This window comes from Eleginops maclovinus, chromosome 23 (assembly GCF_036324505.1).
Source record: "Eleginops maclovinus isolate JMC-PN-2008 ecotype Puerto Natales chromosome 23, JC_Emac_rtc_rv5, whole genome shotgun sequence".
Lineage (NCBI taxonomy): Eukaryota > Metazoa > Chordata > Actinopteri > Perciformes > Eleginopidae > Eleginops > Eleginops maclovinus.
Window position 1 is genome coordinate 16,400,747 of NC_086371.1, and position 144,179 is coordinate 16,544,925.

The 144,179-nt window shown below is 41.1% G+C and overlaps 1 protein-coding gene across 3 annotated transcripts; it reads right to left on the minus strand.

Annotated features, from left to right (window-relative positions):
• Positions 1 to 860: 860 nt before the first annotated feature.
• On the minus strand, positions 861 to 114,978 carry nlgn3a (neuroligin 3a). 3 transcript variants are annotated; one of them, XM_063875690.1, is made up of 6 exons: positions 114,705 to 114,978; positions 90,396 to 91,088; positions 72,692 to 72,841; positions 40,657 to 40,842; positions 13,042 to 13,831; positions 861 to 3,433 (listed from the first exon to the last, which is right to left on the minus strand). In XM_063875690.1, exons 2-6 carry the CDS (start codon positions 90,859 to 90,861, stop codon positions 2,587 to 2,589), a joined length of 2,439 nt encoding a protein of 812 aa, XP_063731760.1. In that variant the 5' UTR covers positions 90,862 to 91,088; positions 114,705 to 114,978; the 3' UTR covers positions 861 to 2,586. The 3 variants fall into 3 exon arrangements, with proteins under 3 accessions (XP_063731760.1, XP_063731763.1, XP_063731761.1); XM_063875693.1 differs by lacking the exon at positions 90,396 to 91,088; XM_063875691.1 differs by lacking the exon at positions 72,692 to 72,841.
• Positions 114,979 to 144,179: the final 29,201 nt, after the last annotated feature.

The following is a 144,179-nucleotide window of genomic DNA, read 5'->3' on the forward strand; positions in this document are numbered from 1 at the left end:
CCTTACATAAGCACAGAGACATTAACACATGTTTCTGTATGAATGAGACAGCTCCAGGTAGAAACCAACTGCCTGTTTCTCTCTAAGTGGCTGCTGCTCCGTTGAAGATGGTGGCTGATTAGGAGGTCAGACCCATATAAGTCAGGATGAGCAAAAACAGGATGACTCATATGGATCAGTCTCCAAGCAATTTCCCTCAAATAACCCCTTCTCTCTTTCTGCTCGTGGCAGGATCAGTGATGAGCTGACCAGACTGTGCTTCTCGCTCTGCTGCGTCTCCAATCATTAAATACAAGGGGAAGTTGTAATGGAATACTTCATAAAAATGTTGAGGTCTATATGCATGAAGTATCTACGAATTGTAACACTGATTTTTGGTCAGGTCACTGCAGGTTTTACGGCACCTCACTCTAGCCTCAGAGACAATCTGCGCTACGACAAGATACTTAATGAAAATGGTCAGTTTTACTTGCAGAACCAATAACTCCAGTTTTTCCCGAAAATAACATATAATAGGATGCAATGTGAGCACATCAAGGCAATCTTTTCACAATCTCCCATTGCAGCAGCACTGCTTTGCATGAATTACAGTAAAATCTGGAGTTATGCACGCGGATATGCCCCAAGCTGTTAGCCTGTTTTTCTCAAAGGTTTCTGCGAGAGAAAAAGAGAGGGGAGGGTGGGGGGGGGAGAAAAAAGCAGGGAGGTAGAGAGGAAGTCCTGGGGGGAGACTTGCACTTGTTACAAGAATGTTTCTTTTCCAACTTATTAAAAATGGAAATAAAAGTCATAAAAGGGAGGAAAATAATTCTGATCAAGAGAGCCAAAAGTTTTGTGAAACTTTTATATTCTTCATTTTTTACAGTTTTAATTTGGCACATGGCACAATCAGCATGTATGCATCTGGTATACATAAATAAATATTAAATATTTTATACATAAATATACATATAGAGCTCTTAAAAAGACACCTAGGGACGTCTTGGCAGCAACAACAGTGCCTAGAATTTATTTGTTGGTGCAATCTGAACAGTGTTTGAATTGTTTTGTAAGTGGGATTGATATCTTCATAAAAGCCCTATACATATATGTATGTATGCCCATATTTATATATATTCAAAGAAATACAAGTGTGCACTGATGTAGGTTTATTCAGTGCAAACAGGCCACTGTCTGCTTTTTAAGAGGAACTCTTACAAAGTCAATGGAATCATGTCAGTTAGTTCAGTTGAATCTTTAGCTATTTTTTTTCTCTTACACGTAAAATAATAGATTTATTTTGTAATCTTTAAGCAAAATTAGACATATATAACTTTGAAAATAACAAAAGTGCTATTTCGCAAAGACAGACACCCAGAGACGCAGCAGAAACACTACTGGTGCTGAACCAAAATCAACAACATAAGAAAATACTCAGCCCCCACCCCCCAAAAACCACATTATACAACCTACAAACAAAAAAACAGGTGCACGGACACACACACACACACACACACACACACACACACACACACACACACACACACACACACACACACACTCTCAGACTCGCAGACTCAATCCCTCGCCTCTCTTGCGTTTGCAGGTTCCCACAATGTGTCTCTTCTTTTATCTCAGCCTCTTTCTACCACGCAAGGAACGAGAATTCATTTTCTCATGCACACAAACACACCGGTGCTCTAAGCAGCATGTGTACGTGCACACTTTGTGGAGATAATATCAGATAGCTTAACAGATAAATTGGCTGTAAAAGATGCACTTTTTTCTTAACAAAACAATCACAGTAACATAGTATTTATCTCTGCCTTCTCATTTCCCGGCAAGAGCTGTCCCAGACAAATCATTTCTATACGAGATAAAAAAGATAACACCATTTGTGTGGCTGTTGCATTGGTACACAACAGAAAGAAAATATGAGTTGCCCAAAATGGGTTTAAAATCTCTACATCTGCATATCCTCTAGGTTCCCGTCCCGGTATTCAGTCTCTCATCTTTGAGTCTCATCGGCTTGTAACACACTCCACTTGGAATAGTCTCAGGGAATAGAAATAATGACAAAAAGAACAAGCTTTGTAAGGCATTGAAACGTAAATTAAAACAAAGAAGCAATTAAAAACATTTTGCGAATATTGACATAGAGGCCATTGTTCGAGATGTGTTTCCCGCAGGAGAAAGGTATGGGAAATAAAAAGCACTTCTCTTAGTTTTTGTTATGTATTGAAGATCAGTGTTGATATCTCCTCAGTCTGCTTAAAAAGGCTTTTAAAATGATTATTTTAGAAAAAAACACTGCAGAAAGACCCCCCTCCCCCAATCAGGAGAAGGGAAGCAGTTTGATTTTGGCAGCTCTGCACAACTTGACATCCATAGAGAGCTCTCAGCAACTCTCCTCGTAGTAAAAGTCTAGTTAAATCTCTTCACGTTTTAATCCGACTCATGCCCTTCCCCTCCCCCTTCTCTGTGATATTTATAAAACACAATCCTCTCCTCCAATCGTTCATCCTCCTGCTCCTCCTCCACCACCACCACCCCCGCCGCTGCCTCCTCCTCCCCTGCCTGCGCCGGTTGCCCCAGGCCTCCTTAAAGCTATACGCGGGTGGTTGAGTGGGAGTGTGGCAGGCCGGTGGAGTTGAAGCCGGTTGTGAAGGTGTTGTAGGGGTGCAGGTTGGGCATCCCCACAAGGGAATTGGGGATCATGGTGATGGTGTTAGGGGTCATAAGGGGAATGTCGTCCGGAGAACGGCGCAGAGTGAGCGTGTAGTCGGGCAGCGAGGCCAAGCGCAGTGCCCCCTCGTTGCTGTTCCCCGCCTCACACTCATGATGCGTCTGATTCATCTGCAGCGACATGATCTCCTCCTCGGGTGCGTGGTGGCCAATGTCGTTGGAGGTGGTCTGGCGTTGTGGGCTGGGCTGCCCGAGGCCGGAGTCCTGCCGGCGCTTGTCCTTGCGGTAGTAGAGGGCCGCGAAAGCTAGCACATTCAGAAACAGCAGCGATGCTCCCACAGCGATAGTGACACTGAGCTCTGTGGAGTAATCCCGCGGGTTCTCCACCACCAGCGGACCCGTCTCCTCGTCTTCGTTCCAAGAGTCTTTGTCCTCACTGTTGTAGGCCGGGGACATGGGGGGTCGCTTGGTGTTGTATGGCCAGGAGGTTTTCTTGGTGGACAAGGTGTTCTGCGTGGTCTCTGGCGGCGGCACTTTGGTGGTGGTGGAGGTGTAGTGAAACATGTCGTGGAGGTTGTACAGGTGGGGCACTAGGTGTTTCCAGAAGGCCACTTTAGTGGCGCGGTAGTGGTCCCGCACACGTGGCTTCAGGCCGATATGCAGATACAGCTGGTCCTGGGGGTTGTACTTGGACCAGGCCACCTCTTCAAAGCGATTGGCTTTGGTGTGGATGAACTTGGTGTCTTGAGGAACCGGCTTGTTAGGATCCCTATGGAAAGACAAGAGACAGACATGATAAGTAATGAGTGTTAAATGGAATTCTGACATGGACATTTAATTATTCATGCTTATACATTCATGTGGGAGTAGGAGGCACATAAAAATACTGAAAAGACAAAACAACAGTACCAGTCATAGGTTATATTTTGGCATGAAAGGGGTTCAGCCACCACTGGAGAATTAATTGATCTTGTTCGGCGTAACCCACAACAGAGAAAAAACAAAGCCACAACAGCAACTATCAGGCTGCAGTTAATAATTGAACAAGGTGTGTATGTTGTGGTAAAGTTCCTGTAGCTGCATCGACAGACACTGATTCCTCTTTTATCAAATTTGTTTTCCCAATACACCTTTACATTTGTATATGTACCACAAGTTCTCTCGGTCCCTGTTCTCTTCACCTGTACTTTGGTATAATGTGACCAACCCCCCCACGACATGTTCTCACCCCATATGCTGTTCTAAATTCATTCCTGATGCAGCCCACCCACAAAACCAAGGCAGAGGCTTTTAAAGTAAACACATATGAATAAGTCAGCAGGCTTTAGGGCTCGCGTCAGGAGGCATCTTGTTGTTGATAATCCAGCGCTGGTGGAGCCCTTCTGCTAATTGCTAAGGGAAGGCAGCACAGTGTGCATTGGCATCCAGTGTACGGATATAGAGTGGACCATATTAATCAAGACACTAAAAGGAAACTGCAGAGGTGCGCGTGTGCTTGGAAACAAGGATGTGAGTGCATGTGTGAGAGTTATAGTGAGAGACAAAAAGGATGTGTGAGAATGTGAGATTGTTCTGGTTGCAGTACCTTTTTTCATCTACAGGGTTCAGTGTTCCACTTTTCAGTTTTGTGACAGGTTGCCTCAACACTGGACAGCCAACCATTTCAATTACAGTGAAGATATTGATTTATTGAATGAATTAACATATAGCAATCTCCCACAATCACAAAACTCCATGTTGCTTTGTCGCCATACAATGTCAGGAGTGGGAGTGCTTGAGCACATTGCTTTTGGTGCTGAGGAAATGACTTGGTGTGAAAGAACCTGAAGAATGGCACTGCGGCCTTGAAAACACAGTAATTAATGTTGGTTGAGTCAAGAAATTTCAAAACTGTGTTGTTGCAAGGCTGTTGGCAACATTTCTGTAAATGTCATGAAGTATCCCTTTGTGGGCGTGATTGCCATGTCAATGGCAAGCAAAGTTCAAATTTCGTTTGGGATTTTAGGATGCCTTCGCCTATAGTGTTTTTTTGGCACAGGCTGAAAAACCTCCAAACACGGCCAAGAGAATTAAAAGCCATGCCAGAAGAATTCACCCTCCATCCTCTCTCCTGTTCGTTTCCCTGCTGTCAATTTTTCTTTTTCAGGTCAGTGCTTCTGGGAGAGGTGAGAAAGAGGGAGAGAGAGCAAGCGAGAGAGGGAGGGAGAGAGGTAAAGCAAATTGAGATGGCTGCAGCTGAATCCCTGGACCTGGGCCGGTGTCAGCAGAGCAGCCCGTAAATAACCTCTTTTATTAGGCCTGTAATGATCCCCAATGAATATTGACAGCCAGACTATGATGACTTTGTAGCTGAATATCAGTAATTAAGTTTCAAAGGAGTGGGTGGTGGAGGTAAGGTCATATTGATCTGCCTGTGTGCAACATGCCAGAGAACAGGACGTCAATGGAGCAGCCTGAGACAGGGGCTGTCTGCAGCCGGCGTGCTTCATGAATTTTCACAGCAGTGTTTTGCATGCTGTCACACAAACACACACACACAAGTGCATGTAAGCAGCATTTTCTCCCCCTCTCTTTCTCACGCACATGCATGACAACAATGATAGAGGTCGGAGGCAATCTCAGTTAATGGGAATTCTGGGCATTTCCATAACACTGCAATGCTCTCTTTTCAGGAGGGTCAATTTGCTGAATTGTTACGGAAAAAATATTGAGAAGGTACTTCGATAGATCTCACAAAACAATCAGTGAACGCAGGGAGCAAAGGAGCGGTGGTGTGGAGGAGTTAGAAAAGCTCTTTGGTGGCTGGCTGTCTGGTTCAGTGCAAGTGAAGATGAATAATTTAAGGAACACAAAGAAATCAATGTGGCATCTTTAGTTAATTTGATTTGCCGCATTAGAGAACAACTGGCTGCCTTATCTAATTACACACACATATGCTTGGGTAATTGTTGCAAAGTTAATAGTAAACAGCCTGCATTCCTTTGAACAATTTCTAGCACTGCTGCTCAACTTTGGGCTGCATACTAGCTTTGAAGTCCTGCCCTGAGCTGCAGAGTCGAAGGGAGTCATCTCTTCTGCTCGATGTGGTGAGGGCACTAAGTTACCCTGTTCTATATGTAACAAGGCTTAATGGTCCCTGTGTGTGACGCAACATAGTCCGTTAAACTTTTAAATTGGTCGTGAGTGCTGTGCTGCTTTCAATCTGCACATGGTAAAATAGTTCTGAAATCATTGCTGACATTTTCTGCAGGTCGGGGAAATTATAACACTTGTACAATATAATCTGATCCAATAGTTCTGTAATGCATACTGCCAGAATGAAGCTAATAATAGAATTTTTCAGTGGAAATCTTACAGACATCTTACAAGCAGTTGGGAAAGCTACGTAGAGAGCATGGCTTTGAAAGCTACCATTTACTTCACCTTAAGAAATGTTGAACCACAGCAAAGCCACCACAGGGAGAAATCGTGTTTTATTTTTAAAGATACTAAGAGAAAGTTCAAACTAATTTAAAACAATGTTTTTTTGCAATTTTGAACAGTTTGTACCTTTTTAAACAGTATTCACAGCTTTAACACTGGTCTGAATAATCTTTTACTTGTCAGAGCAGAATCTCTTGTTTACGACAGCAGTCCATTACAGTTCTTAACCAGCAGCATAGGATCCCCTGAGAAAAAATGGGGACTCGTTGAAGGGGTGCAATTACATTAGAAAAAATAGGATAAATACAAACAGTAATCATTTTGTTTATGGCTTAAATTTGTAGCTTCAGTAGTAACAAAGCATAACATTTACATTTCCCTGTCTTCACATTGTAGGCATCTGAGGACATGGTTATAGGGAATATATAATTCACAAAACAACTACAAAGCACACAGTATTTCTCTGCAACATTCACAATGTGACACAAAAAAATATTATAAGCTTCCCAAGATATTATTGTGTTTGTAGATAATAAATAAAGGCGGTTTGATGTTCTACCTAAACTGTGCAGTGTCTTAATCTCTACAGTGAGCTGCATGAGCGTGCGAACAGAGACATTCTGTTTTGACTGTGCTTTTAAAACTAATGACTATGACGTCAGCTGAGACTATTTACAGCCTAATACTCAGAAAAACAGACAAAGCAATGTCAAATTAAAAACGTCTGGAAAAGGAACTGTTGACGATAAGATATCAAAGGTCTACCAATCTTGATGGTCCGACACCGTGCAGCAAAGAATTTGAATTGAGATAAAAGAAAGATAAAAGAAATTGAAACACTTATTGAACATTATCAAAAACGTCTAAAGGCTGAAATGAGGTGTGCTGGTGGTTCAAGTAAAAAAAGGATTGCTTTGGCTGTTCATTTAATGCGCCTGGATAGGATAAAATTACATCAGGCACCTGAACCTTATGGTCATCGTATAATTCAAAATATTTTAACAGTCTTGTGATAAAATTCTTGACACTTCCCAAGCTCGCCATATGTGTTCAGCTCTATAGACGGCGCCTTGTTGTGACTTGTAGGAAGAGTCCTGGCATAATGTGATGTTTGTGGTCCTGTTGGGCTCTCCCCTGCATTAGCTGATAGCCTGCCTCCTGTCAGACCTCCCACTTAATCCGGATGGTCATTGGAGCTATGGCTGGACTCCCAGGCAGAGGAGAAGGATTATTACACCCATAAAAGCAGGCGTTTTAATGGCCTTTCAGATTTCCTCTGATGTGTTCATATGGCTGCAGTACTATAAACCATCATCTTCATGTTCTCCTCAGCTCCCCCACTCACCTCCCCCTCATAATGACCTGCTGACCCCCGCTAACCTTGGCATGCCATGCGTGTTTAAGTACTCCCGTGTGTTTGTATCTGTGATTGACTGGGAGTTTGTGATTCATTTCCTGTCTGTCAACTTGTGTATCGGTGTGTATGCGAGTGTGTGTATTTGTGATGCATCATGGAGGGATGACCTGTGAAGCCATACAAGTGCAGCACTTGAACTCAAGACATGTCAGGACATTTCACAGCGCAGTATATATGCTGCGTGATGATGATGACGAGCCTCTCCAGGCAGATATAAGAAAAAAAGGCATCTGTGAGAGTTAAGCTGCTCTTCTGTAGGATGCTGCAGCACCTGAATTACACACCACTCCCAGATCTACCTACACAAGTGGTAGAAATGGGACCTAAGCTCATTACCTATTCCAAGCCCTATCTGCACGCACTGATGTAAAAGGTAGATAAGGGGGAAGAATGAATATCATTTCTTTCTTTTTTCTTCCCCATGTACCTCCTTCCCCTTTTCATCCTGATGTAATTTGAAGCGCTTGAATGATCATAGACCTAGCCATCACCAAATCTGAAAAGACACGTTTAGGTGCCCTAAGGCAGAAGACAAGAATTTATTTTCCCTACACTCAGGATCCCTGAATCCAGAGCAGAGTATAGCTTCTCAATATAAAACAAGGAGCCCGCATTAATTCAGCGGCACAGATGTTCATTTTGCTAAGCTGCTAAAATATGCAAAGTTGAACCCTGTTTTTTTCCCCTTTTAGTTATTGTTGTGTATCAAATTCATCCCCTGAAGTTGTTTATCTACTTACCAGGTAACAAAGTAAGCAGCTAATTTTAATTTACAAAAGAAGGTTCCGACACCTTTCCCTGCCTTCTGTATACATTTTTCATAAAAACACTCAATCTAATGCTCTTTTGTAGCATTTGGCTCAGCTCGAGGTAGGGGGTAGCTTCAGAACTGAGTGGGCAAATTATCAGGCTGTGCTCTTTTACCCTTCATGTGGTTGCATGCTGGGGCAGGGGGCTGAGTGATGCGCGGTTCATATTTAATGGCAGCCTCCAGTTCAGCAGGCTAAGTGATGCAGGGCGAGGCGCTCTGACTTTGGGGCGTGCAGAAGTGTTGGAGGACAAAGCTCCCGCACCACTCCTTATTATGGACGCTATTGATTTATTTGATTAAATGAGTGGCAGCAAACAAAACACCTCCCTCTCCTGCAACACCTTCCTAACATTACCTCTCTCGCTCCCTTTTAATCAATTAGCAACTTTCGACCACTTCTATTGTATATTTAGTCTGTAACAAAATAGTATTTATCCCTATTTAATCGGATACCCACTTACTTACGGATGTATACATGCAGATCTACTTCCCTTCATCCTCCTCCCCCGCTGCCCTTCCCCTCATTACATTCAGCACACAGCATGGACACCGATCAATGGCATCCAGGCCCCTTAACAAGCTACACCACTTCCTTACCTTCTCTAATGCAAATCAGGATATTGGCTACAAATCTCCTATCAAGTGAGTGCCTTTTTAATGGAGTAGCTAGGTGGCTGTTCAGGGTTCTGCGGTTTCACATTGTCAAGCATTCACCGCTTCCTGGTACAGGTTGAGTCGGTCCTAACCAAGGAGGCTGAAGAGAAGGGGGGATTATCTGGACGAAGGACAAGGAGGGGGATCAGGGATGAGTGATGTAACTACTAGACAGCTGGGGTAAAAAAAAAAAAAAGGCTGAAGGAGTGCGTGAATGAGGTCAGACGGGAGAAACTGTTGATGTATTTGCATTGTTAACCCTACGGGGAGGGTTGTTCGATTGACAAGTGGGAGAAGAACAAAGAAAAAATCAACTAGCAGGGTTGTAAATCAAAGAGCTGGCTGCTTAACGGTACTACAGACACACTGTAGTTACTTCTATCTACATTTGTTTGGTCGACAGCCGTTGTCACTAAAGACAAAGCAATCAATACTGCATATTTTAGCTCATGTTGTGAACGTAAAACACAAGTAGACTTTCTTTTTTTATAGATTAATGAGGGAAAGGGGTATGGAGGAGAATGAGGAAAAAACTCAACACATGACAGCGCTTTGCTCTTTAACTACCTAGTAAGGCCCTGCGCAGCATGTGGCACAAAAAACAGGGGAAATAAGCACCAGCCAGATAGGAAAAAAAAGAAGCTGTGGGAAGATGGCCCAACATATTTATGGCACTAATGATATATGATGATTGGTCTTTTCTAAGTCTTTTCATCATTCTGTCTTTTCAGAAGTGTTCTGCCATTTTTTGGTGTGTAGCCAGGCAGCTGTGGTTGCATTTGTGTTCGTGAAGGAGAAGTATGTGGATTTGTTTCAAAAGTTTTGGAGAAACTGTTTAGAAGAAGTTGTTGTGGCTGTAAAGCGCAGGCAATTTTTGCCTCTGTCAATACTAAAACAAATGTTGCAGCCAGAAAAATGACTCTGAGCTGAGTAAATCCCTGGCTTGTGAAACATCCCCAACTCTCAGGAAGGAACGGCCCCATAGTGTAAACACACACTCTCACAATCCCGCACACACACACTAAGAAGATTTGACAGCGTGCACTCTCTGTATGCTTTTATGCTTCACTGACACTGATGGAGGTAAAAAAAAAAAAAAAAAGCGCATGGGCAGGGATTTGCCCTGTAAAGATGACACATGAGAGCCAGGGAAAGGAACAGCTTTGAGGCAAATGCTGCTATGATACACACTGTTGACATGCAGCCCAAGTGTCTCAACATCGTGTCACACATGTTGCTACAGCCGATTTAGAGAGGGGGCAGGAAATGCAATCTGGGTCAGTTCATTACAAACATCTGGAAGGGAAGCTTTACAGATACAGGGAAGATGGTTGTTGGACGGAAAAGGGAATTCAGCTGTGTCTTAATTAAAAGGATGTCCTCTGGAGCCAGATTGGGTTGGGTGGTGTTGGACGAGAGATCTATATCCCCTAGTGAGGTCTAAATGAGGAGGATGATCTTAAGAATCTTTGAGAAAAATCTCAGATCCTCAACCCCTCTCCCCCAGATTTGTTAATGGTAGAATCCTTTTCTTGGCCAGGGATAAAATTACCCTTTGGAGCAGCACACTGAGTTTTGTATTATCCTGGCATCTAATCCTGGGCTCTTTACCATCTGAGTGCCTAATTGTGGTCTGCATGTAATCCCCCAGTCTGGAGTTACGCCAAGGCGACACACCACAGGGTGGATAGACCAATAACATGAAGAACAGTATAGTCGGTTTACATTCCCATTATTTTGTTCGTAGTCTCAATAAATCAGTGAGACTGGAATCTACAAAACTGACATGGGGTCAGGAGTAAAAGTGCGATTAGTTTTTTCGGCTTCTGCTGCTGCCCAGGTTGAAGGCCAGGTCAGGGTTACGACAGGCTTCCTGCTGTTGTGTTAAGTGGTTGTGGGTAAGATGGGCAGGCTGTCATCATCCATTAAAATTAATTTCTCTGAGGTAGCAAGATCCAAGCTCAGAGTGATTCAGCACGGTGCATTCTAACATGGCGGCCTCGAATGTTTCTCATTAAAATTAATCACGCGCTCTCTTCCTTTAACCGCAGATAATATTCTTGAAAGGGCGCATGAGAAATTCCATCTGTATCTTCACATTGCAGCTTTGTATGTGTTGACACAAGATGGCTGCCAGGCAGAGGAGACAGCTGTTTAGTCCGAGCATCGCTGATGGACCTCAGTGCTTCCCTTGAGGAGTCGACATCAGTCCATCTGCACTAGTCTGCCATTAGGAGTTCAAGGATCTGGCAGAGCCGGCGGCACGGCCTATCAGCTAGATGTAAATGCCACCTGATTGGACAGCAGATGATATAGAGAGAGATAAAAAAAGATTTCAGACCGCGTCTCGTTCAGGATGGGATCAATACCTCTCTGGCAACGAGGATTGTCAAATTAAATTTCAGTTGTTAGAAATGATTACAAGTAGTTATACAAAAAAAGCCAGGTTTTGTGACGGGTGGGGGTGAAATTGAGCATTGTGGTGAGCAGGTTCACCCGGGGCATGGGTGATCGACTGGGTCCATGCTGAGGGAATCGATACCACTGAGGGCAAGTGTTTGATATGTCTCCCTGATAAGTCTCTGTGTCTTTGGGGCCTCTGTGTAATAGAGCATAGATAGTATTTCCAGGCAAACACACACACACGCACCCGCACCCGCACACACACACACACACACACACACACACACACACACACTGAGCACACAGGATATACAGAAAGGCAGGCAGCCATGCACTCAAACTCAACCCAAACACGCAGCCAAGCACAAATAGCACAGCACACATTCTGGAGGAGCATTTAATCTTCCTCAGATTCAATATGTCTCAGGTTTTCAGAGTAGGACCCAGGAAGTCCAGGCAAATAGCACCTCTGAAAAAAATGTCTGTGTTGAAAAATGCCTTTTCTGTCCTATACAATCCATTGTAAGCTTATTTTATCCTCCTGCTTCTTTGCTGTAGCACAGAAGGCCTTAAATAGGACTGAGATGTGATTTCTCTGTGTGACTTTCTATTTATAACAAATTTCTGGTTTTACTAATTTGCAAGTACTAATGTTAAAAGTCATGTTAAATACCTACTAATAATATGTGTGAATTGTTTTTTGTTCCTACTATTATTAGACTCAAGATTTAAAACAACACCTGTCTCATCTAAATTGGGATAAGAGATGTATGGTCTTAAATTGGTAGTGATACTCCTTAATTCTCAGATTCATAATACTCTAATGATCACGCAGCCGTCAGTGCTGCTGTCAGTATTTAAAATCGCATTCAATCATCCAACATTTTCATTTAGCCTACCGTTTAAATACTTTTTTCCAAACATATAGCCGTCTGCTTATGATGATATTCTTTTGCGACTACATCATGGTTGTTTATATTCTAAGGACTGCAGAGAAATTAACATGCTCTGAAGATCGGGCTATATCTGGCAAAGAGAAAGTAAACATAGCTAACCCCAACAATACAAACTGATGTGTGTAACAGGCGTAACATTGGCGACCTAATGGTATCTATAGGCCATACATATACGCTGTTTGACTTTCTGATCGATGCAGCCAGTCCACCACCCTCTAATTAGCAGCAGGCTGACCTAAAGTCAAGGTAACACTCGATATCAGAGGAAACAACTACACAGTGATTACTTTATTAGTCTTTAAACAAAACATGAACTAAGTATCTTCTAGAGTAATCAAAATAAAATAAAAAACCTTTCTCCTAATGTGTTTTTATTTATTTCTTAAATCTGTGCGCATATATTGAATCAGTGCTTTTCTGGAGTAGATGGTTTGTCATTTTTCCTCTACCAACCACCTATGCAGTAGACACGCAGCCAACAATATACATATCACACTCATTTAATCTTTCTCCCAATGGACATTTACCTCTATACCATGATCACATAAAACATAAAGGTAACACTTTACACCTGAGCGCTAAATATTACATACGAATCCCATTAAAATTAAGAAGGATTATCCAAAATAATACCAATAATACCAATAATACCAATATATCTGTAAGAATGAACTTTTAACAATTGGGACAACTTGTTTAAAAAATGTACTCACCCAGTCTTGGCAAAGTTGGTCCAGTAGGTCATGACCACAGCACTGAGCATGACATCGTTCTTTGAGAAGTTACAGGGGAAAAGGTCAGTGGGACCGATCATAGGAATTCCAAAAACATAGGGCACCTCGTCCCCATGGGCTGCGTCTGACCAGGCTGGCTTCATTAGGCTCTGGCAGTGGTGGTAAAAGGCGTAGAAGTAAGTGGGTGATCCGTAGCGAGCGTGGAGATCAGCCGTCACCACCGAAGGCTCCACCCACTGGTGGTCGGTGAACAGAGCCACAAGCGTCTTGCGCCTTGTCTCTGGATTGTCTCTGTCTGCCCAATCCGTGTACATAAACTTAATGGTCTCCCTCAACGTGTCCTTGCCCTCTGGGTAGCCATACAGACTATCCACAAAGTCTGACACAGAGAAGTCAAAGTCATTTCCAGACACGCCATCCTCTGAATCCACCACGTTCTCCACAAAGCGCAGCCCTTCGCCCTGGTTGACCCCCAGCATGATGTCGTAGTTAAGAAACTCGCCCTGCTCCATCAGGATCTCGGGGTCGTCGGGAATAACATCCCCATCGATTACAGGTCCAAAGGCCACGTGGTACCTTGCTGGTTGTATGTCCTGCTCCACCAGCTCCCTGGAGCTCTTCTTCCTCAGACAGTCTACCATATCCAAGGTGTCCAGGACATTACAGCCCACTTTTTCTGCCAGGAGACGTGTGTACTTGACCGGCTGGTAGTTCACCGCCCAGCTGGAGAGGGCTGAGCCGCTCTGAATGATGGCTCTGTGGAACAGACCTGCACAAGGACACAGGGAGAAGAGACAGCTCATGTTTATTGTGTCACTATCCCGGACGATAATTCAGTTATGTGCTGTACGACATGATAGTTGTTAATTTTGTTGCTGCCATTATCAAAAGGGGGCTGTCAGCTACGCAGTTGATAAGAATAACAAAGGCCAGACAGAACAAGTCCTTGTTGCCACACAGAGCAATAATGGAATCATGAGTGTGATAATGAATGTGCAGCTGGCCTGGTCTCCTAGACAGCTCGCAGACAGAGGAGGGAATCAGTCCTCTGCCTGTCATCTTCTCCTCTTCCATCCATCTCTATATAGACTCTCTGTAATAATATCCCTGTATGTTTGTCAGGAGCAGATGCTGCCACTAAGGCTCAATAGGTTTTGTCACAAATAGAGGATGGACTTCACCAAACATATTTGTTTTCCTTGTATGAAATGCAGTAAGAGTCAGATCGTAGCTTTCTTGACTCTACATAAACCCTGTACACTGCTAATGCATTTCCAGGTGATTTGAACGGGATGAACTTAAAACACTTAGTTACACATATGCCACACACACACACACACACACACACACACACACACACACACACACACACACACACACACACACACACACACACACACACACACACACACACACACACACACACACACACTCTCTGTACCCCTGCATTCGTTATGCCTTGTGCATGTTAAAAGTCATTTAAAAAAAAAAAATCTACAGTTTGTGGGTGGGTTGCTATAAATACAACTAGACTCCAACTCCCTACATTTGCAAAGGGTACAGAGATGCGAACATTCACCTGGCAATACAATGCAACATGGTGGCACACAATGAGCGAAGCTGAAAAGAACAGTTTCCTGCTTACAATGCACAGGACATGAAAAATGTTGCTCAAAGAGTCAATACAACATCTATTATGTGGAGCTACATAGACGTTTGTTGCTTGTGCGTGGGTGGGCTTTAAAAGGGGTGGAGGGGGTTCGGAGATGAAGATGAACAAATCTTAAATCTCATGGGGTGCTCTGACAAATTTAACTACATTTGAGTCCCAGTGCAATGTGAAAGAAATGTACAATGACTTTTCACCACAAGGAACACATCCCAAATATCGAACGTAATTAGCCAAAAAAATAATGGACTGCAATTCCTTTTTGAAAAATGTCTTCTCACAGACTGTAGAGTAAAGGTGGAATTATATCCTCTCTTTCAAAAGGAGGCCTTATAGTCTTGACAGCCCACCCCTCTGTCCCGTTGATGGGGTTTCCGAAATCACTAGTACTGAATTACCAATCTGAAAAAGGATGTCAGAGATCCAGCTCATACCACTTCACCATGCTGCTTTATTGCTCATGGTCATTTTACTGCTAGAGTCATGGAACACCGCTGAATTTGTGATATTGAAAGCCACAGCATATGAAATGATCCAGAAATATCACATATAAAAAAAAGGATCATTAGAATGTTTAAGCCACAAAGACAAGCAGAGAAATATACAGGCACGCAGACTCAGTTTGAGCTATTTCAGCGTCAGTGTGGGTGGCTGCGTTGAAGTCTTTGTGTTTATGAGGTAAACAGCAGACTTAAGTGCCAGATATATCACTTTGGTAGTCTTAATCAGAGGCGGCGGGGGGCTTATTTCTTCTTGGCGAAGATGAAGCATTTATTTACAGAGCTATTTACATTTATTTGTTCGCAAGTAGTAAGTAGAATTAATGTGTCTGGGTGAGTGAACTGTGAAATGTTTCTGTGGTGAGTGTGTTTACTAGTATAAGCCACAGTTTGTGTATTTGATCAATGAGTTTGGGTCTGCTTGCGGGAGCTGTTGGCAGCAGAGATTTCACCGCACGTCTCAAAATAAGTTTTTTGATTTAAATGTTAGTTTTTTCGGTTCCTGCCTAACTCTGCGTGGATGAGCCCCTCAGCTTTATGTGGTCTTGCCAGGACGCTGCCCCGCTGTCCTGTGGTTGTGTGCCTCTGCAGGACACTGGCCTGTGCCGTGTCCCAGGGAGCAGAAGCAGATGTTGAGGGTTTCACCCACTTGAAAGCATTAGAGGGGCAGCCGCAAGATGAAAGATGGCCGCTCTGAGGCAGAGAGGGGGGGCTGGGGCTTAATCCTGCCATCCCTCCCCTATCCTCCTCCTCTCCCCTCCCTTCCCCTCCCCTCACTCTTTAGTGGTATTGCCTCTCTTCACATCTCAACTTAGATTGCGCTGTGCAAACAGAGCCAGTCATGGTGCAGGGAGTCTGTCCTGAATCCCAATGCCGACAGCATTGCCGACACTTTCTAAATGCCTTTGATCAGAAAGTTGCTGTAGGAAAACGTTTTCCAGCAGAGCAGCTCCTGTGATTGCCAAAGCGATTTTGACAGACATACGTATATCAAATCCGTTTGCCGTAATTGAGGAGAGCGGCTTGAAAGCAACTAGCCTGGGTCCCTTGTGCATCTGAACCCACAGATGGCCTGCTGCTGAGGAGGATGCTGCCAGGTTGACATGACCCGATTTATCTCCTGCTTTGGTTGATGAAAGGAGGGAAGAGTGACTGAGGCCTTACTATTGTTTGTTGAGAAACACATAAATCCAGCGCACATGAGCTGCCAACGGGCCGATAAATATGCATTAGAGCTGTGTGTTATGAGCCCCACTGTGTTAAGAAGCTCACTGGGGAAGGTCAGAGAAAGAGGAGAGCACACTACACACACAACACACTCGATCTCCCACTGTGGGAATCCACTAATTATCCACACTGGGAGGTGTACGTGTGTGTCTGCGAGTATACGTGTATTTATGCTGACTTTGATTGATAAGACACAGAGATGATGAATATGTCGACAGAGGACAGGCCTCATCATGAAGGGGGTTAACCATTTGTGACATTGTTTTGTCTTCAGTATCTACTCTGACATCTACATAGGGAGCGATTCCCCGCTCAACACACCGGAAAAAATTAAACAGAAAGGGCAGGACGCAACACCTGCAACATGTGTAGTGTTACATTCATATCATGCATGTTTTTACTCTGTAAGAGCAACAGATAGCCCTATCATTATCTGCCTGTGTTTGACATGCGAGGACCCGACACCCAAACTGTGAGCAGATCCATCAAACCATAGCGCTGCTGGCAGATTGAGGTCACGCTGAATTATGACTGGAGCTCCGAGGTAATCACTCATTGGGTCCCTGCTAAAATGCTGTCGGGTTGCTCTGCAGCCGCCTCTGCTCTGCGGTTTGCTGACCTCGACCGCACTGCCCCCTTACGAGACACCCGTTAAATGGGCAAGAAGTTCAGTCCCTGGATTGGCTGAGATGCTTGCAGGGATAATTCACCCATGATAGGAAAAAAAAAAAAGAATCTTGACCTTGGGGGTATGATGACCACCACATAGGTTAGAGAGCCACAACAGACACTGTAAGACTCAAACACACACAAGTGTAGGTCATGTTTTGACAAGAGAAATGTGGCTGTGGTGATATTAACAAGCCAATGCTGCATCACTGGAGAGAGAGCAACATGACTCTGCTGTGCTCTGGATCCCTGCTAATGTATTACGTGTCAACTATGGGCATGTGTGAGTGTTCAGTTTGTGTTAATGGACAAGGATGTTCTGTTGGTGTTGATGCCAGTAAGCGCCATAAATGACTGTACTTTGTAATCTGGAACAGCTGGCAAAAATCTCTGAAGCATCAGCGCTGAGTTTTATCTCTCCCCGAGATAAATGGGACTGTGAAATGCATCCTGCAAAAAACACTATAACCTCAACAATGTCATGTTAATATGAAAAAACAAAAACTTAAAGACTTTATCTGATGACCTTGAAAGTTTCTATTGGCCAAGTTTCCTTTAATAGGTCAGAGATTAATTTCTTAACACCACTTCACAGGACTGAAAAAATATGTAAAGCAGATAAATCATTACAAAATGTTTATCAGGCACATAAAAGGAAACATGTGAGAGAAACATCTTGGTCACGGCGACACATCCTTGTCTCTTTTTTCCCCCAGACCTCATACAATGTCTTGTACATGCTTCTTCCTTTCCTTTCAATCTTTCCTCTGCTCTGTTTTTCTGTCTTCCTCCATCTCACTCTCCCTGTCTCTTTTTCTGCGGGACCACGCTGAGTCCCTCCCTGCTGATTATTAGACATAAGCCTGCGTTCAGCAGAGCCTGAATCCTCTGAGCCATCTTACCTCCACCATTGCCTTACTGTAAGTAAATCTCCACAGACCCGTGGACTATGCAGAGCTTCCTCTGTTGCAAAAATCTCTCTCCGTACACAGTCAAACTAGGATAGCACTCAGTTGGACTCACTCAGTAAATGTCTGTCTGCATTTCACTCTTCTTCTTCACTCTTCTTTTCTTTCGCTGTAGTTTCCCCCCCCCCCATATTTCTTAGCTCTCATCTCCTTTCATGGATCCAGAGTGCTGGTGTTTTTTCAAGTGATGAATATCTATGCGTCCCTCAAATCCTACCTAAAATATTTAAGCCATTTTGGAAATAGACACTTGCTACATTTTGCCTAATTGTATATCCTTGGCCACTTGCAGTCTAATAACACAGGGTTAAAGCTGCTGTCTCCATGGCTACAGCCTACAGTACCACAGGCTGCATCCACTTAAACACAAGTGCCTCTGGTCTGATCATGCATTAGTCCATGGATAATTTCACATTGGTCTGGCAGCCCTGAAACAACATCTACATTGTTTTCCTATTCCATTGAAATGTCAACCAAACATCGAACTTCACACAGCACTGATAGAATGAGGAAAAGGACAACAGGCTGTGTTCTGAGACAGTGGTGTCATAATAATAAGCTCAGCAAGGCTGGTATTTGCTGTACATGTATGCTTCAATATTAAAAATGTAAAAAAACATGACATAAAACAGCCCACAACCGACTTACTTCTCATGATTTGTTGTCTTGCTGTTTTTAGCTACAACTATCATTGATACCTGGCTTCATAAGTTTTCTGTAAACCTGATTTTCTCTGGCCTGATTTCACAACAGATGATCCAGCTGGATAGCTGCCAAAGAAAATGCATCTTTCTCCCAGAAACGGTTTTGTTTTGCATGGAGCAGAACACAGAAACAAACTGTTGCCTAATTCCTACAAACCTTAAGTCGGTCTTACATCCCAGGATGTTGTAGCAACATTCAAGTGAAGAGGGCTTTGAAACAGAAGGACCGCCATGCTCATGTTTCATCATGTACATATAGAGACAGTATCTGAGGGGCCAGTGTTTTCATCCATCAGTGTGGGACATGCTTCATGCCAGCCCTATATAATGCTGTTTGAAGCTGTTGGTCTTCTGCTCCAGCCTCTGTAGAGACTGCCTGCCTGCCTGCAGGCTGTGGCTTAAGCCAGATAAAGAGTTTGATCCACAGGGGTGGATGGAGGGAAAGAGGGAGGGAATGGGAAATCAGAACAGAGAAGAAATAGAATAGAGGGAAAAAAGACAGATAGGATGCAAGAGGAAGACTGAGGAAATACGAAGGTATGAGTGACGGAGAGGGGAGGAAGAGGGAAATAGCATGAGGCCAAAAGGAAGATAGGAAAGGAGAGGAAATAAAAGAAGGAAAGGAGAGGAGGATTCAAATGACCCCATTGACAGGCTGTACCCAGGTTTCAGGATCGATGTGCATCTGAGCCCAGCGAGTGTGATATCTCCTACTAATCACGATGTGACATCCACTGGTCAATACCACACACTCCAGGCCTCATCATCCAGGCCCCCCTCTGCCCCATAGCACACCAGGGCCACTGCTCCTTCTTGAACTCATCAATCTGCCTGCTAATCACAGGCATGCACACCGCACCTGAGTCGAACTCTATATGTGGAATTATTCTCTGAATTAATTTCAGCACATCAATTGGCATGGGTGAGGAAATATCAATAGACCTGAGTATGTCAATTTTAGGTTTTATGATACTGTATTGATTGTGAAAAACAATGTATTGATTTTTAATGAATACATTATATGCAAAGATTCGGGTCTGACAGTGGTTCAGATGGCACAAAAAGTAATGCTAGGATGTTGGATGTTACAAGGACTGTGATGAATACACATTTATGACTCTACTGTTATAATGGCATCAAAAGGAAAAATATCTTTCCAGTTTTATGTACATAAATCGCATTACAGTATTGCAATAAATCATGTTGTACCTGATTTTGTCAAAATAGAGCCCTACATGTAACAACTACATCTAAAAATAAAATGAATACACTTAATTTGTGCTTTTGTATTGTCCCAAATGACAAATTAGATCTGATTAGCTGATTAGATCTGATTCTATATGATCCAGTTGAATGTGCCCTTTGAGGAACAATCAAAAATTAGCATAAACACACTCACTTATTAGCAGCTAGAAAAAAACAAAGTGTCTTATGACACTTTGATAAATGTTAGGGCAGCTTTTAAGTACTTTGCTGTAGTCGCCTGTAAAGTGTTTGATGGACAATTACAGTGTGGGCTCGCTTTTCTTTAGCTGACATTTGGTGTAAGGCAGTATGTTCAGTATATGACAAATCTATGAATAGTGACATTATTCTCAACGTTTTTATTTTTTATTATAACGGAGTACATCACAGGGCAGAAATATTCTTTTTGCCGCATACATTTTTCCTTTGGCAGTTCCCTGTATTTTTGGGGATGTCATCTGTTCCGTCTCATGACCACACATGCATCCACAAATACAAACTGAATTGATTTCTGTCCTCTTCTCCTCTCACAGCTTCCCCACCAAACAGAGAGCCTGCACAGTGATTTTTTCCATTTGCACTCATGCATGTGTCACTAATGCTGCAGCCTCGGAAAAGCAGAGAATGCTATCTCCGTGTCCTTCTACTGCTAGCTCTCTTTGTGCTGTGGCATTCGAGTCGGTATTCGACGAGCTCACACCACACTGCAGCAGTGCATAGATTGGCCCGATAGCTGTATACGCAACAACAACACACACTGTCAGCAAGCCTTGACTAGGCGTCGATGTGGAAATGGGAAGAATAATGAGTTATTACAGGGTTATCTGTGTGTATCTCCATGTCATGACTGTGTAAGCGGCTCTGCTAATCTCATTAGATGGGACAAGTTGTTAAAGATGTTTTCTGATTTCCCCTCTCTTCTCCTACTGTGTCCACAAATAGATTTCAGATCAGTGTGCTGAGAGGAAATGATTAGTGCCTTTAGCTCCCAGAGATACAGGATTTCACAGGAGAATTGTGCATGTGGCTGCTGTCTAGTAACAGTGCAAACATCTGACTCCTGTTGTTTCTAAAAATATGTTTTACACCCCAATCTGAATTGTATAGTAGCCCCCAAAGCTTTGTTCATTTTTATATATGCAGCCAGCAGTGACAGCCAGAATGCGCTCACTTCAACAAAGCAAGGCTCCATAAGTACAAATCAGATGTAAAGTATGTCTTGCATGGGAGGGTCAGAGATATAAGTCACACACAAATATGACAATCCAGCCATGAAATGTGGAAGGATGGGAAGCTTCTATTCTTGGCGACATCTTGCATTTGACAGCCAGATGAGATGGCTGGAAATCATTTTTGGGCAAAGAAAAGCCACGGAGAGGGCACAGTTGCATTTGTGACAGACAAATTATGGCAAGGGGTGTACACCCTCCTGGGGGGAATCAGAGGGATTCAGAGCAAAAGGGAAAGAAAGAGTGACAGAGAGGGGAGAGAAATGGAGAGGGACCTCGGACTAAGTGCCTAATTCTTGCAGAACCAAATGTGCTGTGAGCTTTAAGGGTACGGGAGGTGAAACTGGGATGGACACGCACATCCCGACCAAAAGCAGAAGGTGGGTGGAAGCTTACTGCTTAGCCTGGCCCTGCTTTCACAGTCTTCCAATGTAGAAGATCACTAGCTTACAAACATTTGAGTCTGGTTCATAATAGGATATGTCCCCGATAACATCCGATTGTAGCTCACATACAAAGACAAAACAATGTGCATGGCGTTCAAGCAAACACACAGCCTATATATGTTGGCTAAGCTGCTTCCGTTGAATAACAACGGTTTCTCCAGGGAAGTCCAAGCTTACTATAGAAACACAGAACATACCTACAGGCTACAGTTAATAAATGTCTACTATACAACACACCCACGTAAATGTTACCAGCGTGCATGCACAAACACACACTCATAATTCAGGATGCTCATTAGGCATCACACACAGAGCACCTAGCAGGGGGCAACCCTTTTTTTCCCTATGACCAAGAACATAAGCAACTCTTTGAATATAAACCGCCATTAATGAAGCAGAACCGGAGGAGACATTCGAAAGAAAACACTCCCCTGGATGCGGAGTAATTCCCGCTCCCACTTGGAATTACAGTGCTGTTCCTATTAGAGAGAGTCCTCCTGTTCCTGATGCCTTTAGGGTCAGTGGTCACACCAGCAGCAGCGTCCGAGCTGATTAACTATTGTGCAAAGCATGAGCGTGCCAGGCTGGGCACAGGCTCCCACAGTGTAAACATATTCTTCTAGCTGTGCCTATGTCACTCTGTGTGTTCCCCTCTCACAGTCTCTGACACCACTGTTCCCGGCTTTGCCCATTGTGCCAGTAGCCCTGCAGCCAGCGGCCGCACAGGCTCGGTCTAATTCAAGTCGGCACACCATGCAAACAGCAGACAAAAACAGGATGGATATGCGTCGCATTGTCTTGCCCTCATTCTTGGGAACACATTAAGGATTGAGAGTGAAACTCAGGCCCGGGACAGGAAGGCGCTCAGACTGTGATCTCAGCACCTGACTGTGGAATTACCTGCCCAGAGGAAGGCTGCTGTGTTGTGCATTTATTGAGTGTGTGCTTCTGTGGCCCGTGTACCTTGCGCTGAGAGAAACACAGGAGGGGATAGCAGCACTGTCACAACAGCCCATCCCTGGAGAGCCCTATGTCTCCCTTCCCTGCCTCATGCTGTAAACTGTAAACTCCCATTGAGTCAATTACAGTGGCAGACTCTTTAGCCACCATGGCCACTTACTGTAAGTGGACGTTTACACAATTGGGTTATGACATGTCCTACTGTATGTCCACTGGCAGCACAGGCTCCCAGAAAATCTACTACAACAAATCAAGTCAACTGGAAGTCCCAACAATTAGGAGCCATTTGTGCAGCCAATCTGAACTCAGCACAGCCACTGAGCATCGATCTGCTGAAAATTAATCTAAATCAATCCATTCTAATGTTTTTATTTCGATTAAGAAATACACCGAGTTGCTGAGATGTTGACGTCAGTGATAGAGATTAAAAATGTGTTGACCAAAGTATTCATCGGTCTGAGATCAGTCATTTCTGCCTCCTCCGAGCAAAAGCGTGCTGACTACACACTTATCTGTGCCGCAAACTAGAAAATACATCTTACCAGGACAAACAGACAGACATATGGATGAAGTAAGCTGTCTACATCTATTCTCATTGTGTAACAGACGGAGAGAGGGGAGGGAGGGGAAAAAATGGGGAGGTCATGAGAGGATAGGAGAGGAGGGGAAAGAAATAAAAAAAAAGAGGAAAAAAGCGAGGAGACTCAAAAATTGTCAGTGGGTCTATTGTCCCTTGAGAGTATTCATGGCAGGGAAAGGCTCTCTGCATAAGAAAATGGCACTCCGCATGCTAACTGTGACTTTGCATTCATGGTGAGGAAACACAGGCATCTCAATGCATTTGGTGACTCATGCAACCATTTTATCTCAAATGAGCGCTGTTTCTCCCGCTCAATACAAAGGCTCTGAAATGATTTCTGAGTGTGATTTTAGTTGAATTAAATTTCTGAACACCAAGATAATTCTATAAAGAAATATTTACCACTTATTCAACTGAAGACAACTTCTTCCAAATGAGATTTGAAAGACCGAATCAACGACAATTTTATTTCTATTAACTTTAAGACAATGAGAAATCTATAAATGTTATTTGGTTTGTGAAAGTGCTCTCTGTAGTTCTATCCTTTATGACCATCTAAGCCCATGCAGTTGAGAAACAACTGTTTTCTGAGCTAGTCTATGGCTACAAGGCTTCGATGGCTTTCGGAACCGTTTGCTCAAAGCATTTTCATTTAACTGTATTTTGCGCAGCTCTGCCACCCCTCTATAGGGTCATATTGGCTTATGATGCTCTGCAACTGTGAGTAAATATAAGCCAGTGTATTAGATCTGGGGCCTGAGATGAAATCTAATTTCTGGGAGTTCAGAGAGAGAGATTGCTTGCCGATACACATCCACATTTCCAAGGCCACATCTGGCAGGCCCTATCAAATATACATGGACCTGAGGAAATCATGATATGGCTGCACTCCCATTATTGCCTCAGCTCTACAACACATTCTTGTTCTTTGTGGGGTGTTTCATACCAACATTGACATTTACTTTGATAATTACCAACTATGTGCAGATAAACATGCCGTGACACCTGTGTTTTTTTGTATTACTATTTGCCAATGTCTTGGTTACTGTCTGATCACATGAGGATACCATTTACGAAAAGAATATTGTAATGAAGGCAACAAAGCATGTAGATGACTCGGCTGATCTTGAGAAGTGACAGTTAATTTCAGTCATTGGGGTAGCCAGCTGATTACAGATTGATAGTGTCACAAACCGTAATGGACAAGTAATTAATATATATTGCACAGACTCCATTTGGGACACTAATATATCATATTGAATTTCAGATTACATTAAAAAAACAGAGTGACAGTAAACATCTCAATGTCTGGCACTGGGTCAACATAATTTCAGACCAGCAGGCCTAATAACAAGGACTACATACAATCCCCTTTCACAGCAGCAGTCTAGCTGTTTTCAATTCTGGCAGTACATAATGTAATATATATTTTCTTTTACCCTCAGTCCTTTCCGTCAAACTCTGAAAAGGCCAAATTGGTAGTGGTGGACAGTTCTATTGAGATCACCTCAATAGCCCAAAAATTGTGTCGGCTGCTTACACAGAGGAGTGCTGGTGCAGAGAGTAAAACGGAGAGTGACAGGCTGAGGTCCCGGCGCAAGGGCAGAGAGCTGTGAGCTGAGCTCTGGTGAGGATCAGTGCCTCCCCGCCCGGGCAGCCTCATTCACTATTTATTTGTGTGCCTCCGTGAGTGTGTAAGCATGCTGCCCATGCTAGCTAGGGTCATTCTGTTTGCTTAAGTTGTGTGTGTCCCTGTGCGTTCAAACTCGCCTGCTTTCTGGTGAACTTTCCGTCCTGCTTGTGTAGCTGTGCAAATGCATTGCTGAGGTAAGAAAGGCATTCAAAAGTTGCCTTTCCGCCTCAGCGGTCACACTTCAGATTATCAGTCTTTTACATTCAAACCAGGCAGTAGGTAGTGGAGGAGAACAAATAAAAAAATATATATATATATTGCAGTTGTGTGAGAGAGAGCACAAGATCCTTTCTTATGTTTTTGTCCTTTTTTTCCATGGTAACAAGCCTTTCATTGCAATCAGTTGGTTTCCAATATCCTCCCCTATATTCACTCTGTTGTGTCTCTTGCTGCCAGTGCCAGTAGGCACACAGCTGTAGCCACATGAAATCCCCTGGGGTGTGAGAGTATGTGGACTAACATGTACACAACGACTCTGTGTGTGTGTGTGTGTGTGTGTGTGTGTGTGTGTGTGTGTGTGTGTGTGTGTGTGTGTGTGTGTGTGTGTGTGTGTGTGTGTGTGTGTGTGTGTGTGTGTGTGTTTGTGGGGATGAGTCGAGCATGGGGGGGAATATTTACACAGGCCAACCTTTAACGACAGTCAATCCCGCAGGCCTGGACCTGCCAAAGCGGTGTGTGTGTGTTCAGAATGTGTATAGCGGTGTTTGTGCAAGTTCGTTTGTGTTTGTGCAGTATCGATGTGGGTCTGTGGAGATGAGTTATGAATGTGTACGGGCGTGTGTGTGTGTGTGTGAGACTGAGTGTGCTTGTCTATCAGTTAGGCTGCATGCTGGCACGCTCCACTTTCTCAATGTCAACCGAACACATATTCAACCGCAACTAACGTCAGAACACTTGACACATATCTCACCCACAGACATTCATTCCCAGCACACATTCAGAGTGGCATCGGTAAGCCTATTGCCATTACTATAGAATGTGTCATTGTCAGCTCCCATCACCTCATAAAGAACTGACACACAGGTCTTGGGCTTCATTTTTTAAGACAGTGCGTAGGATCCATACTAAAAATGGACGTGCGCAAAAGCTGAAAACGGTGTGTGTCAAAATAAAATCAGATTTGTTACAGTTAATGTTTTCTTTATAAATCACAGTCCACATGGTAATGTGCGCACATGGAAAGGCCTAGTATCCCACTGTCTACACGCCCACATTCAACCATAAAAAGGTTAATGCAAAGCACCTCCTGAATGTTGATGCATAGAAATGAGCCTGCTGATCAATGGTTCTTTACAGTGAATCATGGCAAACAACCGAGAGGAAGATGGAGAAAAGGACATTTTCTGACACAGAAGCACGACTCTAGGGATTTAGAAATCGGCTTATTAGCCAGTCATCATCACAAGCCAGGAAATCTTTGTGGTCCCCGAACACTCATTCCCTCATAATTCTTCCATTCCTGTTGTCTAGCTGTGGCAGTGCATCCATCATGCAGCATTTCGTCCCAGTATTTATATGTTTACAGCAATCACACTGATTACTTCACTACTTGCCAAAATGATTGCAACAATCAGTAATATCTCCCACGCTGGAATATCATTTAAAAAATGGAAGCTTGATAGGTGAACGCAGTTTGTTTTAGATCTATTTATTTAATGTTTGCTATAGAATTAGGATTCGTAATAACAATACGTAGTATAAAATGAGAGCTGTCACTGGTTTTATTGCCAGACTTTGCTAATTTAGACAATCCATGTGTGCAGATGGTGAAGATGTGCCTGGTAAGGTGATTGGAGACGGCCGAGCTGTGCCTCATGTAATTATACAGCTGTGGAAAAAATTAAGAGACCACTTCAGCATTATCATTTTCTCTTGTTTTATTATTTATAGATATGTCTTTTAGTTAAAAGATTTTTGTTTTGTTTTATTGTATTCTATAAACTACTGACAATTTTTCTCTGTGTTGGAATTCAACAAACACTGAAATGTCTGCCAAACATGTAGAAATACAGATTTAAGAACAATTTGAAGTGGTCTTTTAATTTTTCCTGGAGCTGGATATTCACAAATACTATTTACATTCCTTTATGGAGTTCTTTACTCTACATTTTTTTTTACTCAATGTTATCCTGGATTTTTACAACCAGTGATGATCATTTGATCTGTTCACCTACTGTAGTTAACGTGGCTCAGGTGAAAAGGACTCAGTTATCCTCAATATCATAGAAAACAATCCAGTCTTTTCCTGAATCCTGCCACATCCTGGCATCATCCGAGCATTATATCATCTGTGGTGCAAACTGTCCGGCCCGCTGCTGAGACAGAGCTGATGAAATATTGAACACGTTTTAGATTTGAATAACCTTATATCTTTTATAATTGCTTAAGGAATAGATGTGGCTCTCACAAACAGCACCGCTATGGTAATGTGAGAGTGACGTGTGATAAAATGTTAAATTAAATGTGTGAGAGGCGTCATTATACTTAAACTCTCAAAATAAATGTACACAATCAGACTTTAATTAACCAAAACAATCTGCGTAACCAATTTATCATCTACTTAATGGGGCAGGGTTTACATACAGGTGCACAAATTCTGTCATTTATGTTTTCAAATATTTGGTTATAGATCACAACCTTTTTTAGGGGGTGACAAAGCCTCTTTAAGGCCCTGTTTTGCGCTCACTGTTATAAATAAGGCCCCTGGTCTGACAATGCTGTCTTTTCAGCATGTTCCGAAACATTAATCTGTGTACCAACAATGCACAACTGGGTTTCTCAAGGTCTAAAAGGTTCTAAGTAGATGTTTCATTAATTGCATTTATTTATATAACTTTCACTTTTTAACTTGTACTGACGAGGTTCTTTATTTGTAATGACATTTTAGCGATTCACCTAACTACTAGGCTTTTCACAAGTAACGTTTATCTATATTGTCATATTTATACTCATTGTGATGTAGTACATTGACAAATTCAACTGAACAAAGGTTGGGAATAAAATAGGACAGGAAATTCAGATTTTGGCGAAACAAGCAAATTAAATATCTGTATAAGTCGAGACACTTCATCAAATTAATCCAAAACATTTATAAAAATCAATTTTGACAGAAACCATTCCTGCTTACTGATTTGCAACGCTGCCCACAATGGCCAAATAACGGTATAGCAACTCCTAACCTTAATTTAAAAGATTGATACAAATATGTATCTTACCTAAAATAACATATTTATCAATAATTGTTTTATTATCCTGGTTGTTTTAATTTTGTTTAATGTAGTATTATTATTGAGAATAATTCCCCTGGGTATATTTCCACATGACAGCAGAATCTACAGTTGCTGTCATTTACTGTAAATAGCTTGGAGCATATCAGTTCTGCCACACATTGTCACCCCCCCCATGCCACTTTGCACACTGTTTGCCTGTCTTTCTGCATGGGGAATGTTAGGAACTGGCCAGTGTTTATTCAATGAAGTACCTCCATGGTAACATGTTTTCCTGTTTGGATTTTAATCAAACATGGGCCACCCTTTTTTCAGCCAGGGATGTGTTTTGGCTATGACAGGGGAGCACAGTTTTTGGCTCTGATCTTCAGCTGTTCACATCAACACCATCAGATATTCACAGCGCCATCTCTGATGTCGCAGCTTTCTCTCCTCCCCGCCAGCTTCATCAGTTTTGACACCGAGAAATAGACTGGTGCTTTTGGGTTACTGACAAATTACAGCAGCACAATCTACAGTGTATGAATAATTTAAGACTGTGCCACTTCGGGTAGAAAAAAAAAGAAAAACCTACGCACCAAATGAACCACTTCTTTCTTTAGGGTTTGAATCAGGAGGCATCATACTTCTGACCTCTGGGATTTTGTAATCTTGTATCTTTCAGTATCACTGCGATTGAGAACCATATTTTGGTATCACAGAAGATGGTGGCTGTCTCAGAGGAGATCTCAGGTATCCATACACCCCCCGTCTTTCCCAAGAGGTCAGGGTGAGATTTCAAGGTGGGCTGGGTATGTAGTCTTTCCACACAGGGAGGGCTTATTCAGCGTACAGCGCTTTAAATGAGACCAGAGGGAGAGGAGGAGTCGCGAAAGCTGGTAGGGCTGTAGCACAGTGGCGCTGTTTCCCATCGAGTCTCCCTCCCCTCTCCTAATGAGCATTCTATTAGCAGCAAGGGGACGGATTTAGGCAGTTAGGCATACGGAGAAGGCTGGCTAACAATACAAGTTGTTAGCTAAACAGCTGTTCTCTCTCTGCTGCCACCTCCCATCCCCGGCTAATGAAGCCCTCACCGATGAGCAGGAGTCCCGGGACATACCTGTGAACAGCCACAGACATCCAGACAGGGAATCTCAGTCACTCACAGGCCTAATAAAACGTCTGAGTGGAGGACAGCTTCACCAATAGGACAGCCAAACCTCCAATTAGGTAGTGGCTCTGAGGGGAACCCTAAGAATAGCACATTGGGCGAGTGCAGACATTTTGATGAGCACTCTGTGCTGCGCTGGGCTGTATTTGGAAAGCAAACACTCCATTGCATTGTGTGGAAACACAGCAGAAGCCCCGATGCCGATGGGTAATAAGTTTCATTGCTACATTTTTAATTATCCTCTACAGTGTGAGTAGTTTTCGCAGTGGTGGGCATTGATCAAGATTAGTGGCTTGCCATATGGGTATGTCAACATCTGAAATATTGCGGAGGATGCGCGCTCTCCAAACAGCCTTCACTTAGACAAGGGTTTCAGGAGCTATGCCTATTTTTCATTAAATGAAAACTTGATATGGCATTATGTTTGTGAGCAAAAAGCAGCATTTATTTTGGTTAAATGTAGAGTCTGTCAAAGACGTGAGTGTCTGACAATGGCCTAGGTCACCTTCAAATGATACATGCGTTAATGGTTAGGTATTTTTCTTCTTTTTGTTGAGCACTTTAGCTGTCAAAACTGATGCATACTTTAACACTGTGACTGTCTGACACACCGTCTGGGGTTTTGTAATGCAAATAGCTCTGTTAAAATAAAAGCTACAATCCTTTCAGCCCACAACGTTTCTACAAAGTGTGTTTTCTGAAGCCAAAAGTTCCTCAAATAAGACCAATAATAGCATTTATACAATTAAACAGCTTTTTAACAGGGGACATTTGATAAATGATTTCATAGAAACACTTAATAACTTAATGTCGGATCTATTGTGATGGATTTTTTTCTCTGAAGTCTCCAAAAAGCCACTGCAGTTCAAAGCTGGATTACAAAGCTTCTAAAAGGGATAAGATTGCACCTGAGCTGGCACAACAGATAGCTTCTGGGCAAGAAGTAAGCCTCTGGCATGCAGTGTTCCAGAGTACATTGTATATGATATACTTCAGGCTGAACCCCATAATATTGTAGGCTAAAAGTTATACATTGGCGTAGATGTGTTTTAGTGTAAAGCACGTTGGGAGACGGAATTAATAAACGCAAATTGAAAAAATAGATTAAAAAAATACACAAGGTTCAGTTTGTGAATTCCCCATAACCTCTAGTAACTTCATCACACGCAATGCATTATAAATGTGCTTGTCAACACAAACAATGAAACGACATTCTGGCAGACAGTTGTAGGGGATGGTAGGACCCTGGCAGTCCAAGCATTAAATGATGAGCCTTTCTGAACATGAGACCGCACCAGAGCTTCTCATTCTGAAAGCCTGCATTTATATTATGCAGTAATTAGCCAGGTGTGAAAATATACTGAGTTTGGAGTACTCTGCAATTTCCTTTTTCGTTCATTCTTCACACGGCTATGTCTGCCACTGTGTTGAATGCTAAAGTGCTCATCTTGAACGGCTTTGAGGAAAATCTTTCCTTTTAGTGTTTGCTTTAATCTGCATTTGTTAGCTCATGGATATCGTAAGAGTCGCAATGGGACTTTTTTGTTCTACTCCTTCATTTCTGTTCTTACCTTTTATCAAACAGAAAGGAGCTTCACTAGTTTCTGATCCACTTCACTGCTGTGCTTTGTCAGCAAACTCTTCCTCAGCACTTCCTGCAGCTGCTTCAAAATAAAAGCCTTACGGCAGTAAAGTGGATTTTGTCAGAACCTCTTTCTTGTTGCTTTGAATGATTTCAATGCCTGTATGTATACTTTTCTATTTCTGAAATCATATGCAACCAAAACACCTTAATGATAGCTGACCCAAGACTTTAAGACAAGAAACATTAAGACTTGTAGTGTAGATGATTACGTGATAACAGCACCATACAAATATGTTTAATGGTTTAATGGTAAAAGAAAACTATTATTACCATGGAAACGTTCTTATGAGGGAATTACTCTGGGAATCAACCACTGCTTATTAACTGACCTAACTTAACTCGCACTGAACCAACATTTTGTTTTTGCCTCCCCCATAGTTAGTACCACATTACATTAATCTTTTCCAGTAAAAGCCTTGCTTTTTCAAAAGAGATAATGGATTATTTCTTTCTTTAATCTTAAGAAATAGCCACCATGTTAATACTTTTTACTGAGAATGAACCCACACCAGGTCACAAAAAAAAGACTAAATATTCCCAAAAAATATACAAAGACAAGACATTATTCTCAAATGGTTACTACTGCCTTGTTTCTCTCAGATCAGATTCAACGTTTACATCCTACATATGAAGGCTTTAGGGTGCCCTTGAAGGCTTTTTCAGTTTAGCAGCTGTAGCTAACTAGCCGCAGTGGGCTAACATAATAATATGAATATGTAATGCTGTAACAGTTTTTTAAAATATTTATTTTTTGGCAGAATATAGTGAGATTTATATTTAACTTTGAAAACAGTACACACATCTCCAGAAGTAGCCCCTGAGCTACACAGGTTCATTATTTTTTCATGTTAAAATCCAACGCCTCTCTGTCAGACAGATTCTCACCCCACCTTCCATTTGGAAAAGGTGTGAATGATTCACTGTCACACGCGGTTGGATGATGTGTTTTGCAAGCTAGTTTTTTTTTAAAGCATAACCCGAGCAGAAACTCTTATCAGAGTTAATACTTTTTTATCTTTAACAGTGTGATGTTGTATTTGTGTATGTGAAGTCTGCAGCAACAGGTAACCTCTCTGTCCAGGTATTAACCAAATACAAGCTTTGTAACTTGACGTAGAATTTCCTATGCAGTAAAAAGAAATTGCATTAAATTTGGGAAATAGACATTTTTCAATATTGTTTTGTGACAGTTGCATTCGCATTGGCGAGTAACTCTCTTTTACCACTGAAAGGGATCTATAGAGTATGTTACCTCTCTAAGTTAAAAATCTATTACAGCCTTGCGGGCCTGAAAGCTAAAGATTTAGTCTTTTTGTCAGGTTGCACAATGTTGGCTCTTTATAGTAGAGGTTTCTGCTCGTCAGCATGTTTGCCGAAGTTCCTCTCATTGGGGATTTCATTGTGCTCAGACTATGCAAATTTCACAGTTAAGGCTAATGCATTTGCACTGCCCAGAATTGAACGTCTTGGTAGGCAGACTGCAGCTTGTGACTGCGCGGGCACATGTTCACACACATACACACCGGTGGACAGTAAAAGTGTGCACTTAAAGCACATTAAGTCAGTGATCAGGATCCAGATGGCATATATGAATTCCATTCTTTATATCACATTGTTAAAGGCTCGTAGTAAGAAAATCACACAAGCTTAGTCTTACAGCAAGGTAATTGGACTGATGTTTTTCCTATGCGACACTCCTTATCACACATTGAAAAACAATTTTCTTTTCAAATCAATCTGTCTGTAAGCACATACTGTGGCAAGCAGGCTCTGTGTAAACTGAATGATATATTCCTGGATGCCCATAATCATGCAGTAAATATTTTCCTCTCTGTGCAGATTAAGCAGTTGTACCAGAATTAGTGTGCACAAAGCCATACTTTTCCTATTTCAAAAATAATTCAGAAGTTTCCGATACCTCATCCGAAACAGTTTGCAGAAGATGTGTGTAAATCATATGTTATGAAAACCTGCATGGTTTTATAACAACTCCACAATTTATTTTGTTATTCACGCAGAGACAATAAGTGCTTTTCTCTTAGCGGGGATAATCAGATGTATGGAAACTGAACGACTGACCCAGCTAGCCGCAGAGGTGAGCTGTCAGTAGCAACAAGAAAAACACAGAGCTATTGTGGTCATTGCTAAAAGGCAAAGTTCAGTTAATTACACCATGGTTGTCTGGCAGACAAACAGGGAAACAGTCTATTTAAACAACACATCTAGGCCTATTGCAGAATGCCCTAATAAATAAACACATATACAATTGTGTGCAAAAAAGAAAAAAGAAACAAATACAAATGTGCAGTGAAGAAAACAAAAAAGAGAGAACAGACTGTGCAAAGGAAAAGATGGATTGACATAATGAAATGTGAAAATAGCGAAAGGGAAACTAGTGAGTGGTGGCAGAAAGTGGGCCAATATGTGTGGAACAACAGGGAATAAAGGGAGGGTGAGAGATAGAGAAGGTGTGAGAGGAGGAGGGAGGTCAGTGGAGATGTGGAGATGGGCGGAGGAGGAGGGGGAGTGATGAGCCCCCAGTGCTCAGCTGTCAGTGCTTCCTCTGCAGGTGGGGCAGGAGGAGTGCCAAGTCCCTCTCTCCCACTCACACAGACACCCATGCATCACTCTATAATGGATGCTTTACACTGGTGCCAGAGAGAGAAAGACTGAGGCAGAGAGAGGAAGACATGGTGAGAAGAGGAAAGAGAGACATGGAGGAGGGTGGGTACTGGAAAGAGAAAGAAACTGCTATGAGGAACAGCAAAAAGGAGCTAAGGAAAATGCCTCAGAGATTAAGGCAGTGGTCGAGGTAGCAGGGACAGACAGACAGACAGACAGACAGACAGACAGACAGACAGACAGACAGACAGACAGACAGACAGACAGACAGACAGACAGACAGACAGACAGACAGACAGACAGACAGACAGACAGACAGACAGACAGACAGACAGACAGACAGACAGACAGACAGACAGACAGACAGACAGACAGACAGACAGACAGACAGACAGACAGACAGACAGACAGACAGAAACCTCCATCAAGTCATTAGACCAATCAAGAGGGGAAACAGACGAGACAGTCTGGGAGCAATATGATGCAGCTATTGGTTTAATTGATCCAAAGCCTAACAGGATCAAAGAACGGCGGGGCACAGCCCGGAGCAGAAGCCAGCGTTCCCCCTCCGACATTCTGCTGTCACTGTCCATTAGGAGGTGTATGAATGCGCCCTTGACAATGATTTATCAAGAATGATTCATAGATGGCATCTACCTGAACTAATGACTTTCTTGCGTCTTCGCTGGGGATTCCGGGTCATCAACAGATGACATATTCTGTAGTCACCTCGTTCATCAGCTGCGATTAGATTCCAAAAGCAATCTCAGCGATACATCACCAGATGGGCCTTATTGTATTGTCTTGGAGAATATTGCTGAGACAGCCCATGTGTGCCACATGTCGCTCAAGCTGCCGAAGCCCATTTGTACGGTTGTGGATCTGAGGCTATAGGTATATGCAATGCTCTGTGCTATTACCTTGGTTGATGGAGGCATGGATTTACTAAAGTACTCAATTATCCCCTGCTTCTTTTTCTGACCTGCTGCTCGGCTCTTTAACACCTATAACTCCACACTTTATAGGCTCAACTACCTGCTGCAAGCAGAGACAGACTGATGGCTGGACTACCTGAATGAACTGCCTTCACCGTTTTCGGGCCATTTGTCAATTCTTCATTCCTCGGCTCTCTTCTGGCTAGGGATAGGTAAAGCTACCTCACTGTGATGGACAACCCTACTGGATATTATTTTCTAGAGTGTTATTTAAGAGTGGTTATCTGACCTCAGCAAAGCCATCTTTAACCCAATAACACTCCTCACATTACTTTTCAGACTCTCTTTTTTTTCAAAACTTTGGCTTCATGTTCTCTTTGCTATGGTGAGTAATGAAGAGAATAAAACCTATTATCTGCCTGAATTAGGCCCTTTCCAATTTCTTTCGAATCCAAAAGGGTATAATACCTTTTAGTTGGTGAGTAAACCTCCATCTTTGTTTAAAAAAGTCGAGCAATTTATTTGTTTTTCTCTGCTATACAAAGTCCTACACTGCCTTTCAAAGAGTGACTGAAAAATGCCACATAGGCCACTTGTTAAAACGGGTTTGCTTCTTCCACACAATGACGTCCACACTATATGGCAGACAACAAAGCCGAGTAGTCAGCGTAAATAAATACAAGCATTCTTGCTCCGCAGAGATGGCATCCCCCTGGTTTAATTATCGCTCTTGTCAATCGAGGTGGAAGAATACGGCACCTGACAAGGAGCGTCCCCATTCTCTCATCTCGCATAGCCCTTTTTCACACCCTGAGATGCACAGACACCCTTCAGCAAACAGCCCAATCAAAGCTGGAGATGGAGGCATTCTGGTGCCCCAAACACCCAGGTAACTTTACAGTGTTGAGTTGCTGAATGCCTTGGACATCTCAGAAATAGGGTCTATTCAACTTCTGACAATTGTCCCTGGTTTTCTCAAGCACAAGGCATTTGCACAACAATGGCAGCTGAATCGTGTATGAATAACATCCCAGGGACGTGGTTATGCAGCTATCTTTTCCCCTGACTCCAATTCAAATTCCAGCTCTTGCAAGGTGCCTTTATTTGATGCTTAAACTCTACTACAGGACAGGGATGGATGCCACAGGATGCCTGAGCCCACAGAAATTAAGTATGGATGGATCACACCTCTAGATCTGTATGATGACAGCTCTGCACAGGGGCATCAAAGAGTGCTCAGGGCTGTAGGCCAGTCCACATGGAGATCCTCCCCTGAGTCTCATTTCAGAAAGGAAACCCACACATGTTATTTCCAAAGGTCATAGCCAGATGTAACATTACAGTTAAAGCAGTGATGTAGTGTAACACTCACCCACTCTTCATCTATATGGACTGCTGGCTTCCTTCCCCACTGTGGGATAGGGTAATTTGGAGCAACATTTATATTAGTCTGAGATTACCTGTCGATATCTCAACATACTTGTGTAGCCAAGGAATGGCTACACAACTTTACAAAGCTCAACACATCGTCATAATTCCCAGGAGCCTTAGTACAACAGTGTTTGTGTTGTTCCCTCAAAGGAAAACGACGGGCCTGCATGTACAAGGTAAATTATTGTCAGAGCAGAGGTTAGGTGATCATGGCAAACACAGGCTCTGAATCCCATAACGGCAGCACTGTGTCAGTAAGATTGACAGAGGTAGATTGATCCGAGCTCTAATAAACATTGTTGTCAGTCTTATTTCCTTCCTCTATAGGCCCTTGTGGTAAATACATGCCAGAGACAGCACTGTAGTCATTTGCACTGATTTGTGTGGTGAATTTCTAAGAGGGTCCACACAACACCTTACAAAGAGGTCTGTTTCGAACCCTCCTTGTAATGTTGAGCAGGTGAAGTCAATCAAAATGCACTGAAACAACTAAAATATTAAGTGATTTGTGAAGTGAAGGATAATTCTCCTCTCAAGGTTTTGCCAGTCTTGTAAAACCACAGACAAACAGAGATATTTTATTTACCTTCATAGTAAAACCTTTATTCTATAGCCATTTTGCCTTCAGATGTTTCACTGACTGCAAAGACTTTATCAAATTTGTTCATAAAGGAAACCAGCATTTAAGTCCCTCTGACAGAAGTTCCAGTTCTTATCCAATCAGCTGGAGGTAACTGTACTGAAACACATGAATTCCAATCCCTTTCAAGACTACATGAATCATTCATTTTAGTCCATATTCCACAGCAAGTATTTCACTACAAGAAGCTACCATTAATACAGTTAATATTTAAGATTAGATTTGAGAAGAATTACCTGACACGCCATTTGATTTTTTCAATCTCTCTGATCCTCGATCTCTACACATCCCACAATGCACTCCTTCACTTAATCACCTCCTGTGCTATCCTTCACCCTTAATGGATTCAAAACTTGTTACCCTTAGCTGAAAACCGAGTACCTGCCACGCTGCCCTCTCAATACTCAGGGTTTCAAGGGGTGTCAGTGTTTGCTCTCTGGTTGCGTTAAAAAGCCTTGGTACTCATTGCACTGCTGTAATAAAACCTAAGCATTTAACATGCACATTTATGGTCCTCAATAACCCAGAAGTCTTAATAAAAATGAAAGCTGACATTGGCATGAAGGATCCTCCACACTAGCTGTCTTTAATGTCCAAGACGTTCCATTAAAAGGGGAGCACTTCCTCAGAAGCTGAGCTTTTATCCTGATTGCTTACAGGAAGAGAAGAGAAAAAAAGAAACCAAACGACCTTCAGCAGCTCGACAACTAGCCCTTCCCTTGTGTGTGCTCCGTGAAGAGAGGGGTCGGCATGCACACTGATGCAGACACTGCTCCATAGATACACAGTATGTTTTCTGTAAGTAGGTTGTGAATAGAGAAACAGATGTAACAACTGCGCTAAAATACAAACGTAAAAACCCAGAGGTCTGCGTCATGAGCTACTTGGTATTCGGTTCATGTGCAGAGAAGCTATCTCACTTTTTATATCGTAATGATTATAAGAAGATAGGAAAAAAGCCAAATCTGCATGTTCAATTAGTGCCTGCGCGATGCCATATAGATAATACATGGGACTGGCTAATGTCCTTGCTTCTGAACTTCTTCAGCCGCTTTCTGTTTGAAGCTGGAGAAAAAGAAGATGGGGACATAGATTTCCCTCTTTGGGAACACAACTGTTGAGCTTCATTTAATAAGCTGGTCAAAAACACTCTCCTGCCGAGAGGGACTGCGCTTTTAATGACCACTCTGCTTCCAAAGTCTCAGATGTGCGCCTAGATTGCTTGGCATATAGAAGACAAGGCAGCCATCTTATTAATAGCAACGCACCACACATGCTGCAGACTAAGGAGCAGAAACCCAGAGAGAGAGGGAGAGCGACACACTGGCACATGGAGAGAAAGCGTGTGTCCCTTGCATGCTTTTACTGTCTGTGAAGGCAGGGAGACAGATGGGTGCAGTGAGGAGGAGATTAGATGGAGGAGGCAGGGCAGGGACCGGGGTCTACGAGATCTAGCCCTCACGAGAGGACGTCCAGGCCAGCATCCACACAGGCCAGAAGGGGGGGGTTGATGGATGTACCCGGTGACTGGACCCCTCGGCACGCCCACATAGAGACGCCATCAAGGCCAGGCCAAAGGAGCAGGCAATCAAAGAGAGAGGCCGTAGGGCTAGGATGATATAGGAGGATCGAGCTTATTAAATAGGCTTCAGGAGGAGCATGGAGCATCTGAAGCAAGTTGTCACTATGCCACCAACAGGCATAAAAGGAAGTCTCTGTTAGATGGAGAGTCAATGCATTGTAGGCAGTAATGACAGACTGTGTACAGTAAGAGCAGGAATACTGTCATTAAATACACTGACATACCAGGGAGCTCCAGAACAGTGTGTCATCACTGATTTACTTTTTTTCTTTTCTACCTGGGCCTCGTTATCTTGAATCTGAGCATCAGGTGAAAGAAAATGTTTGTGAGTCCTATTGTATGTTCATCATACCCGACCGCATGCTACTTCTGAATTTAAACATGCCGCATTCAATGACACACCGCAGTCTCTATATCTAGATGCAGCGTATGAATTTAAAAAAATAAAAAATTGTATACATACACAATCTCTTTTTCCGGACATAATTTTCGTTCAGAAGGCAAAGTAGAAAACTCGATATAAGTCTGCTAACATGGATAGGAGATGATTACACAAATCCATTATTAGAGGCCATCTGAAACCAGGTGTGCTCATGCCACAGTATGTACTTCACTTGATGATAGATTTTAACATCAATTTTCACACCGCCATGCAGATCCAGACACTTTGATTCCTTTTTTGTTTATTTGGTTCTCTTGGCAACAGGAACATCCTACGTGCTTTCACCTCAGCAGTTAAGACTATAGGAGAGGAGGCGGAAGAGGACGGGAGGGGTGGTACAGCGGTGGTTGTGAAAGCAGGTGCGAAAATGCATTTTTTCACTCGGATTTCCTGTCACATCCTGCAGCCCACTCCAGGCCTAAACTTTATATAATTACAACAATCTGTGCTCTGAGAGAGACTGTGTGAAATCTGATTGCCATTGGTAACATTCGCAGCAAGAGTCCTAGCATGATAGAAGGCTTCCTGTTTCAATTTCCTAGGATCCCTCAAGTTTTACTGGCTCTCTTTTTTTTATCCCATCAGTGGGGCATACATTTCTATTCAGGGGAAAAAACAGACCCGGTAATATCCAATTTACTGGGAGGCAGAGGAGATGGTTTCACTGGCAGTATAATAACATGCTACATGAAGCGTAACATTATGGAGTATGAATAAAAAAGGCATTTATGGTAAAAATTCAATCCAAAAGCAGTCATCATTCATCGGAGGAAATCAAGGCAATTAGTAACACTTTAATGCAAATTGGAGAATGCAAAACACATCACAAATCCCTGGCACTGTAATAGAGACCAGAGAAGAGGAGCTCAAATGACCTCTTTCAAATGCATGTCAGTCTAATATCAGAAATTTGAAAACACAGATTCTACTCTCAAATGTGTGTGTATGTTAGTGTGTGTGGTGGTTAGCCACCTAATAGCTTCTTGACCACAATATTGCCTAAGAACAACCATTATCTCATGTAAGAGAGAGTGTTTTAATGTAATTCTCTTGCATTTAAACAATAAAAGCCCTGTGTTACATTTGCAACCGTGCGTGTCAAAAGCAGCATGTTTGTGGCTTGTTAACATGTTCACAAGCAGGCTATGCGAGTGTGGCAGAATGTAAAGATTTCTCATTTGGAATATTACATCCACATAAACACTGCAGGAAAAAAAAACAACAACATTGCTATACAACAGCACCTCAATATCATAATAACCTGTCATGTACCCACTGCTAGTATCAATTACATGCAAAACAATTAGCCAGCTTTTTTTAACGGCTGGTTGAATAAGTGAGTGATTGTATTTACTCCAGGTTTAAAGATGATGCTGTGTCCTTTTGGCTCTGCAGGGTGCACCTCATGGACGGAGCTCAAAGAACCACTTCATGAAAGAACTCACCTATAAGCAGTAAGGCTGCATGCTAATTAAATAAAGCATTAGAGGAACATGAAGGATGTTTATCACATGTCCAGGTTTAGTATTAAAGACATGGTCGACATGGGCAGTTAATCATCATGAAGTAGCACTAAGGTAGCCAGCAGATAAACAACATTGCTTACAAAAGAGAACACCGTGTGTGTCATTTACCATGTCACTGAAAAGCTCTTACTGATACATCATGTGGTACATCATGTCCTTTTTTATCTACGTTACAAAGGCACATTATACCTACTATGTTCATTTCTGACATAGAGAAAGAGAGAGCGAGAGAGAGAGCAAACTAGCTAGAGTACATCAAGACCCACATGTGGTCTGAAATCTGCCGAGAAGTTTCAATTTCCGAATGGTAATGAACATCACAATCATTTAAATGCAAACATCTGCTTCTTTCGTCATGCTGTGCAGTACAGTAGAATACATTACTCAATACCTCTCGAGCTGCATCGCCAGTTTCTAATATCCAGCAGCCTACACACAAGCAGGCATGAGCTTTTAAACCCTCCCCCACCCCCCAATCCCTCCTGCATTTCTGCCATACTTTACCTTCAGAGTGGTGGGAGAGGGTGAGCAGGCTGACGCAGGAAGCTCCGATCCCAGAACCAAACACAGTGATGCGGTTGGAGTCTCCTCCGAAGAAGCCTATGTTCTCGCTGATCCACCTCAATGCCTGGATCTGATCCAGGAGCCCGTAGTTCCCTTTAGCAGCCTGGTCACCAGTACTGAGGAAGCCTGCAACACATACAGATATTACATGATTAAAAAAGTCACCTCAATGCATAAAGTTATTTGCCTTCAAACTAAAATAATAATAAAAAGATAGTCTGGAACTCTCACAATAAATACGCCACATATTTATCCTCCATGTGCGCCTGCAGCATAAAAGGTTATCCGCAGTGACTAACCCCACCTCAATTTTGTCAGAAGAACCGTAACGCCGGGTGACAGCAGCGCTGAAATCATGACTTATTGGATGACACGGCTATTGGTAAAATAGGAGTATGTGTGACCACATGTCATTTGCACCTTATGGGAAATCAATTGCATGTCTCCCCGGGTGAGCACCCATCATCGGATATATTGAGCAGTGCTGATGAAAACCGCAGGAATCTATGAAAACTCCACAGACGGGAGAGAAAAAGACGTGATAATAAGATTTACAATCATTTTGATGCTGCAAAAAACCCTCCGTATGGATTGCAACCTCATTACATATCCTATCAGACTACACCTTCCTCTGACATGCTTCAGTTTTTCCACTTGGAACTACACATCATTTCAGTCCAACCATACACAAAAGGCAGCATCCGTGTGCTTCTTTTTCCCTTGTCTGTGTAATCAGCTATATGATGCCTTGAGTTGGACCGTTGGTCTCTCATGGCCGCAACAGAGCTCATGTTAACACACCACCTTCTCCCGGCTGCTCTCAAGGGCCTAAACCCAGCTGAATGACGGGTAATCGAGAGTCGTGGGAGAAGATCAAAGGCAAGCAATCCCTGAAGTCCCAATGTTGGACTCAGTGTTCATCAAACCCATGAACATACATGAGAGGTGACAGCTAGAAGATGTGCGTGGAAACCAAGACCCCCTTTTCTCTCTTTAGTGGCAACACTTCACAAGCAATAAATGTGTTGGTGGTAAATGCTTGCCAGCCTCCAGTGATAGTCTTTCAGCAACACAGCATTGTTTCTAACATCTATTTCATGGTCTATGCCTCCATATAATGATGAGATCTCTGTGTTTAAGTCCTAAGGGGGCAAAAGGGAATAGTTCTGATACCAACCATGCAGAAATAAATAAATAAAAGTGTGTTTCTGACTTTGGTCAGCACCAGCAATGTTCAGTTTAGATACACACTGATTATAAAGCAGCTGCTTCGGGCTCATGTATGAACAAAAAGGATGGCGTGTCCACCAATCTGGATTTTCTTTCTTTGTGTGAGTCTACAGAGGGCATAGGCCTCTCACCCACCCCCGAGAGCACACCCGCCTCGCTCCGAGTGCCTGTTGGCAGTTACAAAGAGGGGAAAGGCCAGGCCTGATCATCGATAGGAGAAAGGTGGTGGCACAGGAAGCAAAGCAGGAGACAAATGGATCAACAGATGGTCTCCTTCAGACGCATCCCTGAGGATGACAGAGCAGCAGGGCACACGCAGAGAGAGAGAGTGAAAGAGACAGGCAGAGGAACAGACACGGACGCAGACAGAGAGGGAGAGGAGGACTCCAATTGAAGAGCTTTTCCTTTTTCCTTCTCTCTTGCGGCTCCTCCTTGTGTTCCATCATAACTAAAGGACAACAGCTTTTACAACCATCTCCTGGGTGCCGTGGAGAGAGAGGAGACGTGACTCTCCCAGAATAACCCTCATTTGCGAAATGGTTCACACTTCACCAAGTGTATGTCACATGGGTTAGGAAATGTCAGGAGAATGGCATGTAAAAGGGATTCTGTGCAACTGTTAGCCTAATTGAAAAAATAGATAGCAAATGTTAACCATTTGGCATTGTAATATGAGGCATTACTAAATGACAAAATGTAAATGGTTTGGATCCCCAGCTGGCCGAATAAAGCACTGCTCAACTCTCTATTCTTTTTGTATTTTTGTGTTTTGTTTAGCCGTGATGATTCCCCTGCATCTAAAAATGAAACTGGTCATTAAAATGTAGAGGTGGAGTCCAATATCTTAGACAACAAGACATGCTGGAGGCTCCATTTAAAAATACATCTAATATAGCTACTGGTTATGTTTTAATTGGAAAGGTGACAGAAAGTATTTTCTTTGGAAAGCAATTAAGATAGCAATGTAATTGTTTTTGTGCATGGTTATTTCTGTTTTTTACATTTATAGCAGACCGCTGACTTTATGATTGTGCTCTGGAGGTGTTTGGTCTGTTTTTGTTTTCTGCCTGACCTCTGGACTTTCAGTTTTCCTTGCTAGAATGAGGTACAGGAGCTGACTGTTTACATAATGCCAGGGTACATACTATGCTTTTGCATCTTGTTTGAGTTATCAACATTTCTGAACGTCCTTTCTCACCAGGGAGTGGGTTATAGATTTCAAGATCTAGCAGATGATCTCTGTCTCATCAGCACCGCGTGGGCTCTGGCTGCACATGAACCGTGATGTGCAGAGCACTATCTGCTCACAGCTCACTCCTACACAGGACCTTGGGATTCTGGGCTGCAGCTCAGTGGCTCTTAACTATTTGGTCCAGTTGGCTCTTTGCTTGACTGCACTACTCAACCTGACATTGAATTGAGATTATTAATATGGACAAGGTATCGCTTTACCATAAGCATTTAATTATAAAGTTGAATAACTTTTTATCCATCTTTGTTAGCTGCCTAAATTAAAAACTATATGTAAATTCTAATTTAAATTATCTGATCAATTCACTTTGGCACACACGGTATACAAAATGAATGTCCAAGTCAAGTGGATTCTACAAACAAAAACTGATCATACAAAGTAAATAGTCCGAGTTAAACTTAATTTAATTTTCTCTATGATATGACCAATCATGCCAGTTCTGTGACAAACTGTTCATCAAATGTGGGATGTTTTTTTTTCTATCAATAGCTTAGGCAAAGCCCAAGCCTTACACCTTGAGGCTGAATACTAAAGTTGAATATGATTTGCTAAAAAAATAAGATACCTAGCTCAAGTAGTTAAGAGTAAAACATGTTGTTTTCTCCAAAGGAAAAGGGAAATCCAAAAATGGAAAGAAATGCCCTGAGGATAAGCTACACTTCAGAAAATAAATCATATAACTGATCTTCATTTAACCTTGTTGAGTCATGTATGGCAAATCCAAAAGTTATGTACCAAGATCTGTTGAGAATACTGGTTATATAAGTTGCAAAAGGTCATGCCAGCAAATTACATCTCAAATTCACGCTGGAAACAAATATCAAAAAGATGAATCTAACATGAAAGACATGAGGGTTCAATATTCATGGCAAACAAGCTGTATAAACTAATAACAGCGATTATGTGCGCTTCCCTGCATGATAAAACTGTAATTTATCCTGACTGTTTACATGATGTGTTTTTGTCTCATGTCTTAAAGCTGATCTTCCTTGACATTGATGCAGTGCACCCCCCGCTGTATGAAGACTTGGCTAGCACAGAGTCAAGAGATTCAGTCCTGATCTCAGCTGTAGTGGCAGCAGAGACCTTGGTCCGGTCGGAGCCAGGTCAGGTTGCACCTGTCACCTTGCATCGTCCTTGCCGGACACAACATTATGTGTGTATTGCTGCTCCCCCTACGAGGGACCAAGCTGCCCTTGTCACCCTAACATGAGCAGAAGGGTCAGTTAATGTATACGACAAGGCAGCGCTCCCTCTCTGCAGCGTTTGTGCTTCAGCCAACATGCCAAAAGCAATACACAGCAGTAGCAGACCTGGAGATCTCTGCTGAAATGCAACACCTTTCTAATTCCACACATTTTCACACACATGACAGAATCATTGCATCAGCTGAGAAGTTTATTTTGCCCAAATAAACCCCCAAAACTGAGCCGAGCGTGATGCCACATAATGCATTTTCCGGCTTGATCATGTTTTATCAATAATCATACGCCACTATCTCGGTCTAAACGGAGCGCCTCCATCTCCCGCTGAGCCCCGGCAGTGATTTCCTTTAGCCGTGCCTCTCAGCATTGATATTGCTCTATTGATTATGATTTAAATGTCTGTTTCCTATACGGTGGGCTATAACTCAGAGTGTAGCGGAAAGAGGTGATGATAATGATCGCTCCGACCCCAGACATCTCTCTTAGCCTGGTCTCCCGGATAATGGAATGTGTGTAAAGTAATGGCAGAGGGTGAGAAGGGGGCAAGGAAGGGTGAGGGGGAGGCCAAAAGCTTGTTATTGAGCTGAAGAGAGCGCTTACATAGGGACAGATAGAGGGAATGGATAGGGAAAAGCAAAGGAAAGAGGGAATAACAGCGGTGACGTAACTGAGGGAAAGTTTTTTTGGCTTTTTGCTGGATTCATTCTCGCTTTTGCTTTGCCTTCTCCCTGTTTCTTTCTTCCTCTCATCCTCTCGCTCTTTGGGGGTGCCCGTTAACAAGGCCGTCTGTGTCTAAACTCTCCTTTGGTTCTCCCTCCCGTCTCCCACTTGCCCTCTCTCTCCCATCATTTCTCCCCCCTTCTCTTCTCTGGGGAAATAAAAGCCCACACAGTCGCAGCCTTGACAGCCTCCCCTAAGAATCCCCCACTACAAAAGAGCTCCAACTTCCCCCCAGCCAGGCCTGGGCTGAATGGGAGCCTCTTGGGTGTGGATGAGAAGCAGAGGAGGGAAGGGGGCCACCCTCCACACAGACACATAAAGGGCCTGTGTATTGAGTTCATGATGAGCAAAGGACATACCCAGCGGTCCATCCTCCGCACAGGGAGCCATTCCCACAAGATTTCCCATTCTCTTTTTCCTGGTGAACATTTCAGCACTCCAACAAGTCTCAAAAAAACAGAAAAAAAACGTGGGTGAAGGGAAAGGGGTGTGGGTCTGAACGGAGGTGATTGCCACTTGGATCAGTGTACAGCTCCTGTGTACAGCTTGCTGCCCAATAGCATAGCTGCAGCGCAGTCTGGTTTGAGGGCAGGATAGCGAGAGAGATAGGGAAACAGAGAGCAAGAGAAGGGGCAGGCAAGCACAAGAAAGCCTCTTTATGGTAGCCTGAACAACGGAGGCCATTTACCCAACATCACATGCTTGTTTCCGGTGGAAGAGAAGATAAAGAGCCAGACTTTTTGATTGTTACCTCTACAAGTTACGAGTTCCTTATGAATTAATGTAGCGTGATAGATGAATCAAACTGGAAAAAATTACGAACAAGCGCCTGATTCTTGCTCATCACTGATCAATAATTTAAGAAAATATCAGAGTGCCTTAAATAGCAAGAAAGTCATCCGATGTGTAAGGGCCCTGCCCCTCGACACTAGTCGAGCTCAAACTGAATGATAACATGCTCACTAAACTGTGCGCTATAAATGTGAACAACCCGATGACTAACAGAAACCTAAATGGCTCAGCATGAATATTTATCTCCGTTGCACACAAGGACACAGATAGATGCTGTGTGTTCAGCATGAACCAACACTGAGACTACACTATACTATACACCTGAGAAATGTTGCTGGTCTGATGCATGATGCTGAAGATCATCATGTATACTGTGCTGCAGTGTACAGACTGAGTCAGTCAAATGGAAAATGTGGTTTCTGTGCAACAAAGCGCTGGGAAAAAATATAAACAACAAAATGTCAAGAGGGAAAATCTGCGCAGCACAAACACTAAAGCTCGTCTGACACATATCTGAGCCCCTAAAACCCAGATCTCCTACAGACAGACAAGGGCCTGTTAAAGCTGACAGGGATGAAAAACAGATACTGTAAGTCAGTGCTGGTGGTGCCTGGGCAGCTGTTGGTCATCCTGCATGTGACTTGGGGGCTGCTTAATCTGATTGTGTGATGTGTCCCGGTAGTCAGGCGACACTATTCAAGGGCTCTCGTGAACAGCGGCCCTGGCAGCAACTACAAATGAGCAGTTTGCATATGTATGACCCCTGGCACCTGCATGCCACTCAATCAATCGCACATCGGCTATAGCGGCTGTCGGCTTTCAGTTTTTTTTTTATCCCCCATTGCTTCCCTCCCACCCTCCCTCCACCATCTCTCCCTCTGCTTCAGCTCCCTGTCATGTTTCCCGTCTTCCTCGGCTCTCAGTGTCCCTCTCTGTTCTCCGTCCCAGCCTCCATCTTTATTTCTGCTACTAATCACCTTCTCTCTTTTTCTCAACATCTCTCAATCCAGTGAGTAGCACAGACAGAGGATTCTCAAATACAGCAAAATGCTTTTACATTAGGAGAAGCTTTGCATCTCACAGCTGGTGCGGAGGCGGGCCTGCTTGCTCCCACAGCGAGAGAGGGAGGGGCTGGTGTTGGAAAGTCACAACTGTGAGGTTAAGCAGAGCTTTGGTTCCAATCGGAGGAACATGCAACCTGGGGACATATTTCATAAACAATAATTTGCCTTTAACTAAGTCCAAAATTAATAAGAAAATGGCTTCTTACTTTATACTCTCTTTGTTGGAGCAAAACAAAACACTATATGCAAGGTGCTCTGTCTTTTTGGCCTGTGGCTGCACAAGTTCAAAGGGATGGTGTGAAACATGACAGCGAGTCCGGGTGATGTAATTTGAGAGCTTGGTGAGAAAGTTTAGCACCACACAGCTCTGGGAGGACAGAGCAGTTGTGCAGTGATGTGCCGTGATACCACAGAGGAGATCAGAGGCCGACTTATCAAAGCACATCAGTGGAGCAGAGTAGTGCAGTAAGGTCATCATTCATAGGATCTTCAAAGCCCCACTCCTCAGGTTACAGTAGCTCTGATAGCTGCCCATAATGAGTTTAGTTTTGGTTGACCCTTACTCACCAGAATCCCGGGCAGCCAACTATACAGGTTTTCTTCCTGCTAACGTAAATCCTGTCTTCTTATAATTGTTTATTTGTAAAAACCCTGCCAATTTTAGTTGTAAATCATCAGCAATTTAAATGAACATCTGTTTTCCTGAGGTTTAGTGCACTGGTAGAACGTGTGAGTGATGTTTTACTTGTCTTTGGAAGGGTATAATATTTTTGGCTACAAAAAGAGGTGCGGCTGCCAGTGGGGTTGTGTTCTGTTTTGGAACTGACTCCAAATTTAACAAGAAGCAAGGATTTGTAAGGAAACCTGCATTTTGATTATGCTTATCACAGACTGAATGCAAAGTTTAGACCTGCTCCACTGCTCCAAGTGTTTGTGCCGTTCCAAAATAAGAGATCAAAAAGTGTTAACGATAGATCCGGTGATATTCAATATGTTTCCTATTGATAACCTATCTATTGAAAAGACAAAAATCAGCCAAGTATTGTCAGTGCATAGCCAAAGTTTGATACATCTTTTTTGTGACCATTGTTGTCAGAATAATATTAGAACCCATTAATCAGCCACGGTGTGTCACTGAATGACAATATGATGAAAGCTGACAATGTTGCTCATTTCAAATCAATCTTGCATAAACTGTCCTGCTGCTACACATCTTAAGCAGAAAAAGTCCCCGAACATATATATATATACTTTGTACTTTAGTGTGTCACATTTACTACAAAAAATACTGCATTGCTAATGAAGTTTTGAGAGGTTTCAATGTTTCTTTAAAAAAATGAATTAACCTCTAAAACCTGAGACACATTGTTGACTTGGGACTTTTTGACAGTGACAAAAACATATATGATCAGCAGCTTTATCTTTTAAAATTACTCAAAAGACACTTGTGAAACAGCAAGTTGTAATCATTGCATAGCTGAAATAATTAGGTGATCAATTGATTATTTAATCAATAGAGACACAGTAAGGAATTTGATCATCAAATAATGTCTTTAGTTTATATTTATGTGCAAATTCCTCCTGTTGCAGTTTCTAATCTGGGAGGATTATATTTTGTCTTTGTCTTATTTTACATAAATTGAATATTATTTCATTTTAATCTGTTGGGTAGAAGATTTGAAAATTGGCATTTTAATAGTTTAGAATTTTTTCAAAAGTGATTAATCCAGCAAATAATCTGCAGATGTATCTTTGATTTAAATAATGTTTTGGATGCACCTCTAAATCATTGCATGGAAATTAATGTGGAGAAAATCCATTAAACATAACTACAGTATTTCTTTTAATGCATCATATAAGAATACAGTGCATTCAGTACTGTGTAGTGTGTGAATCTAAAACATTAGCAAATACCAAATATTGACCATTTTAACAAATTGCCTGACTAGTATAGGACACGTGATTACTTATGGAAGCCAACATTTCAATACAACTAAATAAAGATGTGTTTTTGCATTCAAAGTAGAAGAGAACAAGAACTCAGAGTCATTTGAACCAATATTAAAAGAAACAACTGCAATGGGTAAGAAGAACCAGCATCAATAAAACGTATATGCCCCCCAGAGCAAGGACAGTATGTTTTTGGAACAATTAGGAAGTTTATGTGTGTGGCTGGCTGTGCCCTGGGCTCCAGCCATGTGTGTATGAGAGGGTAAATGGAGGTGCCATTGCACTGAGTGTGGGTTACTGCATAGCCACAGTTAGCACAAGTGAAGAGAGAAGGTTTCCAACAGTGTATGTGTGTGTGAGTATTTGATTGTTTCTGGGTTTGCATGTGTACAGCAGCAGCTGTAGTGCTGCAAGGGGGGGTTGTATGCAGTGCTGTGAGGGAGGTATGGATATTAATCACCAGGAGGAGCATGGTTCTGTGGCGCCGGGCGGAGATGGATGGGGTGTGAGTGCAGTGATGTCACCCTGACAAATGGACCGGCCATGTTGGCTGAGACTCGCACATCGCCTCTCATTTCAATTAGTTCCTCACACAACAAAGCACCTAACCCACAATCTGCAGGTTACACACACACAAACACATACACTTTGGCCACAAACACACCCCCTCCGGTGCCCCAACCCATAGCACAGCACTCTAACAAGATGCACTGATCTGTAAGAGTACAGTGGAGCTCCTTTAATTAATCTAACTCAATTATGACAGCACTTTTGCTTTCAATCCCAGCAGTCACTCATTACCATTCATATTATCAGCCAAGCGCACTGACTAGGTCTATAGCCAGCACACTAGCCAGTGGGAGCTGGCAGAGGCTCTGGGTGTGTTTACGAAATAAAGATTGGGCACTGCCCATGTGTTTTCCCACAATATCAATTTGATGAAGTGCTGAAACGATGCAAGCAATGCGAGCATTCACTTGGGCCAATGGTAATAGCATACATTTACTCTCTGATGTGGAAAGAGGTACACGATCTGTACCTGGCATCACAGTGAGCAGCAGTTCTGACAAACTGAGTTCAGGTATAAAAGGTTCCACCTCCTCACCAGCGGTGTATAGCCCTGTTCTTAAAAGCCTGACACCATTAACAAATAGAGCTGGCGCTGATTTTTAAGTGTCTGTCACCTACACAACAAACGTTAAGCCCCATATTCAAATGTCTGGCACCACTAACCGGAGGCAGTAAACCTGTTTCAAACTCCTTCAAGTGAACTTTGACATTGAAGGACACTCTACTGTGGACTTTCCTTCGAGACAAAAATTAAGACTGTGCCGGCAGTGCAGAGAGTGTGTGTGTGTGTGTGTGTGTGTGTGTGTGTGTGTGTGTGTGTGTGTGTGTGTGTGTGTGTGTGTGTTTGTGTGTGTGTGTGTGTGTGTGTGTGTGTGTGTGTGTGTGTGGGGGGGGGGGTTATTCGTAAAGAGAGCAGCCCTTCATCATTTTGTTGGGTGGTAAACTTACCTTTGTTAGTGATTTTCAAATATGCCGGTGTTGAAAGTGAAAGTGAAATTAAATTAACGATGGTGTCATTTACATACAAAAGTATTCGAAATAAATTATATATATATATAATTTTTCATTTTTGACGTTTGAGCAGTTTTGTTATTATGACGTCTGTCTTTATTACTTTAAAATGGCTTGTATATATTTTGTTAAGATGTGTATTTTAAAGTTGATTAGATGAAAGAGTAAAATTATACTGAATATTTAATGAACATATGTGTAAAAAACAACAACTATATTTGATATAAAGGCCCTTTGGAAAGACAAAATTGATCCTCATCATGTTCTTTTGGTAAAATAATCAGTAGCAAAAACATTGAGGATTGCTGGATGATATGTAAGTTCCTATTGTCCAATGTTTGACCATTTGACAAGATGATATTACGGTGTTTGCTTCATAACTAGTAACTACGTTGCATTAGGGCACATTATACCAGTGTGCACCGTAGCTCACTATAGCTACCTTAACCCTCTGCTTTGGTTCCAGCTGTTCATGTTAAACTATCTCTCAAACACCATCTTACCTACTCGCTTTTTGCTTCCTCCCTCTTATATCTCCATCTGATCTCTGCCTCTCTCTGCTGTGACCCCACTCTTCTTCACACCAGGAGGATCTTGCAAGAGGATCACTTTGGAATAAGCTAGGGCAGACTGGGCCATGTGAGACTGAAATGAGCTACGTAGTGCACAGTGGAGCGCTAAGTTGGGGATTTGATCAGAGCCTCCTGGGGCTCCAGCTCCATTTCCAGCTTAACATCAGTGGTGGGTATCTCTTCATCTGCCCGTGAAAGCATCAGGAGGTTAATACCAACCCTATACAGAGGAGGGAGGAACGTCATTGTGCCACAGACCTAATTAGACCCCTATACATCTGCATTTATCACATTAAAGATTCCTCACCCCATGTTTAGGAACTCCAATAGCAGAGGTTCTATTAGACATTTGTGTGTCAGTACTTTTAAACTGTCCCTATTTTCCCATCATGCAATGAAAAGAAGACAAACAATATACCTTGAAGGCCACCTACTTTAAGAAAAGCAATTAATGTGGTGTTTTGGGGTTTGTTAACAATGCTCAGCAAAACCGAACATATTTCAAAAGTCGATAATGGCGGTTCAATGTCTTCCTGTCTCATAGAAACTGAAACCACCAGGTTTGTAAATATGCAGAATTTATTACCTTCTACCTTGAGAGGGTGCTTGGCTTGCTTGGTTTCACATATCCCTTTGTTGATGAAACATGCCTGTTCGCCTCACCCCGTGAAGAGTGGGAAATGAAAAATGGATGAAAAGCTTTTGAAATAGGGTGTATGATTACCATAACACTTCTACAATAGAGGGAGAGTGCCTGTCTTGTATTGTTGCATGGAACACAAGGGGCATGCACTATACAAAAGACACTTGTACCCATGTCCTACAAAGGATGACAATATTTGCTTCATTTTCTTCCCTTTCAATTGATATTGAAGTCTTGTTTCCAATGAGGGTGTCAACACTGGAACAGCTGAAGTTATTCCTTTTTTCATTTCACTCCGCCGTTCTTCCTTTTAATCTAGCGGCACTAAAGAACTAGATTCCAGCAACAACAAAAAGGTTAGATCTTGCTTTCCGTTTCATCTCGGCCTCCTGCTATCCCAAGGGACGTCTTTCTGTGCTCGTCTGCACTGCTTGGCGATGGGAGATTGTGCCAGGGCTCTGTTTGTTTGGCTCTCTTCCCCCTCCTCATCGTGCTGAAATCTGCCTGACAGTTCGGCAGCATGGCTCAGGCCCCACAGGAGCTACCGTCAGATAAAATGTCACCGTGGCTTTGTTCCATGCGCCCTATAGGCGGCCAGATGCACTGTACACCTGAGAGCCCGTAGGCCAAAGCACATAGCGAGAGAACAGCGTCCAGTCTTGTTGATTTTGCTTCATGTGCGACATTTTGTTGACTGCTTGCGTTTTATTCTCATTACAAAATCAGCTTTGATTGACAATGAGATTAGGGGTTTTAACCTTAGAGCTATAAGATTAAACCACAATTCATCAAATGATATATGGTTCATGGACTGCACTAATTCAACGTCGCTCTTTGTTGCAGGGAGATGTGATTGGATAATAGCACGCTATGCTCACCATTTCCTAACAAAACAGCTTCTGAGCCTTAAAAGCTTCATATCCACAGTCAAAACGTGTCCCATTTCTCTTGGAACGGCAGCAGCACCCGACCCAGCTCCCGTCTCCGAGCCTCAGATGACTCTTCTCAATGGTTCCCTAACGAGGCTCGAGTGAAAAAGCCGACTGGTCCTCTCACAGCCGAGCACTAGGGCGGTTGCCACTGTCAGCTCCTGTTAGCTCACCCCTCTCTGGTTCACGTTTCCGAGAGCACAAACACTCTCATCCCAAAAGAGCTCAACCGCGCTCCTTCACCCACCCTGACTCCCCTTACCCCGCCTCAATAAATGAATAAAGCAAGGAGCAGCTCTCGCAGGTAATTTGATTAAATACGACATCCCTGCTTTAAAGATTGTGCTGACAAAGCAAAAATAAGACGGGACATTGTCGAAAGAAATTGTCACTGTACTCGAACATGACCCCTGCCCCACGTCGCTACGCTCTCCTCCCTTTGGATCCGCTGAGCATCAACACACACACCATTTTCAAGGACACGTCTGAGTTTTACAGATGAAAAATGCTATGCTATATGCTCCAGATTAGTGGGCTTGTCAGTCACTTAATTTGATGATATCCCCATAAGATCTCTTCCCTTAATTGAGTTTATTTTGCTTTATTTGATAGCAGACGTTCATGAGTTCATGTGTTTGAACCGAGGCTGCGTGCTACATACGCCTGTGGGCTTATCTAGGGCACTTGCTCACACTTTTCAAAACAGACATAGTGTAAACAACAGCATGAGCTCAGACATTTGTTATACACCAAGGACGCAAATAAGTAACCAATTTCTGCCAAATGTGCTCAGGGAATTGCATTAGCATATTAGAAGAAAAACTTACAAACACTAAATTCTCACATTTAAACTAACATGGTTACTCAGTAATTGCAATATTATTATCAAAGCAACTGAATCAATGTGATCATTTATTTTATTTAAATACAGTGTGTGTTCCATTTTCCTCTGGTGAACATTTCCTCTCTTTCAGTGTGTAATGTCACCCCCCCTGTCTCCTCCTCTCCCCTCAGGCTTGCGAGGGCTGACTAGAGCTGGGAAGGATGTATCGAGCTACGACGTATGAATGGAATGACAAGCCATCTCAGTCAGAGGGGAAACCACTCATTATACAGATTGCTTTGTAGCATTTCTGGGTAGTCAAGGCACAATGTCACCTCTCCTCAGTCTGGCCACGGACTGAACGAGCACTGCAGCTCGTCTCCCGGCCCCCGCTAGCCATCTCTGATCTGACACACTTTGTTGTTAACTCCGTGTCCATCAGAGTCAGTTTGCCTAGAGGTTATGAGGGTGGATTACTGACCCAACAACAATGCCAGTAATGGGAAGGAAACAGACATGTTCTAATGGAAGGAAGGACTGTGAATCTTATTAGCAGGACATCTTGTTTCAGTCAGTGTTCCAGTAGCCCCTCTGGCTCCATGATCGCATCAGCAGCAAACAGCTAGCAGGTGCACAGCAGAAATAAAGCCAATTGTCTTGATCAAATCATCCCCCGTTCTGCCACCCTACATCTATTCCTTCACTTCAGTGTCCACTAACTGGCTGTGCAATGGATAATGCTTTACTGTGTCTATTAATGCTCTCTTCGGTGCTATCAAGACATATGCTGATGATACCGCCTTTCTTTTTGTAGGTTAACTAAGCTGCTATAGCTCTGTTGGGAGACAGGTGGTTAACTGCTCTTCCTGTCTGTGAGTTGTGGCTCACTGTCAGGACCATCTCTACCTGTTGGCTGGAAATGTAGCAATGGTGGCAGGTTTGTTCCATACCGAGCTACTGAGTTGAGCGTTATCTTTTGCAGCCTGTGAATCCACCTTTCTGTCCTCAGGATGGTGTGGGGAAACAGCCTTGAGTGGCAGGCTCCTGCTCTAATTAAACCTGCAGAAGCATTAGTCCCGCTTGTGAGCAGTGTGAGAGTTTTCATAATTACCCGAGCAATTCATTCATTATTTAACTTAACGAGGTGGCTCAGTGGCCAGACATAAAGTGGATAGGAGGGCTAATTTGAGGAAAATGCCACACAGATATTAAATACCTGCAACTTTTGCCCCCGCCACCTGTAAAGCTTCTGGATGATGTTGGATCAGAATGAATCACTCAATATTTGGTCTTATTAGGTTTGAATGTATATGCTAGTGATGTCAGCAAACACAGAAAAGCACTCGTATTGCAATGGCTATTAAGTTCAAATGAGATGTAAGTATGACCTTTCTAAGCTCCTTAATTCAGCTAAATTGGCTCCAGAGGAGGCTAATTTAGCCCTTTACAACATGGGGGGAAATGGGCATTAGAGCAGTCGTGCCACCAGCTAATGGCACTGGACCTTGACTTGTTTGCACAGAAAAATGTGTTAGCTTTCTATCTCAAAAAGAGGGTGATATTCCTCTGTCGTTAAAAGCCTTTAAGTCGTATTTCCCACTCCAAACTATTTATCCTTACCCAATTGCTGGTATTACCATTTACATTTTGACCACCATGGTATTGTTAGTAAATGTAAATGGGAGTTTACATTAAAATGCAAATGCAGCACATAAAAAGCATGCAGTCAGCATTTTATAATCCTGCATGAAAAATGTTACCTTAGTGAGGCCATGCATTTAGATGCCAGAGCTGGGATACCAAATCATACCAGGCTGTGCTTAGAACCCTGCTGGCTCTGGCTGGGAGGATAATTGATACACAATTCATGTCTAAAATGATGGGGGCGGATGATCAAGTTAGACTGCTGTGATACAACCCAGCAAAATTATTGAGTCAGGAGATAATCTGTTTGGATGCAGCCCTTATACCTCTTATGATAATTCATATCATTTCATGTTCACACTCATATCAGCTGGCACGTCGTGACTCATCAACCCGTGTGCCCTTTTAATATTTTAGGAACAAAAATATAAAAGGTAACACATCCAACATATATTAGCGTTGTCGGGGGGGGGGGGGGAAACTCATAAATCGAGCGCTGTTGATTTTGACATTCCAAGAAAGTCTAAGAATTACACGGTTCCTGTGTGAGTCAGAAACAACAGTGACACGCAACTTAAAATCTGATTTCAGCTTACAATGTTTGGCACTTAAACAGTTTAACTAATATGATCTGTGTCATTACATTTCTGCCACTCAGGAATCCATATCCTCTTTAATCCCTGTCAAGCATTGTTAACTTGTTTACTGCTATATTAAGCACTAGATATGCTGCCTCAGAGTGAGGAATATGGCCCGTGGCAATTTGCCTCCGATGAAAGCATTAGGCTCACAGCGGTGTTACAGCAGCAATGAATTAAATTACACATGTGTTCTTGCGCAGTATGGACCCTGTATTTTAGATTTCATCAAATATTTATAGAATACTGAGGTCTATTTTGGTGGCAATATTACTCACATTGGTACATGCTGTGCTGTGCATATGTGAAATGATGGCTATGTTTACATTAGGCTTAGCTTCCTTGTAGCGGGGTTCATGCAGTTGTTTTGTCCCTGCTGTGTTTACAGCATAGATTTAAGGACTGGTGAGATGTGGAGAATAAGATTAGATTATACAGTATAAAGTAAAAGCCTCAAAATCTACATCATTGTGGGGAGTGTAAATCTATCCAAACAAAGCAGCATGCATGGTGTTTTCAGCATCAAAATCACATCACAAATCAGACAAAAGCCAAAGTAAAACCACTTCCTCTGCTTTCACTCTCAGGATAGCATAGAATAGCATTACCAGTTGTCTAACTGTGATCCAGTGACCCAGAAACATATATTTCTAATTGTTCTAGCTGGCCTCTGGGGCTTCCTTTACAAAGCTATGACCTCTTTACAATCGGACCACGGTGCACGGCCCACCAGGACCCAAAGGAAAGCCCGGCTGAGTACCATCCCCTCGGCCTGGCAGCTCTCACTTCACAGGGCAATGCCAACCCCATATATATCATACTTTATGTGCGTAAACTCATACAAAAGCATTTGTATTTGTATATGTGCAAACATCACATACACGTATTTGCACCCATGCACACAAAAGTCAAACACCCCCAGACAGCTCTATTTGTTCTCCCTATCCCCTTGAAAGTACACCAAAGACCAAACGAAGGCGAGTTGGACTGCATTTGCTTTTTCAACCTTTCTCCTTCCTGGACAATCTAATAACATCAGACCGCGGCGATGCAGCAAGGTCGGCCCCGGTCCAAGGTCACTCTCTGCTGTGTCCGTGGCTGAGGAGGTGTACAGCGAGGGGGGGAGAGGAGCAGCAGGCACACTCCGAGGTAATCTGATCCCACATCTATGAGCCCTTCTGATTACAGTATAATACATTTATAATTGAGAGTGATAAGGTCTGTGCCATTTCAAATGTTGAAAGTGTGCTGTTGATAATTAGTGACCCTGGAGAACCGCCTGCTTTTTTTAAAATCACAGAGCAGCGAGTTGGGGCTTGTGATTAGATCCAAGCTGATGGAGACAAAATAAAAGCCACCTAAACAGCTGAGCAATGAAGAATTACACTTATCAGCTACGATCTTATCAATATGTTTTGAAAACGGAGCTGCGACTCTTTTTCAATGCTGTTTGGGGCTTTAAAACAATAATCTCTATACTTGGGAAAATATCATCCACTAGAGTCCTCTCTATCTGTTTTCCGGGGGACATGTCAGGGGCTAATTGTTAAGAATTGAGTTATTGAGCTGTATGCCCTTCTCAAGCCCCTGAAGGACTAACACCAATACAAATAGCTTCCAAACACTATTGGAATTCCAACGGAGTGCCCCTGACTTAGCCCAGCCATAATATTGTTCTAATAATTGGAGCTCACAGGCCATCAAATATCATGCCGGTTTGTTCAATTGATTCAGACAGGCTCAAAGAGGGGAAAAAAACACCCATTTGCAATTTTTCCATTTGTAATCTAAATAGCATTCCGCCGCTCTGTTACTAATGATGAGAAATTCTGCGGGGCGAAAGCATTCTGTAATTTGTCCTTTGGCTAACTTTTATGTAATATGGTATGCAGGGCAGATAAGGCTTTGACAGGACTACAAACAAGTACACATGGAACAGTATGCACAACTAAGCTGTATCATCAGGCTCAAAGTACAAAGTTCATATTCCTACTTCCAAAGCTGCAAATGGAAATGCCTTGATGATAGTCACACCAAAACACTATAATTGAATGTGTAACATAATAATGTAATTTGGACGGATTTAAGTTGATAGTGTCCTGCTCAAATTGAATAGTTGACAGAGCAGAAGTGGGGTGTCAACTGCCTGTTTGCCACATTCAGCACCCTTTGCTGCAGCAATGATACGATGAGAGCTATATCTCAGCCCATCAGTAAAGGCAGCGGATTACTTTTTGTTGGAGTCTGCTGACTTTGCACGCAGCAGAATGAGGGTGAGTGAAGGCAAGTGCCAGAGTTGCATGATAATGAAAATACTTGTGATAAAGATGTAATGGATGTGGAATCGGGGTAAAAAACATTCATGAATAATATCAATGGGAAAGTGTGTGACGCGGATTGACTTGGTTTGATAACACACAGTCAATCTGCACTTTAAAATACATCCCTGCCGACTCGTTTTTTGCACACGCTCCTCTTATCATCCACGAACAGGACGGAAGCAGCAATGTGTCCTATCAAGCAGTTGTCGTTCAGAAGTGTTTGAACATGTTTTAAAGCATTTCGAGTGCAAACCGAGTTTAATTAGAATGACTGCTGATTAACATGGCTGCGGATAAAGATGAGTGTCCAAAGAATATCAACAGTGCCACAGCCACATTGTGTGGCGCTACTCATGTGGCTGGACTTTAAACATCAAAGACAGAAAATGGAACAAATGCTGTTGTATGAGAGGAGCCATGAATAAAGTGAAGAGATGAGACTAATCAATAATATGAAAATGATGTGCAGATGATGTTTCAGCTTGTTTGCATTTTTGTATTCTTTGCAAATTGTGCTGAAGCAAATGCATGTGGGTGTGTTTAGTACTAAAGGCATATGTGTGCATGTAAGATAAATTAAGTTTTGCTGCACGTATGAGGGTTGTTGCAACTGTGCCACAACTATGAACATGACATTTTACTATTTTATATTGTCCAGTGCTTGGACATTCTTTGTTGGTTTCTCTCAGCAGCAGCTAAGTGATATAATTGCTGAGTGTAACTGTGCTAACTAGCACTGCAGCCCTTCTCCATGCTCCCTGGTATACAATATTCCCAAAGGGAACCGTGAATAATAAAGACTTCAAATGACAAGCACGCAGCAGGGTTAATGATAAAGGTCAGCTTGCCAGCATGCAGCCAGTGAGTGTAAAGGACAAGTGGCATGGGGTCACAACTCACATGGGCTCCTGGCCAATATATGGGAGCAGGAACCCACAATCCTCCACGACGTGATGAGAGCGGCTACTCCGCGGCGAACGTTCCCCGAGCAGCTGCCATGAGCTGCATACTTCCCTGATGCTTTTATTAGCCTGCTACATTGTGTTAGCGATGACAGAAACTAATACAGTTTGATATGGGAAACACAGCAAGGCTTATATCTGTGTAAACATAACAGGAACAAATGAGACCCTGGAATATAAGGGAGGAGAGCGGGGGTGGGGGGTATTGCTACAATGTGCTAGAGAGGTTGTAGGCTGTTAGTATTACACTCATATTGCTGAAAAGAAGCAGCTATTGAAAAATATCAGCAAAAGAGACAGTGACGGCGCTCCTGAGGCCCAGCATCCGTTTGACAGGCAGCTCCACGGAGAGAATGTCAGCCAACACCTGAAGCCATGCAACTCCAACAAGACATACAGGATTTATCAACACATTTCTGCTGCTATTATTCATGAAAAACTGGCATTCAGCAGCACCTGACGCTCACATCAGTTCTGCATGATATTTACAAGAATCCCTTGAACTTCTTTTGCCTGCGAGGAACAAAGCCTCTCCATGTTCTAAGAACTAATCTCAATTAAGCCCTGCTGTTGATTAGGAATCTTTTCCACAGTTTTTGAAAATCAGTACAGGATAGACACTGAAAAAAGGAGTAAAATCCAACAGCATTAGGTCGAGAGGAAATTATTATTTTTTGATCCTCTTTATTTACATCAAATTGAATAACGCATGTAATTCAGTATTTTGAATTGCCAATTAATTTGCTATCTCAAATTGAATTCAAATTATTTATAATTAAATTGTTCTATTTTTTTTTACAATTTCATACAATTGTATTTGTGGTGAACACATGCATACATGTCGCAGTATCAAGGTTTGTTTTTGATGGCCAATATCTCCATTTCATTAAAGGTTTATCTTGACTTGGGTTTAACATGCATGCACTTACTTTAACCATGTGCATACAGAAAGCTTCCTTCATTCAACTGGATTACTTTTGGAAGTCAGGTTGGCCTTTGCACTTGTTTTACTTTTTTTTTTCTGGGTTATCTACAGGCACGTCAGACTTGCTCAGTTAATAAGTAATTTTCAAATGAATCTAGATACCCACCATCTGCACCACTACTTCCCTTCATCTCTGAGCTGCTGTCATGCTGTACTTCAATCTCACCATCATACTTCTGTTAAGGGATACCTATGTTCTACTTGTTCTGAGAATGGACAATGGTGCAATGGAACCGTAAAAAAGAATCACATAGATACAACAGTTGGACTCTTAGTCAGGATTATTCTGCATTCAACATATTTCAAACTACATCACACATTGATGACTGACCTGTTTCAAGCCATCATATGCAAGTACATATTCCATTTGTCTCTTCTTTCTTAATATATGTTTCATAATTTACTCAAACTTGTAGCCACCACTAAGTTAACCCAGTGAAAGTCATGACCGCTGTCCAGGGTGCTGAATCTGAATCTGTGATGTGCAGGACTCCCAAAGAATTGACTATTTTGCTTTGCCTGATCAGTATTTTTTTTTGTTGCCAGGGTTACATATATATTTGTATATCCAGATTCTGGATGTTGTGTCTTGGAAACGCCAACACCAAGCTCCCTCCACTTCAATAAGTCCTGCCTCATTAAGAGAATTGTTTTTATTTTATTTCAGTGTCTTTTGTCTGTGGCCACTTCAGTGAATTTTTCCTTCCCATTCTGGCAGTAGATTTTATAGTTGTTTATTTGCTTGAGCTAGGACAAAAAGAAATGTTTGTTTGAAGTCAGAAATAATGCATATGGTGTGTGCTCTACACTGAGGTCCAGTTAAGCAGCACTGCACTGAAAAACACAGTGTGGTATTATTAAATTGACTGAACCCTCAATTTTCACATTGAATTGTACAAAGAAATATTCTGATTTGCTTACATTAAATTTGAAATTAAAAGTGGAATCAATTATTAAAAATCTTGAAGATAATATTATATTTTAACGAGAGGTATTTTTTACATGGGCATCTTTAATTGTTATGTTAACTTTATTTTTTTTGTCTTCAACTTTCCCGACAAGCACACCATTCCCATTTTCACATTTCTAAATGAGCCAGTCCTAACCTTTAAAATATACATTGGTATTTCTTACCAAAATGTTGCACAATCTGTCCTTGACCTTAACCATCCATTGTGTCTCAACATGTCCAATGCACTTACAATACAATGCTCACATGGATACTGATACATCATCTATTTCTGGCATTTAGGTATGATGCCTACGGACAGGCATAGGATACAGACATCCCTCACCTACTTGAAATGCCTCCTTAAGTTACATAAGCAGAAGGCATTCAGGCAAAGGCAGTGCCTGCAAAATTCCTTGTACACTGGCTTACTACAACAAAGCCCTTCCAGTGTGTTGTAATTCTCTACATTTCCCTCCAGATTATCTCCCCATTCGTGGGGTTGAAAAGGATGGATGGGTAGAGGAGATGGTGAGAAAATCCCACTCGGATCAATTTTATACCAATCAACGCTCCTAAATAGTGTAGGAGATGAAGTTGGACTAAGTTTGGACTGCAGCCACGACTCGGTTCACTACAGTTTGTAAGGATATATTGCACCTCGGTTTCACACCGCAGAGAAAATGATTGTGTTTTTCTTCTTGGCGCTTGAGAGGATTTGCCCTTACACCCATTTGATGGACCTCCTTGAGGTTATGACACATTAACAAACACATATAGCTCTATAAAAAAAACTCTCAAAGGAAATAAACGACTTTCGTAATGTGTAATATAACCTGATTTGGATGTCTTCCTACCTATTTGCTTACTATGGTGCTCCTGTGGATACTTTGTTTTTCAAGTAGTACTACACTGGATATATCTGGCCCTGAATTCTGCTACATTAGCAGCACCTTTATCATCTGGCATCTTTCACAACGCTACAAAGCTGCAAGCAGTCACGATTCTCTCTCAATAGGCATTAATTCTCACCTCTGTCCTATTCTAATAATACCAAACTCTTACTCGAGAGGTGTGATTAAAAGCATTGTGAACAGACCTCGTTCACACAGTCCCTCCCAACCTTCCTCCCTCTGATTGTTGCAGTTCCACCCACAGCACAAGTGCATCACACACTGTTATTTTGCTCCCCTCCCCAGCTGTGCTGCCCACTTTAATCCATTATCCCAAAATGTCCACCTACCTTTGCTTAGCAATCTCCTCCACTATCACCTCAAGTGGCACTCTTTACTGACCACGCCCCCCCGGGGTCCCAACTAATCCGACCTTGTTCTCCTCCCTTTTTTTCTCCTCCTCCTTTCACCTTGTCAATTCAACACCCTGCTCCTCACCCTCTTCAGAATCCTGCCTCCCGCCTGTGTTAGCCGCTCTGCAGCAGTGCATTGTGGTGGCAGCTGAAGAGAGTGCCTCCCACATATGCGAGGACTGCTGACCTTCGCGGTTAAGCTTGGCCACTGCTATGATTAATGCCCCTACAAGACAAGAAGCAAGTACTTCTACCTGCCTGGCCAACATATATCTTCTTACACACATCATTCCTGTCTCAGCACACACCTGATGATGGACAAATCCAACCCCCCCTGTCCTTCCTCTTGCTGTACCCGCTTTCTAATTCCTCCCCCCGTAGTACCCTTCACAATGCTGCTGAGAAGGCATAAGAAACTAAAAAGGAGGGAGTTTTATATTCTCACACTTCCTTTTTCTTCTCTGAATGATCAAACACGCCGCAATGGGCTCATCTTGAAGGTGTACATGCTGGCTTCCGTTCGATAAGGCTGTTACCTGTACGTTTTTTGCCCCGAGGAAGAAGAAGCGCTTGAGTGTTTTTCGGTTGTGAAGTTAAAAATCCCTCAAGGACAAATGCACTAAGAAGAAAAGCAGTTGCTGCCATTAGGAGCCCCATACTCCCTCCTAGAGCAGAGTATAAAGCAAAACAAAGCATTCAAGCAATGAATCACCACAGATAGATATTTAAGGCACTATAAACAAGAAGCCCGATACGAGTTGGGAATAGACTAAAGTTATAAAAGTCTCAGAAATACAAATATTTACCTTCGGGTATACAATAGATCTCACTGGTGCCATCTTCTGACAGAGTGATATTTGTTCAAAGAGTTCTTACAATGATATGTATTGTTTTCATTTAATTGATTTTCCGTCCTGGAGTCAATATCTCAGTGGAGAAACAAAACAGTAATTTGCAGTTCCCATTACCCAGACTGCAATATCTTTTTCTGTAGAATTGTGTTCCCCTCAAAGTACCTTAGTTTGATAGTGTGAATGGTTTAGTGGTATTTAATGTTACAATCTGAACATTCACTGTTGTACTAAGTGTGTAGAACTTGTTGAGAAATGGTATTTTTGGTATTTAAGTAGTTTAGTATGATTCAGAGAGGGAGATAATACATCAATTACAACATCTACAGATTCCATGTCATATAGATGTATTATGTAATGACACAATAAAGATTGAAGGAACCTTTAATTTATATTCTTGAGAAAGCAAGGTCATTTTGAAATTACGTGGCAATAAACCCGTCCAAACACGACCAAGTAAAGCAGGTCACACAAAAGCCCCTGTTGGTGTGAATATATTTTGGGATTTACTGGGATGGCTATTAAAAGAGCATCTGGCTCTCAAAGCAAAGGCAAAGGCCAGCTAGGGATTCACACACAACTCTGAAACATGTATTTGTGCAGTGTAATAGCCTCTGCCACAAAAACCAAAGGTGAAAGAATAGTTTAATGGCTGCATTGGCAACACTTGCCCCTGTGCATGCATCACATCACGAATTGCGGGGTACTTTTTTAAAGTCTCACACTGAAATACACTCAATTATAGAACACTTGAAATAAGGAAAAAAGTGTTGCATGGAAACTGGGGCTCTACCCCTGAATCAGTATCAGGGCATTGTGCTGGGGTGGGAATGAACATGTGATCTTTTGTTGCCTTACCGTGCCATGTCACAGCGAACACAACAACTGCTCAGTCAATTTCAACTTCCTGTCTTTGACGATGTATTCAAATCTCCATACACAAAACTCAAATTTTTCATGCCACCAAACCAAATAAGAATAATGTTTACTAATGTTAAGATTGCAAATGAAAGCTTCACAAGAATCTTCCATCACTGATAGTAAAGGTCAAACATCCATCAATAAAGCATCTCGACTACAAACACTGACACAAGGTTGACATTTTCCTTCAGTGAACCGCCCTTCCATCTGCGCACTTCATACCGCCGTCTCTGGGTGAAGTGTTCCATTTTTACATGAGCCGCAGCAGAGGACCCCTTGACCAGATGAAAGCAATTGTCGGGTTAGCTCTTTGATGTTTTTGTAATGCATATTTACTGTTTTGGTGGAAGTGCTGCAATCATCTAAATATGTTTTCATCTCAGGGCACCAAAGCTTGTTTTGCATAGTGGAAATCACTACTGTACCGTAGAAATTGATTTCTTAATGTCACAGTTTTTGAAATGTCATGCTTATGAAATATAATGAGCTTTGTTCCTGTTTCCATTTGTTGTAAGATGAAAAAGGAGGATAAATTCTCATTAAAAGTAAATCAGCGATATGGGTTCAAGTCACAACAGTAAGTGGGGGAATTTGTTGTTCAGTCAGCGTTGAACATCTTTACACAACTCGGATGTTCCTGAGCAGGTGGTTAGACTTACAGAGACAATAACTAAATGTTTTAACATATCACCTCTTTTAAAGTGGAGATGCTTCATCACAATGGAAAACGGAAAAATATTTAAGCTTTTGCCTGTCAGCAGTGTGGTAGAGCTGACCGTGTCAAAGTTGGAATTGAGTGAATATCCATGAAATCAGCCCAATAACTTGTTTCTAAGCGATCAACAATAAGTGATCTAAAATACTTTTATTCTCCTGTCTTAGTATGTTCATATTTCACTTATTTTTATAATGCAGATTCTTTATGCAGATGAATCAGCAACAGCCAACAAACGAATTATTCACAGCAGAGCCAAAACAATCAGGAGGGAATTGTTTTTATGAGAAAAAAACCCCAAGATATCTTAATATTCAGATCAATGTGTGACCTGGCGATATTTTAATCCAATCCCCTGAAAAAAGACGTTGTACCTTAAAAAATGACATCTTGTTTTGTGTACACTTTCTTAATCATGTCAGTGCCTAAAACGAATCAAAGCATTTTCTCTGTCTGCTTCACATACTGTACATGCGACAGTGGGTTTAGCCAGTTTTTAAATCTGAGCTCACGGCAGTAGGACATGTTTGATTTGCATTAGCAATAATTTAAAACGCCTCTGATAAGACTGCAGGGGAGTTAACAAACAGTGGGGCTGATAACAATACAAAATGCAATCATTAATGCTACATTACATGTTGCTAGGGAATCTAAATGGCAAAACCCTCCACTAAAGAGAGAGATAAATATTGAACTTAAATACATCAAATGGATATTTAAAAAAAAATGAGTGGTATCAAAAACAGGAGTAGATTTAAAAAAAAAAAAAGGTCTGTCAGGGTTTGAGAAGTACTGCATGAGGTCAACATTAGAAGGAAACCCAGTTGGATGTTTCTAACACTGAGTGACAACAAAATTAGTCCAGATTAGTTCCCCCTTCCTCAACAATCGTTGAAATTCATTCGACCAGGTCCCTCTCTAGCATTTGAAATGACACACTGCCTGGATGTGGTGCAGATTGTGCTGTGAGAAAATTAAAGCACAGCGCCACGGCAGCTACTGAGGACTTACCTCATAAGGGATTTAATACCGGAATAATTATTTGAAAGTGCTTCTTAAGAAACAACATATTCAAAAACAATTTCGATGAAAACTTAATAACGCAGAGCCTATTAATGTTTGAGCAGTTCTATATTTAAAGATCATCCTACATGAAGATTCAATGTCCTGCTGTGTAAGTGCTGTTGCACCATTACTATTTCTCAGGGATACTAGTCCTCCTCAGTGCTACTTCCCTTCAGTGTTAATCAATACTTTTCAAGATTTTTAAGCTAGAAAGCAAACATCTTCTTAGGGGACGCTATAAAGCTGAGTGCTGGGGAACTAAAGGCCCGAATCTCGGCCCTGTCTTGCAGAGCCAGACATTTGTTGCAGTATGTCTGGCAAGAGGGCTTAAGAGTTAATTTCCTGGCAGTGATTTGTAGGAGAGCAGCATCAACAAGCTGCTGCAGACTGGAGCATGAAAACCATTACTTCAATCCCTCACTCCCTGACATTAATAGGATGAATAAATGTTTTTGTTCTCTGCTTAATTTGGATGAATTCATCCAAATGGCAATGAAAACAAGTAAATATCCATCTCAGCCTGATAGTAGAAAACAAAGAGAACTAACTCTGCCTTCGCCTTTTCTTCCACCTACTGTTTGAGAATTCCTCTGCATGGCGCCAAGCTCATATATCTGACTATAACCGTAATGACTGAGACTCGGAACATTTTGTGAGGGAGGCTCTTGTCTTTATTTTATGTTGATTCACTGTCACCACGCAGGAGGTTGTCACGCCAAATTTAATTCTGTAGTAACTTGCAATGCGATTTTTGGGATCCCAGACATCAAATGTGACAAAGGAGACGCACCCAGACATATTATTTCCTGCATAGGAACATGGGAAAAGAAGCTGTGCAGGAATTCAATAAAATCATGGAAGCAGGGGTCGAGTATTCTCAATCAATGCAGAATACACAGCAACAACAGAGTCCACAATGAGAGGTGACATTCACAAAGAGGTAACACAGCATTTTGGGCAGATGAAGCTGCACAGATAAAACACAAACAAATCTTGTCATTCTTAAAGCATCCATTAAAGGGTGTAATCACACCTCACTGTGTGGCAAAGGATATCCTGGTTCTTCTTGGCTATTTGCACATATTAGATAGGTTGATATGCAAAATAGGCCACTATTATTGCAAATGAGCATATTGAAGAAATTCACAAAGATCAGCGCTAATATCTGAACGCAGCTACAGTGAAAGTATGGAATATTCCCAGATCCGGCTGGTGACAGAAGCACATTGATAAAGGGTTAATCTGTTACGTTTCGTTAAATTAAATACTGTGTATGAAGTTTTGAGGGATACCTCTGCACTTTGTCGGTCAGGACCTGTAGCTCGCACTCTGAACATCTCACTTTTATTTTTCTCTCTGCCCTTGTTATGTTTACTCTGTTGTAGGCATAAGGGCTGCATTTACACTTTGCCAAGGATAATTGGGATCAGATGAAAAAGGGCAAATGGCACTCAGCCGCTAAACTTTAAGGCTGTGTTGGTGTTGTAATATCATTAGCACAATGTCTTTTGTGAACCAGACCTTGAGACAGGGTAAATAAAAATGTTCAAGTAATGCTTAGTTCATCAGCAGTCACAATACATTCTCTTTGAAGTCGCTGTGAAGACGCCCCTAAGTGTAAAGACATTCAAGATGCATCGGAGAAGAACTGGTTTTCTTCTTTATGTGTTTGCAGTTACTAAACAACTTCATGTGCATTAACTCTACTTCCTAACTGAAAAAGAGGCAGCACTGATAGGCCTGAAACAGGTTGCAATCAGATTTGTAGTCTCGACAGTGGAGATGCATGTATGTGGCTCAATGTAAATAAAAGTATATTAAATCACATCTCGACTCAATCTGGATGTAAGACATTTGAAAGGACAAGTGTAAATGAGGCCAATGGTTTTAAACCTCAGAAAGGATGTATCCTGATGACATAGTATTACTACTTACCAACAATCAGCAGACTACAGTGTCTGGGTCAGGAGGCCATGAGCACACTGTGCGCTGCTCAGCTCTCAGTGGAGCGCCTCAGCTCTCAGTGGAGCTCAGTAGTAATTCTCCAGTAAGTGAAAAACAACTATACAAACCTGTGTGATAGGCTATCTTTTGCGCTGCAATATTGTTCACACATTTCCTCTGCTCCCCTAAATCCCTGGCTGAATTACCAACAGTCACTATCTTTAGTTCAGGAGAGGGACATAAGCAAGAAAGGCAGAGTCACTTACAACACACAGGATAACTCTGGCACCTAAACTAATCAATGCGGCAGCACCTGCACTGCTGCTTCTGAGCTGCTTTCATGTACACTCCCACAGTAAGGTTGAGGTTATTTTGATTGGATCTAAAACTATTCTTTTGAAAGCCTGAATAACTTTGGTGTACTGAGGTGGCAGTCCATAGCTGTGACGCCTGCCCCGCCATAAAATGGCTGCGATCAGAGCGATATGGGAGATAGACATCGAAGGTCACAAATAAACCCTGTCTAAGGTGACAACTCTCCACAAGTACATACTGCACTTGACCATTCCTTTTTTTTTTCCGAAAGGGAAGGCATCTCACCTTGAGTTTTGGCAAGAGAGACAGCCTTTGTTCATTTTAAATGCATTTGGAAAGTAGTAATTAAGTCCCCCCCCCCGATGGACTGGGAAATTGACATGCTCTGGAGAGCCAGTGAGTAATTATATTTGTAAAGAGCAGTGATACAAGATACTCCCCTCTGACTGGGACTCATTACACATCATTAGAGAGGCGCGGCAACTAGGCACATGAACGCGCATCACAGACCACACACACACACACACACACACACACACACACACACACACACACACACACATACACACACACACACACACACACACACACACACACACACACACACACACCACCTCTCTCACACACATGCAGATCAATGAAAGAAAAAAACAAACACTGTTACCCTTTCGTAAACAAACTCTGTTTTTCATGCTGCCCTGACCCGACTGTGGAAAGTCCTGCACGGACCGTTTGAAACTCTATTCTGCATATCTCAACTGGTGTTACTCATACTGCGGTGGGTCAATAAGTAATTAAAGATTAAATCTGAAAATAATTCTCATTCATCTAAATAGTGAAAGGTTCAGATATGAAAGTTACGAAATGGGGCCTCAGGAGGATTGTGGTCCACGCTTTGAAGCAATAATTACCATTACAGCAGCGTAGGGCGTAAAGCTGCAGGGGGATGATAGAACACAGCTAGGAACTTAGTGGACTCCTTTAATTGGAACTGGAGTGGCAGCGTCTACAACTCTCTGCCATGTTACCTCTTCTTTATACAGTATTTCTCCTCTCTGCTTCTTTTTTCTCTCTGCGAGTGTTTGCGTTTCACTGTAGAATCTTAAGACACCATGCATATATTATATAACCACAATGGAACATGGACTAAATCCACTGCGGCCCGTATTTTGGAAAACACCAAACAAATGCTAAATCTATATTTCATGATGCACTGAGCGCCATCTTTCAATATCTTCGCTCTGTTCAAGTGAAACGTTGAAAGGAAAAAAAAAGAAGTCTTGCAGCAGAAATGGTAGAATGGAAATGAAATGAATGCAATAGATACACAAAACATTCATCGCTGACATTTACCAAGGTTTTGGTTCTGTCTAATTTGGTGAAATTTCCGTGCTGAAAAATGTTTTTTATAATTCAGATTTAAAAAAAGCCCTCAGTACAGATTTGTTTGTAAGTGATTTTGCTGCCCAATAGTTTGGACCTATTGTTTCTGTGAGATGAGCTACTATTCAGAGTGTTGTGTGTATTTCAAAGGTGTTTACTGCATTATTAATGCCATATTCAAATTGCCAAGGGACAGTGGGAGAGCTATATTAGTGTCAGAAAGCGTAGTTTGTTGCCTTGTCTGCTTTCACTTTAAACTCATTATCTTGTCTAATTCTCTCTGCCGCCATTATTCCCTCAACCCTTTAAGCAGCCTAATTAAAAGAGCTTTCATTTTTTCATTAATATCAATTTATTTATTTATTTACTCTGCGTCGCTACTGCCAGAGTGGAATCTAAATGACTGACTTTTTCCACTTCTATAAAATGAAAGAAGTCCTGCTGCATGGCACTTGAATTGATGCCATAGTGAAATCTGGAGTATTTGCTCTCATCTACAGTATCTGTCTGAAGACCTGATGTTACACTGCAAGCTTTCAACTCTGTGTGCAGCGGCTAATGTACAGTGTCCAATACAAACAGCTAATCTACTCCCCTTAATGCTGTCTAGACTAGATTAGTGCTGAAAAGTGGCACCCGTATTCAATAAAAAACTGCAAACAAAAATAAAATGAAGACATGTAATTATGATTCCTCATGTTCTGAGTATTCACACTTTATGACTGAAAATCTTCAGACAGATTAGTGTTGATTGGCCCATCACGGTCTTATTTCTCTCTGGCCTTGGTTTTATTTGGTTTGTTTGAGTGCGTCTGTAATAACAGTTTAAAGCCGTACCATGGGGAGATTATCAGACCATGCTTCAGCGATGGACATTATCGCTCAACTACATGCATCACTTCTTCTCTGCTCATCTCTCAGAATGGCTGCTGGGGAACTCACCAAAGAGCTGCTTTGTGAACTGTATGTATGTGTGTGTCTGTGCATGTTTTGAGTGTGTGCGTTTTTGTGCTAATCCACATCTGAATGTATGTGTGTGAAGATTGTTTCTTGCTTGGTCCTACTGCTCAATGTGTGCCATTAGCATGTGTGTGAGCATGCACATGCTCCGAGTTCTCGCATGTGGCGTTTGAGGGTTGTGTGTGCATGCATGTAGAATGACATTTAGCAAAATGTGGCAGCGAGAGAAGAAACATCTGACTCATAATTGAAGTGCCATGAAAGAAATATGATCATGAATCTGTGTTAGGCTTACGTGATCAGCTTTAAACCAGCGGCAGCAGCTGAAGGCAGCCAGTGCTCCCGACTACCTTACCACCCTGAAGGCTGATTACAACGCTCAAAATGATACTCGACAAAAAATGACAGAGGAAAAACACAGCGCATTCAAGGCGAGCATTTCTGATGACAAAATCGATAGGCCGTAGCGCTCTTATCTCCATCAAAAAGAGAGTCTCAGGATAAATGAGTGATTCAACCACACCAGTCATTTCAATGTCCTGGAGGATAAGACGGCAGCAGTCCTCAGTCATTCTCCTCCTCTTTGTGACACGTAGAGCTCTCCTAACAGCAACGCGAGACAGACCTCTCCTTTAACGATAAGACTGGCCATATTGATATTTTTCTTGTTGTCAACATATGCCATGAAAAGACCAAATGTTGAAATGAATTGACTCTGCTAGCAAAGCCTGATATATCTCAGTGTCCCTTATATGTTTTCCTTTTGACTCTAGTGATGCCACTTTGCCAGTGTGTGTGTATTTCTCAGCTTCAACAAAGGGTAATCATCAACTCTTAATCCATTTTTATTAGAATACTTTTTAGAGGCCTGTAAAAGTTAAAAAACCCAATGTATAACCATTTAAATAAAGAGTTTAGAAAGACTGCAAATCCAACTTCTTAAATGCAGCATGCATTTTCACTCCTTTTTGCATTCTCTTGTTTATCCAATCCAATCCAACATTATTTCTATAGCACATTTAAAAACAACACCGTTGACCAAAGCGCTGTACATCAATAAATATATGGTTTATCATCCTCTGACCATTCATGAAGCGACCTACAGTATTAGGGATCCCAGTTTGGGACCATTGATGTAGTTATATAATCCCATTCACTTAATTACAAATAGCACATTCATAGTAACAATCACTTGGGTCTTACAGCACATGTTCAAGTTGACATAGACTGGATCATGCTAGCTAATGTTAGCACACTTAAGATAATGATTTGTAGACAGCAACGAGTTGTTTCTATATTACTTTATACATTGCCCATGTTAAACTAAATTTGTTTTAAATGCTAGATACCAAATGTTTACCCAGAGTTTGAGGAATTACTTTTGAATTTTTCAAAAGAGCGATTAACATCTTTAGTTTCAACCAACAGTTTTTGGGTTGTGAACCACAGACAGTGAAGGGCATATATTATTCATTTTGGTTTTGGTGATGTCATGGGATTTGTTGACCAAATGAAACATTTAAAATGACTCTTTTCTTAATGTAAACAGCAGCCTGCAAAAATATAGGGACATTTTATTTTCTAAAAGGGACATTTTATTTTATATGCAAAGTGTGTTGTAGCCGGCACATAACAAATGTAAATGTATAAACATGTGAGGAGAGAAATCCGCTGTGTCAGAAAGACGGATGGAAAAAGGTACAAAGCTTGGGAAGTGTGCTAACAAACTCCATTTTGTGTTGCTGCAGCTGTTTCCATGGAGCTCCCTCTCCCTCTCTTTTGCTCTCTCTCTCTCCCTTTCTCATACACACTCACACACGCACACACAAGCGTCTGAAAGAGGATTCAGCTGTGTGAGTCAATCTGCAACCAACTGCAACTCGGAGAGAGAACCCCTCGCTCTCTAACAGACTCTTCCACTCTCATCTATCTCTCCGGCATCACGCCCATCTCATCATTTTTTTCAAACTCATTACAATAATTTCTTAATTTATTCTTTTACCCCAGTCACAACAACAAACCCACATTCAGCACACTCAATTACTGTGATTTTGATACATGAGCACCGCATCAACAAGAAGCACAGGAACCAGTCGATGCCTTTAAGTGCTGTGCTCCTTCCCCAGTCTTATTTGGAGTGTGTGTGGCAATCAGCAGTGCTCATTACACCTAGCTGCCCTATAAAGATGGCCCAGAAAAACGTCCTTGAGGGAGAAGGTGAAGTAAAAAAAAAAAAAAAAGGAAAAGCTGCTTACCGAGGACTCCGACGCGGTAGTTGAGAGTGATAACGATGACATTTCCGTAGCTGGCCAGGACACTCCCATCGATCATGTTGCCCGTCCCCTCCATGTACGATCCTCCGTGAATGTAGACCATCACAGGCTTGGCCCCAGTGTCTCGGATGTCTGCAAGAGCGGCCATCATTAACACATTCACATTGTCGTCCAGCCACTCCGATCAAGGGGTCGGCTCAGATTCAGAAACAGCAGATACAGTGCATGGTGGCCACAAACAGACAAGCTGACGGTCACCTCTCAGATACCAGCTGTAAGGATACAGTCTGCTGGCTTACTAATGCAAATGAAGGCAATAGTCTTTCATATCTGCTCTATGAAAAACAAATTAATGTCCACTCATTATGATGCGTTCTACTCCATTATAGTAATTGGCCATTTCAGCTGAAAATGCGGCTTGTCAGTTAGCGTAAAAAGTATTTATCCTATTTAAACCAAACTATTAGGGTTGTATTTGGTTTTGTGTTGCCTTCCAGGAGGCAGACCCAGTTTCCGATATAGACACACAGGAAGCCATTAGGGAGAATGAAGAGAGAGGTACACTGACACATCTTCTAACCAGGAAGAAGGCTAATCTGGCTTGACAGTGATAGGGAAAACGCACCAGCTAATTACACAATGCTACCATGCGCCTCTTTTTTACACAGGCCTATCTCTGTGCAACACTTTATTTGCACGGCCTTGCTTGGCAGTTAAATTTGTGCTTCAGTTTTTGGTAAAGTGCTGTTTATTCTATTCCCAAACCAGAGCTTGATACCCAGCTGGAGCGACACTCTAGCCAGATAAAGCACATCCAGAGGTATAGGGGAAGAAAAAAGCCTCTGTTTGAGGAATTGACTGAATTACTGGCTGGCTAGCTAGAGCTGGAAGAAAAGACAAGAAACTCTCTCTCATTTTCACTCCTGCTCCCCCCCGCATTCTGTGTAGCTTCTCGCCTTCCCCTCCCTTACTTTGTATCGCTTTCACTCACAGACTCTCCCCTGTCTCTCCCCATTTCTCCCCCGCCTTCCCTCAATCTCTGTCCAACTCCCTGCCTCTCGTTTTTCCCCCTAAGAGTGGTGAGAAGGGAAGAGATGCGAGGGCAAAAGAGTGAAGAACACAGAGAGAAAGAGAGGGAGAAAAAAAAAAGGAAAGAAAGTAATAAAGATACAAAACAGAAACAGAGAAAAAGAGAGGGAGCAATGGGCTCAGATTTAAAAGGTCCGTATTGTATTATGGTTGCTATAGTGACTGAGAGCCAAAATTCAAAATCCTCAAGAACAGCTAATCGTGGACCACATCCTGCACAGCCCAATCTGCATCCATCTGCAGGCAGCGCTTGTCGTTATTCACCCCATCACATTAGCATGCTTAACACCGAGGACAACTACTTAAATGCATTTTGTAGACACACAGCTTTTCTGTACCCCCTATAGCAGAGCTCATCCTTGATTCACATGTGTTTTTTCCTTCCCGTTATTCCCTTGGTTATTCGTGGCCCCGTTACGTTTAAAAGCAAAGCAATAACTTGTATATGATGTGCCCTTATTTATGGCTTTCTTTATCTTGCTGGTATCTGAGAAGGCTACACAGTGAAATGTGATTTATAGCTGACACTTCTCTATGCACACACTTATCTTAGACAAGAGGAGGAGGGGATGCATGGGGCGAGAAAGCATGAAAGGTACAGTCAGAGAGTGGAGAAGGGAGAAAGGGAGAAATACAGCATATCCTACACAAGCTACTCAAACAAATGGGCCACAGATACAAGGAGAATGGCGTAGAGGGTGACTGAACAGGGGGCAGAAATAAGAAAAAGAGATTAGTCATGTCAATGTTATCAGTCACCTCTTTTGTTGATTCATATCGGGTCTCCATGGAAACAGTTAAATCCCTTTGAGTTAGCGATATAAGACACTGAAGCTCTACTTGGTCTAATCTATTTTTTGGCTTGATCTGATGTGGGGGGCGTCACACTGATGTTATATACAGTTATCACTGTGTCAGAGGGAAACTCACATGCAACCAATCTTAATTTGACTCCAGTTAAAAGTGAGAAATAATAATCATTCTAGATACAGCCACATGCGGGCTGCAGCACCACATGACGTGGAGGTAATGAGGTGAGTTGCTCTTCTTAACCAATCAGATCAGAGCTTTATCGGTTGCAGCGGACGGCTTAATCTGGTGTAACAGGTGACTAAGTGGCTACCTCAAAAAGCTGCCTCCGGATTCACTAACGTCTCCGAGGCAAACACATCATTACATCGATACACATATTCACAGCATCAAAATGTAGCACAGTGCTTTGTGCTAGAAAAAGAAACAGAGGTTCATTAATGCACAGACTGGAATATTTGCAATACACATCACATGCACAAGGAGTTGAAAAATAAGAAGAATAAAGAAAAATCCACTCATGTTTTGGTGATAAACAAAGAAATCTATGCGTGACACAAATGCAGATGAAAGCTGATATGCAATGAAGAGTGAGCTGGACAGAAAAATAATTCATGTAACGCATCATTTGCTCAGATATTTCTCTCAATCACATCATGCAACATCAACTATACAGTGACATACTGTACACTACCAGCACATTTTATACAATCAGGATACTTTGTAACACAAGAAAAAAATATATAAATAGAAAAACTTCAGTTCACCGCACCGGCTTAAGGGTGGGGGATGGTCACGCCAACAAATACATAACAAGCCATGAATTTCAACAGGACCTGAGCACCACCTTTCATAGGTGCACCACCACAGTGGCTCTGGACTGATTGGAGTGTCAGTGGGAGGCATAACTCAGGCCTGAGCCGATCCTGTAAGTGTTGCTGCTGCAAGTAGAACCCACCAGGAGGGCTGGGAGCAGTCCTTCCTCCCTCCTCCATCTTATTTCCCCTTCCCCTCACTGTACCTCAACCTTCTTGTCCTTTGCCTCACACTCCACTAAAAACAGTCAGTCATATATCTGACGTTAAGCGGCCCCAGAACCGGCCTTGACACTCCAGAGTGGGACAGGACAAAGGCAAGTGTAGATAAGTGTCGGTGGCATTCACGGTGTCAACATTTGGTGAAACATGGTGGCTGTCAGCGGTTATCAGTGAGGTTTGAGGTGGGGGACAGTGACAATGTCCTGATGTGGCAGGACATGACATGCACCCTACTGTAGTGCTCTTGTCATGCCAAGCTTCACGCTTCACTCACGACAAGTCCATTACTGGCAATGTTCACATTTGAGAAGCACATTTAGTTTAACTGGGGAGCTCCTTGCAAAACAGGCAGTGTAATTACAGAGAATTATACAGTAGTGTGTGCCGTTGTACTAGTCACTAAGAGTATCCTGAATGTCACCGAATGTCTGCTTAATATTCCCTTTATACTGGATCAAATGAGCTAGCTCTGTGTGTGACTAGGCCTTGGAGGGGGAAAAAGGCTGAAGTGAAAGAACACACAGTAATACATTTTCTATTTTGGACTCTTCGAAGAAACTGGAAGGAAACCACAGAAGAAAAAAAATAATTGCTGTTGCATAGGCTGTTGCTATTCCAAGCCAGTGGACTTTCAGAGGCTGCACATCATCAGGAGTGATGGGATCGGCAGGAAAAGAGCGTGTCAGACTTCACCGTGTTCTCCACTACACTTGACATTTCTGGGAGGTTTGGCTTATGTTTATAAAGAAAATCTAAACATGGCATATGAAAAGGAGAGAGAGTGCGCGCCTCTGCTATGAATCTTGACATCGCTACAGTTAAAGTAATGGGAGGAATGACCTTTGTGTGAAGGTGACTTCCTGCTCCGTGGCTGGTGTGTTTGCATGTTAAATATGATGTTATGATGAGTAAAATAAAAGGCAAGACATGGTAAGAAGCCTAAAAGACTATGAGCCAAAGCCTCCTGCAGCTGGCCCGTATCTGGATGGGAGTAGGAGGGTGTAGAGGTGCTGTCATTTCTAAGACTCACAGACAGCTGTTTACTCCTTGACTGAACCAAGACTAACCCTATAGTCTCTCAGGAAAGTCTGCTGCCCTTGATGCAAGCCACACAAGCTGACATTACTGTACAAACCGAGTGGAGGGTTAAGGACAGCACACAAATAAAGGTAATACAGCAAACTCCCTCAGCCTCAGTGAACAAATTCAAAGCCTATCTCCACTCTTCTTCCATTCTCCAGAATTTTCAAAAGCAGTCTGTTTCTACATTTTTTTGTCTTCCCAATTATTTCCTGCCACTCAAGAGCAAAGGGCAAGTTGGGAAACATAGATGACAGCAACAGTGAGGTTCTCCCATCCTTTGAAATGGCTCGTATGATGCCCGTGTGGATGAGCTATTAGCAGCAATGCTTATCTTGAAAAGAAACTGAGCAGCAGCATCCAAATATCTCTGCATAAATGGGCTTCAAAGGGGCATGATTCCTCAACCCTGCCACATCACAGAGAATAGGATAGTGGCAGAATGAAGAGAATGGTGTGCGAATTGCCCCCACTGTCGATTCACCAGTCTACAGGCTGCCTTAGCTGAGGGCTTTGCTGGATGGGGATCCAGTCAGGCCTGTGCAATGGAATTAATGGTAATACCCAGGCAGGTGGAGCTCAGCTCTACTTCCTGGCACAGCAGCCAAGGAGAGCTTCTCTGGGGGCGGGGGTATGTGTGTATGCTGTGTATTTGGAGCTTGCTTCTAGATCTTGGATGCAAGAATTGTTTACGTGTACTAGTGTGTGCGCGTGTGCATGCATCACTGGTTCAATGGATGCAGGTGTACATGTCTGAGTGTGTGCACACTCATGCTGGGTAGAAGCATTCCTCCTGATTAGAGCTAGAGTCTCAAAGTGCCACATGACAGGCCGAGAACACACACACAAACACACCTACACACCTATTTTTCATCAGTGGGAGAAGGCCGAGGCAGCAGTGGTGCGAGACACTCTGGAGGTGGAGTGGGGACGTCTGCTCTCTGCCGAACACTGGGCACAGAACCTCAGCACCACTGCCATGTTCCACCTGGGAGATTTAGCTCCTACACAGCCTGACTTCCTCTATTTACATGGCCACCTTTATCTAACAACAGCAGGTAGTTGATTGAAAGCTTGCACAGCTTTTTTACAGTGCAATAACAGCCTCTGTAAAATTGAGTCTTGATTGTGGGCCGATGTAAATCAAAGCAACTTGGCCGGCATGCTCGTGTTGCTGGAGGGAGCGTTCGCAGAATTTAAATGCACTTTGGGGGTGCCAGGGGGCTGACTGGCTCAGACGGACAGGCAGACACACAAAAGGAACAGATAGAAAGTTGAAGGAAGAGATGGGCGGAGAGGCTGGCTGAGAGGAAGAGCCTGTGGGACAGCCAGGGGACCGAGAGAGATACAGAGTTTAAAAAAAGGTCATTATATTCCTCGCTATTTCATTTTGCCTATCTCCAGGTCTAAGTAGAATGTTTTTATTAGCTGTTCCACTGCCTTTTTATTGTGAATTTATGTATCACCGGTCCATTACATATGTTACTTACTATTGAGAAACCCCTTTATTGTTCCAATAAAACGTATTTGAATTTAAAAGCGTGTCTGGAGGGTTATAACAGGAGGGTGGCTCAAATATGGCAGAGGGAGGGAGGGAGGGAGGAAATTAGCCCAGGAGAGACAAGACTGCCAACTGAGACAGCATGGTAATGTTGGGATGAACAGACTGAGAGATGGAGGGGGTTAGACACAGAAAACAGACAAGACGGTAGATCACTGGACTGAATGAGAATATGTGGATAAGAGATGCATCAGCTGAAGAGTTTGAGAGTGGGAGTTCTGCTTGTACTTTGATTCTCCTTGGCCTTTAACTTTAATACAAATGTTTGATTTCTATTAGTAATCTGTAGACAAGGAGTCTGCTTTTACTCGCTATGATAGCACATCCAACTGTGAGAGCAGTAGTATGTAAAACAGCTTACAAGGACTTTGTAGTTTGTGCAGTGCACTCGACCATCCTTCAGCCCTAAGTTAAGTCTCTTTCTCACAGAGGTAACAGTTCTCTCTGGGGACAGCAACAGAGGAGTGTCACTAAATGTTTGTATCATGTTACTGGCCATGACACTTCAAAACAAAGACATTCACCAGAACAATGAAAATCTTCTGGATCATGTTTAGGGATTGATGGCCAACTCTGTCACACATGCATTAGTTACAATGCTGTGGCAGAGATTCTGCTGGGACCGTATTGTGCTTCTACGGTGATGCTCTGTAAATAGCATTAGTTGCGCTCAGTGAAGAATAGACTTGTCACATTTTCAGTAAGGCTAGTCTTGCACAACAGCTTGGAGTCCAAGCCTCTGTGCACGCATGCAAAGACTTGCCAGACAAAGGGATCGGCACTTGTCAGCAATTTTAAACGGACTTAGGGCTACATACACTGACGCATGTGGGCTTGCTTGAGGGAACACAAACAATTCACATGCACGCTTATATACATACAGTCAAGCTGAAAACTGAAAGTAATTTGGCCTCAGTTGCAACAGCACGCCTTGGGCTTGAATGAAGAAACACCTGTGTGTCAAAGTGGTGCCATGGCAACGCTTCCTGTTCAGTGATCAAGGCCAGCATGAGCCTTCGTTCTGAAAGAAGAGCCAAGAGGCAGAGAGGAAGGGGTTTCACTACAAAACCCTTAAACATCTGGAAAGAAGCCTGGACGCCAGAGGCTTAAATAACCAATGCACGACCCACAGCAAGGCCGACATGAATTAAGCCAATGTTCAACCCATATAAGTGAAGGAATATGCCAACTTGGTGTGACATCTCGGCTTCCCTGCCAAGTAATGAGTCCATATGCCCGAAACAGGCGGTAAGGTCCCAAGCAGCTTTTCTCCAGACACACAATCTTGCTTACCAAATATACACATAATGTGCAGAAATCCGATCTGTCCATACCAAACAGTATAAATCAAGGGCTTTACCTTGATATCCAACATCAGACTTACATCACCTGCTATACTGTGGCAAAGGAAGACAAGGGCTGGGCCATATCAAGGGTTTGATTTAGATTCAGAGACTTAAGCCGTTTCTGTTGCAGCACAAGAATCGTCTCTCATTCTAATCTCGGCAAAGATCCACCCTGAGCCAGGAATATCCCAAGATAAATATGGAAAGTGAACAATGCGATTGCTGAGCAGCAACTTCCCATTTTCTACACCTCTCGCCTCTAATCCTCTCCGGCAGCACTCCTGAACTGCCGCTCCTCATCTAAATCTGCTGGTAGACCCAGAGAACAGTCTGATATTATACTGCTGCTTCACTTTCCCTCTGCCATTATCACCATAAACACAGCTTCAGGCCACACCTTACCACTGCCTCTGCCCTTGTAATAACAGTTGCTCCAGTCACTGTGAGATATTAAAATGACACAACCCGGGCTTGGTTATCTAGACAGCTACTGCAACCGATCTGACTCTGAAGCCAAACACTACTCATCGTCTGGATGTTGATGCCCAGAAAACCTCATATTCACTCACACACACAGAAACTCCAACATTTGATCAAATACAACATTGTTCTAAAGATTGTAATGTGACTGGGGTGCTTAATGGTTGCAATTGCAGGAAGAAAAACCAAAATAAATCAAACCAAAAAACATGAATGATCTGAAAACGATGACATTTTTTTAGGGGGAAAAAAAAATCATGCACCATCTTTGTTCACCATGGAAAATACCTTCATCTTCATCACCGTCGTTATCCGATAAATCCTCACCCTGTTTTTTTGCATGGACCCCTGTTATTGAAGTAGGGAGAGACATAAAGAGGCACAGGGAAATTCAAAATAGCATGTTTGGCAGTACACAGATGGAAAAAGAGGCAATTTAATAAACAGCAGTCCTTGAGACTTTGTGATTAATTACAATGTTAATTTAAATACACATTTCCCATTAGAAAAAAGAGGCAAGGGCATTTCTTGTTGACATTTAAATCAAGTACAATAAGACAAACTATATATTTCAATAGTATAGCAATTAAAAAAGACTACACTGGGTACAAAAAATCAAAACAACCCTTGCACAATGTCACCTAAACAAAATACTTTTTCAAGACAATATTTGGAGCAGAGTCATACACCATTGGCAGTCTGAGATAAAAACAAATTTATATTCATCAGAAAATAACTCTGAATCCATTCCTATAGGTTTGCGTAACAAAACCCTTAGACTGCTGTAAAAATCAACGGCTACAACAGGTCAATCTGATTGGTTGTAACTGCACTTTTGAAATGGCTTTTTTAAGCAGAGTTTTGGTGTGTTTAAACAAGACCTTGGAGAATTTATATTCCCTCCGGTACCTAAAATACATTTCTAACTTGGACATTCAGTTTAAAGAGACCATAACAATGGAAACAAGATTATATAACAAATAAATGTAGTTACTGCCAAGATCAAGAACGAAAAATAAAACATCTGTTAAAATAACAGAGTTTTTAAACTACAAGCAAAACATGCGGAGGGTTGTAACTTCCCTGGAGGAGGTAGAGATTTGAGTACTTTGCATGTATTATGTGTACTCAGTGATATGTGCAGCTACTTGTCTTTTTGCCCTGAACAGAAGGTAGATTGCTGTTGTCCTTGTGCTACATGATAGTATGGAAATCTATCCCCCTAGTGAACAAACCTTGTCTTGACCTACTTCTAAGTTGTATTGTAAACTGGTTTGTGTGATATCCATGCATAATCACTTTTTAATGCCTAAGCTAGCAGAGCCTGTTGATACCAATGCTGCTTATTGAGTTGGCAAATCTTAAGTCCATCAAATACTCAATACATTATTTTCTGACGTGAATTTTAAGAAATGTGGTATTTCAATTTTGGTGGTACCCTGACCTTTCATATAGCAACACTGTCACTTTAGATTTTCCTCCCGAGCAATGCTTGACACAGTTAATCCTTATGTTTCAGTGACCTTGGACTGCTCCTCTGGTGCAATCACTAGGCCTCTATGAATACAAATTAATATCAAAATGAAATGGGCTCACTGTCATGGAATTTACTGAAGCATTCATGATTTCCTTAAGATACTTAATGTTTCCCAGAGTGTTGAAACAAACACCTCATCTAACATCATGTGGCTTTTTTTTTTTTACGTCATCTACTGAGAGCATTGATCATGAGATCAAGATACATCAACATCCGGCTGCTTCCATGCATAAATAATTTCCAAGGGGATAACCATGGTGTCTGTACACTTCACTCTGTTTCCAGCCTTAGGCTTGATTATAAACCTTATTCTTCAAGACAAGAGCCTGCGTATCATTTCATTTGCTGTGAGTATTCATGATCTACAAATAGGAACACTCTGGGAAAAAAAAAATGTCGGGATTGCTAGTCACATGAAGCCCACCCTAAAGGATCATAATGACAACCGCTACATTTAATATTTCCCTAAAAGTCTCTAAGAGTCTTCATGTTGGCAGGCCAGTCAGTTGGGTGGAGTAGGACGCAATAAAACCCTCTTGGGCATAGGCTCTAGTTAAACAGCTTTTATTTGAATGAATGCACCGGCGTGTTTGAACACCTCATCCATTGTTAATTGATAGATGCAATATATTGCATAATGTAACAGGCTGAGTGTCGTGACATTTACCGAGTACATTCAAGCTCTTAAAGTGAAGAAGCCTTTTAAATTTGTTGATTCCACAGCCAGTGCATTGACCTTGTTCAGTGTAACAATTGGGCGTGATGAATAATGCAATCTGTATGGTCTGCTATATCAGCTTTAGACAAGCAAACCACCATATGACTACGGCAACTTCAAACTTATTGATGTTGCATCAGCCAGTTGTTTGAAGGTTGGGCGGAGGCAGATTTAATCAAGCCATATAGAGTGTAAGGTGAATGGCTTGCCAGGTGTGGCAGGCGACTTTCTCCTCAGTCATTTACTAATGTAATCAAGATGTATAATCTATTAACATACAACCTAAAATACTTAGTTTGCATTTGTCCCCTTGATTTAATGGCAAGCTAGCAAAAAAGGTAGAAATCTATCACATGGATTAAAGACAAATTGGTCAGTGTTGCAGACCATCAACTTCGATACTTTGATTAAAAAGCAACTTTGGTTAAAATAACTTAAAGTGATTGGTTTCAGATACAGGTCTGGACTGTTTAATCTCTTTGTGCAACAATCTCCAGCAGAAAACTAGCTTTCACATTACAAAGTAATCTAACGTTGGTTTGTTGTATTTGATTGGCCTTTACCGGTTAAAGTTGCACTATGTTGCAGCAGAAATTGAGGCAATTTTGTATTTTTTAACATCAACATATACTTCTGAAGCCCTCTGCGTATGGGGATCTTATTGAAGTGAAGGATACTAGATTGTTTCAGAAAGTGCTGATGTCTAAAAATGCCAGTGAGCAGTTTACGACAGCACCAGGTCAGTCAGATGCATCATCCTTGCGTATGAAGTGACTGCTATTAAGCTATCAGATGTCAAGTCTCTCTCATATGGGCTTCAAAAACGTTTTAGGCAAATAACAGTCAGCAGCCAGGCAAATAAACATGCTTCACCTGCTGAAACAGCCTTTTTTATGGCTTGTTAGCGATTAAGGTTATTGTGGCGCTTACTGTGCAGTTGACATGGTAAAACAGTGATGCTATTGAGTGATCGCGCTTCAGACAGGCAAAGATTAGATGGCAGGTGTCGACAGGGAAGCTCTGTCACTTTGAATCTTGTTCCCTGTGAAACTGTGTGTGTCAGACACTGGATCTATAACAGGAGCTTCAAACATGTGACATCCTCAGTGACTCAGCATGTGAGCCGATATTTGACCTTGAATCTGGTAAAGTGATGCCACAGTGAAAGAGTGACACATTTAAATTAAACAACAATGGATTGATGAGTTTCTTTGTGTAGCCGGCCTCCAGGAGTCAACATTTGCATCTTTTGAAAACAGGTTGCATTCAGAATAACAGCTTTTATTCATGTTTCTTGACAAGCAAAATAGAAACCTGTCGCATTTATCAAATCAGGTTCAAAGAAAATACCTTTGATGGGCTTACTTGTTACGTAAATGCTGTATAAAATGTAACAATTCAGCCGGTTGGAATTGCACACGACAGATAGTATGCTATTTGATTATATTTTTACATGAATAACCCCAAGCATGTGCATGTGCGCGCACACGTGCACACACACACACACACACACACACACACACACACACACACACACACACACACACACACACACACACACACACACACACAGATATAGACTGCTTTCAGGCTCTAGGGACTTCTTCACTGAATCCAAAATTCACTCAATACATCGCAGAAGGGCTGAATGTTAACTGCCTTTCCTTTGCTGGAAAAAGGTTCGCTGACAATAGATGGGCCTTGGAGTTAAATATCAGAAAGGTCAGAATGTGGAAAGGGACTTAGTGAAATGTGAAATGTTGCAGCCCTGACAATTTGGAGCAGTTATATTCAGTCTCTAATCCTCAGGTGGCCATTTTTCTCTTTCAGAGGGCCCGGATCACTCTCTCCTCCTGTCTTCCTGCTCTGTGTCTCTCTCTTTTCGTCTGTCTCTCTCCATCTCGCTCAGTCATTTTCCCAGTGTAGAGGTTAAGGAACAGCTTGGGAGGGACACATAAGAGAGAATGATGGAGAATGCAGCTAAAAGGTTAAGGAGCCTGTAATCCTGCAGTAAAGGACAGCCAAAACTCAAACTGTGCTTCAGCTGTTCCCAACATAAAAAAAAACAAACAAATAAAAGGCAGCCAAGTTTCTTTCTGCCTGTCCAAAGCTCCATAATGGAAAGAGACATGTTTAACACAGACCGCAGGCTTCTGAGTATGGTGGCAGCCTAACACACTTGGGTCTCTTACCTCGGTTGTGGATCCCTAATGAAGCATTTGTTCCCCATATTAGGAAAAAAACTATGCTGCACAAATATCTTAGAAAAACTATCAAGACTCTCCAGGCTTTAGGCTTCTTAATCTTCTGTAAGACACAGCAGTCAGTGAAATAACTGCTGCACCACAGTTGAATATGCATAATTACTGATTTCTGATTCATTCAAAGTCTTTGAAAGCCAGAACAATGCAGGTATTTAGCCTTTGACACATTGGAGGCAGTAACACACCAAGAAATGTGTCAACATATCACCAACGGCATTAAAGAAGAGTACTGTTAGCATGCAGACATGACTTTTTTTATGTTGCATCATGACAGAAGTATTATGAGTAAGGACACGCACTGAAATAGGTTGAATGATTACGTCCAATTAAAGGAGAAATGCAAATACAAATGTCATACGTCTATGCTAACAAAGATACCAAATGCAAAAAAAATAATGTGTTTTCTCCTTTAGCAGGACTTCCATGCTGTGTCCTCAATTCCTCTTTTTTTTTGGGATAAACAATGAACAGAACAGAGATATTGAGCCTTGGATTGACTGTGGAAGCTGGACAGCACAGCACCAGGAGGCTTCTGAATACGGACTTCCTGCTTAGGTTGCGTCTTGCATCTCAAGTCAGTGTGTGACTGGATCTGCCGCTGGCTGGTTACAGCCTACACTCACTGGGGTCACAAACTGTGCCATATAGATGGTCACAGAAGATCATGGAAGTAATTTTCTTTCAAACACAAGCGGACATCTGCTCTGTTTTTCAAATCGCACAAGCCAATATTTGTTCTTTTCTTATTGGAAAGTTTTTGTGCTGCCTGCTTGGCATACAGATTTTCTCGGCAGCACTCAGGGAGCACCCCCTTCTTCCCCGAGGCGGGGGTGAGTTGGCCAACGAACGGGATTACCATGGTGTGTTACTGTCTGCCATGGCCTATACGCAGTCCAACCAGAATCAGGGCTCTTTTTCCAGCTTTCATAGCGCTCTAGCATCTGGAGGTCATCCGGTAAGAGGAAAAAATGGTCTAGTGTTTCTGTTCGGGTACTTAATCTACAGGTTTGGCAACTGATCGGCTGCTCAGTACTGGCACTGGCTCTGTAACACATGGCAGCCTGCTGCCTGTGAGGGCTGCATAAGAATGATAGTTAAGTGGTCCAAATCAAGCCAAAGCGTACAACAGATTTCGCCGCACTTATCTCAAATAGACTCATGATGAGGCATGAATTTAGGAGTCAGTACGGTTGATCTCAGATATATCTCAGAACTGTGTTATACAGCGAGAGCGGTCAGAAGGACATTATTTTTAATATAATTATATAAGCATTATATAAGCGGGATGTTGTAAAACCCTGTAGAAAATAATGCTCATTATGTATAAACAGGCAGCATGCAGCACAGTTAGTGCACCTTATAACCTGCAAAACACCTCAGCGAGGATCTCATCCGGAGGATGTGAATTTACAGATCTCTTTTACAGTTTGTCAATCAATTTTACAATGTAAACCTCTTTTAAAGTAGAGATTGACCTCATAAGGCTTTGTCCTCACAAAATTGACCCATCTCGAGCCAATCTAGCACTCTGAAGCTGAATAGTGCTTAGCTGTGTCCCCGCACATCATTACCCCTCTCTTCACTCCATTCACTCCGACTCAGAAAAGAGAAAATGACTGAGTGATATAACCAAGGCTTAAATGTCTGCTGCTATGTGCCCTGTGTGCACACTATAAGGCTACTTCAGAGAGAGCAGTGGGCTGCGATGCTGATCTTGCACATTAGACTACCTGCTCAGACAACTTGGACATGCAGTGCTGCACTAGTCTAGCAAAAGAAAGGACAGCCATTCTCTAAATTGCTTTTCAGTTGGTGTAAACATCAATTTGTTTCTGGACAAAGACCAATGGTCTGTTGATTTTGCACAGTCAAAATTAGCTGCACAACAATCGTAGCTCTGACAAATGATACTGAATATAGGAACATCTACTATAGAGCATTCCATTATTTTTTTAATGAGTCTCTCTGACTATTTGTCAGGGCACGGCTGTGCAGTTTAAGGGTTTTCTCCCTGTTTAATGAAGGAAAATGAGCCACATCTTTGATAACAGCACAATAAGTGGTTTCCTTGCAAGATACCCAGTAGGATGCTAATAGCACAGGATCTGAAAAGCAGGCTTCCTTAATAACTCTCAAACTCTTGTACAGCAAGATTTTTGTCCAGTATATTCTTACAACCGTTCATCTAATTCATAAAAGGTGTTCAAGATTTACACAAGCTCAAGGCTGTCCAAAAGGTAACATACTAGCCTCTTGTCTTGTATGTAGGTGGACAAAGTGGTAATGGCATCACCAATGGGACTATGGTTTTAAAAATGTAGGTTTTAAACTAAACTGCAACACAAATGTTAAATAAACTTAAATACAGACTGAAAGGGTTTAATGATTTATGATTATAGATATCAAGGTAGCCACGCCCTAAAGGATACCCCTGCTTTATCTTGTTTGTTATTCTGAATGCAAAACAAAGGAAAGAACATTTAGACGAGTTAGTGAGATAACAAACTTATCACGAGACAATAAGTGTAAATAAGTAATTTTCTTATGGACTTCTATCAACTTCTTTCTAAACTGCTGGATAATAGAGTGAATGCAGGTTTAAGTCACTTCTTTATTGGTTTCTCTTTTCAGACCTGAAGGTTGCTGCTTGCATGAAAGAATCACTATTGCTACAAAGGTGCTTCACACTAGAAAAGATAGCCATTTTCTCTATGCTACTGTCACAACTGCATACTGTTGCTTGGCAACAATCACACAACCATTTCATCAGAAGTCAAATATCATACTTCTTTGTGTAAATTAATCACTCTCTCCTCCAGAGGAACCACATTCATAGAGATACAGATTGTAAAATTGGTAGTGGAGGTGTTATTAGTACTGAATATGCACGGTGTGTATGACTCTACTCCATTAAAACAGGTCTCTATTGAAAGCATCGCAAAACTTTAAATAGAAAATATATACCCATTTTATTCATACCAATTTTATGGAAGATATCTAACTGTTGAAATGGCACTAATTAAAAGATTTAATGAGGGAAGTGATGAACCGTTAAAGTGTTTCCCAATTCCCTTTAAATTTGTCAAACATGACTTTAACTTCCTCATTGGAAACATTTAACCCAAAACAAAAAAAAAAAGTATGCTTCAGAGCTTGCTTGTTACGTTGCCTAGGAAGGATAAATGATGCTTCATTTGCACCGCTAATTCAACATAAACCAAGATTAGTGGAAAGCAGTTTAAAAAGTGGTGCAACTGAAATAAAGAGTTTCCAGCGAGACTGAAAATTACAACCTTTGTGTTTGTGCATTAAGAACGATGCAGCAATCATTTCTCTGCACAATAATGTGTCACAAAACCAACATATGAAACTTATGATAAACCATTTTCTCATTACCAGACATGGGGAAGATAATTGAAAAATTCCATGTGGAAGGGGAATATTAAAGAGATATTTCTGTGTATATTCCACAACTGGGACTAATTCAATAGCAGAAGTGCCTGGAGGGCCAGTCTGTCTCTAACAAAATTGGTTTACCAAAGCAGAATGTATGAGAGCACAGAGTGAGGCCAATAGCTGCCTCCTGCCTCCATGGAAATCAACAGCAGAAGCATCCCAGCTGAAACTGAATCTTTACTGTGGAGCTAGGTATGCTCGATCACAGTCTTCAGGCAACTTGTAAGGTCTTCTAGTGCCTTCAGGCAGGCTTAGAGATTGAGCCCTCTGTTGTTATCAACAGAGACTTTAGCTGTAGTTAATGAAATTGGACTGTGTCTCTCCATGACGGTGTGTTTTAGTATTTGCCACATGGATGGATGAAAACTGTCATGCCAATAAAATACCCCACCACCCCCTATTAGAACAATTGTGAATCATAAATTTAAGACAGAGGTGGCCCTCCAGATTTGAGTGGAAATGTAATCAACGGCTGAGGCTCTGACGCTTTCAGGTGTCATGTTTGACAAATACTTCCAATAAGCTGGTGTCTTAAGTGCTGTCAGAGCCGTCTAAAACATTACTTAAGTTCTTTGCATACCAAGTCGAGTTTTATCTTGTAGTAATTCAAAGCAGCACTCATGCGTCTTATTTAATCAACCATTGGATATAAACAGTATCCCACTCTGAACATGAAAAAGCCATACAATCATGTAAAATAATAAAATACATGTTATTCTTAGACATCATGATCTACTGCTTGACAAAGCATCATTATTTATTTAGGGACTGGCATGTTCATTGCCTCACACACTTGTAGTTAAATCACAATTCAGCATGCATACACACACACACACACACACACACACACACACACACACACACACACACACACACACACACACACACACACACACACACACACACACACACACACACACACACACACACACACACACACACACACACACACACACACACACACACACACACACACACTTTCACTTACTCATCTCTTACACTCATGTCAAGGTTGATATGAGTCACGAGTCCCACGTTCATCCCAATTAGCACTTTGATTTGGGAGTTGATAGGTGGTGATATTGGCAGCTTTGGAAGGATGCACCCATCACTCCTCCCTTTTTCACTCTTTCAATTCTTTGCTTTCGTTCCGTGTTGGCTTTCTTTCTTTTTTTTTTTTTACATACCTCCTTTTCTACACATTTTCTTGTTGGGTTTCCTGGCACATTCCTTGGATATTCTTTTGACTGTAAAATGAATGGAAAAACTACAAAATAACAGAGAACTCTGGAAAAGATTGCATGTGACATGCAACAACTCAGACTGAGTCAGACCCCCCACCTTCACCCTCTTCCCTCCCCCATCCCAGTCATCATTAACAACAAAAACAACAGAGGACCTGTTGAGAAAGTAACTGGGGTGTTGCTGCAGAAATATTCCAAAATGGTAGAATGAATTTGCTGCATCCTGGGACACAGGAAGCCCATATTCACATGCACTTCTATTTAAGACCCATTACAGCCACAAAGCAGGCAGAAGGGCTAGATTTCCAACATTTTGCAGTTTGCATTGTAATCTGATAAGTGAAAGTGTTATTTGACATTGCCCATTTGATTCTGAGAGCACTTAACATTTCTAGCCCATTTTTTCCCTGTGTGTGTCTCCTTAAAGTGGCAAAATAATGGGGGCCATTAAAAAGAGTCAATATCTAGAAATCTTAGTCAAGGTGGAGCCCAATCTGTGTTTGCCTTTTGCACAAAACCTGCTCTTGCTTTTAGCTTTGTGCTTTGTGCAAGGACAAACTGGATAAAGCAAGGAGAGTAAAGGGTCTTACATAGGTCAGGCTGATGCCACAGGCCTCTCATGTACCAGACAGAATATTTCACCAACCCTACAGTAGTAGATCATTCATGAGGCAGGCTACAAATCACTAATGGCTAAGATCCCCAGAACAGTCAAGACAGTGAGGGTAGGAAGGTGCACCAAGTATTTCCAATCTGCTCCTTGTATGCTAAGATTCTTTTTTTTATTTTTTATTCAGTCATATTAATAAGTCATTAAGTCATCAAAAGAGGAACCTCTAACAGTGGCATGGAAGGGGAGAGTTGATGAAAAGACTAAATGAAAGACCAAGTCAAGATGAGAGGTTGAGATGATGGACACGGACACGGCATGCGCCAGACAACAGGTCATGCTCCGCGCAAAACACAGAGGTGACACAAAATTAAAGAAGAAAGACAGAGCGAGAAGGAGGCAGAGACAGAAGAGTAGGAGTAAAGGTTTGGCCCTGTTTATTCCACGCACTCACCATCCTCAGTTGGAACATAGATGTTTAGATAAAGACAATCTTCGTGTTGATCCTGTATGTAAGTCGTGACTATATCCAGGTTGAAGGTGAACCATATAGGCATCATGATCTCTGGCACAGCGTTGTGAATATTTTGGGGGCAGACTGGAGCAAAGTGGGTGGCGTTCTTGATCCCTGACCAGGAGGAAGGAGGCTCCGGGGGCATGAAGCGTTTTTCTCCCACTGGGGACGCGGCGTATGGAACCCCCAGATACTGGTCCACGGGCCCCAGAATCTCACTGGGCAGGGGCACCCTTACCCCTCTGAGTTTCCCATATTGCGTGTTTACAGTGGGGTGATAGTTCTGACCTCTCACGGCCACAAAGCACCAACAAAAGCTCAACACCCACAAGGACAGATTGGTGCAACTGTGGGCACTGTGCCAGTTCTGCGAGGGGAGACGACTTCTCCTTGGAGAGAACCACATGGTCCTTGTGAGCGAGTGCAACTGCAAGTGACCAACATACAAGCCGGGGCACCCCCCTCAGCAAAAAACTTCCCGCTCAGCCCTGCAGTCCAGCCACCTGAGGGACAGTCATCAGCTGCGATACTGGAACCCGCCGACTTACAGACGAGGAGAAACAGTCACAGATGTGCAGCGCCTCTCCGTAGGGAAGTCCTCATTCAACGTTTTCTTCTATCTTCTTTCCAGTGCTGCAAGAGAAGAGGACAAGACGATTATTGACATCTCCCTGACAGCCCACCGGTTCAATCCCATTCACTCATTTTGATTGACTTGTGGAGTCCCTTTCTGGCATGACATAAAACAGCTCACATAAACATGACAGAGCTATTTCTGTTATCATCAATCCACTAATTCAAGAACCTGCCTTATCTTGATATTGAAATTAACTGCTGAGCAACTTCTCAAGATGTGCCTAATAACTCTACTAGGACAAGTCAAATGTGAAAGGCATCAACTTTCAGAGGGTAATTATTCTTTACTTCAAAAGGCCAACATTTACGGATAGATGGACAATTTTTCTGGCTTAAAACAAATGTCAGATGTCCATATAAACACTAAAATAATTTTTGATTGATGTAATCATTCCTACTATTTATGCTAAGCATTAAAATATCATCTCTCAACATGTTTAAAATGTAAGTGATAGGGGGAAAAAACACAGTCATTGGGCTGTAGAAATGTTTTATTGCAAAGCTTATGTGAAGCCGATATGAGTGTTCTGCAGTTCCTCTGTTGAAATGCAGTACAAGTAGTAATAAACAAAATGAAGGGATTTTGCAGCCAAAAAATACTAACTATAAAAATATACGCTTGATTCAACTCACTCAGAGTGCTGAGAAAGAGGACTGTGGCTTTTAGAAAACACATAAGGAAGGGATATCATAAACGCCTGCCTGAAAGGAAATACTGATTGTAGCCTGCAAAGCCTGGAGAAATTGTATGGAAAACAGAGAACAAAAATATGGTGAACCTTTATTTTAAGATTAATTTCATTTACTAGGAAAGCATAACTAAAATCCATCAGCAGGAGTCATACACAGAAACATAATAGTATGATAAAAATGTCACGCCCGGCTAAATGTCATGCAGTCTTTTCTCTACATCTCCCTTTGGTAGAGATATGAACAAGATACAATTAAAATTTAATCTCCCTTGTTAGCAGTTACAAGAGATTTCTTTTTGGGATGAACAGGAGAAGGGCCAAAGGAGGATGAGGCTACAAGCTGCACCGCTAACTCCAGTGACAGTGCTTAAAATGCTAATAAAGAGTCCAACGGTGAACCAGTGGTGCCAGGGACAACACCTTCCCACACTGTCTGATCAATTTTCAATTTCTGTGGCTAAAGGGTCCCCCTCAGCCTTGTGGGCCTACTGCAGTATTCACTCTAATAACAATGGAGAAGAAAAGCCAGCATTTAGAGGAGGATATTGCATTCCAAAATGACTGCGTAAATGATTTATAATGTATCACAAGCCGTTGGAGGGCCACTAACCACTGAGAGAAAGCAATCCTGATGTTCCTGGAGGTGCTGTTATCGCTAGGCAGCTTTCCCTATTTGCCGCAGGCATGGAGCTATAGAAAGCCTGTCTGTGGAAGTTGTGCATGGAAACCCTCAGATTTTGTAAACATGTCAGATAAACCCACCTTCACTGAGACCATACAACTTACACGTGTGTGGTGGACAATTTGGTTCCAGTGCACTGAGCACCTGCTAAGTGATAATACATGAAAACCCATCCATATCCAATCTGGGGACTAGAAGGCATGCATTGCTGGGGGCTAAGGGCTTGCAAAGGCGTCAAAATGTGGAAAAGTCAATTCCCTCACTGCTGGGATTTCTTTCTAGCGGGAGCTGAAAATCGAGCAGACAACTCTGACATATCCTTTTCAAAGACTTTATGAACTATATTGTTGAAAGTTATTCCTTCCTGTTTATTTCTTTATACAAGACAAGTGTAAAGTATTGACCAATGCTACATACCACAGCATTTATAGGCTCAGCACCTTAAACCTAGGTGGACCTTTATCAGAAAACAAATTGCTCTACAAATAACACCTACAAATACTTAAAAATACAACCAGTAACATATTAACCATTTAATTACATTAAATGACAAAAACGTCCACCTACTGTACATAAAAGTTATAATGTTCAGCTTTTTAAAAAAAAAGTATTCATAAAACGTTAGGGTCATTAAAAAGGCTGTATTTGATGTGCTGTTTAATTATATCACCTTATACGCACAGCTTTTTATAACATTTATTCCGTCCTATTTATATTCACTCCATTTCCATCAATAAAACCTATTTACAGTATATCAGTGATAACTATTGGAAACAATTGTCAGTATGATGCTATAAAATTAAATATCCCCACAAACTACAGCCCACAAAAGACCATTAAGTTGAATAAACACCTATCCAAAACAGTTTCAACAAAAACTGAACATTAAAGAGCTGCAAAGTGGGAGAAGCTTTTTCAGGCGCCCCTGGTGCTGGAATTTCTCCCACAGGTAATATCACTTGACTCACATTTAGAGCTCTTCTATAATGTGGATCAGCATGGAATTCTCCTGCTTGAATTATCAATAAATAACATTAAGAACATCCTTAGGAAATATCTGGTTCTTAGATAAAAGGTCTTGAGTACATCCCTGTATACACTAAAACTTGGAGGTAGACGTTAATTATGGCTGATGATGAATTGGTGAATTCCATCAAAGAAAACATTTGATCACTAGATTACATTCTGTTACGTTGGGGATTCGGATAACAAGGGTTGAAACTGAAGTTTACATGATTTATAAAACTGATGACAGGGGTGTGCCTACCTGGAGGGGGAGAGGCAAATGCATCAAGTTAATCCCGACTATTAGTTTAAGCTCAAGGCATTTTTGACTGCATAAATTAGCCTAGCGGCTAGCAACCTGTTCCTTACCCACAGCTCTGCTAATATTAGTTGATTTAAGTAAATGCATCTCCTGACAGAACACTACGGGTACTTTCCAGCTTGCCTGCATGTTTTTTTGATCTAACATTGATGAAACAATACAAGTGTACTGCATGAATTAGGTAATAACATGTTTTGTTGATTTCTCTCAAGGACGTGGGGGCTTTGGAGTTATGGGTTAACATTGCACTCTTGGTGGTTTGGATTCAGCATAGCATAAAAAGGTATAGCGTAGTATTGAATGTGTGATTCTGACTGGGCTCTTCTCCATGGTAACAGCTGCATATTATAGTAGTATCGAGACCAGTCCTCTGAAGGAAATTATGCGAAAAACATGATTTCTCAACTCCTTAAAACTACCTATGGATAAAATAATATAAACTACTTTTTTTTTTTTTTACATTGAAGAGAAACAAAATGGGGGGAAAGACTTTGGGCAAATTTGTAAAATAACAAACGGAAGAAGGTGTTGGATGACAGACGTCTAAATGTCTAAATGTTGTTAAAAAAACAAAATGAACTGAAATTAATCACATTTATAATCCACATACCGATCCCTGAACAGAGAGATATGTCTTCCCCAGAAAAGTTTTCAAAAGGGCACCTTATTATTCTCCATGGATACAAGATTTTCAATTTCCAGTACGACTCAGGCCATTTATGTTTAGATCGGCAAACACAGCAGCAGAATAAGTGTGATAACACTAATTCTTGTCGAGATAAAATATATCAGGTCAACATTTTTAATCAGGACGTAGCAAGGACATAGGACAGTGTGATGGATTGTGTGTGTTTGGAGGACACACAGCACAGAGGACTTCATCAGTCTCCCCTCCAACAGCATCTCAGAGGTCCTCTCTGCTTTGATCTCTCTACCTGCTGAAGCACTGCCAAGGGAGGAACAGAGAGAGAGAGATTGTATGAGTTCTCCCTCATCATCCCAGAAATATTGATCTTCTCATCACCGTGGCCTTGCTGCCCATAATAAATACAACTGTGCCGGTGATGTAGGCGGGGGGAGGAGAGAGGGCCGCTGAGCTGAGTCTAAGGAAGGTTATTAGAACTTAATGCAAGACGGCACTCCACGAGTACAAGCCGTTAAACACCATCCTCCACAATTCTTCGGCTCCTGATTAACAGGAAATGTTCATTTCTGCCAGTCCAATCCTACTTCATCAATATTCAAAAGCCCCTGACAGTACAACACGTGAGTTGTCCCCATACAGATTCTGTATTTAGAAGAAAATACAGAGACTTTATTCCTCTTTATTTTGGTCAGAGCCCACAGCCGTGTAAGCTTAGTGTAGAAGACTCTGTGTTCTCTTACAGTGGAGAGATCTCTGCATTGCAATAAAAGTATGAGCACAGAGCCAAATGTACTCCTACGCCCCAACATCCCTTAGAGAGAGGCTGAATGGACTTTGTTAAAAAAGGAACCAATAAAAGTTCTCAGTAGATGGAGTTTCTGACTCTCACCGCTCTGTTATTAGACTGCAACAAAAGCGTTTACAAAGCAGCATTAGTCCTCCGGAACATCTTCAAATGAAGTGAGCCATCCTGACCTGAGAGAGTGTAATCACTGATTACAAATGCTTCTGGTGCTGTTACATTTGAACAAAGGCTGAAAGTGCCATTATAGGAACGATAAGAGACAGTCAACAAGACAGGAAGCAGAAACCTATGTACTTGGGTGGTTACCTCGGCTGAACTCATTAATATGTGAGAGGCAACGGCAAAACTTCATTTAGTGTCTTCACGTTCAATTTGTGTTACAGAAAGACACCACTCTAAATCACTGCTCCGTTTTGAGACAAGCTTAGCTTACGTTAGGATTGCTCTCTGGCTCTACTTGTCAATAACTAGGGAGCTATATCTGTAAATTGTCTGCTTACACATGTTTATTCCTAAATAGGCAAACATGAAATTCAACACAGAAAAATCAATAAGGAATGCGCAGACATACTGCACATCTCCTCTCGCCAGCACACTCCGTATATAAGCTCCCTGCCTTGACGAACAACAGTCTGCCATATTAAATCAAGGTGATTGGCATGTTTCAGAAACAGCATTCATAAAGTGTCAAAAGCAAACTGTGACTTCATACGGCTCCAGCTGGGTACCAGTGCCACTATAACAGTTAGGGATGAGGGCCCACTCTTCCGTTCCTTTGCTTTTTCTGTCAGACACAGAGCCTGTGCAGTCATTATTACTTAGGAGATTTGGCATTAAATCAAGGACAAAGACACAGCACATTCTGACTGCTAATCACCGCGGAGATGCTGACATATTTCTAAAGAAGTGAAAGGGAAATGGTGAGGAATGAAGGCGCCGCTGCTGTGGACGCCTGCTAAGCCGTGTCTCCACTCCTTCTCCTGGCTGCTGGATAAAGGCTGCCGTGAGTATCATTACCAGCCGAACGGCCAAGGAAACACGGAGAGGTGAGCTTGGCAGGCCAAATAAAGACAGATTCCAGGTAAGTACATGTTGAGATGAATCCTGTGGCTACACAGCAAATAAATAATGGCCATTCTGTTAAATGCTGACGGTGCTTGAAACAACTGTTTGCTCTTCGTGACTAAAATGATAGGGACAGATTTGATCTAGAAGTCCTAATGCTGCAAGTTGAGGCAGTGGGCCTGTCCCTACATCTATATTGCCTCTTTTTCTCTTGACTGGTTGTGCATCCCTGAGAATGTCAGATACGATTTAGGCAGTGATATGACATGTGAAACAATATGTTGGAGAATAGGGATATTAATCAAAGCAAACTGACTCAATTAGACGGAAAAGCACTGGGTACCTTACTTTTTTTATTTTTTTATTGATAAATAAATAAATTTCCCCAACAGTTCATCATCCTAACTCTTATTGATCTACTGCAGTCCCACTAGACAGTCCTACTGAAAAAACCTCAAAGTAGCTAATCACTCAAGTAGCCCACAGGGATTCTTTGAGAAACCGCAGAAGCAAGTATTGGGTCCGTCTCTAATCTTGCTGTATGTAAACACATTAGGCCTTACACATGGTTTACTCATTATCCACACTCCAACAGATGCCAATCACAGGGTGGGATCTGTTCTCTGGACAAAATGTTTTGTGTGTGATTCTTATCACCCTGCCAACAAAGCTCCAAAGTGCTGCTAACGACATAGCATAAGGTAAAGCGGGTCTTTGTGATGTTTTCAAGAAACAACGACAAATCATTTACCACAAACAAGGAGAGTCTAATTAAAATAGGACAATTTTGTTTATTCTACACATTTCAAATCATCCAGTACAGACCACTTCCAATTTGATATCTACGTAGCTTGGTTCAGGAGCTGGAGAGGGCTTCGGGTCTACTAGGAAGATTATGGTGAGGGTGTCCTTAAAAAAAGACAATGAACCCCTTACCAGTAGTGAGGAGCATGTTGGCACCTTGCATTGCAGCCTCTTCCATCAGTGTATGATTGTTTGTGTGGATATTGGCATGTGTTGTTAAGCGTTTTATTTGGTCTGTAGATATATAAAAGCAGTCTACATAACATATTAACATATTGATGCATTTTATTGAACGAGTATCACACATACATTAACTATGAAGTTTGGTGGGTTAAATATCCCAGTGAAATTTCAGGGATGGCTTGACATGAAGTGATATCCCACTGACCTTCCCATCAGCCTCAGCTGTGCTTTGTGTTAAGTGCTTTAGTTAATGTTAGTATGCTAAAAAGCTAAACTAAAAACGAAGTCTTGAACAGAACAGCTCATTGTAAGCATGTGGACTTTTGCATTCAGCTCAATGCACCTCTGTGTCGGTACAGCCCATAGACTGTATATATAGATGGACAGAGTGGCTCCATTCAGCTGTGTTCTATAGAATTGAAGCAACCGAGGCGACGCCATCTTTGAAAATTTGGAGCCAGTTCGAAGTACGCTTGCGCAGTAGAATCTGAAGCATGCACAGTGAAGAGGAGGTCGCGATCAGACCCGCCCACTCATCGAGTGAAACACGCCCCTTATCGAGTGAAACACGCCCCCTTCTCCGTCCGTTCCCCACCACACACACAGGCCGAGTCCGACTCTCTGGGGCTAAACTGGCTGAAACTACAGTGCCCAGTTCGGTCTGGGTATTTGGATTTTCTCCGGTAAGTGTAACATAACGGATTGCCAACTAGATCGCTATTCCTGGCACAATGTCAAATAAGATACATAAATAATAACAATAATAACCATCCTTCTACCTAATGTCACTAAGAATAATGTTATTTGTTAATTTCACCTCATGTATTTCACAGAGCACGTCAAACACCCTCATCGCAAAGCCAGCTGTGACAGCTGTCATTAAATATTCAGCCTAGAATATTTAAACGTTAACGTTAACTTTTTTCTCATTAGAAATCTCGATGTTTCTAGCGTCTTCAACATACAAATCTATCTGTTTTTCGTTGGTATATGACCATAATCCTTTCAAGGATGTCCGAAAATCTATAGGTTACTGTCAAATTAAGTTAACTTTCTAACGTTAGCGGCTAAGCTATCGCTACCATCATTTTAATGAGTTCGCTAGCTAATATTAAGTTAATATTCACTTACCGAAAAAACTGCACAGAGCTCCCCTGAGATGGCCTGTTAGTACAATCAACAGCACAGCACGACATGACTGTCAATATATAAATGTAAAGTAATAACAGCAAATAAAACAAATATGAGTTGCCTGACAAAAGAACACCACTACAGCCGAGCCTACAGCTACTCTGAATGAAATGAAATGTTGAAGGAGGTTGCAAGCGGCTGCACTGTCAATCAAAGTGTAACCACGCCCCTTTTATATTTATTAAAATAACATTAAAGAAAATAATTTCTCGGGAAAAAGAAAAATGGTGTGATGTGAAGCACCTTGAAAGCTATTTTTTCGAATAAAAAGTTGTGGATGCAAAATTTGTTTTAGGTGAGAAAAGTGACATAGAAAGTTGGTTACTTGCCCATTGAAAATACATGGGAATGGGCGGAGCTACGCATTGTACTGCAGCCAGCCACCAGGGGGCTCTGGACTAGCGCTTGCTTCACTTTTAACGGACGAACCTCTGTCCATCAATATATACAGTCTATGGTACAGCCGCAGAAAGCTGTGAACTCTTAGTCTTATCATCTTTGAGTAGGCCTATTGCTCCAAAAAGAAAGAGTCAAAGAAAGGAGAGTGGACCAGATTCTCTATCGCTTCAATGGGTTTCATTTTCAGCATCATGACTTGGTAAATATCCAAAGAGCATTTTCATTAGGTGCACTGTCACAAAATGTCAGTGAATCAGATATTCGACGTATGCATTACTAACACAGATACCTTTCTCAGTGTAGTTGGTCATATCATCACACATCTGCAAAAGTGGCTACACTTTTGATTGGACTTACTCAGAACACATGAAACGTGATTGAATTCCTAGAGAGGATACACTTGAGCATACCAAGGAGAATTCAGCAGATATTTCAGGATGCTGCTCTCATCTCCTTCACTGTGAGGACAGCACGTATAACATGGCAGCACTAACATCAATTTCTGACTTACAGTTGAAAGGAGGATGGATTTTTAGCCTTCTGGGATGCATCCTTAATAAAAATCCAGGCAAGTGTAAGGATCCTGAACAGCGCTGGCATGGCTCTACGTATATAAAGAAAATCGAAGTTTATGAAAATCACTTCAAATAAGATGTGCTGTGTATTACTTGTCATGTAATGTTACAGCAGGAGTAACAAATGTTGCTTTTCATGGACTTTACCGCCAGTTAATAGGAGTTACCGCGAGAGAAGATAACTCACTTAACATTAATATTGATTGGTTTTTTAAATTAACGAGAGTATGAATTTTGTATGAATCCCTATTTCCAATATGATCTCTGTATTGAATGCTTAAAGCATGTCTTTTTAAAGTAATTTGTTTAACACGATGCAGCACATTGAACATTGATCTAAGCCATACCAAAGAATAGACAGGGATGGGAGTGGGGGAAACATTTTTCTCAAAGCGGCTTTTTACACTTGACAAACATATAGAGTTGAACTGTGAGTTAATTGAGGTCTAGCTTGTAATTACAACAGGGAGTTGATCTCTCACAATCAGGGCTCCAAGTTCACTGGCACTGCATTATAAAATCTTAGATGGATCAGCTCCTATGGCTAGTTTTGACCTTTCTACTCTTGGTTAAGGAGACCATGTAGTCGTCCTTGGCCTGAATAATCATTTGTAGAGCTTGTATAAAATGCAGATATGCAACTAAGAGTAAAGCACAATGAAGAACGATTATTTTCACAGAATGAAACAGTTCCCCCAGGCCTGAGGAATGGTTTTAATGATAATGCGATTTACATTGTCATTGCAGCATACAATATACATCTAACACTGGATGTGCGTAAATTACAAAGCAGTAATGTCTACCATTTGGTGGAAATGTCCTGCTTAGAATAGAGAAAATTAATTATTGCAGTTTTAATGTGCTGCCCATCCACCAACACCCCATCACATAAACTAAAACGCAAACAGAAGTATCCTCATAAACCATACAAAGCCAGTCCTTTGAAGAACTGATCATCCTGAGGACAACACTTAGCTATGCACCATTTCAAAAGCAGTGAAGCCCTGCACTGAGTGCATGTAATTCACCACTTTCATCCACTGCATTTTGAATTATGTTTCTGCAGACAATGATTAAAAATTCAGATCAAACTTGTCCAGAATAATGTAAAATTAATTTAGTTTTTTTACAATAAAGCGCTGTTGGCTCTTCACTATGAAATGTAAAAGCCTTGTGCATTTGTGTGTGTATATAATGTACTGTTAATATGTTGAGAAAATAAATCTGTTCATGGCCTCATAAGCAAAATAACAGCTTTAATTTAAAGTAACTAGGCTGCAGTTCTTAGGGAAAATTGAAAGATCAGCTTTATCAGTAGGTGTGAAAGGGCTCCAAAGAATAATAGATATACTTGCAGAGACATGACCCAGATGCTGCCTGTAAAATTAATGAGCTAATAATGCATTAGGTGCGTTAGCATTTGCAGCAGTTACTGTAATGTGCAAACACAGAGATACTCCACATTCAGGTAACACATGGTGTTAGACTGCTAGACTTAGGGAATTCATTAATCCGATCTGATTTATAAGTATCACTGAGTGTTGCATCATAGAGAGCAGTTTGTAGCTCCCCATTTCCCTTGAGGCATGTACTTTAAATGGTGCATGTGCTTTTCAAACTGTCCTGAATTGTACGCCCTAGAGTCATTAATCGTGATCGATGATCAAATGAGACGTGATGAATTCGAAGAAAATAACACGTTAATGAAGTCGGCAACGCCTAACACATTATTCTGATGTTTCTTTCCAAAGAACTCCAAATACATGGCTTCTTTTCAGAGTGTTCACAAAAGCCAAAAGCACAGTGGTAGACTGATGCTATTGACATGCAAATGTCTGGTAGTTGCAGAGAAGTGAGAGGTGCCAAAATGTACTGTTGTGTGACAAGCAGGATTTCTGAATGCATAGCTAAAAGCCCAGATGTACACAAGTGAGCTTGACACAGTAAAACCCTCAGCATATATTTTCTTATATAAAGAAGGCATAATGGGCTCATGAGCATTATGGCGTTGGCCCTATTTACAGAGGGAGCACAGGGTTACTGTAGCCTAATGACAACAGATTAAATGGGGTCTGTCCACTGTACATGATGCCTGGAGTTTTATGGGAGCATAATTAAGTTTGGAATCGACTCGACAGTGATGTGCTTTTAACTAAAGGTCAACAGTAAACAGCGATGTGAGCCACACTTGATTACTATGTATATCACAACATCAAAAAAGATGCTGCTGCACTAATGAGGGGGTGACCTTCATCTTCAGCGTAAACAAAGACCAAACGAACACATGCCGCGCCACATGGCCTCTATCAGCTATTAATAAGAGGAGAATAGTTCTTTAATATCCAGAAGGACTATATGGCATACAATATTTGACATTTCAGATAAAGGTTTGCTGTGAAATGCCATCTGATCTTGAACAGGATATGTATAGTACTTCACAGCATCAGGGAAACCTGAACACAGACTTATAAATCTACGGAAAAATACAATCCTGATTCATTTAAAAATGTACAAGTCACATTAACAAAATATGACAATTGGAGATGTTAATGTGGGTTGAGCATTGACATGTTAATTCATCACATTACAGGCTCATTCAGAGCTACAGCCAGGTGGATTTAGAGGAGATGTGGAGGGATTAGTGAGGTGATATCAATCACCGCAGCTGAACCTCCCCTTTATCCAGCTGCATCACAGACCCTGGATTTTTCCCCATTGATCCCAGGCTATAGGGCTGAAGCTCAATGCTAGGTTTTCCCTTCCGGGAATCGGAAAGCTTTTAAAAATAGATAGATTCATTAACAATTCAATTTAAGGAATGATTAACATTTGTTTTTAAATGTGTTGTGGTGTCCAGTTATTTGAATGTGTTGCAGAGCAAATAAAAAGGCTGCAATGGTGTGGCTTGGTTAAAAAAAGAAAATCAGAACGATGTCCTCGAGGCAAAGAAAGCAGCTGTTTTTCCTTCAGAGACTCTCCCATTTGTCTGTATAGAAAAGCGGCTGTCTTACTGCTCACTGCATGTACACATTGATATTCTAGATATTATTAGAAAGGCCGAAGACTCCTTCAGACTGTGATGGGTTCCGGGACATTTTAAATGACAGTGCCCTTTCTTGAAGAAGGTTGTAAACAACAGAGGAGACCAGCGCTGTCTTGTTACCAAATCTGCATTTGTGTAACTGAGGGGCAAGACCAGGAAGAAAGAATGTGACTTTTCAGATATGAAAGCGGATGGGAGTGGTTGTGTGAGGGGGTGAGTCAGAGACGTGCCTCAATATCACACATGGAGGAGGGAACACTGTCCCCTGACAACAGTCCTTTGGGTTCGCCCTGGCAGATATGTCTACTCTCCATTCACTATTTCTAATCCTGTCTGAAAGCCTATCTTGAATGTCAAGCTTCTTCCTAAATTGGCTCGTGTTCTTAGTGATTGATTAAAGTACTGTAAACCAGCTTTATCAGACCGCCCTGAACTCTGTATTTCTGCCAAATCTATTAGGTAATGCACCTTTTGTTATTGCACTGGTTTCTCTTTTTTACCCGCCCGTCTTTGGGAAACGCACAGATCCATTTACTATGATACAGAGTACAGAGTCGTACCTGGCTCTGTGATAGCACGGCAGCCCACAGATCAAACAGGGGAGCAGCCTTAAGCACAAACAGATTGTGACAAATGTGACATCATATTTCAGTGCAGCATTATTCAGTAAATTGGCTTGAATTTATCAAGAAAGTCAAAAACAGTGTGCATAGTGATACACTTAATACACATTTCATAATCCCTAATTCCTCCTTTTTTAGTGTTTGACAGGTGCCATGGTGGTACCAGAACCACGATTATGTCCCGTGACATTGAGTTAACAATATGGCTATACTTCATGAGTTCTAATACAGTAATATCCCCCATGCCATTGCACACAGAGGAGAGAGGAGAGGAGAGGAAAGGTTGCCCTGATATTACTGCTGACGCCTGAGTCCTAGACGCTGCACTTAGAGTGTCTCCTGCAGGACATTATTCAAACACACACAGGCACTACAAAGTCCGTGAGACAAGTGTAGGCCACTATGGTATCGAACACACACACCCTCTGAAGCTTGCTGAGGGTACTCAAGGTCATTTTGCAAGGCACCACACGTACAGGATGTCACCACTTTCTAGAAATCCATTATATTTCATCAAGAGCATAATGTATATGCACTGTGTTGAACTACATCACAGAATGTATTGGAATGAAAAGACTCTCTGAACACAGAACTCTGGGAATGAATTAAAATCCAATTTGTGTACTTTAAACAGAGAATACCACATTAATGACTGAATGCTTAGAACTAGGCCATGTCCAAACACTGCAGGCAAATTTGGCCTCGGGTTGTCTGTACTTCCTCAAAAACTGCACACAGCACGCACTGTGAGCTACTACTGTATCCCACTTCCTTTACTCTGCCTACTTTGAAGCAAAGGCGCCTAGAGCAATCACAACACATACTGTAGATACTGTATATGTACTCAAACTCCCTGTGATCATGCAAGCAGACTTTCACATAAAGAAAGATTTCTGAATTAATTTTGCTCTTGTGAAACAACTTCTCTCATCTACTTTTTTTCAACATTCCCCCTAATGTTTTTGTCGGTGGAACAGCTATAAACATCCTGCCTGTTCCATGTTTCATTAGCAACCTGAGGGGATAAAAAGGGTTTTCCTCTAACATCTGGATGTTAGCTACCTTGAGTGAAAAGTCCTATCAGATTGGATCCTGCTACATCAAATGCAACTTGAGGGCGCATTATTTATTCAGTTGGCTGCTGACATCCAAACCATGCCCTAAACGGTGACACTTTGAAAAACTATTCCTCTGTGCCTGAACTGTGCAGATACGAGTGCGCTCGCAGAGGGGAGGGAGTTTATGTTCCTTTTACCAGGCATGAACGCAAATGAGAAGGAACAACAAGGCCATTGTTGTTAGCTAGCTGAAGAGCCTTGGAGCTTCTGCGAGGAGCAAACACAACAATGAGTGCCTTCATGCCTGCTGTAAAATTTCATGTGACTACAAGGCCTCCCTGCTATTTTCATAGCCACTAAAAGCAAAGCCCTCAGAGCCAGAGCGGCACATCAGCACTTACCAATATTCATTTCTGTAGTGAACAGAAATCCTGGCTAGCATAAATACTGGCCTGTGTAGGTGTGTCTCATTTTGAGTTTATGTGTGTGGGTGATTTGTATTGTACTTTTCCATGTTTTATTAGTTGGCAGTGAAAAAATATAAAATAGGATCATTTTTTTACTCGGCAGGAATGAAATCCGGGTTTTTATGCAAAGCCGGCCTGTATGACGGAAGCAAATTGCAATGCCTTAAGTTTTCAGGAGAAAAAAAGCATTTGTTAATAACACAAGTTATTTTCTCCATCTCAGCACTACACTTCTACTTTTGACTTATTTAAAAAGCATCCCTATACAGGTAACACAACCTTGGATTGACCTTAAGAAGGTCCTGATGGCGAAGATTGCTCTCTGACTCCAGAAGTTAGAATCAGGAACTTGGTATGCAGACTTACTTAGAAGGAAATCCTTATGTGATAGAGACAAAGCAAAGGTTTTTAAGGAGGAGAGCTGCGTTTGTGCAGGATTAAGTGCTTTAGATCTAATGATGAGAAAGGGCCTGTTTTTTATTTGTTTTCAAACAGGCATTTTGCTCTTGATAGAATAGCGGCTGTGTTTCGTCTCCGGGGAGGTAAAAATGCTCATCAAAGACCTGGCTTTGTCACACAATCCATAAACTGGTAATGCCACATAGTACATGATACTTGCTAGACAAGTTCAGAGAAGGAGCAAAAATCAATAGGACAATTTATCCAAATTTACAACATGATTATAGAACATAACATTTATTATCATACACTTTTGCTGTTTGTTTCTGAACCATTAAGGGAGAGCTCATGTTTTGGGAAGTTCACCCCTTCAGCTCAGAATTCCTTGGTGGGATTCCCGCTCTTCCTATCAATATCTGTGGCAGTGGCTGCCAGAAGATTTGGTGGCTCTGGATGCCTGGGGCTGTAAATCTGGGCCAGGGGTTGTGTGGGATGCTCAGATAAATGGGTTGGGCTTTGTTTTATTGCAGCACTGCTTGTCTTAACTTTCTGTGTCTACTAGGGATTTAGAAAATGTGCTACTGTCCTTGGGCCTCTCTCTGCAACAGCGGCTCTGAGTCGGGTTTGAGTCAGCCCTGGTACCACAAGATTACATAAATATCCTCTATGAGCCATTCAACACTGTATACATGCTCTACTGTTTTGGTGGCTTTTTATCTTTAGCAGCGTTATGTTTTTGCATGTGTACTGGGTGCAACTCATAGATTAAAAGGGGAACTGAGGATCTTCATACGGCCCAATATGTCAAGTCTTTCCACAGTGTGCTAAAAAATTCAACGCAAAGACTCAACATTTCCTCAACAGAAGATATTACAACGTCATGTCATATGCTCTAAACTTTTGCAAAAAATGACTTTACATGTGATGTAGCTGTTTGTCATTGGTGTGCAGCAAAGCATCAATATGGAGTTAAGTGGGCCACCGAGACACAAAGCACAATTATCCCCGAGGAAATATGTCACATTTCCGACGTCTTTTGTGATAAGGTTCCCTCATTCGTGCCTCTAATGTCTTCTTTCAAAAAGCAATGGGAAACAAAGGCACAGATATGGCTTATTAGGTCAGTTCTGGATTTCTTTTTACACACTGATCATGAATCTGATGGATAAATCACATGGGTATCATTAGAATCAACCCCGAGGAGTCTTCGGGTGCAGCTTGCAAGTGTGTGTACGCTGGGTAATGACTATCCTTTAGCTATTTCTTCAATAGCAAAATCAAGTAAAATAAAGTGCAGCAGCTTGGCAGTCTTTGCTGAGATATATTTTGCAGTTCGGAGGCCTTTTGCTTGCTGAAATACACAATGCCTCTTGTTTTTAATAATTTATTTCACAAGGAGACTTGGGAGATATCTTGATAATACAAATCAAGGAGAGTCTAAAATAATGTAAGTTCAATATTCTGTTTAGTGTTATTGTTAATCTTCTGCAGAAATAGCAAATAACTAAATTCAACAGCCCATTAGTAAACATATTACTGGGTGCCAGGCTACCAAATAGACTTCAACAATAAATGCTTATTGTCACTGTTTGCTTTGGAGTTACAGTAGGGCTTTTGTAGAATTTTAAATGCACGAAGTGTGTGAAGCAGGTTTGGATTCAAAGTGGATGTGATTAAAGAGAATAAGAGATGAGAATGCCAGTAAATTCTGGGGAGTCAGAAAAACCTTGAATCATTAAATAATTTTCAACTTGGCATCTGCCTCAATCAGAAATCTTCACATAAAAGAGGGAGCACAAAATACAATTTGGTAGCATTGGTATTCTGCTTGTTGTTTGTGCATCGCTGTAAAAAAATAGATGGTAAATCTATAGTTGTCCACAGCATGAATAAAACAAACGTGGAAGATTTTTGTTTGACTGGTTTTCTCGAACCCAGAGCTCACTTGTCAAAGGCTTATCCAGGCTTACCTTAGTCCAACCTTACCATTTTCCTCTTGTTTCCTTTCATTCTCAACTCTTCTTTCTGTCCTTGCTCTTATCCTCTCTGATCCCCGCTCCATTCCTGCTGCTCTCAGAGAAGCATTTCTATCCAACAGTATCATTTCACTCCTCAGCTTCAGGACTGAACTGCCCACCACTATTATGTCATTCAACACCTGCACTTAAACCCAGCTAAAATTCACATTGGTTGCAGGCTGAAAAGGACGTATGAGACAAACTACAACTCTATGGTCTCTCATCCCAAATCTACCTTCCTGTTAGAGTGACTCGAGAGACAAAACAAGAGTCACTTTCCAGGATCCAAAAAAAAATACTTGTAGTTGTATTTATTATGACACGGTACTTTTAGTCCATGAAGAAAATACATTATATTAATAGTCATTGCTCGGATTGCATCCCACTTGTGTGTTCTACAGATAATATGTGATTACGGATTTTGGAGCACATAACTTGGGCAGTCTTTGCAAAAACCCTCAAATCTGTGCTTCTTAAAGGATCAGAAATCGCCTGAAGGAACCCTTTAGTCTCATGTGAGCGCCCACAACAACAAACTCCTCAGAAAGAAAACTTTTTCTAGATTAAAGGCAGGAATAAAATAGCAAGTTCCTGCCCTTATCCTCACTTTTTCACTCAAACTATTGTCATAGTGACCTACAGCCACAAATTCATCAGAGCTGCCATCTTGGGAGAGTGAGCCACAATGCTATTTCTGTAGTGACCCAGATTTTCAGGTGAATCTGGATCCATATCAATGTAATGAGCTGCAGCAAATCAAAGAGGACATATTAGGTCAAATAAACTCAATTCAGCATGGATTTTAGAGTGTGACATATACTTTGAATGTCTAAATAATCAATAAGCTAAAGGATCTATTTAAGCTCCAAGAGCCATGCAATGTGTGCATTTTTCCTTTAAAACCTGATCAATGTCAGAAAAAACTCCCCCTTCTAATTTCCTTTCTTGGTAATTTTGTCAGATTAACATCAAGTCAATTTCCTGGAGCCTGTTCTTACACAGAGTGATGGCATGATAAGGATATCATTGGAAGAATATAATTGTGGAGGATGGCTCCTTTTGGGAGGAATGTGGGCACAGATGGACCCTGAGTTTGATGGAGGAATTTCTCTGTCCTCAAAGGCTACCAGTAGCATTGCCAAGCTGGCAAGAGATATAAATAGACCACAGTCAGGCGCAGGTCTACATGTAAGCACAAAAATAAAGTGATCCCAAAGCAGGTACTATCCTATTAAGGAAGAACTTTTACAATGTCATAAAGGCACAATAAAAAGCTCCCACACTGTTAAACACAATACTATTCTGAGACTCTGATTAGATGTGGTTGCTTACTAGTTCCACACATTGTTACTCGCATATGTCCTATTGAGGTTACTGGAGACTTCAAGTACAGCAGGACACAGTGGACATCCATCAAAGGGCTAACACACAAAGACATCCACTCACGCTCACATTCAAACCTGCAGGCAGTTCAGAGTCTCCAGTCAACCTGATTTGCATGTATGTGGAATATGTGAGTAAATGTGAGCAGCAGTAAAGATTGTGAAGCTACCACCAAAGCGCCAAGGGCATGTCTTCACTATTATTCTGGGGAAATTAGGATTTTAAAGACTCCTAAGATCATAAAAACCTGAGTTTAAAATCTACTCTTTTTAAGTGCAGTCTTGCATCCTGTCTATTCCAAAAATGGATTGAAGTAAGAGCTAAAACCAAGGGATTTTGTATTTTTCCACCAGAGTTGCATCTCTGGCATTGGGGAGAAGGTCTTAAAGCTACAATTTACAAACAATCAAATGAAAGAAGAAAATGTAGGAGAAAATCGTTACTTTCTTTTTTAGGGGGCCAGTCAATCGTTTCTAAGGAGGTAGGGGTTGCAGTGGGATAATTTAGACTCATTGCCTCAGCTGATCTAAAAGTCTGGCTACAGCCCTAAGTAGAAAAACAACATAGTCGTAACAGGCAAACCAAAGGCATTAAAATCCCATGCTTTACATGTATTATACATAATATATTTTAATTTGGTCTGTAGGAACTTGAATAGTTAAAATAGTGATATAAAATATAAAAGCTAAAACAGTAATCTCAGTCAGCCATATCTTTGAACATCTGTGGCTAATGCCTTCTCCATGTACTGTCCCAAATACAGGTGAAAAGAGCAGCGGAGAGTCTGCCTTAAGACATATTTTTAAAAGGGGATAAAAATAAAGGCTTTTACATTATTTACAACTTGCCTTGAGAAAGCAAGAAAGATAAAGCAGCATGACACAGATGGTGAACTCAATGTCAGCACTGATTTGGATACATCTAGTATCTAAATCACAAGTCTTCAATAAAATGAGTGTGTAAGTGTGTGTTTGTGTGAAATATGACGTTAATATACAAAAGAGTATAAAACAACTGCAGTTCAAGAGTCTCAAGAGGATACAGAGTATACAATTGTTACCCAGTTTCAGGAGAGTTTGTGCATGTGTGAATTTGAGTGTGTGTGTGTGTGTGCGTGTGCGTGTGCGTGTGCGTGTGTGTGCGTGTGTGTGTGTGTGTGTGTGTGGGAGAGTGAGGAAAGATCTCTATTAATCTCTTGCATTACTGCAGTCATTTCCACTCTCTTCATCACCAGCAGCATGTGCTCTATGAGATTTAAAATATTTAAATCTGTAATCTGTCAGCATTATGAGGTTAACACACACACACACACACACACACACACACACACACACACACACACACACACACACACACACACACACACACACACACACACACACACACACACACACAAGACTGGTGTCCTATCAGTCACCATGCTTTCTACTTCACGTGGCCCCACATACATCACAGGGACCTGACACTGCCTTTTTCTCTGTAGCTCAGGCTGGGAAAGACTCTCCGACCAACCAGTGTCTGTAATACCTCAGCAGCCGTATACTGCCATGCTGCTGGACCCTAGAGAAAATTTAAGGGAAATATATGCCGCTGAAAAAAGAGAGAAAAAAACAAGCTGCGGCAGTGCGATGTGCGAGGAAGCCTCTAATTGTTTCCCCAGTGTATGTGACCCAGTGACTCTGGAGGAGTTCTTACTTGTTCTTTTACTACGGTTAAACCAGCATTCATTATTGATTTGGTGGCACGGACCGTTACATAACACAGTCTTATGAGTGGGTCTAAGTGTTTTGTCAGTTTGGTGCAAATATGCATTTGAGCCTCACTAATACAGCCTATTTCACCTTTCTTATACATAATGCTTTATTTTCCTAAAACTCTGAATTAATAACCAATAATGAATAAATTGAATGGGATTAAAGCTTGAATGACAGTGACCCATATATGAGTATTAGGTTGATGGAAGACACTCCAACGTAGCCCATTTAGCCAGCTCCATGTCATGTCTTCATACGACAGGCTTTTACTAAGCTCCTTAAGAGCCTGCCCCAGGGGGATCTATGGTAGGCTGGAGGTACTGACTCAGGCCTTATCTTCACTAATTTACCCCATGAATTAGACGGACCCTTGCTTCTGTATCCTGTCAGACCCACACAGTACTCACTTATGTTAAGAAAAATGAGGAGAGAAAGGGGCTTAGCGATTACTTTATTGGATAAGAAACCAGGGAATTGACAGGGGGGGCACACTCTGCCACATCAACTTTACCTGGGCAGTAACATTCATCCCAGGGATTTAAAAATGTTGATTCCCTGTCACTTTTCTTTCTAATCTTAGGGTGGATTAAGAGGAATAAAATGCAATTTGAATCATATGGATTCCGGTAAACTTTTTGAAAACAAACTGATAGGGTTTCACCCTGTCAGCCACAAAGTACAGTAAGGACAGAGTGACTGTTTCTTTGTTCCTCTCAGACTTGCCTTAAATTCCCTTTGACAGATAATTTTAAATTCAAATGAGCTGGCAAGCTGCAGATGTGGACTTTAGAGGACAAAAAGTGTAGGGCCTCAGAAATCTATACACATTTGAGAGTGATTTGCTGTGTCATATCATATCACATGTGAAAGTAGACCTAGCAAATCATAGTCCTAGTCTGGAAATAAGTGTGACACTTTGACAAAGCAAAATCAATGGGATGTAAACAAACTTGCATGCACTGCTTCAGAGGATTGAGTCCTGTACACCAGAGTTAAGAAAGGTCATTCATGTTGTGTGCATGTTCCATATGAATGAAATGAACTGAGCCTCATCCCAAGCTAAGCTTATGTAAGTTTAAAGTACAGATTTGCATCCGAGAGCCGCTCTCCCTATCATTGCCGCTTCCCGCCCCCACCTCTTCCTGTCTCTCTTCATGTGATGCATTTTTTAAAAGTCTCCTCTAAAAAAGGAAAACAATCGAGAATAGCTCCTCACTTCTGCCGCTTATTTGATTAGGTCCCTGATTTTTACTCAGCAGGCTCTGTCCTCTGTCTGTAGTTATTGAGTGTGAATTTTACAATTAATAAATAAATAATGAATAGCTAACTTCTGGCAGACAGTGAGTGGAGACATACTGTGTGACATCTGCTTTGTAGTTAGAATGGTGATGTCCAAAAGAATCCTGTTTACTAAGCAGACATTGGTCTTTGGCAGGGAAACCTGTTAGTCAGGGGAGATGTTTTTGGGCCATGAACAATGTAAAATATCTGTTAAATATGTTATGTTATGTGCAGTAGACTTGAGGCGTATTTTTGTGCCTCAGGCCAAAACCATTTTGTTAGTCAAACAAAGACTCCTTCATCTTTTCACAGACTTAACAAATTCGTCTTATTCATTATTAAAATGAATATGACACAAGTGTAACGAGTGCATGTCGCTAGTTTCAAGTAATACTTTAAGAAAACAATCAGGGTGTTTTTCGGTAATTTTGTGACAAAACGTGGGATTTAATGACGATGAAAGCTCATCCTCCTGAGCAAATATGAAGAGACAGGTGTATCCTCCTTCATTAGTCACTGCACATCTGTGGATAGCCAGATTCTGAGGGAGCTTAGTTGCCACGCCATGATACAATTTGACTTTGGTTTAAATGACTTTGTTGTAACCCCTGTACATATTTAGAGCCATTGTTTAGGCCAATTAAAGAAACAGAAGTACTTTAAATATTTTACAATATAAGTGCTTATCCCTCATCTTGCACAAACAGAAAAAAAGATACATTAGAGGCAGTCTGTATATGTTTTTCTAGTGTGTCTTAAGACCATCCACCATCAAGGCCATGCATTTGTAAATCTTGTTTGCTTGGTAATGTAGAGAAGGCCTATATGCATTAAATCCAAATACTCCACAACTGCCTGTTTTGTGTGTATGACATTGCCAAGTATAGGGAATACAGTGCTAGAACAATGACAGGCTTTTCTTGGGGTGTGGGATAGGCAGCGATAGGACATATTTTCAGAAGGTCAGAAGGTATCCATTTGGGAAATTATTCTACTCCTGCTCCTGCTGCTCCAAGACAACACGTCAAACACAATGAAGAATATTAGAAAACACAAATAACCTTCCGCAGCCTTTCTCATATGTGCCACAACACCTCTGCATATACACACAGGAGCACTCGCGCTCGCACACGCGCTCGCACACGTCTGGGTGTGAGAGCAATAACGAGAGAATGCGGGGAAAGAAATTCAAGGCTAAAGAACAAGAGGCCTCTTGGGCCAATGAGCGGCTCATCCATGTTAAGTCAGGCCAAGGCGTACTCAGGTGTATTCACTTTAGGTCAGAACGAAGCCTTGCTGACCTTTGCATCAGACAGGGAGTCTCATTGAGCTTTTCTTGAGCAGTCCTGAGACTCACAGGATAAACAACAGACTCATGCTGCACTTTGAAATGTTGTGTGTTTGGGCTTGTCAATGATCACGTGTAGACCACCTCTCTGTGGACCTAGGTGCAAAATGTCCAGCTAATGAACACATTCAGCAAGCAGCTCGGTAATTATATACTCCAACAACTGAAAAACAAAGCTATGTTTTTAGCTGCCATAATTGTCACAAGCACAAACTCAGGATTGTTTAAAGCAAATAATAAATTAAGAATAGATAATAAAACAGTAGGACACTTAAAGAACAGCACTTTGCTGGACTGGAATACAAACTCTGAAAGGCCAGAGAGAATTCACAAGCAGCAGCCACAGCAGCAGCAGCATGCATAATCCCTCACATGATACCGAAGACACACATACAATATAAATGAACGCAATTTGCTTGCAAATCAAATTCCAAAGAGTGCTAATCAAATTTCATACGGTGGTTTTTAAATGTGTGCAACAAAAAATAGGAATTCAATGAGTCTGCGTTATTATCGCCCATTAGGAGCTTCTTTCATCAATAGTGTGGTGTGCATGCCAAATAAAAAAATTGGATCATTTCCCAAATGCAGGGACACACAGCGTACTTAACCAATCACCATGACAACTCTTGCTTGACATTTTCTCTCCCTCTTTCCATTTTTTGGGATTCAACTCTCACAGTTAATTATTCTCTCCTCCATTGACTACAGCAACACTTTGTAGATTCTTTTGCCTTCTGTCAGGAATCCCAAGATTGGAAGAAGGCACATTGGGGCCTGCAGGGCCTTCATAGTGCTTTAGATGTATATCCCGTTTATCCACAAGCAGTTGTTGCATGTGTTTTTTACAGATGCTATGGGAATTATAAAGATGGCAAAGTAAACTTTTCACTAGAATTTATCAGACATAATATAAACCAAAGATCATTGATGAAGAGGGCCTACATGTATGCTGCTGCTTCAGAAATAATTGCAGTGATGAGTAGGCACGGAATTATGCACAACATCAATAAAAGATCATATGTGTACTCTTTTTGTCACTCTAAATTAGGAAGAAATGTGCACTTTCATCAAAGCTGCTAAAAAATCCTAAATAATCCACTCATTAGCTAAACTTAAAAAATAATAAGAATAAAATCGGGACCCCCAGGTATGCTTGTGGCAGATCATCCTGCTCCATCACAACAGATGGAGGTAGCCTGCTGAAAATGAGTGCAAGATCGCACTCGCGTTATACAAACTGATTTTTAATTTTTTTTATTTCAAGTCATCCTGGGCGATTTAATTCAGTACTTCTTCGTTTGAGTCCTCCTAAACTTTAGAGCTTACATTTTAATTTGCCTAAAGCAAGTCACCGGGCTATTTCATTTGCGTTAAAAGGCACAGCAATAAGAGGGAAAGAGAGAGAGCCTGGCTGCGCGTCACTGCTCCATCACGCACACAAGATATCTTGATGCCCAAGTAACAAGTGCTCTGATCAATTATGGCATGATTTTTACGCCCTGCATTAACGTGTGCAGCGCGGTGTTTTCACATCTTGCGTATGGCAGTGTGGGTAAAAGACACACAGTTACCAAGCACCCACATTTCTGCCTCTAATGAGCCTCGGTTTAGTCCGTTCAAGTCACAAAAATCCAAATGCATTTTGGAAGTGTACGTGCCTGGTGCCGGTGCCCTGCGCTTCGTCGATGTAGCTTAAAACAAACACGTCAGTTATCATATTAAAATATATATATAAAAACAACGATGGTATAATTTGAATCAAAGTAGCCCGGTGTGCCCCTGCATCTCCCCCTTAACTCTCTCAATACGCACGCAGCCTTCAGGTTTTTATATCCAGCTTTTTATTAAGTATCATGAAATGACTCACCTGCCTTGCCGAGATGTGAATCCCCCATGCCTTGCTTTTCTGAAAATAAAAAACCGGGACAATGTTTCACAGCTTCGGGGTCTTCTTCACTTGCAGTCGGGTATACTCCAAATATCCGTACAGTCTGCGCACTGCTTAGGTTTTTCGGGAATGACCTTCCTGTGAAGCGGTACCGTCTTTCAATATCCTCACTCCAGTCTTATTTCACTGCATTTCTCCCGTTATGTTGTGTTTTTTTTTTTTTTCCTCAGCGGAAAGCTCTCCTCCTAGTCCTGGTGCGTTTTGATGCTTTTGCCTAGACTCTCCGGCTCAACACGAGCTTCTCGGGAGTGCGCTGCGCGTTCCCGGCTGAGTATTCGGGAGCGCCGAATGGAGATGGAGAGGAGAGTTACTAAGGTAACCAAGGGCACACGCATGATACATGAAAAGGAGCAGAGGATTTATGCCTCCAAACTATGCTCTGCCGTCTTTGACAGGTCATCAAAAAAGGCGTTTTCATGTGAGGGCCCTTCTTCACTGTTTCTCACACACTATTAAAAGTGCAGTCCTTCTAGTGCAGCTGCGTCCATTTCTGAATTTGTGTTTTAGAAAATGTACCTTTAAATCAACCTTCAATTTTACTTAAAAACAACATAATGTTAAGATAATAGGTAGCTTAGGAGGTTGGAGGAAATACATGAATGAAGAGGCAATGCAACAGTTCCTTAAATGCTGAATAGGCTAGTTAGAAGCTCAATATGCTACTAAATAGTTTTTTTTTGCAGGGATGCGCTTGATCCTGCAGTTCTCACTCAATAAATTACCTCAAGGCTATTAAAGCTACTTCCCAACCTTTATTTGATTACCACAGTAGTAATTGTGAGCCAATAAAGAAATGGAAGAAAAACAAGGGCTGATGTGAAATAACTTTCAACAATCAACAAAATGAGGAGATTTACCGTGGATGTGAGAATGAATATGTATTTAAATTTGAATGAAATTACACTATTTTGTAAGGGATAATCAGAGTTTTCTAACATTCGATGAAATGATATTCAAGCCTATAAAAGACGGCTTCCACTCGACTACACTTTCATATACATTGTGTAATGTAGTGTGGTTGCCTATGTTTGTGTCTTCAAAGATGCTGAGTGCCATTCATCAGGCTTTGAAACAGTTCAGCCACACCCCCTTAATAAACCTTATTTCTCTGAGAAGTGTCCTATAATTACAGCTGACACTCCTTAATGGATTTATTTTTATGTTAACAATCTGAAATGTTTGTGACTATAGTGTGTCTATTGAAATGCTGTGTAAACAAAGCCATCTCTATGACTCTGCGTTATTTTAGACCCACAGTAGCGGGAGGCATTATCCTATGGCACAGTTTATCCCTCCACATACGTCGGCTCCCCCTGTTGACATTTTTTGATCTTTGTTGAAAACCCATCTCTTATCCTTGGCCTTTAAATCCAATTGAGATCAATACTGCATCATCAGTCCTCTGTCTTTCTGCGTCGTTCCTCCATTGTCCTTGTGTATATTGTGTTTGTTTTGTCCTCTATGTGTGTATGTGTTTATTCAAGTTGTGCAGGACTTTGGCCAACATTACGTGTCTTTAAAAGTCCTCTATATATAAAAATATGCAATAATAATAAAATAAAATAAAAGACCAGTTCAGGTCTAAATAAAGGTCATTAAAGCAGCAATTACAGCCAAATTACAGAATCACTCATACCCCTTTTATGTAAAACTTGCTAAAAGGTGAAATGTAGTGTTTGGAACAGGATGTACAGTAAATCCTGACAGGCAATCTCTGTAAAGAGTTAAGTTAAGCCTCCAAGGTTATCAAGTTTCACAAATGGAGAGCAAAGTATCAAGGCTATAGCTGAGTTTTTTCAAATAGAATTCAACACTCAAATCACAAAATCTTAAGGGACAGTAATGGAAAAGCTCCTGCAGGCCAGAATGCAATGCAGCCATAAAATATCTTGTTATTAAAAGGCTCAGTAATTAACCAAACTTAAATTAGCAAGACAGCCTAACAACATAAATAAAATAACACAACAAAAAGAGAACATTGCAAGAGTATCTCAAAGTGGTCTTAAGCATTAACGTCTAGACTTGTTTTTTGAGGTTTTACAGGTGGGTGCAGCCAAATCATTCATACTCACAAGGACAATTTTTCTCTCAAGGAGAGTGTCAGCTCAGTGGCACACAGATGAATGGTTTGCCTGAGGCAATGGGTTAGTTCAAAAGCATGCTGGAGAATAATATTTACACCTTATAAGTAAGTGTGAGCATAACAATGTCAAAAAGCAGGCTTGAAACAAATGGTGGATGGTGTCTAAATTATACTTTTCCAAATGAGCTCTATAGTACATGAAGTTCAAATGTATTTGATGTGGTGAGTAAAACAGATGGAGCTGACTGCACCGAACATTTATTAGGGTGGGATTCTTTGAAAATGATTTAGTCTCTAGGTTGGTTGATTTAAAACTGCTCTTACTTGGAATTATTTTCACCCCAAAAAACAAACGTAAACTGCCAGGAAATTAGTTTTGTATGCAATAGAAGAAATGCATATTTACATAGGGTTAATTAGAATCCATAACCTTGTTAATTAGAGTCAATGGCCATTTATGAAAAATGTAAATGAATTAGAGTTACCTACATGGCAAATCTTGCAGTTGTCTCATAAAAATAGGAAAATTAAAATTATGTTTGTGATATATATCGTGGCAACACTAGTCGTGAAATGTAAAGGCACAAAGCAGAGTTAAAAAGAGTTTAAAAAAAGAAGACAACAGGAAGGAGAAAAGTGTCTGTCAAATACTGTACAGTCAAGACAAGGAGAAATGTCAAGCAGGAGATGCAGCAAGGGGTAAAGATAAATAAACAAGACAGGCCAGCCGAACAAGAGATCGTAACTGACATCCTGATGACCATGAATATGTATCAATAAAGAATTATTTCAGCTGTAAAGGAATTTAAAGTCATCTAAAGGGGACCATATTTTTCCTTGTCCTCCAAAGAAAGACAAACACATTTACATGATGTGCAGTACCTCTCGATTTCTGCATCGGTGAGGCTATATATTTTAAATATTGTTGGTTTTAATGTGCTCATCTTTTACACTGCTGAATTATATTGTTTCTCCAGCTGCAGAAACAACAATATCCTTCACAGGAGGATCAATAATTCAATCTGTTAATGCTGCATGGGATTGTTACCCTGCAAAATATTTGTGTTACATCCTCACAGCAAGATTGGAAAATCAAGACAAAGATGTCAGGATCACAACGTCCGGCTAACAGAAACTAGATAACTCAGAAAAGTTTTAGGCTCCAAAGTGGACTTCTACATTAACATTTTTATTCTCCTCTTTATTACTGAGCATCAGGAAGTCAGAGTGTGTACAATCAATCTTCAGTAAACCGATCAATGTGGAGAAAACTATGAAAACTTAAGTACAATTATGACCTGCTGTGGTCAAGTGTCTGTTATTTTTTAGAAGCGTGTTTTATAGTAAGAGTGGGCCTGTTCACCTGACATTTATTACAACGCTGATGAATTAACATGGAAAGCAAAGTGATTCTCATGCTGTATTTCACAATGCAGACTGCTCTAGGCTTCTTGTCACTTTAATGTGAATGTAGAGCCTTCATCAATATAAGTCCTGAGGGAATTATGAAGTTTTTCTAAAGCATTGATTTGTTAAAAAGCATGCTTTCCCTATACTTTGATCTCACGTGACTGGAGGCAGGTTAGCCAGCAGAGAGGTTTCCTGACAGCAAAATAACATTTAAAATTAACCCCAAACAATCTGGCTAACTATCCCGCTATAATCACTTCATTAGAATACGTCTAGTTGATATCCTTGTCTAAAGTTATCAGTTATACTCATTCAAAGACTATCGTACCTATCTGTTCCTTTTCTTTGAGTGTAAATTTAAAGGTTAAAACTTCACTTGCTCCTTGTTGCATTTGATGATGAGTTCAACATGATAGCGCAACAATAATCTAGTTTTTTTTAAACAATATAGTTTTCTGTTTCAAGCTCTGCCTTGTGCTTGGGTCTTATGACGCCTGTGGCTTTTAGAAATCGCTCTGCTTCAGTGTGTCTGTGCTGTTGTCCTCGCAGCATATTCCTGAAGCCTGTCATCCATTTAAATTGTTAATAGAGCTGTGCCTGCCTTAAAAGGACTAGAAAAAGGATACATTTGCTAAGCACCACAATTCAAATGTGACTTCATGAGTAATGTTGTGAAAAACGGTACATTGTAAAAAACGTTTTTTTGGGTAGCCTCTGGTGTGTCTGTGGTTTTTTAATTCTGTGAAAGTCCTTTTCCCCAGGTGCTTTTAATTTACTTGAGCTTGTTATAAAATCATTAAAACTGATATCTTTTGTGAACCGATTAATATGTTTGATAAGCGGGCACATAATGAGGAGGATAATGCAGCTTCAAATTGCTAGTGTTAACAGAGAAAGCTCTTGGCTCTCATGTTGTGTGCTCAGGTGTTTTCTAAGAAGCTGGACAAATGGGTTCTTAAAAATACATTTGGGATCCCAAAAGAATAAGGAAAGCTCTCTGTATGGATGAAAGCACTGAAGAGACACACTAGTTGAAAGGTGACACATTTAAAGTTCATTCATACTTAAAATGCTTAAACATTTTGCTGGGCACTTCTTTGCTGCATGTTCATTTATTGTCGCTTTTGTAGCCCAATGGGTGATTGATCCACAGTCCATTACAGCAGGGCACAGCCACAGAGGTTGTTTTATCCACACATGGATGAAAGCCAAAAATAATCAGATAACAGTCAAACTCAAAAACAAGGCAAGACATGGCCTGAGCAAACAGAGCAGTGTGGCAGCGAAAGAAATCTGCGATCCGTGAAGCTTTGTCCATCAACAGCTCTATACTCGTGAACTTTCAGAAAATATTTCAACGTTTCTGTGGTACGGCCAAAACGACTTCTAACAGGGAGCTGATATATTCTACTAGGTAAATTGAGCTAACCTGTTTGTAAAGTATGTTGAATACAACAAGTTTCACTTAGTCTTCCTATGTAATCTTTCTACAAAACTGAATCATACGGGATTCATGTGGAGCTGATTGGAGAGTCCTTCATCATTGTTTTGCTAAAAACAGACTCCTCTCACAGGATTGTCATTAAACTGATTATATAACATATACTTTCTATTGGATTCATTTGTAAATAAGAACTGATTTAAAACCATTTCTACAGAATACTGCATATCTCTCCATTTCTCTTTCTATTTGACATTCAGGTGCCCTTTTCTATTGATCATTGCATAAAAGGTCTTGTTTTATTTACTTTCATTCAGTCTTTTAGAACGATAACATGTGAAGACTCTTAGGAAAATATGTCTTTATAGGCACTGTTTAGTACACTTATAATACATGTATGCAAGTATTGCATCAGCAGTAATAATAATGCAACATGCTCAAAGTAGGAAGAAGAATGATGTACTATAAAGACTGTAAAGAAAACTCACAACTACACAAAATCACACTAAGTTAAACTCAATATCAAGCACCACATGAAAACAAGTCCGAGCAGAGTTACACTTTGGATACTTCAAAGTTGACAAAATGTATTTTTAGTTGAACCTGTCACAAATGAATCAGGATTTGCTGATCTGCTCTGTTGAGTGCTTCTGCCAGTTATCTGTAGCAGCTGTCAAGTTAAAAGCATTACACAGTTCTCACATGAACAAATAATTCCTGCTTTATTTTGAGTAATTTGCAGCCTGTTTATTTCCCCTTTTCGTAGAATTACCCCAGAGATCAACAATGTAATCTCTGTTGGAGCTTGACCAATTTACCCAGCACCTTTCAACCTTTAGTTTGCAGATCGAATATTAATACAGAAGAGGGTGCAGATGTAACCGCAGCATGAATTTGAACTCTTTTTATATTACATCCGTATCGTGCTGTGAAATTATGCCAGACCACATTTTTTCTTCTATAACTGACAATCTTCTCATCCTGGCAGTAGGGCTGAAAATGTGATGTTATGATGACCTTGTCATTTATTACTTTCCCACTCAGATTGTTGTTTTCCTGCTTATGTATCTCAATGGAAGACAAACAGCTCAGAATACATACAGACACACACATATATGTGCATTATTTACAAACCCTCAATTAAGTGCATATTTAAAACCATGGTGATGCAGCAGCTATAGTCACAAGCTGACTATAACCCTAAGTTATCTTAAGACAGCAATGTAAAAACAAAAAGACATATTTGCTAAATTAATATAATCTGATGCCAAGATGTTTCTCCCGGCCAAGCTCCATAAAGAGGCTGTTTTGCAATTTAGAAAATTCAGCTTTTCAGTCATTCAGGGAATCTTGATGCTGCTGTAGTACTTTCATGGTTTCACACCTGGTTCATGTCCACAGTCAACTCACTTTAATTCCCCTGTTTATTGTACATACCCTTTCATCCTTTCTGCTTGTAAACATCCATTTTCAGCTTGGTTGAACTGCTTTTAGTACTTTCAGAACACATTCATGGTATTTTGAGACAGTCTCCTCCAGCAGTGATTGGGTCTCAGGCAGAGGCTGATTACAGCGCGCCACATCAGGCATTTTGCAGGTAACCTCGAAAATCAGGAGATCTCCCCGGGACCCCAATAGTCAAGGAAACAAAGACTTTTAATCAAGCTGTTGATGCATGCTTTTAATACTAATGTCCTCATCAGACACACTTTTCACTGGTTCAATGTTTACTACCACACTGTATTTATTAAGACACGCTTCTCTGTACAATCATCTTAACGCCATTATTGCAGAAAAGGGTTAGTCACAGCGTGTGTCACTGCCCAGGGTGGGAGAGGGGATTTAGGGATATTTTTGTGCCAAGCGCCCAGGGCTCTGCTGGTCCTTCTCTAACACAAGTCTTTAAAAGAAGCTTCACAGTTTCCTGTATTCATTATCATATCTGCTACGTTTTATTACTGACAAACTAAGGTAACCAGGATTGTGCAAATTGGAAATGTTTAATTTTTATGTGTAAAATGTTCTCCGGGTAATCATGATGAAGTAAATAGTTGCCAGTTGAGAAAGCTCCAATCTTACTGTTTGCTATCAGTCTGTTTATGCTGAAGTGATACTTGACTAAACTGTGCAATAGGCAAAAAGGCAGCTAGACAAGAGCTTGGCTCTCATGCTCAGATTTCCATATTTATTGCCTGAAATCCTGCAGGGAGTTCAACTGAATGCCAATCGTAGAGCTGACTCACTGAAACAAATATGCATCCACAGCCTGCACACTACAACACAGACCCCATACTGTATGATGCTTGATTGATTAAAATCTACCTTTTCAAGCTAAATGTTATGGTATAAGTAGCTCACTGTGTCAGCTCTGAAACGGTGATAAACCCCAGGGCTGCTGTTCCTTCAACAACAATAATCTCTATTTATAGAGCGCTTTTCATAACTGCTGTTAGAGAATGCTTCACACAAGGCGGCAAATAGTTTTAAGACAAATGTCAGTAATCTAAGACAAAATCAATTATACTTAAAAAAAGTAAGGATAAACTCTCAGTTTAAGAACACGTTTTTAACCAAATGTTCCTCATGCAGCAAGACAAACAACATATGAATGCTACACACATTGTTTTGTAAATTACCGAATGATTTTCAGGAATGTTCACTGGTAAGCAACCTTGATGCTACTCTAAAAACTCAGCAGACTCAAGGGTCAGTCCAGCTGCATGATATTCCCTGATAGTCAGCGGCGCCATATTTATTACAGGTGTGTGTGTGTGTGTGTGTGTGTGTGTGTGTGTGTGTGTGTGTGTGTAGCACTGTTCATTTAATTACACAAGACAACTTTTCCCTAATTTCTTCTCTTCAACAGTTGCCAACAGCTTATCTGTGGAGCAAATCCAACCGCCATCACTCTCTCTGTCACTTATTCACACACTGGCTGTGGCCAAAATGTGCGCTGCTCTTCTACTAAAGATGTGATGTAAACATGTGGATAGCACTTAAACTTGGCCTTTGAGGATTTTGGATGTTACTTGTTTAATATTCCAGAAGAAGAAGAAGAAGAAGAAGAAGAAGAAGAAGAAGAATATTCCCTTAACCGTCCCACAGAGGGGAAATTTACATTCTGCATTTGACCGTGTTAGGAGCAGTGGGCTGACATATGTGCGGCTCCTGGGGGGCAGTGTAGGGAACGGTGCCTTGCCCAGGCACACCTCGATAGCACGTGGACTTTCGGGGACTTATACCAGTGACTTTCCAGTTTGCAAGGCAAGGCACATATTTCTACTTCTTTAAGGCTCTAAAATTAAAATTAAAATACTGCAACTGATGATGAGGCAAGTAGATATTGTTTTGTTTTATTAAGTCACAAAAAAACTGACTGTCCTATATTACGTGAGTAAATGTTTCTGTGTCAAGAAGCTGTTTTCACAAACAATTCACAAGAGTTCTCGGTGCGCATTTTATTTATCACATAGACCTTTATCTCAAAAGAAAAACAAAGAAAGGAACAGAAAGAAAAAGGGGAATAAACAACAGCATGTGTAGTAAATCAAACAGCGGGGGTCAAAGCAAACTAACCTGAGCAGAACCTGGACAGGGATAGCAGCACCACCACCATACTAGTTAAGTAGTAAGCTAACTTAGCGATCAACAAAAGTCCCTCTTATGTCTCAATACCTCAAGACACGGACACGTGTGACACACCTTAGAGCATAGAAATCTCTAATTCTATGTGATGCAAATGTATGCATTGCGAACTGCGAGTCAATTATAGCACTGTGGTTATTCTGAGCAGGCTGAAGGTGGAGGCACCTCAAGACATTAGTATGCCAATGTGTTTAAAGGCCAATTTCACCCTGCATGCCTCTGGAACAAAACCATCCAAAAATTAGCATTTCAACAGAATATCACTTTTCGCTGCCTGTTTATGAATCCTCGTCCCGTTGGTGCTCCTATTTCACATTTCTTAGCCTGGATGCATAATCACCTTTGTGTCAAATTGTCTTCATTGAGTTATAATAAGCAGAAAAAGATGCAGCTCTTTTTTTCTTCCTTTTTTTGATTATACTTTCAAAAATGTAGCAGAGAGTTGGTGTTCTTGTTTCTTGCGGGGATTACTTCAAGTGTGCTATGTCGTGTTTTTATGCATTATATTCTTCATTAGACACAAGATAACAGGAATGAATAGAGGGTTTTCATCGCTCTCTGGACTTTAACGCAGTGCTCCCTGTGCTGTACGAGGAATTATTGTAAAACTCAATCATATGTTTAACACCCCTCAAAATGGATTCTCGACTCTTCTGTTACAAAAGGACAAATTAGAGCAGCGTATCCCCTGTGCGGCCCTCCATCCCCTTTATCATTGGCAGTAATGACAGCTTTACAGAGGAAACTAATTAGCAGGTTTCCTCTGTCAGTGGCGCCACCAGAAGAGCGTAAGCAAAGTCTCACAGGTGGAGAAGAAAGCATTGGTGTCTCACACTTTTGCATTCTCAGATATTACTGTTTATTTTAATTATCTGCTCTTTGAAATGGCCTCTTCTCTTAAGGAGTAGTACTTTTAGCAGCCAAATGCAATTAACAGCTGAATTTAAAAAAAATATATATTAATGCCTGTATACAGTCTGGATCCACAGAGTAATACTGAAGAATTAATATTAGTTATTGATTACAATTTTCAACCAGATTTTGAAACCATTATGTGATTTCAGGATGAAAACATCTAAACATTTCAAAGGACCGTTTTGAGGCTACAAAGAGTGTATGTCAAGCGACGCCATTAAAAATACATCACTTGCCAATGCAAAAACGAAAAACCTTTTCTAAACACAATTTTTCCACTTTGAAATGTTTTGCCTGGAGCATACAATAAATGAGGCTCCAGTGAGCAGGCAATAACTTTTGTCAACAATACACTAAATGTTATGAGCTGTAGTTGGCAGTATGTAGTTTAACAACATCCTATGAAACAACAACATAAAACGCCTTTGTGCTTACAATAAGGCAACGTACCAGGTACAAAGAGAAGTGGAGAGAAGGTACAATTCACTGTTGCTTTTGCAAATTAACAATACTTGAGTCACCCAAGGCATGCAATGTGCATGTTTGTGTTTATCTATTTCTTTTTGAAAATGAAAAATTGATTGAACAGTATTTCAATACTACATTTAGGAGGCTGTCACCATGAAATCAGTGACTTTGCTGAGGTGCACTCTAAACTCAGCAGGAAAAGGAGCACTATGAGAGCAAGGTTGGTGAAAAAGCATTAAAGTACATATCAAAGGAGGAGAGCAAGTCAATTATTTATCAAAGTGAGGAAAAACCACAAGGGCAGATGGGTAAGCAAAGGTAAGGTTCTACAGGATGCTGCTGGAAACAGAAAAAGACAGAGCGAATGGAGGCCAGCTCTGAAACAATGTCTGGCACTTCAGTCCAAGTCGACTCACTCTGCAGCCGAGTTAAGGTTATTCATCGTACTTTCTTTTGTTTAACCACACATTCCCGCCAAAATAATTACTGTTTTCCACATGTGTACACAGATAAAGTGCTGTTTGTGACCCGCAAAAGCTGTGGGGTGTAGAGAACCCTGCAGCATGAGCAGCATTGTTTATACATGGTAAAAGGTCAGCGTCTGCACATTTACAATGTCTTTGGTATTTACCTCAATTTGCAAAACATGCATGCACAACAAGTCAAACTTGATTGCATTTACCATAATGCGTTCTATCCATTCATAGCTGTGTTTGCACACAGAAAATGTAGGTTCACACACTAAAGAGACAAAATACACTGACATGTGTACGCTCCAGTTAGAGAATGTTTAAAGATTCAGTTTTAAACGTGTACACTGGGAAAAAAACGACGCCAAGCAACCAAATCATTGAACCTTGAACTTAGTTAGTGTCACGTTCACAGGTCCATTTATCACCCTTGATGCTGCGATATTAGGAACTCTGGAGGGGCTCGGTATAAGCAGCAGACATACAGTTCCTCCTCTCCCCGCTTCTACTGAGAACAGAAGCCTGATTCTCCCACCTGCAAAGTCTCCATCTGCTCCCGCTGCACAACACAACAACAAAAAGCTCCACCGCGCCATACACAGTCAAGCCAACCTTGACTGTAATGCCCTATGACAGTGTGTATTTGACACAAGCATATCTGCTTGATGCGTTGCAGTTATTTTCAGTGGTTACAATTGTCTCAAGAATAAATGCATTGGATGATGGTCCGAGATATTTTTCTGTCTTTCCAAATTGCATTCCGCCCATGTCTTATATTGTATCTCAACTCAACTCAAGCTGGTGGTCTGCAGTGCAACAGTAAGAGATGCCAAAGAGCATACTGTAGAGAAGAGAGAGTGAGTGTTGCTCTGGGTTCAGTATTAGTTATTCATTTTTGTCTGCCCTTAAGATCAAAAAACCTTCCCCACAATCCCACGATAACAAGTAAAGCATAGTAAAAAGCGTCAACATAGACCCAACAACCTCCAGAGAGGAGATTTATGGGACCACCATGAAGGGAATCTTCCAGAGGTGATGGAGGAATGAGGCCACTTTAAATCCCATTATCATGTGATCAAAAGTCATTTCTCACTCTAGAGTATCCAGTATAGGTGCACTGGGATCCTGTAAATGTGAACCTGAAATCCTGAGAGGTAAAGAATTGGCGGCTAACAATGGTGAGAGCGTGAGGGGCACATATTTCTCTTCATTAAGTGTTTAATAATGCAGCGGGAATCATATGAATAATTTTCTCCCTAATGGATATTGCATGCTGAGAAAGGATTTCCAGTTCCAGTTTTTAAAAATTTAGCATGTGAAATGATGCGTCGCTATGTGACAAAGTGATTTTTCGGGGCAAGAAGAGAGTAGCGCAAATGCATCAGAAAGCTTTAAGGGGGAAAAAAAGGTAGACTAAGAGAAGAGAGAGGCTGGGACTTTCCCGTTGAGTTCAACAGCATCAAATTACTTATCCTGTCGGGCCTGGCCTCAGATATGCTGGTAAACACCAATATATTTTATCTAATTGTTTAACATCCAGGGTGCTATAAATCACTTCTATACTGCTCTACCTTTTTCTTTACACCGGCAGAGCTGTGCAGGAATAAAAATCATTCAAACACCTTTACAGTGTATAGCACTGTTAGTACATAACTTCTGCTGCTTTTATATTTTGTTTTGATGTCTACTGTGTTATTATTACCTATAAATCAGCTGCAACTTCAGTAATCAAAATGTGGTGGGATGTAGTAAGTGTATGATATTCTATCCTGAAATCTTTCATACGATGGTTTTTCCCTGTAAACAAACAAAAAAAAGTCTTTGATTAGAAATCAATATGGAAAACACTAAACAAATGGCTGTCAAGTTTGAAAAATTGCATTTCCCATCTGTCCGATTATAGAATTCCTCATACTTTATTCTTTGCAATCAAGTCTCTGAGATGGCACATCACAGATTGCATGTTCATTTGAAAAACAGCCTGACATCAGTAGATAGTATGGGAAGCATGACAACCTATGGAAATTCAAATAGCATATCCGATAAAGCACGCAGGCACTTTCATATTGCTTGATGGGTTGGATGGATGAGTTTTAACATCACAATAAAATCTATCTTCTTGCTGTTGCAGTGTGTCATAACTTGCAGTGACACGTAGATATGAAGGATACAGCAGAAGTGCCTGACAGCTAACAAAGCCCCGGTATCACGCGTGTGGACTTCAGACTTTTTCAGCCTCATGATGCTACCTGCATTCAGAGGCATGACATACAATATGCATACGTTATCAAAGTAAAAATCTGTCATGCAACTTTAATGAACAGAGGAATAGTGGGAGCGGTGCAAAGAGAGGCTGATTTGCTGAAGGCAATGTGGAATTGTTTTAGCCAAGCGTAACGGACAAGAAGCAGGAAACCTGAGAAAGGAAGAACAATCCCTATAGGCATTTGCATTTCACATGTGAATGTTAGAGCCACCTCTGCAATTATACATACCACTGAGTAAGGACATGGCTGCCATCCACAAAGCAAATTTCCATGCTTTGAACAGAGCCACAGCTTGCCTGGGGACTTGGCAGCTCAGGTGGCAAGCATGGTTAATTTCCCCATTTGGGAGAACTTGTAAGCTTTAGCCTACATGGTCAGCAGCTAAACGTTACTTTCCCATCAGTAGATGCTATCTGATATGCTGTCCTTGGACTAAAGTCTCTTAATCTGTTTTTAATGCGAGTGAGCTACGTTCCCATTTTTTTCACAACACAAACAACAAGAATCTAACACCATTTGGGAACAACTCTCCTAGAGCATCAGGAAAGTTTGACCCCCGCCTACATACAACCTATTTTGAAATCAGATTGCCCCCCGATTTACCTCCACACACCAGACAGCATTAGTCCGCAACAGGGCTGGAGTTGCTAGGCAACTGAAGACACTTGCTGCAGACTGAAATTATTCTTTGATTCAAGGAAAGATCTTATATAATGCCTTACAGGGAGACATTTTATATAATTGCATAAAAAGTGTCTTAGTAATTACAACGATTGTAATATTGTGTTAGTTGGCACAACATTCTAGGTAAAGGCTTGAAGTGACTCGTCATATAGAGTAATTCTTTCAAGTTCAACTTCACATAAAGTAGTTTGTATTCTATGAATGGAATTGTAAGAAAAGAAAAAAGTGATAACATAACATAATACATGGTAATGAGTTCATGTGTAAAGACCATGCTTTTGTTTAAGGTTGGAGAGAAATCAAAGCATTATGAGGACTCAAGTGTTGCTATTAAAAAAACATGCTCTTCTAATTATCAGCCAATATTTTCAACCATTTACATTTACATTTACATACAGCTAAAATGATCTGAACAAGCACTCAACTTGAAGGACTTTGCTTGTGTTAACAAAACGCTGCATTGCTGCACTGCACTATGCCATCCACTGTGCAAAACATGAGACTATATCGGTAATATGTTAATTGTGGTTCATCTAGTTAACATAATATGTGGGTAGCTTGAGACAGCAGTAATTAACATTTTCTATATGCTTCCCCGTGCCGCGGGGACCCCTGGGAAATTACAGAGGTTAAAGGTCGAGTGGTGGGAGCTCCATGCTGTGGGTGACCTAGAGAAGCTTCCTGGAAATTAAGGCGAACTGGCTGCAGGGAAATACATAACTTGTATGTGCTTGGATTATCTAAACCATGGGTGAGGAAGCTCATAAATATGCATATTCATTATCGAGTGCTGCATCCTTCTCACTGAATCTATCACCAAGATTAATGAATATTATTCAGTCATTCATGGCTTACTGTAAACTGCAGTTTCAAATGTGAGCAGACAGCATCACCTACTGACTGTAAGCAATACTGCACAGCACCAATGTGCCTTGAGGAAAATCACATTCTACTTTAAAAGGCACTCATTTTGAATATGGGTTATTTTATGAGTTGATGAAAGTCTATTTTACTGTTGCTGTTGTACTAGTTTTAAATGTTATTCCTAGCATTTCTCTATTTAAACACATGGACACCCTGAAAGAAAGTGAGGCGGAAGTGATCAGAGGTTGAAAGTGGTTATATTCAAGTTTGCGGTTCTGCAACATCTGTAGAACAGAATAAATAATCATAAATAAAGAAAACAAAAAAGGCAAAAAAGTTGATTTAAAATATATATATATATTGTTTAACCTCATATTCTAATACCTCTGATTTTGAAGTAAGTGCAATTCAGTTAATCTCCTCTAGATGTCACTGCATAACCATTGGTCGGACGTGAGCAGAGTTTGAGTTGGTAGGGTGGAAAACTCAGTGGTGTGTAAATCATGAATAAATAATAATGTTGTCCTGCTGTGTATGAAATACGTCAACTCCGACATATTGATCGTAGACATGTGGGCAGTAATGTTGGTCTCAGAGAGACTATAAAAGGAGGTGAATTTACACACTGACCCAACCCACAGCAAACACACACAGAAAGACACACACAAACAAACACACAGGCATAAAAGATGATGATGCAAAACATTTTATTTTTACTTGTACTTCGTTTATTTTCTGTTTGTCTATTCTGCTTCTGTGGAACAACAAAATCCAAATATCTTTTTATACATAAACATGTATTCTAAGCACGATAAGTTTGACTTGAAGTATGAATAATTCATAATCCTATGAACTAGTATTGAATCGTTTGTACCAGAGTGAGGTTCTTGTACTGCTTGTCAGTGTTGCCTATAGATTTTTTGTTCACCGAGTTGTTGTTGTTGGGATTGCGCTGCAGCAGCAGCAGACACTGGTTTCTCAGCTCTTTGTTCATACAGAGCAGAATCACAGGACTGGAGAGTAAAGGCAGGTCCAGCAGGAAATCCCTGATCATCTCCTGACACACAGACGTATGCTTCATCAGCGCAAACACAGAACCTAAAATACACAGATCAGAATGAGGGTTTGAGACAGGCTAGTAGTAATTCCAATGCCTTAGAATGTTCTTATTCACATTTTGTGAAATTTAAAAAACCCTTATCTTGAAATGTATATCAATAGACTCTAAGGGTCTTTATTGCTTTAGATATAATAGAAAATATGTCCAGCAAACAGTATTTAATTAGGAATAGAAATTAAGAAAAAAAAGGAAAAATACATAAAAATGTGAGGTATGCTTTTTTGATCATTTTATCCAACAATAGTATTTTTGAGTATAGTGCAACATTTGTAAGTACAGATGAGGGCTGTGTTGGCTAAACTGGTTTTGCATTGTACATTTTTAGTAGCTTGTTTAATTTCAGAATAATATTTCAAATATGTAATGGCTTCACGAAGGTTCAAAATATGTATTATCTTTCTGATTAGAAACATAAATATTAAAGCTGTCATTAAAGCAAGCATTACATCATTTTTTCAACTTGATATCAAAACTATCTTCAAGATTTGTTCAGGAGGAAAAGTTATTTGTTGCTGTCAGTTTTCTCATGTCCAACTGTTTTCAGAAAGAGTTCTCTCAAAAGTGATTTCAACGTAAGTTACAGTAGTAACTATACCAGTCTGAGCTAGTAAAATTAGAAACACTAAAAAGGATCAATTCACAGCTGGCACAGACAAGAGAAACAATCACAGTGACTAATAACTAAATATGGGCATGTCAGTATTTTTTCACTTTATAATAGACAATGACCCTATCTTTTAAATCAAACTAGTGAGTTGTAGCAACCCCAACTAAAACTGTTAAGTAACATTTACTTACCAGGTACATGTGCAGTAAAGGTGATGAGAGAGATGAGGCTGAACACTTTGGCCAGATGCACATTGGATCTCTGGCTCCTCTGCGTCCGTTTAGCGCTCTGGACGATGGTGTGTAGAATGTGGGCGTAGAAATACAGGATTAATGGCAGACACAGGGCCGTCTTCACCATCAGAAGGCTCCTCATGACTTCATCATTAATAAAGGAGAAGCAGGTGAGGTTGACAGGATCCAGGTGGTGAACATAGCTGCCCTGAATCCACTGGACCAGCTCTGTGAGCCCAACAGGAAGTAGAGGGAAGATAAGCTGCAGGGCCAGGAAAACCCTGCTGTTTACCAGGTGTCCGCAGCCACATACCACCGTCAGGTAAATAGAGAAGGTAATGTAGGAGATGTATTGGAAAGATGCAGAGCTTGTCAGGTTTTTGGCACCCACCATGGCATCACACATGCGAGCGCCCAGCAGCCAGCGGCCGTGCTGCTGCCAGTGGATGGTCATGGGCCACAGGCTCAGGTTGACGAGGTTGCAGCTGGTGCTTCCGAGGATGAACATCGCTACGTTGCTCTTTATCTTGTTTTTCCGGCCTAGCAGGCTGGACACCAGGGAGAGCAGGATGAAGATGTTCAAGCCGAAGCCAGGCACCATAAGCAGGACTTTAGAGGAGGCGCAAAGGCTCAGGTAGTTGGAGACAGTGCACGGAGAGGAGGACGTCTCATTCATGGCAGACATGTAATAAAGACAACGGTTACCATGAAGGTGGAGGAGAGGAATGACTTTCCTCTGTGTTACAAGGCATTATAAAAGATACGGCTGTCATAATCTTGGGTAACAAGGACATAAATACAGTTTGTGCAACATGTGAAATGCAGACTCATCCCCTCATCATGTAAACATGTTTGCCTCCTCCGCCTTACCTCTATGTCCAATCACCTTGACTTTGGCTTCTTCTGAAGTTCATTGTTTCTAAGACTTTTCCCCAGTGGACCCAATTAGAAAGGATTCAGTTCATAATCCCCGTTCTCTTGTTTTAAGCCCTTAATAAAACTGAAAATCTTTAGCCAGTGCAAACTCACTAAATGGATGAATCCTTTTATTCCTCTTCTTGATTTTCACACTGCTTTCATCAGACGTCAATGTCAACCACAAAACACATTGATGTATATATTTTTTCTTTCTCCAACCTCAGTGCCTTTCTGTTTTTCCAGTGATAATTCATCTTCATCATCATTCATATTCCTAACCATTATGGCCTTCTTTTTGTTCATTTTTTATACAAACAAGGAGCTTAATACCCTGATAAGACTGGGAAATGCATTCACCTTTTGGTCATATTATTCTGACCGTGAAAAATTGCGCTTTGTTAATTCCAGGTTGTGTCTAATTTATTACCTTGCGATCTACACGTCATTACCCAGCAGCTTCCTCCTGCTCTACCAGTGCGGATACACTCCTAATGAGAGTGGAAAAACATATTTGTTACCTCTCTTGGGCTTTATTAATGTGACACTGAGTCTGGTTGATTAAGTAGCTAACTACTCTGACATTACCTAAAAGCAACCTATAAAAAGGTGTTCCGTTACATGAGCACATAGGCTATATTTAAAAGTGGGTTTCATAGTTGGATGTAACGCATTTACATTTCATAATGCTGCTGTCCTGTGTGTCACTGTTGCAGACTCTCAGATAGATGGAGACGCTTATCAATAATAAACATTTCCACAGTCTACTCTTTCTATTTTAAATCTGCATTTCAACACTTACTAAAACAGAGTGGGTGGAAACGTGGGAACCATTTTGGCAGTGTCCGACTGCAGGTCAGTAGGTTGGTCCACTACTTTGGTCCAAATTTTATAATACCTATTGAATGGTACATTTTACCGCCATTCATCGTCACCACAAAATGATTCATACTGACTATGCAGGTTAGCGTTAAAGATGTTATACTATTCTGGTTTATGGTTTATTTTGTATATAAAATCAATCAAAGTTAATTTATATAGCCCATTATCTCTGTCTCAGAGGACTTTACAGTTTGTACAGAATATGAGAATACAATACCCTTTGTTCTTGGACCCTAACATAAGACAAGGAAAAACTTTCAAAGACACCCCAGAGTTACGGCGGAAAACGGAAGAAACCTGGGGGAGAGCAACAGGAGGGATCCCTCTCCCAGGACGGATAGAGGTGCAATAGATGTCAAGTGTAAATTAAAAAGATAAAAAAGTTGCAACATAGGTACTGGTTCACTTGGCGTTTGACAGCTAAATTGCTCATCCTTAACTTAGAAGGTGGACACCATTTACATTGAACCTCACCATGTTAGCATTGTCCTTTTGAGCATTTTCCTGCTAGCATTAGCAGAATGTAGCTCAAGTACCACTTAGTCAAGTGCCATACAGTGGCCTTACAGTCTTACTCTACTCTATAATGAACCTGCTTATTTAAGTGTTCAAGTTAACATTCTACCGTTGTTCAAACTGTCTAACAAAAAGGAACAAATGAAAAATATTTAAGAAATATTTCCAGTCACAATCAGTGTTTGTTTGTTTTGTTTGTTTGTTGGCATCACTGCCTGAGTGATTCCAGCAGGCAAATGGTATAATTGGTCAGCATGTACAGGCCTTGTAAATGTATGAAGAGCCACTGGGCTCTTCACATGGCATCTAATCATGCTGCAGGGAGAAATGTGATCATGCAGGGGACAGAGCCGGACACTGCTGTATTCCATATCATAGGAATACAGTACAGGCTGAAGAGAGCCTGGTATGAATTCCTCTCATAAAAAGAGCTCTGATTTAACTTGCTAAGCTTGTATTTTTCAACCAAGTTGCATACAGAATTCCAAAAATAGGATTGAGGGGGAGGCGGGATGGCAATGGTCCTAGAGTGGTATTATTCAGTATGGTGAATGCTATCAGTTTTTGTCCCAGATGGATTCAGCTTCCACTCCCTCCAGCAGTGGGTGCTCTCAAGACTGACAGACAGGCAGACAACAGTGAGGGGTGCTGTTCCTGAAATTGATTGAAAATCAGAGATGCTTGCAGGAGCAGTTTGATCTAAACAGACTGCAGAGCAAGGGGTTGGATTGATAGAAAAGGAGATAGAGGAATAGAGACAGATAAGAAAGAGAGGGGGAGTGCTGTCAGTCAGTCGTGAGAACAGATCGGCCTCAAGGTGACAACTCCTTCCATGAGATGGTTTTTCACCGAGGGTAATGGAGCTTGGGCCTTGTCTCACAAAAAGCAATTTATAGCTATACTTTGGTCTGAGAGAAACAGAGTCTTGCTCAGTGTCAAATATTTCCGGCAACAAATGATGCCGTGTCAGGCCTGTAGATTTCTACCTGAGGCCCATTACATTATTTGCTGAAAAAACGACTGCAAAATCAGGCACAGCGGTATACAAACGCTTAAGACATTCTTCTAACAGTAAGCAAACCATATTAATCACTTATAAAGGAAAATGATTGTAATACTACAAGTATATTAATCAAAAGCAAAAAGGCTTCTATCATGCAGTACTTATGCTTTGCTAAATCTTTATCCTATATCAACCCAAAAATGGACTGTAGAGAAAAAAGCACAATGCTTTTCTAATGTAAGAAACTAGTACTGTATGCATTTAGTGCCATCTGTGATGGCGAGGACGAGGAATTTCATTTTGATGAGAAGATTATCATCTGCACCTTAAAACAAACTGGTGTTGAGCCAATAAATCCTGATGAGGGTTACAACTGGGCTCTCTCCAAATTATTGTTTGGACGAAAATCCCAAAAATATGGCTGGCCTGGCTGAATAGGATTTAATGTTGCTTCTAGGGAAATGAAGAGACTTGTGCGGAAATCTCTCAAGCATACACACCACTCTCCAAATCACAGACTTCATTCTCTGATCTGCTTGCCAATTTCATAAGCTTTTGTTTTTCAAACACACAATGTAGTATGAAATCTCACTCGAGTAGGAAATGGTAGTAAACTCAAGGAAAGATCTGATCAGAAATAAAGTTAAAGTTCTCCAAACTGGTGTTGATTTCTCAATGAGTAGAACTGATGATATATTTATTTGTCTGAAGCCAAAAGGTAAGAGACCGGTATCAAGTGTTTCTGCTGGGATTTTACGACTGAGAATTCCAAACCCTGAAGTTTTGGACTATGTTGTGCACCTACATGATGATACTAAATATTTGTTTCACTGTGCACTAGAGCCAGATACTATTTACCCTATAGCCCTATCTACTGTCCCAAAGGACAAACTAAATATCAGAGAGAAGAATCTTTGTCCGACAGCAATGACTACCCCCAGTAATGTGTGTTGTTGCTGGGGCAAATTGTAGATTTCACCATCGGTTGAAATGTCTGAAACTATTTGGCAACTCTGCCCTCAGCAGATTCACCACAGCACAGTTCTCATTCGACCTTCATTCCCTTTTCATCAGTGTCTCTATAACAGCCTAAGCCTGGTATGTAAATTTGTATAGATTCAGGCTCTGGGGTTTCTGCCTGTGTGGGCTGGCAGTAACACCTGTGGAAAATCTCAAGGACAAAGGCAAGTAGAAGAAACCAAGACCTCTCACACATTTTTATATTAATCTCTCAAGAGTACAAAGTGTGGGTGGAGAATTTTTGTGGCATGACGATCAAGTGGAAGACAAACAGGGCGCAGCAGGCTAAACTCTCCTCTGATTAAACCATCATCTCTGATTTGAGATGGACCTCAGCGATTGTTATGGTGACTGTATACTGTGAGAGTAGAAAGCTGTGGGGTAATGGCACTTAATGCAGCTGTAATGGGAAAACGATCACATTGGGCTTGTCATGGTGTTAAGTCTCCTTTGAGAGCAAAGGAACAGATCAATGATCAGTCCAGCTTTGTGTTCGTACGTGCAAGAGTTTGTTTACTTTCAGAGTATAAGAACTTAACAAATGCAGTATATTCTGTGTTTGAGCAGTCCTCTGATAATTGACTTTGGTGCTCTTGAACTTAAAAGATGCAAATAGATTGGCAATGCCCTCTACAACCTGAAGTATAAAACTGACCGTTCCAAAAACAACTCACTAAAATGACAAATCTTCTCAGTTAACTTTATGTTAAGTTGGAAAAATCTAGAGATTTATTGAAAAAGTTAGAAAAATGTCCAAATGGCTGCATGCTGTCAAACTTCTTTCCATCTTTTCTGAAACTTTATTTTTTTTAAATAATATAATTATATCTCATTTTTTAATGAGAAAAGAAATAAGGATTTTCCTTAATTGAAATGAAAAGTGGTACAACATGGGCAAGAAAATAAAACGTATCACAGCTATAGCCCATAAAACGATTTGAATAAATAGACTGTAGCCCATGCCAACATTAAAATAAAAAGACCTTGCTTTGTTGACAGCGGTTACTCACTATATTGGCTTCTGCATATAAAATTAAATTGGTCACACGTAAAAAAGAAAATAGTTCCTTTGTCACTGATATATTCATAGAATATTTCCAAAAATATTACAGTCTAAAAGAATAGGTAATACAACCAAAATAATGATACATAATTATGAAGAAAACCATGCCTTCTCACTCAATCCAAATTCAGGCTAAGCCAATCAAGACATCATTTGTAGTTCAAATATATAACATTTTTCTTAGGAGGCTGCACAAAGCGGATCTTGTGGGCCTATAATATATATATATATATATATATATATATATACACATATACACACAACTTTACTCTAAGTCCCTCCTGCAGACATCCTGCTGAATACACAGAACCACAGAGGTGGTGCAGAGGGTTTTCAGCTCGTGACTATATATTGCGGACGATAGGTTGGGCAAGTCACGTGGGTGGGACGTTGCCAGGAGTTCAATGTAAAGCCAGCCCACATTTCGGTTATGACGTCATATCGGCAGCAAATCTGGATCAGCTCGTTTGTACCCCCGTTTTCAGAGATGCGGGTAAGGAGGAAAAGAGAGAGGGTTGTATTTTCAGATACTTGGGGAGTCTCCTTACACACCGGGGACAAATATGTATGTATAAAATACATCAAAAAGTGCATTTTGCATATTAGGGAACCTTTAAAGACCAACATGTCTTTGGCAAAGGGTGAAAACTTTGTTGCTTACAGTTAAGCCAGCTTTATAAAATATGCGTTCCGTAGTGGTTGATGAGGTAAGAATGCAGGGTATGGTCAGCCTTTTGTCTCAACCAATAAAGATGAGTGGGATCAGGTTTTGTCCTGTCTTTATTGAAGTCTTCCAGTTCCTCTCTTGTTGTGTAAGTCACTTCTTCAGATGCTCTGTCTCCATGGACCAAAGGAGATCTTTCGCTACTTTTTCAGTGCTTTTCTTGGGCTGCTGATGCAAAGCCTCCTTTTGCTCTAAACAGGTGCTGAGCCAACCTTGTCACAAGCCTGTTCCTTTTCCTCTCTGACAAACAATTTAATTTGGTGATTGACTTTCACGGTCAATCCGTTGTGGACACTGGCATCATTAGTGTTGACACTCACCACTCCACTTGCTTAAAAGGTCCTCCATCAGTTTCATATTCAGTGCTTTAGTGGTGTTTCTTTCATCCTGTTTTTTTTGTCAGCTTAACAGCTTTACACTATTTGTGGCACTTGAACCTATGACTACCGAGGGCCAAACACTTATGGATAAGGCTGGGCATTTTGTCCCATATGTCAGTTCGCCTTGCTGTCAGTGCACAACGAATACGCTCATGCTTGGGCAGAGTTTAGGTGCGTTCCAGAGTTTCATTACCTGTTTGAGTCCTTTTCCACTACAGCATTTGTTACGGCAGGCTTAATAATCAGATCTTCCACCATAGACTCCAGATTTGTATTATCAGGGGACAAGGAAACATCCATTGCAAGCTGCACCTACAATAACATAACAAGAATTTTCCATCATTATTAACCGATTATTTTACTATCGCAATACCACTGAGTTGTTACTTAAAGTTTACAGATGATTTGCTATTGGTAATGTTTCTTTTGGCATATCTGGAACATGACATTTTGGGGGTCATGTTGGCAATTAAAATAGTAATAATAATCCAGACACTTGACATTTTAAACATCATGTAATCAAGTTGCTCGCGTAGTAATGTTGTGAAAGTGTTGTAGAGCTAAACTACTTAAATGAGAGTTCAGGCAAGGACCCAGGATAAAGTGAAACTGAAAGGTGAATAGCCAGCCTGTGATAGTGCCAACAGTGCAAACAGCAGTAACAGAGCTAACAATGCTTCTGAGAAGTAAATTAATGGTTGGCGTTACGTTTTCGCAACATCTATGTAAGCGCAGTGCAAAGCCCTTGAACAGAGCTAGTCACACTTTAAGGACCCACATGCAATATGCACATGCAGTTTACCCATCTATGTAAGACAAACACAGTGAAGCTTGGATAACACCCACCAGAGGGAGCGTGACCTCATTGTCTGCTCATGTAGACATTACTCCACTTTATCTTGACATAGGAAACAGTTCTTTGCTGCTTAATAAAGGCTTTTAATTCAGTTTTAAGAACCTTAAAAAACCCTGAAGATAACTAAGTCTTGCTGCATAGTTTCATGTAAATTCACTGCATCACAGTTGGATGTAATGCCAGATGCACAAAAGAACACTCCTGTTGTCAGAGATGAATGCAGTGAAACACTGCTTATCAGCCTGGGATGAAATTATTCTTTACAATGTAGACGGGTCCCAGACCTCTAAATATGGTAACTACATGATTTAAATTTGTATACAGGTGTGGTTCTGTGTTCCGTTTCAGCTGGTTGTTGAAACAGTTTACCAATTACAGTCATTAGGGCTGGATATATCAAGTAAGTCAGCATCCTCTTCATGTAAAGCTTTCTAGCTAAAAAATAAAAGAAAAAAGAATCACAACAATGGTGGATGAGCTCACCCAGCAGTACAGGTGGTTGGAATTAATGTCAAAAGAGGTGAACCGTGCTTAAGTGCTATTGAAGCACTCTGTCTATTCAATCCACAAGCTTTTGACCTCAGTTTGGCCGTCTCTGTCCTCAGAATGTCCTGGTGGAGCTGAGAGGAAAGGGAGCGGCCAATTTATCTTCATCAGGAAGTCTAACAGCAGACGGTTAGTTCACAATAATAGTTGACATACACGCCCCATAGTAATGCATGTGCAATGTTTTCATTCAGTCATAAGGCAAATAGTTTTGGAAAGGGTCCAAGATAAATGTCTTTTTCACATCCTTGACACCTGAATAGATACATTTGATTGAATCAAAAAAAGGTATTTGTTTCAAGATTCCAAATTTACCAACACATTCAACACATCAAAATTGGTCTGTTTCCCTAACACAAACTCTCCAAATCTGTTGCCTTTAAGTACTTTTCAAATTTGTCATGTGGCTGTATGCAAATAGAGGGCGACAAATTGAACTGTTATGCAAGTGAGCAAAAGAGTGGAAGTATATGTGGAGATGTTATGAAATTAAAGTGAAATGCTTCGATACACAACACCTCTTAGAAATTCCACTGGTAATAATTGACGAATGGGAATCTATCTTGACTACCATCTCACAGATTTGTTTTTGGGCAAACATAAGATGTCAATGATAAATTGTAACTGAAACAAAGCAATTTTTCAAGTCTATCCAGCAGCCGTGATTTGTGTCTTGTCTAACAGCTTTGATAAATGCACTCCGCTGTGTTTGTCATCCCATTGCTCAATCATTTTCATGCTTAAATGAAGCAATTTGTTTCTCAGAGCGCAATCTGTTAGAGTTGATTATCCAAGATGGTGATGTCCACCCTGATTAAAATAGAAAACCCGTCTAGCCAGCTACTTCTAATGCCAACAGAAGTACGGCAGGCTTTGTTTCTGTTGAGAATCTGGAATGATTGCGAGGAGTGACTTTTGAGGAAGAATGTGAGAAAAAACAGAACTTTAATTACTGTAATGAATCTTTCTGAAGAGGTATTGAAAGTGTGGCATTCGTGTGGTCTCAGCGAGAGCTTATTTTGGCTTCCAGCACCATGGTCATTCATCATCAGCTGAACAATACAGTGCATGGAGTGTGATAAGAGACATGGGAAGGGAGGAGTCAGAGAGAGAGAGAGAGAGAGAGAGCGAGAGAGCGAGAGAGAGAGCGGGAGATACTTTATAGTCTCTGTCAAAAGGAATCTCAGATGTTTGCCAAATGTTTTGTAATCTCTTTAAAAGAAATACAAATAATAAAGAAGTGAAACAAATATGATCATTCTAAAAGATGTCTTTGGAAACTAAAAAGCTCTGGCCCTGCCAGAGAGGGTCTATAATTGGTTCTTTGATCAACTTGTTGGCCACTAAGGAAACACAAATCAATGTATTTGAAAATAACTGATGGATTCAATTAGTATGTAATTCAATCCTGTGGCTGCGCTGCTTTGAATTCTGCCCCGGCTACTTATATCTTGAAGCTTTTGTAATATATATGCAAATCTGTTTTCTGACACATTTTTACTAGCAAATTAAGAGTGCTAGTTTCTCATAATGTCCAATCAATTCCTCATTTAGAATATTCATTTCGGCAACAAGCATAAGACTTGCCCTCGCTCACAGTACAACCCTCTGCTGAATCATACTGTCGCACCTTTAGTTCCTCGATAATAGATCAAAGTTGCAACAGTTTTAGTTTCTAATTCGCTGCTCCTGTTTATTAAGCTTTTATGCTGACAAATATTTATGTGCTACAGAGAAGATGCATTTTGCGGAACCATGTTCTAAAGTTTGAAATGTAATAATCACACAGATTCACATTCAGAGATCATTTGTAGTTTGGAGCTGAAGCATTTTTTTCTTACCAGCCACTGAAGCAACTCATTGCTTCTGTACCTTGTGAAGTGTCAACAGTAGTTAAAATAAAAAAAGGAAATAACCTGTCATATATAATTTATGAGACGTATCCTAGAAAAAGTTGTATCGTTTCTTTTAGTGCCAGTGTGTAATAGGATTTTACACGGGCATTCTCATTTAGTTTATTGTTTTTAGACACAAATATTATTAACTCTGCACAAGTACTGTATTTGTCAATGTACTGCTAGCAGGGCCTTCCTCATTCCTAGGAGGTCAAGATCTGTAGTTTAATCTCACAATTGACATCACTTTTTCCTATCTTTAGCATGATTTCAAAGCGGAGAGGAATAAGGGTCAAGCTATTTAAGATTTGCAAACACTTCTACTAAATTTCACTTTTCCAATTGCTTTACACTTCTGACCTGACAGGAGTTGAATGGAGCACAGATGTGCATGTCTGTATTCGTGTGTGCCTGGATTTTCCAACAACACATGCAGCTGTTCTTTTGTGAGTCACTTCTGTGGGCACAACAAAACATAATTACTCTGATGAACGCTGAATGGCTGAGTGGTTTCCTGAGTTCACAAAGCTGTAGAACCCACACCCAAGAATTGTATTTCCCGTCTACGGAGATATTAAGGCAGAATGGGATGCAGACTTGAAGCACTGACCCTTAACATTATTGCTTATACAGTATGGCACTATACCCTATTATAAAACTAATTTAGTCTTGCATTAGAATATGGCCATATTACTGCAGTACCAAGACAACACCCTACAGTTGATAGGCATAACATAAAACATCTTTGACATATCTTGGCGGTATTGTAGTCCTCTTTGGGGATTGATAAAAACATGGCAGACCATTTGCAATTTCTGTAATGATCATCGCTAGTACACTCCACTGTAGATGTAAAGTATTGTGTTAAACCAATGCACAGGCTAGTTTTAAACTGACTTTAATAGTGTGATAATGATGAATGAGCTGAGCTTTAATCAACTGAATCAGTCATGCTGCAAAACACAAGTTGGACATTGGCTTTGAGTTGAACCACTAGGTGGCACTGGTCTTCTAATCTGGAGAGTGTGCAGCTCCCAGAGAGGGCGGAAAAGCATAACCACCTACCTGCAATTTATATTTGCATATCTAATAGAACAGTGGAGCTTGCTCTCAGGGTGAAACTGCTTGAAAGTGAAGAAGAGCATTTCCTGCCTACATAGCAGGAATACCAGTGTGCCCAAAATACATTTTTTTATCAAACAGCATCTCGGTATGATGGTATGAGCATGTTTAGCATTACTAGAGGGTCATCTATGGAGATGTGGATTACATTATATTATTGCACATGTGATTGTATAACTCAGTAGTTTTCCAGAGGGTGCTTGTCATACTTTATGGGATAAGTTATTATAACATGTCCTAAGGCTGAAACCACAGTGAAACACTTTTTAAAAGGAAAAGTGAGAAAGGTTGTGTGGTGAAAGATGTCTGTGTTTCATTGATGTCAGTTGGCAATTAATTTTCATGATAATGCCTATGTTCTTGATACAGACAGCAGCTATACATAAATGATAATGTGATGATGGGTTTGAGCCTCAGTCTCCCATGGAACAAGCATGACAGAGTGATGGGAATGGAAACGTGGATCATGCCGCCCTGTGCCTTCCCGTATTACTCCTACAAATCTGTCCTCCTTAGACATTAATGAAAATAACAGGGCCTATTCTGAAATGGATGCCCTCTTTGTCAACCTTTTTTCCCAGGACCATTACCACAATTTCACAATTTTTTGACTCATATTCTTCTTTTATTTTCTCCTTGAAAGAGTGTTTCCCTTTCATTGTATTACAAAATGAAGTCATTGAGATTGTCATAGCTCTGCTATGTGGTTAATGCTAGTCAGCTAAACTTTATCTTCCCTGTGGGTCTCACACACGCACGCACACGGACTGGGCTGGAAAACATTGACTATACAATAGTACTTCTACATCATCAAGAACAAAGTCCAAAGTCAAATGTCCATTGACACCTTCACCTTAGAACTGGTCAGTACACCAAGTATTATCCACTAAACGATGTCGACTATTTGAAATCTGTTTATCTGTATCCCCAAACATCCAATTTGGTGATACATACTCAGCTTGACACAATATGGTATGATACAGCAAAAGCATCTTATCCCATCCAACATTTTATGTTTTGACACCAGTTCTTTAGAGTAGCTTGTTTCATGTCACATTACCTGTAAAGGCATCGATTTTTCACACCGATTAATCTCAGACCGTGTCTCTTGGTTGGCTTGTTTGCGTCATAGCCGTACCTTGAACAGGCACTGTGTGTGTGCTGCAGATTTTGTGATTGATTTATAACAACAGGGACAAAGATTGATGGGCAGACAGGTGCTAGGCGAAAAGTTCCCTCTGAGGAGGAATATAAAGGAAGACTGGGGGATATTATGGTAACATGGCTGTTAACAGTGTCATTCAGCAGAGTAATCAAATAAAAATAAGAGTAATAAAAATAAAAATAAATAGTACTTGGCCCAAACTGTGGCTAAAATAAAATGATAACCTGGGCAAATGTTGAGCCAAGGTTTTCAACATGAAAACTGATTTGGTTGTTGGTGTTTGGTAATGAAACCCAAATATGATGCAATACAGTTTGATTGTAATTATATTGTCCTTCACCCACAGAAAAAAAGCAGAATGAAGCAGAGTGAGCATGGACTGATTTACATGCAGTAAAACTATGAGCAATCACACAGACATAATTGGACTTCAAGAAGAGCACATCAAGGTTAGGATTGTCATTACTGACAAATCCTCACTGACAAATTAGGCTAACCTTAGCTTATGCAATAATCAACTTGCGGTTGTACTGCAGTAGACAATTTTAATTATATTTCTAGATTTATTGTGTTAATGATATACTTAATTATTGAGTCCCCGGTTTCCATCATCACGTGGACTGACCTCGACAAGGAGACATTGTGCTCCCTGGGCTAACCATAATGTATTATTAGTATTCTGATAATGTCCACTAATGTAGATAGTTCATGGACAGACATACTAATATAACTATACATCTTCCTCTCGCCCAGCTCAGTATCACAACTGATTTTATGATTTCCGCATGACAAAATACATTCCCTTTTAAAAGCAGCAGTAATTGCTTTTGGCACCGACAAACAACATTGTGTAACATTTGAAACTACATGATTTCACGTAAAACAGGGCCAGAATTTGCCCAATCAAACTTGGATATAGGCAGTTTGGATCTGGTAGTTCAAGGACTTGTTGGCACAGATTTACCAGGGCCTTAAGGCAAGACACAAATCACACAGTCACTCGACATATGTCCACATTGATTCTCAAAGTAAAGAAAGTTATATACAGAACAGCCCTACTGCAAAATATGAGTAATGACTGAACACTTGCACACACTCCA

Excerpts from the sequence above, each read along its gene's own strand:
- nlgn3a (XM_063875690.1), bottom strand. The coding sequence starts at position 90,861 with ATGTGGTTCTCTCCAAGGAGAAGTCGTCTCCCCTCGCAGAACTGGCAC. Across the intron at positions 72,842-90,395 it reads CTATGTTCCAACTGAGGATG|ACATCCGAGACACTGGGGCC; the intron begins GTGAGTGCGTGG and ends CCGCTCTTGCAG. Across the intron at positions 3,434-13,041 it reads ACCAACTTTGCCAAGACTGG|GGATCCTAACAAGCCGGTTC; the intron begins GTGAGTACATTT and ends GTCTTTCCATAG.